The sequence below is a fragment of the Rhododendron vialii genome, chromosome 13a (assembly GCF_030253575.1).
Source record: "Rhododendron vialii isolate Sample 1 chromosome 13a, ASM3025357v1".
NCBI lineage: Eukaryota > Viridiplantae > Streptophyta > Magnoliopsida > Ericales > Ericaceae > Rhododendron > Rhododendron vialii.
In genome coordinates this window covers 14,849,022-14,992,020 of record NC_080569.1, presented here as the reverse complement: position 1 = coordinate 14,992,020, position 142,999 = coordinate 14,849,022, and the positions used below count along the sequence as shown (strand labels likewise).

At 39.6% G+C, this 142,999-nt stretch overlaps 10 protein-coding genes, 3 long non-coding RNA genes and 2 pseudogenes across 17 annotated transcripts in view; 8 read left to right on the top strand and 7 right to left on the bottom strand.

Moving 5' to 3' along the window:
- LOC131312936 (2-succinylbenzoate--CoA ligase, chloroplastic/peroxisomal) overlaps window positions 1–1,281 on the top strand; it is a 5,437-nt gene extending 4,156 nt beyond the window's left edge. For both annotated transcript variants that reach the window (XM_058340968.1, XM_058340967.1), the window contains exons 8-10: window positions 1–147; window positions 691–905; window positions 1,024–1,281. The exon at window positions 1–147 is cut by the window's left edge and continues 242 nt beyond it. In XM_058340968.1, the coding sequence (XP_058196951.1) occupies window positions 1–147; window positions 691–905; window positions 1,024–1,153 (492 nt within the window). In that variant the 3' untranslated portion in view covers window positions 1,154–1,281. The remainder of the gene's footprint in view (window positions 148–690; window positions 906–1,023) is intronic.
- Window positions 1,282–1,565: 284 nt separating this feature from the next.
- On the bottom strand, window positions 1,566–3,714 carry LOC131312937 (probable mannitol dehydrogenase). Its single transcript, XM_058340969.1, has 5 exons — window positions 3,409–3,714; window positions 3,130–3,243; window positions 2,504–3,014; window positions 2,083–2,242; window positions 1,566–1,909 (listed from the first exon to the last, which is right to left on the bottom strand). Exons 1-5 carry the CDS (start codon window positions 3,507–3,509, stop codon window positions 1,710–1,712), a joined length of 1,086 nt encoding a protein of 361 aa, XP_058196952.1. The 5' UTR covers window positions 3,510–3,714; the 3' UTR covers window positions 1,566–1,709.
- Window positions 3,715–8,728: 5,014 nt separating this feature from the next.
- Window positions 8,729–10,818, top strand: LOC131312940 (uncharacterized). Its single transcript, XR_009196018.1, has 2 exons — window positions 8,729–9,050; window positions 10,500–10,818. It is a non-coding gene; the product is annotated as an uncharacterized LOC131312940 (long non-coding RNA).
- Window positions 10,819–16,641: 5,823 nt separating this feature from the next.
- On the top strand, window positions 16,642–16,884 carry LOC131312941 (uncharacterized). Its single transcript, XR_009196019.1, has 2 exons — window positions 16,642–16,741; window positions 16,850–16,884. It is a non-coding gene; the product is annotated as an uncharacterized LOC131312941 (long non-coding RNA).
- Window positions 16,885–24,287: 7,403 nt separating this feature from the next.
- Window positions 24,288–26,135, top strand: LOC131313905 (acetolactate synthase 1, chloroplastic-like; annotated as a pseudogene).
- Window positions 26,136–29,029: 2,894 nt separating this feature from the next.
- LOC131312939 (ADP-ribosylation factor GTPase-activating protein AGD12-like) lies at window positions 29,030–40,306 on the bottom strand. The gene is made up of 9 exons (XM_058340973.1): window positions 40,105–40,306; window positions 38,339–38,425; window positions 36,070–36,151; window positions 33,299–33,374; window positions 31,964–32,127; window positions 30,697–30,835; window positions 30,388–30,504; window positions 29,671–29,766; window positions 29,030–29,535 (listed from the first exon to the last, which is right to left on the bottom strand). The coding sequence occupies exons 2-9, from the start codon at window positions 38,370–38,372 to the stop codon at window positions 29,254–29,256; spliced, it is 990 nt and encodes a 329-aa protein (XP_058196956.1). The 5' UTR covers window positions 38,373–38,425; window positions 40,105–40,306; the 3' UTR covers window positions 29,030–29,253.
- A 4,256-nt stretch (window positions 40,307–44,562) lies between these two features.
- On the bottom strand, window positions 44,563–50,545 carry LOC131312934 (ferredoxin--NADP reductase, root isozyme, chloroplastic). The gene is made up of 5 exons (XM_058340963.1): window positions 50,163–50,545; window positions 49,990–50,046; window positions 47,272–47,604; window positions 46,652–46,871; window positions 44,563–45,368 (listed from the first exon to the last, which is right to left on the bottom strand). Exons 1-5 carry the CDS (start codon window positions 50,184–50,186, stop codon window positions 44,869–44,871), a joined length of 1,134 nt encoding a protein of 377 aa, XP_058196946.1. The 5' UTR covers window positions 50,187–50,545; the 3' UTR covers window positions 44,563–44,868.
- A 772-nt stretch (window positions 50,546–51,317) lies between these two features.
- On the top strand, window positions 51,318–63,909 carry LOC131313904 (nuclear transcription factor Y subunit A-7-like; annotated as a pseudogene).
- Window positions 63,910–64,393: 484 nt separating this feature from the next.
- LOC131312933 (uncharacterized) lies at window positions 64,394–68,723 on the bottom strand. The gene is made up of 2 exons (XM_058340962.1): window positions 68,538–68,723; window positions 64,394–64,741 (listed from the first exon to the last, which is right to left on the bottom strand). The coding sequence occupies exons 1-2, from the start codon at window positions 68,721–68,723 to the stop codon at window positions 64,553–64,555; spliced, it is 375 nt and encodes a 124-aa protein (XP_058196945.1). The 3' UTR covers window positions 64,394–64,552.
- Window positions 68,724–68,909: 186 nt separating this feature from the next.
- LOC131312932 (kxDL motif-containing protein LO9-177-like) lies at window positions 68,910–72,695 on the top strand. 4 transcript variants are annotated; one of them, XM_058340958.1, is made up of 3 exons: window positions 68,910–69,045; window positions 70,482–70,634; window positions 72,326–72,647. In XM_058340958.1, the coding sequence occupies exons 1-3, from the start codon at window positions 68,930–68,932 to the stop codon at window positions 72,423–72,425; spliced, it is 369 nt and encodes a 122-aa protein (XP_058196941.1). In that variant the 5' UTR covers window positions 68,910–68,929; the 3' UTR covers window positions 72,426–72,647. The 4 variants fall into 4 exon arrangements, with proteins under 4 accessions (XP_058196941.1, XP_058196940.1, XP_058196939.1 ...); XM_058340957.1 differs by having other exon boundaries at window positions 72,323–72,568; XM_058340956.1 differs by lacking the exon at window positions 68,910–69,045 and adding an exon at window positions 69,386–69,528 and having other exon boundaries at window positions 72,326–72,695.
- Window positions 72,696–77,574: 4,879 nt separating this feature from the next.
- On the top strand, window positions 77,575–79,672 carry LOC131312931 (protein BZR1 homolog 4-like). The gene is made up of 2 exons (XM_058340955.1): window positions 77,575–77,873; window positions 79,084–79,672. The coding sequence occupies exons 1-2, from the start codon at window positions 77,631–77,633 to the stop codon at window positions 79,432–79,434; spliced, it is 594 nt and encodes a 197-aa protein (XP_058196938.1). The 5' UTR covers window positions 77,575–77,630; the 3' UTR covers window positions 79,435–79,672.
- A 500-nt stretch (window positions 79,673–80,172) lies between these two features.
- On the bottom strand, window positions 80,173–95,797 carry LOC131312930 (DNA-damage-repair/toleration protein DRT111, chloroplastic). Its single transcript, XM_058340954.1, has 2 exons — window positions 94,790–95,797; window positions 80,173–80,836 (listed from the first exon to the last, which is right to left on the bottom strand). Exons 1-2 carry the CDS (start codon window positions 95,591–95,593, stop codon window positions 80,543–80,545), a joined length of 1,098 nt encoding a protein of 365 aa, XP_058196937.1. The 5' UTR covers window positions 95,594–95,797; the 3' UTR covers window positions 80,173–80,542.
- An 11,942-nt stretch (window positions 95,798–107,739) lies between these two features.
- Window positions 107,740–109,929, bottom strand: LOC131312929 (uncharacterized). Its single transcript, XR_009196017.1, has 3 exons — window positions 109,799–109,929; window positions 108,420–108,484; window positions 107,740–107,961 (listed from the first exon to the last, which is right to left on the bottom strand). It is a non-coding gene; the product is annotated as an uncharacterized LOC131312929 (long non-coding RNA).
- A 2,478-nt stretch (window positions 109,930–112,407) lies between these two features.
- LOC131312928 (U3 snoRNP-associated protein-like EMB2271) lies at window positions 112,408–121,238 on the top strand. The gene is made up of 7 exons (XM_058340953.1): window positions 112,408–113,004; window positions 113,906–114,251; window positions 115,266–115,490; window positions 117,324–117,549; window positions 117,819–117,997; window positions 120,041–120,106; window positions 121,006–121,238. Exons 1-7 carry the CDS (start codon window positions 112,580–112,582, stop codon window positions 121,081–121,083), a joined length of 1,545 nt encoding a protein of 514 aa, XP_058196936.1. The 5' UTR covers window positions 112,408–112,579; the 3' UTR covers window positions 121,084–121,238.
- Window positions 121,239–123,025: 1,787 nt separating this feature from the next.
- On the bottom strand, window positions 123,026–138,130 carry LOC131312844 (30-kDa cleavage and polyadenylation specificity factor 30). The gene is made up of 7 exons (XM_058340840.1): window positions 137,592–138,130; window positions 136,175–136,561; window positions 131,897–132,059; window positions 131,609–131,719; window positions 125,929–125,997; window positions 125,365–125,451; window positions 123,026–124,285 (listed from the first exon to the last, which is right to left on the bottom strand). Exons 1-7 carry the CDS (start codon window positions 137,984–137,986, stop codon window positions 123,419–123,421), a joined length of 2,079 nt encoding a protein of 692 aa, XP_058196823.1. The 5' UTR covers window positions 137,987–138,130; the 3' UTR covers window positions 123,026–123,418.
- Between the last annotated feature and the right edge of the window lie 4,869 nt (window positions 138,131–142,999).

Here is a 142,999-nt window from a genome sequence, read left to right as displayed (position 1 = left end):
ATTGCCACAAAGGCGTCCAATACCAGTGATGAAGATTGGCTTGACACCGGTGACATAGGAACCATGGATGACTGTGGCAATGTGTGGCTAGTTGGGCGTTCAAAGGGTCGAATCAAAACTGGTGGGGAAAATGTCTATCCTGAAGAGGTAAGTGCAGGAATATCATAGTCCTCTGTGCTCTTGTTACTAAAGATGATTAACAAACTGTAAATCATGCTTTCATCTAAGATTTTCTCGTTTGGTTATGAAGAAAAAGGACAGATCAATGATTTGGCAAGCCTTACATTGTGTTGATGAGTAGAAACAAGGGTGGTCATTTTCCTACTTCCCTTGTATCCTCCTACACGCCATTTTACGTGGTTATTGATGCACATTTTCTAAGCTACCCCTTTATTTCTAAAATTGTGTGTCAAGGACTACAAATGTCAAATTGTGCAAAGGAGGGGCAGGGGAAATGGAAAACAACAAAGTTCTTGTTTGGTTGTCATATGTTTCATGTTGCCATCGCAAATTCCTTACACAACACATATCCAAACCCAATTGCAAACACTTTATATACATGTTTTTCATTACTTTTTGACGCAAACCTGTAAAAAAGAAATTAACTTGTATAATGTCAAGTCCAAATTTTTTCGGGAATCGGTTCATGTGTTATTAGTTCTAAACTTTTCTACTTTCTTGGTTGCTCAGGTGGAGGCTATCCTATCACAACATCCGGGAGTTTCTGGAATTGTTGTGGTTGGACTTCCGGACACTCGCTTGACAGAGATGGTTGTTGCTTGTGTTCAATTGAGAGACAATTGGAGATGGTCTGATTCATGTTTTGATCCCTTAACAGAAAACAAGAGCAGGATATTATCTGGTGACATCCTCCTGCAGCTCTGTAGGGAAAAACATTTAACTAGGTACTTCTCAATCTTAAATCATGCCTCACACGTTTCATCGTTCATTTCTCTGTCGATCTGAGGACAATGCAAGTTCGAGTATTGGATTTATATCGTTCTACACCTTTTCTCCTTTCAGGTTTAAAATACCGAAAATATTTATTGTATGGAGGAAGCAGTTTCCGATGACAACAACTGGGAAGCTGAGAAGAGATGAAGTCAGAAGAGAAGTTATGTCTTTTATGCAATTCTTGCCAAGCAATCTTTAAGTAACATCATTTTTTTCCCACCTCATGTTCCTCATTCATTTGTGCATTAATTGGAAGAAAAGATAAAACCTGAAAAAGACACAAAATTATCATATTTTTTGGGTAAATTAAAATTATCATTTCCATCTTGCTTAGTAGTCTACAACTGTATCAAGAGTAATGCGACAGAAATACAATTTACTGCACAAAATTTCATACAGAATCATGCAACTGAAACCTGTCAATTTGAAGCGCAAAAACTGAGAATGATCAGATGGAAAGACTGACTAGCCACCCAAATAATATTACATGGACACACTAGGGCCACGGCTTGAAAGGCAGGGAAAGCATAACAAAATGAAGAACACAAAATAGACGTTAAGATTATTCAATGAGAAATACATGGCAGAAATAAATTAGACAATAAAACGAATAACACACTATATATGATTATCACCAACAATGAAAAGGAACAAAAACCAACCAATCAAAGAAAAGAAATGAAAACAAAACAAGCCACACTCTGACAATATAGGTAAGGCAAATCTTCATTCAAGTCAAAGAAAACTAAGTATGGCTAAGCTCTCAAGGTGTTTCCTATGTCAATGACAAATCGATAACGGATGTCCCCTTTTGCGAGTCTTTTCATGGCTGTGTTCACATAGTCCATCTGAATAACTTCAACATCTGCAGTAATGTTGTGCTTCCCAGCAAAATCTAACATTTCTTGCGTCTCCTTCAACCCTCCTGCAGCGCTTCCAGCAATAAGCTTCCTCCCTGCAATGCAAATTCCATAATTGACTTACTTCCAACTAAGTTGTATACTCTGGAGAAGAAATAGTGATATTTCTGAGAGTCAAAGTCATTAATCCCTTGAAACTTGAAAGGAAGTTGAAAGGTTTATTTAAGAGGAAGTAATGGAACAAAATTGAATGTGATTACAAACTTACCAACAAGCAAAGGGAAAATTGACAGCTCTGCCGGTTTCTGCAAATCTGGTGCACCTAAAAGTATCAGCTTCCCATTACAGTTCAAAAGATCAACCAAAGGGTTCAGAGGATGCGGTGCAGAGACCGTATCAATAATGCCATCCATCGTGCTAGTGGCAGCCTGCATTACACAAAGTAAACAATATAAAGTCTTTGAATCTATTGCGAAATTACAGTCTAGGTGAAAATATAATATGACTGCTAATGCTGCAGACCAAGAAAAAATTCCTCAAATTTTTCCAGAAGGTAATGGGCTGGCATCAATGGTGCCAACACCACCTTGTCAGTATTTTTTTCTGGAAATTTTTCGAGGTCAGTATCATTTTTTTTTCCGGTCAAACAGAAATTCCAGTATCATTATCCTGATATGACAATGCCTCACCTGCATTTGTTCTGTGTCATGGCTAACTAGAAAAGAGTCGGCACCAAACTGCTCAATTGCTTCCTCTTTCTTGTTCGGAGACGTACTGATCACAGTCACCTTCATCCCAAATGCCTTGGCAAACTTCACTGCCAAGTGCCCGAGTCCACCAAGCCCAACCACTCCCAAATGCATCCCTGCCTCACTGAGTCCAAAGTACTTCATAGGGCTATAGACAGTAATTCCAGCACAAAGTAAAGGAGCACCGCCTTCCGGTGGTAGAGTGTCAGGGAATCGGACAGCAAAGTGCTCGTTAACCACAAAAATATCAGAAAAGCCACCATAGTTTTTTGGTTGGCCTTCGAAAAAGGTGTAAGTGCTATTGGCTTTAGGGCAATAGTTTTCCAAGTCATCCCGGCAGCTGTTGCATGTACGGCAGGAGCCAACGAAGCACCCCACGGCTGCTTTGTCTCCCACCTTGAATTTATGTACTTTGCACCCTACTTGAGTCACCACACCAACAATCTCATGCCTATGGTTAGAAAGAAAATTATGACTAATCATTCATTAACAACACAAATAGTATTATCATTCCGTGTAATTACGTTAAACGGAAATTGATGTATTAAGGAAATTGGAAACATTACCCGGGAACGAGAGGGTAGACAGAAAATCCAAACTCATTTTTAGTCATGTGTAAATCAGAATGACAAATCCCACAGTAAAGGACCTTCATTGTAATGTCATCGTCACCTATAGCCCTATATATAATGAGATAAGACAAAAAGGATAAGATAACTGCTTTCCAAATATATGGTGATCGATGCATCAATTTTCAGTATGTGAAAATAGCGGAGAGCATGGTAAGATAAAAAAACGGGAAAAAAAAAAAAAAGGAGGAGGAGGAGGAGGAAAACAACGGATACCTTCTAGTAAAATGGAAAGGAGAAAGTATCCCTGAGGAATCTCTTGCTGCCCATCCAAGTGCTTTCTGGGTTTGGTCATCTTGCTCCTGTGATAAGGCCATCTTTACTGTGTGTGTGTGTGTGTGAGAGAGAGAGAGAGAGAGAGAGAGAGAGAGAGAAGATTGCTCTTGTACAAATTAACATTGGCGGGATTATGGTTATATTTATAGGATGTTGTGCATGAGGAGGGAGTTGGTTACGTCATGGCGGAGCTGGCCCAAAGGGGCTACGTACTGCCTCCTCCTCCAAGGAATCAACTTTTCAATTTTCTTTTGCATTAAGAAAAAGTCAACAAGAAAAATTTTATCTGGGAAAGTCAAAAAAATTTGCTACCTAGTTTTATCGTCACGCGATGGAGGGAAAATTATCAGTTTGACCAAGGTTTACATTAGGAATTCAGATTCCTTACGAGTGAAAATTTGAAATGTCGGAGGAAGCACTTGTAGGTATTCAATCAAGTTGATATTTTACGATGCTATTCAAAAAGTATTTTAAAATTATTGAACAGCTTAAATAATATGTGTGGTACTCTTTAGTAAGTCTCACACTCCGTCTTTAGATAATCTGTACATATGGGTCGATCGGAACCCATAGCATTTTGGTGAAGAGTATGTCACACAAACAGAATTTAATTTACTTAATGTAACACACTTAGGCAAAGAAATCATGATAGAAGTGTAAATTGACGTATCGACTTATTTATTTGAAAAAGAAAAGACATGGTAGCTAGGGGAGAATTAACCAACGTACGAACATGGCATAGGACACTAAGATGATCACCAACGATGCAAAAAGAAGAAGAAACGTAACAAGCATATGAAACTAAAATAAGAACACATAGGATTCAAAAGCAAACAGGAAAGCCAAAATTGCCATTGTCGAATAAAAGCCAAGCATGGCTAAGCTCTCAAGGTGTTTCCAATGTCAATGACAAATCAATAGCGGATGTCCCCTTTCGCGAGTCGTTCCATATATGGTTGTGTTCACGTAGTCCATCGGAATAACTTCAACATCTTCAGTCTTGCGTTTCCGAGCAAAATCTATCATTTATGGTGTCTCCAAGTAAAATAAAGTAAAAGTAAAAGTAGCAAGAATAATTATTTTTAGTCATATCATTCCTTGAGGAAGTGGTAAAATTTATTGTCCATATGCGTAATGTATTGGTCTGAGGAATTATGCCAGAAGTGTTTTTATTTGTAGCTTTTCAAAATGCCATGATGTGTCATGTGTGTAAGTAAAATGTGTGTAATAATCACCTTCTGGGAACCTTAGAGCAAGTACACCAACTAATAGGTAAAAATGCTAATGAACACTGTAAATTTTACTCCCTTTGGATGATAATTTTTGATATTTGTGCAAACACTACTACAAAATGGTATAAAGATCACGGTTCAAAAAATAAGAAGATCTCACTTTTTGTAATAGCGTAATAAAATGTAATGGACTACAATTTTAATCTCAGTTATACGAAAAAACTGAGATGAAAAAAAATTTTAATCTCAGTTTTATAAAAAGTGAGACTGTAACTTAAAGAATAGATCTCATTTTCAAAAAACTGAGATTATATATAAAAGAATATATCTCGTTTCGGAAAAAATCGAGATGGAAAGTTTTTTTAATCTTAGTAATCTAAAAGTGAGATTGTAACTTAAAGAATAGATCTCATTTTCGAAAAACTGAGATTATATATGAAAGAATATATCTCGTTTCGGAAAAAATCGAGATAAAAAGAACTTTTAATCTCAGTCATCTAGAAACTGAGATCGTAAATAGAGAATACATCACATTTTTTTATTTGGACTGAAATGAAAACTCTTATATATGAAAAGTTGAAAACCGCTTAGCCCTTAATCAACTCCGCGCGATACCCCTAAATAAATGTCACAATTGACTTCTAATATTCTGTCCTCCGTTCTCGTTCGTCTCTCTCACTCTCAACCTTTCTACAAATAATATTTCGTCGCCAAATGGGGCACTTTTGGCGATGAAAATATATTTCGTCGTCAAATGGGTACCTTTTGTAGCAAAATGTATGAAGGTTGCATTTCAACGCCAAATGTATTTCGAGTATAACTCTTTGCTTGTAACTCTGATTGACAGAATTCAAATTGGGTTTGAACAATAACACAAAGGGCTACAACTTTCATGTTTATCAAAATTGCTGATTTTAATATTTAAAGGTTCAAAATAACGTTTAAAATATATTTTAATGTTAGACGCATATGTTATATATTAAATTAAATATTTCCATTATATATTAAAAAGTGAGTGGTGTAGTTGGTTGAAGTTTCTATGCAAAACTCAAGAGACTTGGATTCAAAACCCATTAAGAGAAAAAAATGGAAAATGCTACTATTAACCTTGGTTTTATAATAAAACTGAGATATTAAGCTGTTAAAGGTCACGGTTTTGTTATTTTTAATCATAATTTTTACTTTTATAGTCATGGTTTTAATGAGTTTTAATCACAATTTTTGTCCCGTGGTTAAAAGATATGGACTTTTAGTTACACCTTGATAGACCACGGTTTTGAATGCGAGATTAAAAGTGAAAGATCACACAAGATAACCGAGATCTTTATCTATTTTTGTAGGCCATTGGTGGTGTGGTGGGTGGGAGGAAGGTCCGGCAAGGAGGGAAGTTGGAGTTCCACTAGTTGTAATGAGAGTAGATACTTGGGTTCAGTTTTTTCCTAACAGTACTGAACAAAAGTATATGTACTTGGGGTTCACCTTCATGGGATGATTGGATCAAGCACCTACACACATCGGATGGAACTGAGCTCTTGTAGGCCCACTCTAAATTTTTTTTAATTTTTTTGAACGACTCGGATCATCTGTACGGGGTCCGAAGTGAGCTCCGCGTGCCGTCTGTAGCCGTGGTCGGTGGCTCCCATCGGTTTCTTTAGCGTTACCCATTTCGTGACCTACGTTCTCCGCTCGCAATTTAAAAGCAAATGATTTTGGCACTCCAATTTTTGATTAGGACACTCCAAAATTTATCTTTTAGTGTAAACATTATATATAGCAAGATATACTAAAAGAAAAATTTTGGAGTGCCATCATGAAAAAATTGAGTGCCAAAATTATTTTTCCAATTTAAAATGAAACACGTTTTTCTTTCTTTAGAGCATCTCCACTCCTTACTCAAATCTTAACTTAAACTCAAATTTGAGTAAAAATCACCAAAAATCCTCCTCCACTCCTTACCCATACCTATACCTTTACTCAAATATGGTTAGACTCAAACCCTTACTCAAAATTTTAAAGGCAAATTTCACACCTTTAATTTACAATAGGCTAATGATTTTGCTACTTCCCTATTTTTTAATGCCACTCTCCTTTTTGTTTTTATTAGGGTAAATTTACTAAAACACCATTGCATTTGAAAAGTGAGAAAAAGCTAGCATCATAAAGTGTAAGGGTGTTTTAGTAAATTCACCTAATAAAAACAAAAATGGGAGTGACATTAACAAATAGATGAGTAGCAAAATCATTAGCCTTAGAGCATCCCCATCATAATAAGCAAATGGTGTGAACAAACAAATTTAACAACAATGCTCAAAAAACACCCAACGTTGTAATAAACAAAATTACAAGTATTTTAGCAAATAACCAAATTTCACTCATTTTATAACTAAACTTAACAACTTTTACCAATAACCAAAACTCAATAACTCAAAAACACCCAATATTGGAATCGTCTCATCGAGACGAATAATTTGGTATGGTAGGGTGCATGATTGGAACTCGTTTGCGATTGGACAAATGTGCATTGTATATTGTGGGGTTTTTTTGGTTAGGGCATCTCCACTCGTTACTCAAATTTGAATAAAAATATGAGTAAAAACTTTATTTGGTATTGTGTGCTCCAATAGGTAAATTCAAACTCAAGCACAAAATCTGCACACATTTGAGTAAAAACTTCATTAATGGCAAAGTTGCAAATTTAAAGTTGTGAAATTTGCCTTAAAAAATTTGAGTAATGGTTTGAGTTTTAACCAAATTTGAGTAAAAATCAAATTTGGTATAAGTTTGGGTAAGGAGTGAGGAGGGTTTTGGGTAATTTTTACTCAAATTTGAGTTTGAGTCAAGATTGGAATAAGGGGTGGAGATGCTCTTAGAGATGCAAAAATAACCAATGTGGATGTAGAGATTGTTAAGTTTGATTATGAGCTAAATGGATAATCGAATACTGAAGTGACATATTTTGGTTATTGATTTGATTATTACCATTGCAGATGCTCTTACAATATTGCCATTAATGAAATTTTTACTTAAATTAGTGCTTGGGTTTGAGTTTACCCATTAGAATCCACAATAACAAATCAAGTTTTTATCCAAATTTTTACACATTTGTCGGCTTCGTGTTCCAGTTTCACATTTCTCTTCTTCTCCGTTTCTCATATCAAAGAACGTAGGTCACTAAATTCTCTCTCTCTCTCTCTCTCTCTGAGGTACAAAGTTAAGGCTTCTCTCTCTTTGTGTGTTGCACGCAGTTAGGATTCGATCGGCTGAAGTCCTTGTCGATTAGGGCACGAATTTGGTACTCTCTTCCTCTCCAAACGTGTATTTATCGTTTTAGGTATATATACGTGCGGCTCCATATCCATGTATCTATGGTTTCAGCGCAATGGGTGGACACTTCGAAAACCATTATGCATGAGCCATTTTCTTTCGTATCAATCGTTCGAAATCAATGAAATCAGGCTACGTAGATTATACCAAATCAATTTTTTTGAAATCACAATGACCCTATGGCAATTGGGCTTGAAGTTGGAATGTCTATAACTAGTCTATTCGAGCCACCGACATCGGAAAAAATTGAAGTTTGTTGCTGTAGTTTGTTAGACTAGGCTTAATCGTATTCTTACATTTCACCTAGCTCAAGCTTGAGCCATAGGCTCATAACATAAATGAGTTATATCAACTTGAGCTCGATTTCCTCAAGCACCAGATTAGCTGAGCTAACCTATATTCTCTAAGCTCAAAGAGCACCTGTTTTCATCAAGTTGAGCTTGAACACTTTTTATTGCTTGCTTGGCTAGTGGCTCGTTTGCAGCTCTATATGGGTTATTTGAGTACATAATTTTTATTCTTTCATTTCCTTACGAGGTGGGTTGTAGAGGCCCTTATTTTTTTTAAAAAAATTCGGCGTTTTGTAAAAATGATTAGAATATGGATTAAATGTGAGAGGTGTCGTGATTATTGATTTTGGGGTTAAATGTGAGGAGTGCGATGATGTGGGGCATTTGTGCAATAATAAGTGATGTGTGTGCATATGTGTGTGAGTGTGTGTATGCAGGAAATTATCTTCCCATTTCTCACTCTCTCTTCCCTCGACACAGCACACCCCTTTTCTCACTCTCTCATTCGGCTATCTCTCTACTCTCTCCCGAAATTCTCTCTCTCTCACTCTCTCAACCAAAAATCCACCAAAACCAATCAAAACCTACACAAACCAACCTCCAATTCGTCTTCCGCACGGGGTTCAAGCCTTGAATTTCGTGGGTTTCGCTTGGAGGATGCGTATTTCGGTTGATTTTGAAGTTTTGGAGGCTAGGGCTTGATTAATCTTTCGGGGGTTTTGCTCAAACCCTTTCGGTAGGGATTTCTCCTCTCCCTCTATATATCTATGTGTTGATGTTTACGTTTAATCCTTCTTTAAATTCTCGTTCCATGAATAAGGGCCGAAACCTAGATGTGATTTTGGTACACTCTGATGTGTTGAGTTTGTGATGTGATAGAGGGGTTTTGGTGGCGAAGTTTAGTGATGAAGGAACGTGTAAGAGCTGTAGTTAACCTCAGTTGAGTAGATGATCGTTCGTCCTGTTGATTGGTCCGAAACCTATCAAAAAGCTGCAGGAAACGTTGTTTGTGCTCGTGGTATCGATACCATGATGAAGGGTATCGATACCAGTATTGAATCTGGAATTTTGGACTTGGAGTATCAATACCCAAGTATAGGGTATCGATACCTGACCTTTTTCTGGGCAGTTTTTGATTGTTCCTTTGCCCTTTGTTCGTTCCGAACCACCTCCGATCCTTTTTAATGCGTTCTTGACACCTCTAACTTAATCCTCTACACTGCGAAACCCATACGAACAATACTCTAGGGACACTCAGAGTCTTTACTGTCTTGGAATGGGATAAGACTTGGGAAATTAAATCGAATTTACATCGGGCTTCTAATAAGAATCTAGTTTCTTATTCCTACTCTAATCACTGTAGTAGATTGTTAACTTTGGGATTTATGGTCGTATTGTTTGTTACTAAGGGAATTAGTCAACTTGTTTTTATATGTATTCATGAGGTGAAGCTTTGTTATGCATTTATGATACGCGGTGATGTTATAGTCTAATCGATGATACGGTAGCTGCGAATATGAGGACTTTTATGCTTTTGCGGGCATTTGTGGTATTGATGTATGATAGTTGTTGAGTTTATTATGGTGATGTGAATAAGTGGACGGGATTGGCCGTTATCCTCGTTATTGTTTGTTTGTCGAATCCATTATAGTTAATATCGTGTGGTTGGGATCACGCATGTGTCAGACGTATGTTGAAATGGGAAAAGACTCGGGAGAGGCCGTGATGACCCTAATATTGGTTAAAATGAGAAATCGAAATGGGAACCAGTGAACCTTTTTTTTTTTGGTCAGACCTTGGAAATTTTGAGGAAACAATAAAGCACTCGGTGCCTCAATCTATGGCTATTCGGACACGAATCAATGGATATTACTAGAGACGTTCATAAGTTCATAACTATTATTTATATGAGATAATGATACTTTCGTTGTAAGGGTGTGAAGACTATGTTTTTCTTAAAATGACAAAGTAGCTTGAGGCAGATAGTGAGGAGGAAGTGTGTGTTTGTGTGTGAGTGGGTTATGAGGTAGATTAAATGAAGAGGTCGGACACACTCTTTTTTCTAAGCAATATCATTCATCGTTGAGTTTATTAAATTGCCTTCGTATGCACCATCTCATATGCATGTAGGGTTATTGGAGATTTTCCTATTGGGCAAGTGAATGCTCAACCCTTCATTTTTCAGGTGCAAATCAAAGGCATTGATGTGGGTGCTTTGCATGCCTGACATGAAGCAATTATTTTGAAAGCTTGCATGAGGAATTACTCGATCATCATCTTTTGGGAACAAACTTTAATTTTATTGGCCCTTGCAGCCTTAGTATGATTGTAAAACTCATAACTTAATTCACTCTTTCGTTTGGTTATAGTGCCTGAGGCCATGGTGCCGGCTATGTACCCTTTGTAACTATGACAGTTTATGGAACATATAAGGGAAATCTTTTGGGTAATTATGTACGGATAATGTGGAGACGTTATTTATGAAACTTGCATTGTTTTTGTTTTTGTTTTTTAAAAAAAAAACGAGGGCGTGACATGGGTCATGGGTGCAGTGGGCCTCCTAATAAGGATTTTAATGGTTACCGACTTACCGCACTTTATTCGTTCAAGTATAATCTATTCTGTCATATCCCGCTTATTTTGGGAAAATCTAGGTCGGCCAGAAAAAAATTCGCTTTACTTGTTCCACACATAGGAAACCCCTTGGGGATCAAACTGCGGCAGGCCGGTTAGGAGGGGAAAGCTGATAGTCCAAACCAAGGAAAATAAATGTGGGAGAAACCTCAAAGTAAACTTATGGAGATTCACTGTGCCTGTTCCAAACGTAGAAAACCCCTTGGGAGTCATCCCAAGGCAAGGAAGGCTTTTTAGGGAAATAAATGTGGGAGAAACCACAAAGTAGAATTAGGGAGAAGTTTTATCTCCAAGGAAAAGGACTTCGCTGTCTAGGAATCTAGGATCACATCCTCTGTAGTGCCATTTTTCTGCCAGGAGTAGTTTCTAGTCTTTCTCATCATACCTGTTCTATCTGATCTGTCTTATATGCAAACATGAAGAATGTGGAGTTTTAGGAGTTAATGGAAAACATCTTGCAAGGAGAACATACTTGGTTGATGATATTGAGAAATGAGAATGTATGTTCCTTGTTGTAAACCATCATACTCAAAGGCAATTGTCAATTTATGGAGGGGTTGTCCAGGATCTTATATTAGATTGGAGTTATAATTGAACAATGTAGGACAAGCTCTGGTGTTTGTATAGAAGCTTTATTAGAAATTTAGGATTCATTGTCATATGTTTATGCGCTTTCCTTATCAAAATTTCTCTCAAATTTCCCTTTTCAGTTGAGCATGTAATTTTTCTTTTAATGGGTGAATTTTCCTTCATGTAACTTTTTCTCATTTTCCCTGTTATTGCCCTTTTCATTAATTCTGTTATTCTCTTTCTTTATACATATATTCCTTGTATTTTATAACGAAAACAACGGCAGATACAACACTCTCTTAAGGCATATGCCTCCCAAAAAGTTACTCGAAAGCCCTTCAACTACTGGAAATTTTGGCAGCATGAAACTTCTTTTTTCCTTGATGAAAGTCAGTATTGTTGTTAGTAAGGCTTGAACCCCTGTCAAATGCATGGGAGTATATGATACTTACCACTAGGCTACCACTCCACTTGCCCAGCTGCAAGAAACTTTTAGCAATTTCCTTAATATTTTTCTTCGCTACGCCCATTGTGCAAGTTTGGCACCATCTATGTGAATATTCAATGGTGGTTGAACTTTTTGTCTGAGTTACTACAAGAGTCTTGGTGCATTGCAATATTGTATTCTGTTAACTACAACGAGCTCATAGGCAAATATGTTTCATTTTTCATTGCTTCTGCAGTAATTTGTCATACAATGGTTGTGTCCAATGACCATAAAAGCTTTCTTTTGTGTGTTTCTGTGAAGATCCATAATGCTTGCATGCTTTGTCTTCCCTATAATTTCATATAATACAGCATGTTGGATTTGACCTCTCTTATTTTTAATTTTTCAGGTTTCTTATTGTGAGGTTGTGCCAAACTAGAACACCTTTTTCTTCCAGACGGAAATCAACTGTTAAAGTCTTTTCTCATGGATCCAGAGGCTGCACGCACTGCCCTAGAATCTCTAGACCTAGCATTTCACATGTCGAACATTCTTGACACTGGACTTGATCGTCACACCCTCTCTGTCCTCATTGCCCTGTGTGATATGGGCCTAAATCCTGAGGCATTGGCTGCTGTTGTCAAGGAGCTCCAAAGGGAACCTCCTGCCTCATCTTCAATGCCAACAACGTCGTCCATACCCTAGAAGTTGTTATTTCTGCTACTTATGGTCTCTTTTCCCTTGGCTATGGCCTTGTATTTACACAATCTTCGCCTGGTTAGTGTGGTTTGCATCACTTCTGTGCATGCTGTTCTGTTCTGTCTTTGTTTTGTTCAGTTGAGCTGTTCATTTCTCTTTTTTCTACTTCTACGGATCTGTGTTTGGCGTTTTCTAAGATTTAAAATGTGCAATTTGTTCTGAGATAACCCCGTTCGGCTTATTTAGCCGAACTGGCTTATTTTTTTGTCCTTATTCAATTTTTTTTCGTATTTGTTAGTTTTTCGTCAATTTTTTGGAGATTATTGCATCGTCATGACGAGAGGAATCTAAAAAGTAAAAAATTATGATCGAAATCCATTTTTTTAATGAGACGAAAAAATTGGCTCATTGGCTTATTTTTGTCTTTATTCAAAAAATTAGATTTCGATCGTAATTTTTTACTTTTTAGATTCTTCTTGTCATGACGATGCAATAATCTCAAAAAAAATTGACGAAAAACTAACAAATACGAAAAAAATTTGAATAAGGACAAAAAAATAAGCTAGTTGGCTTATTTAGCCGAACAGGTTAGTGAGAGCTTGATCATGCGAATACAAGCTTTTGACCACTGATCCTTGCAAGTCGGTTTTCAAATGTGAGTATTAAGATTTTGAACTTAACCCTTTTGGTATTAGAGCTATCACTATTCTGCAAATTGACCCATTTCATTAGGTATTAATTCTAAAAATGTGATGTTATATGACAAAAAGTCAGGATAGCAGAATTATATGTCGGGGTCCATGGTGAAGGAAGTGATATAGAAGGCCAAGTACAACCTCATGATAAAATTACCCTTTTACCTTTCAAATACTATTAAAATTCACTAAACCCTATGAAAGGGTTTAGGCACTTTCATAGGATTTTAGGGTGCACTTTTCTATTATAGGGTTTTAGTGGTTTAAACATTTTCATAGGGTTTATGTTTAGGCACTTTCATAGGGTACCCTAGGGTTTATGTTTAGGCACTTTCATAGGGTTTTATGGTGCATTTTCCTATAATTTGGTTTTAGTGGTTTAGACACTTTTATAGGGTCAATTTTGAGAAAATATTCCAGAAATTCTTAACAGTGCATTTCCGTTTTTTTCAGGAGTGCACGGGACGAGGGGGTCCAAAACAGGAGCTACACATAAAAACCTCGATTACAGCAAGTCTGCATAGTGTAACGCGTTGAATGCTGATAGGTGAGTGGAACTGTAGAGTAGGAAAATGGCATTTTGTGCATTTCAAATGGTGGATACACAGTCCTTAGAGATTCATAATCTAATCTCAAGTCCAAGATTTTTGGTAATTCGTTCTCGGGTAATCCCACTAAAAACACTTGTTTGGCTAAGGGAAGTAATAGATTAAGAGAAATGGAAAGAAATTCAAACCAGCAGCGATGTTACAACTATCATACAACAAAATATGAGTCAAAGAGTTAGGGGGGGGGGGCAAACTATATACCACAAAACCATTCTGCTGTAGCGCTGCGTGTTTGGCCAAAACATCCTTTGCTTAGTTGGCCTCGCAATAGCAAAAAGTCAACTTTAAACTAGAGAAGCTATGCACCAGAGAGAGGCATTGATGCAGAAGGCCCTGCATACATCAAATCCCATGAAAAACAGAAGTCTTAAAGCATAGCCTACAATCGCACTACATTGTCACCATACAAATATCATGTGCATAATTAATAGAAGTCAGGTGGGAATGGGTCGAGAGGAGGGGGAATGCCGTAAGGATTTGGTTTCGCTTGTGCCATTATCATAGCAGCCACATGCCCAGATTGAATGAACTTCATCCTCGTGTAGTCATTTGGAAAGTCCACAAACACGTCGAGTTTCCTGGGATTGTCCTACAAATACCGAACCAGCCACAGAGGCACAGATACGTCAAGTTTCATGTTTGGATATGCCGGGGCAAGTTGGTTCGGAGCACTTGAGCTTCCTCCCCTCTTCCTAGGACTATAACCCTTCCAAGGTGAAACCATTTCTTCCAATTTTTGGACAACAAATGAGGCACAACACACGTTAGTAATAAGGGATGGGGTATAATTCAGACAACTTACAGCTACAAATAATGACGAATTTAAAGAAAACACAAGGAACCATAACAAGATAACATCACCATTTTCATAATTTCAACCAACACACATTAAGAGTCTTCGTAATAACACATGTTCTTACCTAAGGAGCGCCAGGAAGGTAAAGGTAGCACCGAAGAAAGAGCGAGAGGAACAAGCGATCAAGCTTCTACCATACTCTTTGGTGCTGGCTGAAATGGTTCCCTGTTGATTCGGGAGACCTCAGAATTCCCATTGGTGTAGCCAACTAGAACACCACTTGATAAAGACCTCTACGCTCTTTTATGCCATCTTTCACTCAGAACGAGCGGTTGCACTCTCCATGTATTCCTCTTCCCCCCTGCCCTAACCACAAAAGGAAGTCAAGCTGAACCAAGTGGTCGTACGGATGCTGCCTCCACTGAACCCACAGGAAGCTTTTCCAGACATAGTTACAAGTACAAAAATACGACACAAACTACATTAACCCTAGTCAGAGACCTCATAAAACAATACACAAGTTCGTTAATGTCCTTGGATATTAGAAACCATAAGCATATTACATACGGATTAATTGAACGACTTGTATGTAAGGACCAAATTCCGGAGTCTCTATGTATTGGCAATTCCGTTTGACAAAACACATAATTTTTATCGAGTTGTAATTTTATTAATTATTTTTTATAGGCTAGTGAGTCTGCATAGGATTAGAGTGGAAGGAATCATATTTATTTGTAATCGAGAGTGAGCAAATTGGATAAAAAGGGATCAACTACAGCGAGATGAATTTTGGTGAAGACGGATCGATAGAGGAATTGATTTGGATATCAATCGGAATCTACTGCCTTCTAAATGAGAGAAGTAATGTAAAAAAAAAAAAAGTCAACACAAGAGGACTAATTATGGACATGGACTTTTCATTCCTAGGGTTTTACCACAGCCATATAAAAAGAAAAGAGGCAGTAAAAGCAACGTGGGGCAAGCAACATATATTATCTCTATTATAAAACAGAAGGGTGTGAGGACAAGTTGTTGGAACGACTTAGATTCATTTGATCCAAAGGCTGTAGTGCATCCTTTCACTTCCCGGTTAAGTGCCTATGGTTTTCACCTAAATCACACAACTGCCATCCCTTTCCAACAGGAATGCATAGTGCCGTAGGCACGTATGATAAGAGAAAAAGAGATGTGTGCGGTATATCGAAGCAACAGGTATTTTTGAGAGCTATTTTTATTAGTTCTATTGGAAGGCTTGTGGATTCAAGGCCGTTGGCAATCAAGATCACTGGGTGCGGTATACGTGTGACTCGGCAGGTGGTACTTAGAACGTTTTGAGGATTTACATCGTTTGGATAGGTATATCTGTAACTACACAATGTTTATAGTGATTTGATTCATTTCCGTGGTTTTACCCATTCTGGGATTTTTCACGTATATCTCTGTATTGTGGGATTAATTGCTTGCGTAGTTTTTGCTGGTAGTATAACTTGTGATTCACATTCATATTGTTAGGGTTTTTAAGGATTGTTAGGAAACTCTGATTTTTCATTGTAGAATACATATTACAACAGGGATTGTTTCATCCCGAAGGGTTGTCACCTCAGCCATGCGACTGCCACGTTCAGGTTCTTCGTCATGTGGCAAATTGTCGGTGAATTATGTTGGCTGCGTATTCGTCGCACCATCCAATCCATGTAGTGCAGGGCTGGTTAAACTAACGAAAGGTTAGTGTGCTATAGTTAGGTGGTCAACTGGAGTCGTGCTTTACGAAAGATTATGTTAACTTACTTTTTCTTGCAGACACACTTATAGCAAAGATGGCCCGGTCGGATTTTTAGATGAGCTGGAAATCTTTACAATGCATGGTCCACAACCACAATTGCGGAATCGCCTCATTGAACCAGAGGTTGTAGTTGACATGTGTGACGCCGTAGATGTTGATGTTGTTTAACTTCAGTTCCTAGAGTTAATTGTCCAGGTGTGGGCTCATATATATTGGTAAGTTCACATATATTGGTAATCAAGTACAACCTGTATGGTATAAGTAAAATTATTTTGCTGTTAATATGAAATTTACTTGTGTCGTGCAATTGTAATGAAGTATAGAGGACTTCCATCGATGGCCATCTGAGGTTGATGAATTGACATTTTTCCGAGGCAGAAATGATGAAACCACAAATCTCGCCAAACTCCACCCATTTCATTGCTCTTGGCTGCTACGTATGCAAGTCTGGTTGTTTAATGGCTACCCATTGGGAAGAAATGAGTGGACAGTGAGAATTCCCTGGGACTTTTGGCTAAGGTTTCGTTGTGGTGTACCTCAATTCAACTAAGGTTCTTTCTATAACGAAAGAGAAATTAGCAGCCTTCAACCCAAGATTACTCTTTCTAGATTGGAAGGGGTTGACAACCTACAAAAAACAAATGACTGATGTCTGAATACAAATGACTCCATGTGATACAGAAGGAAAATTAGTAGGGAATCTGTCTTTCTGGAGCAGAATTTATAAGTTTATAACTGATGTCTGAATACCAATGGGGAAATGTGATGACCCCTCATCCATGTTACAAACATGCAATATGCCAGTACAAAATTTGTCTGAAAAGAGGATGATACACTCTATGCAACGCTAAACAAAGACGCGTGATATTTTATCTGTTTGTCTGCTTGAAAAAAGCTGAACTCACCCATGATACTTGCCTATTGGAAATCTGTGTCTTCGTAGAGGATAATCTCACAACCTAGTGTCACAGACTCGCAGAAATGGAATAAAACATGAAACGAAAAGAGAGCTAGATTAGCAAATCGAGAAACTGAAATTAGTATCCTCCAAGTGCTCTGTACTTGTGCAGATAGATATAAGCATAGAAATACAGTTTTATAGCTATATTGCATGGAAGAGTATAACACACTTCCAATTACTTGCCAATAGGAAGGAAGCCGAGACCAGATTATAGAACCTAAAACTCCTTATGGCCCAATTAGTCAAACTTATATGGGCTGTTAAGGATATGAAGAGCACGGAGCCAAAAACCGAAAAAAGAAGAAGAAATGGGATGAGCACTACAAGATACTACAACAAAGTCATTCGTCTTGACGCTATAACTCATCGAAAGATGAAGAATTACTTAGTTAAGAGTTTTTTTATTTTTTAATCCCTCAAACTATCAACTATTTTTCTACTTCGTTCTTAAACTACCAAAATCACTTATTTCGTCCTTAAACAATCATAATCTCACCTACTGAGTCCAAAGAATGAAATTTGGACTCATTAAACGACTCACTAAAGGACTAATTTGACTCAATGGGGCGAGGTTTCCAGATGTAGGGTTTCCACAGGCTTGGTCAGTCTATGGGGATAATTGTTATTTTAAGAATGCTCCATTGTGCATCCAACCGGCTCAAAAAGACACTCTCCATACGTCAACTTTTTGGACCTGAATAAGTCAATAAGACAACTTATCCACTCAAGCCAAAATCAGCCTAGGTGGTCTATATGATAGGCATTTTGGAGCCTGATTTTAAATTTTCGTTATTAAAGAGTTTGGCACGAATTTTAGAAAATATCTACTCAAGCCAAAATCAGCCTAGGTGGCCTATATGACGGGCATTTTGGAGCCTGATTTTAAATTTTCATTATTAAAGAGTTTGGCATGAATTTTAGAAAAATACATTATCAACATAAAGCGTTACTGAAAGGAAATTGATTTTGGCACTCCAGTTTTAGCCACTGACACTCCATTTTGTGTTTTGATCATGTGAGAAAACAAACTACTGAAAACTAGGTTTCTTTTTAAATTCTTGTTCTGAATTCTCAAGTTTTTGAGATTAGTTTGCTCTTCACCTTTTAACAAATTGCATGAATTTATACCAAAGCATATACAATGTCTTTATATATTTTAGATACACCCATATATATATTTCTAGGTTCATATTATTTACATACCTATTTATTTATATATTTCTTTATTTATATAGAAATCATACTGTTTATATTATACAAATTCATTTAGGTGTATTCCTATAAATATTTAGGCCATGTTTCCGGTGGTAAATAATTTAAGGAGAAGATGTTATTGACAAGTTGTTACTTGTTTCCACTAACCAATAAGTTATTGATTAGTGTGAATAAGTTGTTGATTATTGTGAATAAATTATTGATTAGTGTGAACATGATGCTAAAATGCCAAAATTTATCAATTAGTGTGAACAAAATGATTAAATGGCATAAATTGTTGCACAAAAATCTCAGTGGAAACACCCTACGCATAGATATTAATAATGGAGTATGTCACAATCCATAATTTCTTATACATAATATATAATTCAAAAGAATAATTTGTGCCAAACATACTCTGAAGTTATACAGTACAGTAATTCATTTAACTTTTAACATTCAGTTCCTTTTTTTTATTTTTTTAAAGGTACTTTTAACATTCAGTTAAAAAAAAAAACCGTTTTTTTTTCAATAGTTATAAAATCACACAAACACTTTACACACTTACTCACATCTTTCGGTGGCTTCCACATACACTAGAGGTGTAATATGTGTAGGCTACAATGCAAATATGAATGAGTTTGTGTAAGTATTTGTGATTATAAAATGTTTATATTTTTTTTAACATTCGGTTCAAAAAAATAACTTTTAGTACACTTTTTAACATTTAAATATAAAAAGTTGCGTAAAAAGATACTCACCCCGTGCTACTACTAGCTTTTTCTCAAAGCTGGCTCTGGGGTTCAGGGTTTACTCATACACCCCATGACTGAGGGCCCACCATAGGTCCAAAGCTGTTACATGGACTCGAGTGCTGGTGTGGGAATCTTGTATGTGCTTGTATATAGAATCAGGCACATCAAACATTTATTATTTTTATGTCAATTTTTTGTGAATTGTTTGTTTGTATTGACAAAAGGAATCGAAATAGTAAAAGATTATGACTTTTATCCAACTTTTTCTAGATATTTCCAAATTTTAGCAATTTTAGCCCAGTTTTTTAGACTAAAAGTGCAAAAATTTTAATATTTACAAAAAAATAAAAAAAATGGTAGAAGTCATAATTTTTTACTTTTCCAATTCTTCTTGTGAGATAACCAACAATACACAAAAATTTAACACAAAACTAACAAATACGAAAAAAATTGAATGAACAAAATAGAAAAAAGCCCTGGCCTTTTTTTGGAAAACTAGGCTGTAGTGTCTTTCATGGCCAGGGCCTTCCCGTGGTTCAAAATTTCCCCAATTTTTAATATAATTTTTTGAACATCAAAACTAAGGAAATTCTGAATTCTTCACAAACGAAACTAAACCTCAAGAACTGAAAAGAGAAAAGGAAAAGAAGAGAGAGAAGGGAAAGTATTTCTCATTTCATTTTTCTGATTCTGCCGTACCAAGATCAGGCCCTCAAGCCTTTATAGATTTGAATAACCGCTGATTACCTCCACTAACATCAGCTAATTACCCCAACTAATCACTAACTGAATGAAACTAATCACTAACTAAACGAAACAAACTCTAACTAACTCTCCATTAACAAGCTGACGTGGAAAGCATTCCTTTGGTGAAAGTGGGAACCACAGGAGCTGATATAGAAGCATTTGAGCTGAGCCAAGGCTCAGAAGCTGAGGTGGAAACCAAGCTTGTAGCTGCAGAAGCTGAGTTGAGATCAGAATCCTCTACACACCCCTGCAAGCTCATGGGAGGATCACCAACCATGAGATTGGACTTGAGAACCTGAAATCGAGATACTGAGAGTGGCTTTGTAAAGATATCTGCTATTTGGTCCTCAGAACTAACATGAGACAAAACAATGTGTTTACTGAGCACTTGTTCACGGATATAATGATAATCTATCTCTATGTGCTTAGTCCTGGCATGGAAGACAGGATTAGAGGCAAGGGCCATAGCAGATTTGTTGTCACAAAACAAGATAGGTGGTGATGACAAAGGAATACGTAATTCAGAAAATAGTTGTACCAACCAAACCACATCTCCAGCAGTCTGTGCCATGGCCCTGTACTCAGCCTCGGTGGATGATCTAGCCATTGTATGTTGTTTCTTGGCACACCAAGACACAAGATTAGAGCCCATAAAAACGCCAAAACCAGTAGTAGACCTTCTATCAATAGGATCTCCTGCCCAGTCAGCATCAGCATAGGCCGACAGAGACAAGGGACTGGAAATAAAATGCAGACCTTGATGCACTGTACCCTTGATGTACCTGAGAATCCTTTTGACAGCGATAAAGTCATTCACCTTTGGACAATGCATATGTTGACAAGCAACATTCACAGAATAGGAGATTTCTGGTCTGGTTAAGGTCAAGTACTGTAAAGAGCCCACAAGAGTTCGATACAAATGTATATCATCAAATAAAGAATCAGGATGTGGCACACCAGGTTTGACAGAGGCAGGGGAAGCACTTGGCTTGCAGTCAATCATCCCAGCTTTATGCAAAAGCTCAGTGGCATATTTGGCTTGTGACAAAAATAAACCAGAAGAAGTGGAATGAACTTCAAGACCCAGAAAGTAATTGAGAGAGCCTAAGTCTTTCATTACAAACTTTTTACTGAGAAGACTGATGAGATCAGTGATGTAGGTAGAATCACTACCTGTAATTACTATATCATCCACATATACCAACACAATAGTAATGTTGCTGGCTTGAGGCAAAAGAAAAAGAAAAGTATCTGCCTTGCTAGAGCAGAAGCCGAGCTCAATGAGATAACTGGAGAACATAGCATACCAAGCCCGTGGAGCTTGCCGCAGTCCATAAAGAGCCTTGGAAAGCTTACACACATAAGTAGGATGAATTGGATCCTTATACCCTAAGGGTTGCTTCATGTAAACATCCTCATTAATAACACCATGTAAGAAAGCATTTGAAACATCCAACTGTCTTAAAGACCACTTATGATGAACAGCAAGACTGAGAATCACCCTGAGAGTTGGTTGTTTTATTACTGGACTAAAAGTCTCAATAAAATCCATGCCGGCTTCTTGCTGGTTCCCATTGGCCACAAGCCTTGCCTTATATCGAGCTACAGAACCATCTGAATGCTTTTTAATTTTATAAATCCATTGGCAGCCTATGATATTACCATGTGTAAGAGGAGGAACAAGATGCCAAGTACCCTGTTTAACCAATGCTTCATACTCTTCTGCCATGGCTTTTTGCCAGACATGATGATGAATGGCATCAGAAAAATGAGATGGTTCTTTAGTAGGTAAAGAAGACACAGAAGTAAACAAAGAGAGAGGATGTCTAGGTTTGAAAATTCCATTCTTAGATCGAGTTCTCATAGAATGAGAAGGACCTGGTAAGACAATTGACTCAACTGAATGAGAATTAGAAGAGGGATGAGAAGAGCTAGGTGAAGAAGAAGCAACAGCTGGAACTGAAATAGAACCAAACTGAATAGGAAAGGAAGTATTTTCAAAAATGGGTGTTGGAACAATAGAAGAAGAAGAAGATAAGATAGGAGAAGCTGGGGGATTTGGAGGGGTGACTGTAACAAGAATATCTGTAAAACTAGTAAGAGGAACTGTAAATGTAGACAAATCTGACCCAGTCTGGTGTGAAGAAAGAGAGTTAGACAGTAAAGTGGAATAAGGAAAATCATTCTCAATAAACCTAACATGTCTTGAAATGAAAACTTTCTGAGACACAGGATCCAAGCACCTATAGCCCTTAGTAGCAGGGCAGTAGCCTAAAAAACACACATGGGGTTGACTTAGGATGCAACTTATGTGAATGATATGGTTTTAACCAGGGAAAACAAGCACAGCCAAAAGGTTTGAGAGTAAGATAGTCAGGTTGAGTATGAAAAAGAAGAACAAAAGGGACTTGAAACTTCAAAGAAGAATGAGGAAGCCTATTAGCCAAGTAAACTGTAGTGAACAAGGCTTCAAGCCAAAACTGAGAAGGCATACCAGCTTGATGAAGAAGAGTAAGAGTAGTATCCATAAGATGTCGATGGTTCCTTTCCACCACACCATTTTGCTCTGGTGTGTGTGGACAAGAGGTCTGATGAATGATACCACTAGTGAGGAAAAGATCAGTAAGGTAGTGATTAACAAACTCCTTTCCATTGTCAGACCTCACAATCTTTGCAGTAGTGTGAAACTGAGTTTTCACATAAGCTTTGAACTGAGTTAGGGTTAGCTTAACATCAGATTTGTAGTGTAAAGGAAATAACCAAGAATATCTAGTACAATCATCTATAATGAGCAGATAATATCTAAAACCTTTGACAGAAGGTATAGGAGCAGGCCCCCAAACATCCATATGCAATAGATCAAATGGGTGAACAGATTGTGTTACAGAAAGAGGAAAACTCAGTTTGTGACTTTTCACACTGTGACATCTATAACAAGAAACATCAAATGGCTTTGTAACAGGCAAGTCAAATTGCTTTATTAAAGCTTGAAAAAGAGGGAAACTTGGATGACCAAGCCTCTGATGCCACAAAGTGGCAGATGAGGATGGCACAGTCTTATTACTATGAAAAGCTATAGGAACCTGAGTAGAAGCAAGCTCAGAGCAAGTCTGGATAGGATAAAGACCCTTGTGGCATGGGCCTTGGTATAGAATCTGATGAGACTGGTTGTCCTGAATGACATAACCAGAAGAAGTAAAAGTTAGAGAACAATTGTTATCTTTGGCAAATTGAAAGACAGAAAGAAGATTTTGAGTGATGGCAGGTGTGTGCAAAACATTAGTTAAATGAAAACTGGCACTTGGAGTAGGTAAGACCCCTTTTCCTACACAGGTAATAGGTAATGACTTACCATTCCCAACCATCACACCAGCTCCTGCAGTGTAAGGCTGAGTTTGAGTCAGATTTGTAGCATGTGGAGTTACATGGTTGGTAGCCCCACTGTCAAAATACCAATTCTGAGACGAACTAGAAGCAGAAACTCCTGAAGATGGGGCATAAGAAGTAGAAAAGGCTGATGGACCTGAGGAAACATGAGAACTGTAGCCACCATTCCCACCAAAACCATCAAATCCTGAAGAAAACCCCTCTAAGCCTGAAGGAACAGGAGGACTGTAGCCACCAAAGCCACTATGATAATCTCTGGGATAACCACTGTAAGAGGATGGAAAACCAGACTGAACAAAATGAGCTTGAGGTCCTGGGTGAGTAAAGCCACGAGATTGCTGTGGTGGTCCATAAGGAAACTGTGGTGATGCAGAAAACTGAGATGGATGTTCAGATCTCCACATGTTAGGCTGATGAAACCCTGAGGAAGACAAATATCCTTGTGGTGGAGGAGGAAAGAATGTGGACTGTGCATTTCTATAATAACATGTACATGCTGTGTGATTATCCTTTCCACAAATTTGACAACATCCTGGCTTAGAAAAGGGAACAAAAACTTGACCTCTTGGTTTATTTCGATTGGAATTGAATCTGGTTCCACCCTGTGTAAACTGAGGAAAGTAATCATTCTGAGAAAACTGTGGCTGAAGACTCTTGCCAAGACTCTCAAGAAATTCCTCTCTCTCTCTCTCTCTCTCTCTCTTGAAGAATTCAGTTATGGCGTTAGACTTTATCGACAAGCTTCGAGTTCCCCCTGCAATTCCCCCACTTCTCTGCCGCCCGCGCCACCCTAATAATCTCCAATACCCTCCTCTTCCAGCCCTAAGACTCTCCTCTCCCCACATTTCCAGTGTCCGCTCCTACTCCAAACCCATCACCACCACCGCGGTGGCCCAAGCCTCCGCCGCTTCCGGAGACATACCCAGAAAGGGAAGTGACGTACTCGTCGAGGCCCGCGAGAGGGAGGGCGTCGAGGTCGTCTTCGCCTATCCCGGCGGCGCGTCAATGGATATCCACCAGGCTCTCAACCGCTCCCCTACCATCCGCAACGTCTTCTCCCGCCAGGAGCGGGGCGGTATCTTTGCCGCCGAGGGCTACGCACGCGCCTCCGGCCTCCCCGGGGTCTGTATTGCCACCTCGGGCTCCGCCACGGCCAACTTCGTCCCTGGCCTCGCCCATGCCATGATCGACAGCGTCCCGATCGTCGCCATCACCGGACAAGATCCTTCTCTGGAAACCCTATTTGTTGAGGTACCTAGGTCTATCACTAAACACATTTTCCTTGTTCAAGATGTAGGAGATATCGCTAGAGTTGTGCGAGAGGCTTTCTTTCTCGCTTCCTCGGGCCGTCCGAGCCCAATTTTGATTAATATACCGATAGATATACAGAAACAATGGGTGGTACCCAATTGGGACCAACCCATGAGGTTACCTAGGGCTAATTTTCCTAGAGAGCCTCAAGAGAGCCATTTAGAACAAATTGTTAGGCTTATATCGGAGTCGAAAAAAACCTGTTCTATATGTGGGTGATGGGTGGCGGAATCCGAGTGAGGAGTTGAGGAGGTTTGTGGAGGTTACCGGGATTCCAGTTGCGATTACTTTAATGGATGTTTGGGGGTACACGGTTTCGGACAGTATGTCTCCTGGAATGAATGGTACTGTTTGTGGCAATTATGCTGTGGAAAGTAGTGATTTGTTGCTTGCTTTTGGGGTCAGCTGTGATGACCGTGTGACGGGTATGCTTGAAGCTTTTGCTAGTCGAGCCAAGATTGTTCACATTGATGTTGATCCGTTTGAGGTAGGAAAAAGTAAGCATTCACATGTGTCGGTTTGTGCAGATGTGAAATCTACTCTCAAAGTTCTGAATAATGTCTTGGAGGGTAAAAGAGGTAAGTTTTATACGCTTGATTTTTCTGAATGGAGGATGGAATTAGAGGAGCAATATATGCAGCGCAAGGTGACCTTTCTGAGCTCTGGAGATGTTATTCACTCAGAGTATGCAATTCGTGAGGTTTTTGACATGCTAACGGAAAGGAATAGGTAGGAACGTGATTGTAATCATTGGTTCTGGGCAGCATCGAATGTGGGCTGCTCAACAGTATGATTATGATTGGTCAGGGCAGTGGCTTACCTCTGGTGGATTCGGAGCCGTGGATTTTGGACTGCCGGCGGCAATGGGTGCAGCTCTTGGCAGACTTGATTCAATTGTTGTGGACCTTGAAGATGATGCCACTTTTATCGTGAACGTCGATGACTTGGCAACAATCCGGCAGGTGAATCTTGCGGTGAAAATAATTGTGTTAAATAATCAGAATTTGGGCAAATTCCCAAATATTTTGAAGTTTGCAGAAGCTGAGCTGAGATCAGAATCCTCTACAAAAACTATACATGATGGTCCTCCACTGATTAAAGAATGGTAGCATAAAAATGCATTTTTAACTATGAATATTGTAAAAATCGCAACAAAATAGAGAATTAGTGTCTCACAGATGCTTTTGTTATATTCACTGAGAAAGGAATTGCTGCGAAAATTAGTTCCGAATCAATCATAGATGACTTTCGAAATCCAAGGGAGCGTCGCATTCCATCTTGATATGTGACTGACGTATAATGCATTGAGAAACTTTTATTTTTTCGCCTTTTAGTTGTTTTTGATTTATTAAGAGCACCTAGATATTGTGTTTTGTATTGGGTATTATTTATTCATATATGTATTTTTATTCTTGAGTCTTAATATTTCAAAATCTTGTTGTTCATGTTGTAGTTGGCCCCCTCGTCTATGAAATCCTGATTTCATCCTTGGCAGCACTAGTCCTATTTTTTAACGGTTAAAAGCCTGCCTCCAATAACTAGAAGACAAAATGGATTTGGAAGAATGCTTAGGCATAGAAGAAGGATTCGACTGGTGGGAAACAGACGATTCCGACTTAGAAGAATAAGACAAGAAGAATAAAAAAAACACAGTTTCTGATGCACATTTAACACTTTTCAAGGCACTCTTACACACACACACACACACACAAAAACAACTACAGTACTACTATATATCTTTTTGATATTTTTCTGTCTTATTGACAACCCATTGGGGTGGTATTAGCATTTTCCATTTTTTAGCCCATTGGGATATGATTGGACCTGAAATTGTACTATTGTTACTAGATGCCGGGACACACGCGATGCGTCTGCAAGTCAAATGACAAAATTTCTTCTTGTTTATTGTTTGATCTAATTTTCACAAATTTTAACAAAATTCGACTTGCACATGTATCGCGTGTGCTCCGGCCTCTTCTAGTATAAACAATAGGTAGTGGGCATATTTCATCAATTTGGGACTTGTAAGACCAACAGCCGAGGTTACACTAAGGTTGGAGTTGAAACAAATTACTACAAAATAAATAGGGAAAGGAAAATCAAAATGTAGGTAAGAAGCATACCTCTTTTAACGAAGGAAATTTTTTTCGGAATAACACTTAAGAAGCATCCAAAAGGGCTTCAAATAAGTGACAAGGGGTGAATTATGAGAGTCACAAGTCTTGTGAATAATAAAGTCCAATTATATGTATCCCAAGTGGAATAGTAAAGTCCAATTATGTGTGGTAGTTGTGGTGATAAGTGATGTAGTAGGCAGACGTATGATGTAAGGCTAAAGACTAAGAACAGTAATGTGTCAGTATTCAGTATTTCCGTGTCAGTATGTATTCACATCCTTAAGCCTATAAAAGGAGGGCACCCTTTCTTTGTAAAAACCAAGTCAGTGTGTGGTTCCAATAATACATCTCTCTGTTCTCTCTTTCGATCCTAACCTCTTTGTGTTTGTACCCACTTCGTGTCTATCTAATTACTTTTACCTTAGCCATGCCATTCATTGAGAGAAAGAGAAGAGTACCAGAGAGATATTGGAAAAACTCATTATTGAATTGGAGAGAGAGAAAGAGAGAATTGGGCAGGGCGTTTTTTTTTTAAGTTCAGCACAAACTCTTGAATGGAAAACGCAGTTGGACGATTCATGTCATTGAGAGAGGAATTGAATTTTTTTTTGAAGGGAAAACACAGTGGGACAATTCATACCTGCGTTGGTGAAGTTGCGACATGGCGGTTTTCGGGTGTGTAGAACCGAGGGAAACTGATGTGAAGAGGAAGATCATATCAAAGGGGGGAGGGAACTTGGGTTGGTAGATCAATCAGGAGACCATGAACGGAATGCATGGAGGCATTGCACTCGTCTGTCATCTAGGAATGCATGGATCGAAGAACTGTTTTGGTTTTTGAGTTTGGTAACCGAAGGAGTGCATACGTGGGTGTGGGTGGTTTCATTTTTTGAGTTTTACTTTTTTGGGCTTACAGTTATAAGTCTGGAGGGTAAATTAACGTGTAAAAACAGGATTTTATGGATGGCAATTTGGAAAAGGCAAAATGTGAGTCAGCCTCAAAAAAGAGTCATCACCAAAAGATCCCCCTTCATATATTAGAATAGATACTATGGTCCGTGAACATCAATAAGAGTCTCGAGAGTCTGGGTATGTGTCTTGCCTTAGGATTCTTCTACTTTCATATTCAAGTGTGTCTTACCTTAGGATTCTTCTACTTTCATATTCAAGGAAGCATCAACATAAGGAAATATTCATAGTATATTTTATGATGATACCTATATTGTTAAGCGTCGGGTGTCGGGCGGAGCTCCATAAACCTTGTTAATTTCTTGAGCTCGAGTTGAGAAGCATGTATTGCGCGAATAGACCAAGCTTCTTGAACGTTCACTTGTAATTAGCTCAACCAAACTCATTTGAAATTAGCTGCTCAACTAGTAATTAAACAGAGGAATAAATTTACTAGTATAACAATTTGAAGTGCGTGCCAAAGCTGCTGACCAATCTAGAGCTGATTTTCATGCAGAAACTAAGATGACTTGTTCAGTTGTCCGATTGCTCAATAACCAGCAAAATTTAAATCAGTGGTATGATCTTTAAATTGTACTGTATGATCACTTGTAATTAACGAATTAGCTGTAAATAGCTTAATCTTTGGGATCTGATAATTGCAAACAATCCTTGTTCAATATTAAAGATTTTGAAAGGAGAGTCTTTCCAAGGGGATGACAGAATAGTTTTACCCCATAAAATATCCTTGCTCTCATAGACTTGTTGTACAAGCATACCGCGCCAATTTCAAACCAACACTATTTAGTTAACAAAGAATTTGAAACGCATTTTTAGTTATATTACAAATCGATCTCAAACAAATTATTGCGCACCAAATGCATACTACCCTATTCTGAGCCTGAGTCACAATCTGCGCAGCTTTTGGATAATTCGAAAGAGAAACGGTTCGTTCAGTTGAATCTAGTATCGAAATACAAACATAGCCTTCAGTGATGGTGTTGTCAAAACTAAGATGGAGTTGGAGCAAGTATCAATAGGGAGCAAAAGAGTAACTGAAACATCTACTTGACACCCCAAACATAAAAAACATCAGTTGCTATTTCTAGTATTTGGTTTTCAGTTGTAGTATACTCTCAATACCCAAAACTAGAAGTACAAAAACACGGAAATTCCAAAATTGAATGAATTATTACCAAATAAAGAAGGCATTGCATGCCCTAGTCTCCTACATATCACCCATACAGCATTACAATTTTATTTTGAATACTAATGGGAGATAGAAAATGTGAATTATATATGCACACCTATTGGTCCAGAGGAATCCACTCTATGTCTAGCCTAATTTCACCAGATTCCACATTCTGGAGCTTCAGTGATACCTCCTGTTTCACCTTTCCATCAATTATGTTTACAGTGCTGTCTTCTACAAGGGCATTATCGTTCGATTTCAGCCATTTTCCAATCTGCATGTTTCCAAACATTCCAGCATCTCCAAATGCCATTGCCGAGGTTATCATCGGCTGGATATCAACCTCAGCTTCTCCCATAATGTCATCGGCTGAAAAAGTGTCATGATCATACACTTCCTGCGGGTAGACGAAAACATAATGGGCAAAAATGTCAATAATCCCAAGACAAATTATTGGAAATGAAAAGGAAAATACAGAAAGAAAATCATTTTTGTAACAGATTAAGAGAGACACTGGAAAACACAGGAATACCAGTTTTACGGCGCCAAAGTCCTGAGGAACAGAAAGCATGAGTTCCTCATTCCAGACTGGATTTAAGTTGCTCTTCACAACAGTGGTTTGGACCTTCTGTTAACAGTAACAAGAAGCTTTCGAAACTGAGAAACATCATCATCTATATGTTCCAAATGATCGAATCTCCAACTATAGCTTGCACAATAGATACATGTACTGGATGGTTCCAGATGAGAAGCCTTTAAGTACACCTGCCATCCTAAACTATCCACACTGTGTAACTTTGGTCCTCCAAGTTTCAAATTTGTAATATCGGCCTTTATGTTTTCAATTTGAGTCAAATAGTCCAGGCACAAACGGCCATCTAAATCAGAGACAAAAACATTTATATAATCCATCTATGGCCCTGAGGTATGCCCAAGTGTTGAAATGCCATGTTTGGATGACACAAATCGCAAAAGGAATTAAGAATGTGACTCCAGGTCACATGATCCACCGTGTGGTGCATATGAAATAAGAAAATTGAAAACACTGAAACTTTGAGAACCAAGTCGCACGAAGCACATAGCATAAGGACCAAATGTGTTTTTACTGGTAATATGTATAAAAACGCCCACAAACTCTATGTATTTTTAAAGTTTACATGTCACATTCTTATTTTTACTTTGTTTTCTGTTGTTGTTGTGGATGTTTTATAGATCACTAGGTATGAAGTAAAAACAAAGAGCGCCTGACCTGGTGCCCAAGAGTCAGAACAACATAAGGATCACTTGAAAGCATATCTCTGATAGCTAGATTTGTGCCTTTCAATACTTTGACTTTCAACATACCAATAAATTCCACCATGCCTTCCTGTCATCAGTTTCAAAATAAGCTGACTGGACAAAATTATTAAATGAGGCACCAAAAAAAGACAGGACTAGGATGATTGTATAGCACAGGCTGATAGCAGTAAAATTAATAACTTAACATATATGCAGGGACAAAAACATTTATGCAACATAATGCCCAAAATTACAAGTTGAGCAGTTGAACAAAGTTTACCACATTCTGTGATGAACTTGAACTTCGAAAGCTATCCATAATCTTCCTGGATAAACTAGATTGGAGAGAGCTCTTTTTATGAGGAATGGACGAGATCCGCAGGCTAGGCTTCAAAAAGTCTTGCAGTTCATACTTTGACCTACAAAAACAAAAGACAAAGTGAGAGAATACAAATTGCCCATCTCTAGACCCGAAATATACGTCAGCTTATCTACCAGCAGATGCTAAGGCAGCTAAACCATTCATCTGGTGCTAATAACCCTAACTCTATGTTGGGTTCGTGAAACTTGATTAGGATTGGACACCTCCCCATGCACTCACAGATCCAAGCCTGAGGCGAATTTCTTTTGACTACAGTAATTTGTTGATATAAACCCTAGGATACAAAATGATGGATAATCCTAGCAGCTGACGTTGTACTCTTCTTCTTAATTTGATAATGCAGTGAAAACTAGTTAGAGCAGTAGACATAGCTATCTTCCGAACCAAGAATATATATATATATCTCTCTCTCTCATCCAATGGCTAAAAATACACCAGAAACCTCTCCCCGGGGTATTAACGCATCATCGTCTCCATCAATATCAATCAACCCTACCCCTGGCTGATAACCAAGAAGAGACAGCTCTGTGTTGGAAACCAGAGGGTAACTGAATTCTTAGTATTTACGGAGAAATCAGAGGATTCAATCAATGCAACTAGAGATTTCGAAGACATTTCATCCATATGAAAAAGCCCTGTCAAGGCTCAGTGGGTTCAACTGAACCCACTCCATTGAACGTGGTTGCCCCTTCCTCTACGAAAACCAAGTCCAGGAGTTTAGGCTCTGTTTGGAAGCTAGGGAAAGAAAGGGAAAAGGAAAGAAAATAATGAAGGGGAAAGTGAGAGGGAAAATTGAAGAGAAATTGAGAGGAAAGTTGAGTTAGAATTCAAAAATTTTCCTCTCCTTTGATAAGAACCAAACAAGGGTGAGGAAAATTTTAAAATTTTCCTTTGCTTTCCACATCTTTCACAACTTCCAAACAAACCCTGGGACACAAGTAAACAGGAAAGAAAAAACAATTTAACCATTCAAAGGCAAGTACAAAACATCGAGGAACCAGACTGGTATTGATCTCACTTTGTATTTAGCTAGGCCTAGCAGGAGATGTACCAATTTGAACCAAACGGGAGATAAAAATACTGAGAAATACATATTCAAAATACTACCACAACCAAAAAACAAACACGAACAAAAAAAAAAAAAACTTTGAAATTTCCATCTAACCTGATAAATTTTGCACGCTCCTCATGACCAGAATCTGCACTGGGTTTTGAATACCCTTCAGGAATAAAAGCCTCGTAAATAGAGTTGGCAGAAGCATTTCCTCCAACCTCAACCATTGCATCAATTTCATCGTCAGTCCATTCATCTAAGGTCACAGACAGGACCTGCACAATTAATAATGTTGCCCAGAAAATTATAAGATGCAAGGTGGAAGTACAGGGGGAAGCACCAAAAAACAAAGAAAAAAACATTGTGAAGAATTGAAGTTGTGTTGTGAAGACAATACAAAAACTTGCAGTTGACAGTTGGGTACTATGAAGACCAATGTGGTAGAAAACTGTAAAATGCCATCTGAAGTTGGCCACCTCCGACAGGATGGAGCTTGCTTTCATATTTTTATTCTTGCTTTAGTTGTCCTAAAGCACACAAGATAAAAATTTAAGGAGGCCATATCTACACCTACAACAGAAAAACTTGCATGCATCCTGTGAGCTTAAAAATATCGGCTTCTTTTCAAATTCCACTCATACTAACTGGTTTTAAAGGCAAAGATTCAACTGGGTTTAGTTACGATGGATTAGTTCTACAGTGCGCGATTGGTCACAAATTTTGTTATTGCCCATCAAACACTCAGAGAGTCTTGCAAAAGCCACCAAATGACCCATATTATTGATAATACCTTAATAATAAACAATATAATGATGATACAGTAGATCCCTTAAAGGAGTGGGGAGGGGAAATATAACTTTCAATTTTTTTCAAACATTCTCTTTACTTCTCCATCCTTAGTGGCTTTTGTCTTTCCACAGTTTCAACTCTTTAAAATAAAGCAAATCTAAGAATGCAACATTACATGGACATAATGACCTCATTTTCATATATTCGAGCATTCATTTTGACCAAAATTTTAGGAGGACCATTTTAACTGTGCCAGTGTGAATGAAAACATGCCTTCTGAATAATCAAATCTGTCTTCACAGTGAAAATATAAAGATCAGATCCTTTTAGCTCCATTTGAGATTGATCTCAAACGCACTTTATCAAAATACTACAAAACACAATTCATAGGAATAGGAAAACTTTGTAACAGAAAACCAGAGGACGTCTTTTAGAGACCTCTTGTCCAATACCAACGGACACATAGTTCCAGTAGGAACAAGTCAAAGTCATACATGTCTCTGTGCACAAAAGACAGCATGCTAGTCAAGAATCAAAGACTAACAAACCACAATCGTTCATGTCTCCATGCACAATAAAAATCATGTCATATGTTCCAGTCAAGAATTCTTTCTTCCGAACTGAGAGGAGAGGAAGGGGAATCCCTAGAGCAGTTACCTTCGAGATATGGGTACCAAGGCTTCTGTGTACACCACAGCATTTTAAGCATATAAACACCCCAATATTGGCTGACCTGAAATGCAATGTGAAACTAAATCGTACACCTCCATATAACAAGGTTCACTAGCAAAAACACATTTCGCATAGACCGCTTCGGCGCTTTATCTAAAATCCTATGGTTACTCAAACCAGGAAGTCAAAACACATATGCGAATTTTGAAATATCAAGAGACATATAGCACATGTATATCGTCAATCTCTGCTATGGATATCTACTCCAAGCTATTGCTTCAGAATTTCAGTGCATATTGTATCGCAATATTGGACTTAATGGACTGATATTGTCAACAAACGCTGCATCTCCAACTGATATTTCATACAATAATGATAAATCCAGGTCTATGATTTTGTAGGATTTTGCCAAATTGGTAAATATCCTAATGTCTACTTGATTCAAGGCAATACTTAGCCCTTGAATTTGATCAGAAAGTAGTTTTCTACTTGTTATACTGTTGGAGTTAGTCCCATATCGATTAATTATCTTCTCCAAAACTAGTCTATGAGCCTGGGCGGCCTCTCCACTCTTTGCCAATTGGTTTGGAGTTGGATACTTGAAGTATAATGTTGTGATCCAAGTGTCATGGATCCTTTGTTTACCGCTCCATGTGCTAGTCGGGGATCGCACGTGCGGGGGAGTGTTGGAGTTTGTCCCGCATCGATTAATTATCTCCTCCAAAACTAGTATATGAGCCTGGGTGGCCTCTCCACTCTTTGCCAATTGGTTTGGAGTTGGATGCTTTTACATATACTTTCCCCTTTTATCTATCAAAGGTTTTACAATCGAAACAAACAGAATCATAAAAAGATTTTTCCAAAAGATGGGTGTATGTTTACAGAAATGTTTTGTCTGACAAAGTTAACATGAAGGAGAAGATCAGCGTGATGATGAAGCACAGAGGCATTGAAGTGAAGTACAGCTGAGAAGCTGCGTATGATGTCTATGATTATTTTCGCAATAAAAAGCACTACCGTCCAAACAGAAAAAATAATAGTTATAGTTCATGCAAATCGACTTCTCTTTATCCTTGACCGTTGTTGGAGAAAGTTTCACAATTTTGAGATATTACTCATATTTGGAAACTTGGCAACTTAGAAACTTCTCACAGCTGAGAATTTTTTTTTATTTGAAATGAAGCACATTCAAAGTTTCAAAAAGTGAGCAACACTTGAGAGCCCCTATTTTGCTGTTACCACAAATCAGCCCAAGCAACTCTTTACCTTCCCTCTATGATGCACGGACACAGACACGGCAGGGGACACGCCACATGTATATTTATTTATTTATTTATATTTGTTTTTTAATTTTTTCCCAAGTTTAAATGGCAAAATGTGGACAAAACGAAAAAATCCATAGTTCCAATACCATTCAAACAAAAGAAGTCATCCATAAGTTCAATACCCAATTGAAAAATTACAGTTTGACACTCAAAATTTTAAAAAAATTACAATTTGACCCCCCCCCCCCCATTTTTAAAAAATTACACTTTGACCCTCAAAAAATTTAAAAAATTACACTTTAACCCTCGCCGTGTCCCCATTGGTGTCCCCAGCCGTTTCCCTCTCAAAAATATAAATTAAATTATGGGACACGCCACATGGCGTGTCCCATACGTGTCACTATGTCCGACACTGCGATACGTCAACCTGTCGGTGCTTCATAGCCTTCCCTAAACCTCTTCCTACTAAACTCCATCTCAACGAACATAATAAAGATCTCAAAAGCTGGTTATGAATCACTTCTCCTTATAAATCATAGTCGTACCTGCTCCACGAATCTGGCCATAGTTACATACAAGCACTTTAACAAAGATAATGTCATGATATAGAAGCTAAGAAAACAGGAAACATGATGAGATTTCATCCATTGTTTTCCACTCTCGACCTGACTAACGCGAAAAAAAGGCCGAAAGGGATGCCTCAAGACCTCACTGAATAGACTTTCACTTGTCATAATCTCACTTCTTCAAATTATCATATGCATCATTGATTTGTTTAGTTACATCAATGAATGGGTGTTCTTAGTTAGTTACATCAATGAATGGGTGTTCTTAGTTACCTGGGAAAACCAGCATGATACTTGTTCCTAATCTCCAAAGCACCTCGGTATATCTTATGGGCATATTTCTGGTTTCCCAAGTCAAGAAACCCCTTAAAGACGCAATCTTCTTCTTTCCATCATACTTTTTATCTCAGTTTTCTAAGAAGCAGTTAATTTTCTGATAGCCATTTTAAAGTCACTCATAAGTTGATATAGCATAGCCCCCTGGCTTGCTTCATTAGTCTCACAGTAACAGACGCCTTTACTGTCTTGTTCAATAACTAAGTCAATTAGGAAACACCATTGTCACACATAAAAACCTAAGCCTCTGGTAGAATAAGGAAATGCCCTTCTCAAAATTATAGTACAGGAAAACAAAACCAGAGAGAGAGAGAGAGACCTATGCCTCTGGTAGAATAAGGAAATGCCCTTCTCAAACTTATGGTAAAGGAAAACAAAACCAGAGAGAGAGTAGGAGGAGGAGGAGGACTTAAATTAACCAAAGACATCAAGAAAATAAGAATGATATCGAAAGTACCACCAAAGCACCATTTACAATATATATTTAAGGTCGGATTACGAGTATTAACTACTATAAAACCAATTAACAGGGATATTCTTGTAAGATAAGAGGCTTTAAAAGCATTAGGTTGGTGGAAGCAGAACTTACGCCCACTTGGGGTCTGGAGCTCCACAATCAGCACAAACACGATTATCACTCTGAAGCAATAGGTCTTTTAATCTTCTTTTACCTGGAAAGCAGCCATCCATAAATTACACACATAACAATCTTTTAAAAAGTAACAAAAAATGCAATAGTAGAGAAAGGGTCAGGGATACCAATAAAGGCAATGAAACACATTGTAGCTAAAGTACATGTCATGTAGTAGAATGAATATATCTTGCAAACTTTTTAAAAGACACTCATGTGTGATTGAATGCATATATTTTGGATTAGAAATAACCCTTCATAGAATTTACAGACAACGTATTTGCCCTGAAGAGAAAGGGAGAAAATCTTCCTACTTGGATGTTCAGTTGAAGTTCTCATTCTTCCTTTTTCTTCCTTCAAGCCTTAAAATTCTTATCAACACTCTCCTTCTAGCTGATTAAAATCTGTCAGACACCAATACGGTTTGATTTGTTGAACCACTGTCCTTACGCAGAGAATTCCAGCTTCAAAATGCACCCACTTCCTCATAAATCTTTACGATAATCCAAGGTGGATTTTCGTTCAATTTTTTGCTTCTACTAGAACTTGATAATCATAACAGTAAGGGGTTTAGTGAAGATTCTTTCCTCCTTTTGCTTTATATTTCTCATATAACTCAGGTTATTTCTTCCTGTGTGACATGGATTACAAGCAACCCGAGTCAGTTCAAGGCTACTTCAGTCACTTAAGCATTATTACAGAAAGCATAGCCTCTCAAACATGTACCATTACGGTCCTTACGGAAGCCACTTTGTAGACTAATGTCAAGAGTGAGAAATAGCCTTATTAGGCTATGCAAGAGGTAAATTCCAGCCAAAACCAAACCAAACCAAGCCTTATGTCCCAATCACTTGGGGTCGGCTACATGAATATATCCCGCTAGAAAGGTCACTTGGCTCCCAAAGGCCCACTCTTTTTTTGAACAGCGAAAAAAAAATTCATTAATCTTGAAATTGTTACAAGACTAATAGGAGCAAGTAAATAGCATGCTCAAATAACAATCATCTACCCAATCCAAAACCTACAATTGGCAAGAAGCCAATCAACAACACCCTTTGGGCCAAAACCCGCCTAAAAGGGCCGAAGCCCAAACCCCTATGGGTCTAAAAAACCCAGATAATACAATCAGCACAAACAAAACAGCCCTAACAGCCCCCAACAACCCTAAACATCCCCTGTTGTCGGAAGACGCATCCCTGCCACCGCCGTGGCCCGGGGAACCAGCCCCTGTTGCTGCCCGGAGCAGCACAGACGCCAAACCACCTCAGACCGCACACCACCACAGCTGCACCAAGCTGCCTCCGCCGAGAAACCCCCGACTGCCGTCAAAGAGCCCACCTCCTAGAAAGAAAGAAAAAAAGCACAAAACCCTATCTCAAAATCACTGCCTTGCCGATCCAGCCTCCGCACAGCCGCCCCATGGCCGGTGAAACAGTCAACCCATAGATCCAGCCACCATCAAGCCGTCCTAAAGGCCCACTCTGCCTTTTATATGTTTCACCCATCCCTCCAGTGATAAAGTTCAGACCTTCCGGGAATGGTGAAGGCTAAAGAGTATAAGAAACACTCACAAAGACACCAAACTAATATAAGGAAATCCTTCAGAAGTTCATTGAAGTTGACAGGCATCAAGAAGATCTCAAGATATTTACAAGTCAAGTTTTGTAGTGCGGTAGATCTAAAAAGCATGTGCATCAAATTAGCAATTTTCGATCTCTAAACACAGAATCGAGTCTAAATGTTAACAAGTACTGAGCCAACAGGGAAGGAAGTGACCATGCGATCACATGGTTGTTACAATCACGTATATAGAGGTGGAAACCACAATTCTGGTAGGGGCCAATGCTATTTAATCATGATAAAAAAAAATATTTGAACAGTTTTTCTTCTAAAAATCTAGTTTTAGTTTGACAGCTACTCAATTAACACATTACAATTAGGGGCCAAAGCCACTTGCTTCACACAGTTTTCAGAAAAAAGTGATTCGGAGGTGGCCAAAGCCCCATTGCCTTATGCTCATATAATCTTGAGGTACAAACCTGAAGTTTGAGTCCTAAAGTTTCACTTACCTTGTCACATGAAGTCCCCAATTTGTTGCAACATGTTACAAAATTAATTGAAAATGAACTGTAACATCACAAGATATACAGAAATACAACCAACTCTAAAATTAACTTACCGCCTGCATTCATATCAATGACAGTATTAGCTGCACACAATAGCATACCTGAGGAGTAGTGCCCCAACTGAGGTTTACTCATTGCTTTGATTAAAAGAAAGGAATCATCCAACAAAACTCTTCCTTATTACCAGCCTGCAGCATATGAGAATTGAGAATTAAAATAAAAGAAACAATAGAAATCAGTGCTATTGGGAAGCTAAAAGTCCTAAACAGGCAACCCAACGAAAACGGAATACCAGAAAAATTAACATCTGAGCAAAATTGCAACAACAAAGAATGAGCCTAATTAACTATTCAAACATCTGAGGAGATTTGTAAAGACGAAAAAAATAGTACAGCTGCCATGCAGAGGCAACGCCAAAGGGTTGGGTGTGGGGTCAGCCGACCCCATGCCAAAGTTTGTAATTAATGCTATTATGGTCTAAATTTTGGTTGGTCTTTGCTTGACACCATGGAAAACATCTTTGACCCCAAGCATGAGATGGGAGCACTGAATATTTTCTATGATTACCAATCCAAACATCCAACTGTTCCCATCTATGTGCATATATTTTCCTAAAGAATACATCTACTTCTCACATCTTCCTCTCTTTGGCAACAAGCACTATTTCAACTTCACACTCTTAAAACTTTTAGTATAGATTTAGGCGTCCATTAGACTAACAACTAGGGCTTTATGTTGTCACAGGAAAATTTTTATCTGGGGCATTCTTAACCTTTTTATGCTAAGCTGGTTCAGATACCATGGGTATTAGGATACTGTTGATTTATTAGTTTTGTTTATTAACATCTTTTTCCTATTAAGACAATGTAAAATTTGTTTTTCTATATAATAATAAGAATTTAAAAATGACCCCGTCAACAAAAAATCCTGAAGTTGCCACTGCTGCCATGTAGTAGTTTAAACAATGGAATCAAACTTGACTAATGTCTCCGCATTTTAACTGGAAACAGTAAGAAACACAAAATAACATTAATCAAGATATTTGGGGCGTCTCTGATCAAAAAGAAGAAGAACAAGAAGATATTTGGGATGTCCAAAAAGCCAACTTTTCCTAATCTTTTCGTCCTTTTTGCTTTTACTCAAAATAATTCCAAGGCTACTAGAAAAGAATCAGGAAAAAAAAATAACAATAAGATACAAATTTGAAAAACTTTCACCAGCAAAAATGACAAAATTTTCAACTTTTTTCCTCTTTTCATGTTTTCCATAAAAAAATTGATTTTAGCACTCCACTCCTAGGCTTTTTTCTATTTGAAATTACAACAATACCATTCTAAGTGGATGAACACTAACAAAATAAAGGGTAATTTGGTAATTTTACATAGGATAAAGACAAAAAGTGAAGTGCTAGAGTGCCAAAATCACTTCCCTTTTGGATTTATCTTTTACCGCATTTTGTCTATCTTTAATACTTTCCGGATTCCTTTAGTCAATAATAACAGGAAAAATGAAAGGAAAAAATAGAGAAGTAGATTATGAATCCGAAAAAAATAACAAAAAGAGGCGCGCGACACACACACACACACAAAAAAAAAAAACTAGCTTTTTTGGGCATCTCAAACACTGTCATACAAACCCATCGCACGTGAACTAATCAAACGACGAACTCCAGTTATTCGGAAAGATTCATCAGCTTGCTCAAAAAAAAAAAAAAAACACGCCGAGCAATTGAAACTTTCTAATAATCAACGAAAGCCATAGGCCAACGGAATCAATCATTAGCTGAAAGTGAAACGATAAATTAAGAAGAAAAGACGAACAAATCGAGTAGAAATGAAAGACCTATACGCAGAGTCATTGAATTTACCGAATGAATTCAGGAAATTCGAATCCACCATGTAACGCGTCCGAAGATGGAGAAACGGCGACGGAGAGAATTGTTGATCAACGAGCCAGGTTGGAGAGAGAGAGAGAGAGAGAGAGAGAAGAGGGAAGAGAGAGAAGTTCACATCGTTTTACATGGCCCGTTTTATTTGATTTGAACGATAAAACTGTGTACACATTGTGCTGTCGTATCAGGTGTATTTCTCTCGTAATTTCTTTTTACTTCTTCTTTTTCTTTTTCCTTCTTATTTTCTAATTATAACGCATGTCGAATAAAATTTACGTGCATCTCGAGTAACCACGACAAATACAGAAATGAACAAAGTCAATTATCTCTTATTTAATTTGGTCAGCGCAGTGGCTCTCCTTGAATCATCTGGGATCATGACAAAATTATGACAAAAATAGAAACCATGACAATTACAGGAATCGTAACAAAATTATCCGATATCAAAGACAAAATCATCCGAGATGTAAAACTAACATAAAAAGTTTGTTTAACGTCCTAAATTTTTTTACTTTTTTTTTTTTTGACATGAATTTTATTACTATATAAAAAAAGAAATTCGAGATGTAAACTAATTTAAAAATTAGTTTAATGTCCTAAAATTCTATATGTAAAGAATTTTAGGACATTAAACTAACTTTTTATAATTTTCATCTCGGATGATTTTGTAATGATTTCAGATGACTTGTCATAATTCATGTATTTGTCATGATTAAGGGTGTTTAAGGTATTATTTAAATTTCAGAATGTCGACTTAAGTATTCAAACCTAATAAAATGGGCACCTAAAAAAGTTTATGAAATAATATGACTATTTAATTTCTTCATAAATTTACGTGCATCTCGAGTAATCATACTACCGTCCACAAGTTGAAATCTATTGACGTCGGTGTAAAATCTAATCTAATATAACAGATGAGTTTCATAAAAGTAAATAAGAGTACATCGTAACTTAATATATTATTAGTGAAGAAACGAAGGAAGAAAAGTATTAGTCAAATGGATCTTTTGTCACTTAGTACATACATATAAGTCAGCGTAATTATTATATCATCACCATCCCCACCCTCCTCATCTCATCATCTCCTTTGTTTACTAAACGCATTACTATAACAATCCAATGTTGGGGTCCCTTCATTTCTACTTCTTTTTTTTGGATAAATTGCCAAAACCACCTCTTATGGATTACAATTTACCCCCTTGTTGTGATGTGGCCACTAATAAATTCGGCAGAATCTGAATTTGTTATCACCAAATCCTAATTATACAATGGACAAATTTTTTTTTTTTTTTAGCTTGTGAAAGACTATTTTCATACATCTTCAGGTTGCAGTCTTTCACAAGCTACAAAAAGACAGTGTGATCCATTGTAATTAGGATTTGATGATATTAGACAGATACCGTCGAATTTTCTAACGGCTACATTAAGACAAGAGAATAATTTGTTATGCGATGGGGGATAAGTTTCTCAAGTGTGAGGGGGCGATCTATAATTTGTAAAAACATCAGGATAGTTGAACCAACTTGCGCCCATTTCAAACAATATCGTCTCAAAAAGAAGGTAAAACAACTGTATTCTGAAATGTTAACCCGGAATAAAATATCTCGACTAACTAATATGTGAATCGAATATGGCCCCTACATGTTTTAGGGAATGCCTTCTATTTTCTTACACCAATTATCAATCTCTTCTCTGTGAAATTAGTACCATTCCATAGTCAACACTATGCAATGGGTTCAACACCGTCCACGTCCTATGATTTCACACTTTTTTATTTTCTTCGTTTCTCCTTTTGCTTCATACAATCAAACCTTAGTGATTTGGGAGAAAATCTATTATGTGGATGGGAACTTTGAGATAACAAAAGCCAAGAATTATATTTAAGGGCTCATTTGGTTCACTGTCTATACTTCTATTCGCTTAGTTTAAGCAATAAAGAAAGGAAGGAAAAAGAGTTTGAGCTCACCTTGTTGCTTATTTTCTTGTTCTAAATAAGATAATCATCAACTTAAACAACAACAAATTACTAATAAATGATAACCAAACAAGTTTATCTTATTCTGCATTTTAATTGCAAAAAAGTAAGGTGGTGAACCAAACAAGCACTAATTACCTGCTCACTGTCTTGCATGTATTTTATGACACAGCTAGCTCCAAGTGAATTAGAAGAGAAGTCTAGCATGAGGGAGAAGAGCCTGTCAAGTTAGCACAAGGAGACTGCCTGAAACTAAACAAAGGCCAGGGTCTCCTAATTTTATAATTAAGCATCTAATCTAATTACATAAGTAATGAGCAAACAACCCTTTGAGTTGGAGCAGGCAAGTCATCCTTGGCTACCAAACAACGGCTCTTATCTACATGAAAGACCTCTCTTCTCTAATAATGTTAAGGATCTATAATCTCCTTGAACTGCTACATTGGGATGCCAATACTTGGTTTTCATGGCCCTCTATTTTTATAGCCAGTGAAGAAACAATAGCAAGATTCTCAACTGCGCAGCTTCCCATCCCATCAATTTGCATTGGAGAATCTTTAACGCCATGTCAAAAGAGTTGTAATTGTCAAAATTTGGCCAAAAGGAACAAAAAAATTCTCTTTCAAGGCAACCCATGTGAAAATCATTTAGTGGCCCTTTTTTTCTTTTTTGATCCGATTTAGTGGCCCCGGACACCACCACACCGTGCCCCAAAGCCCTCCAACACCACACATTCGAACAGGCCCAAGATTAAGTATATAAGTCCATGTGAATGTCTGGTGAGAGCTTCGGGCACCACGTGACGTTATTTCTCCAAGCCGATTTGGCACCATCAAACTCCATTCATTATTTGACAGAAGATTAGCAATACCACTTTCGTCCACCTACACTTCATCTCTACCTCTCTCTCAAAGCGGCGTTGATCTCTACGATTTTCGATCCCTACAGTTTTAAAAACTCTATTACCATACTAAACTTGTTCTATTTACAGCTAAACCATACAAGCTCGTCACTATTAAAAGTTAAAATCATGGCTTCGCCTCATATTATTAATTAAGACGGAAAACATCGTGATTTGCCTTATATTATTAAGAAGGAAAACAAATAGAAATGGGTCAGGCCTCGCTTCCCCAAACCCTGGCTAATGCAAGTCGCAAACGGGTTATCGTATGACGCCCAATTGAATTTGAGACAACTCAATACATACATTAGACAATATATCTTGCTTTGCTTGTGTTTTGCGGCTTTTTCCACTCCAACACTCATCTGCACATGTAGGAACATATTCTCTTGATTTGCAGAGAGAAAGTTTGAACTATTGAAGGATTTTCGGCACATTTTCCAGGCAACTTGATTAAATGAGTACCTTCATCTAACTTTTCCTTTCTCCAAAGGACAGACAATTACAAAAGCTTATTAAGCCTATCTCAGTCTGGACTTCTTGTTTTTGTATGACCAGTGCGCACCTAGACTATTCTTGAGTCCTAGAGTTAACGATTGTGGACTACTTGTTAAGCTTAATTATGCTTTGGCAATGAAGACCTCGGACTTGGACTCAAGCTTTAGCTCAATTTTTTTTTGAACTGATTAGCTCACTAATTAGCTTAATTGACTTCATAATAATTGTTCAATGGACACCGTTTGAGCTTCCTTTATCACTTCTTTTTCTTTCTAGCATTTCTATGAAACTTTTCAGGATTCTGAAATGTGATCTATAGTTGACCTCACTTAAAGGCAAGGAAGCACAAAATCTTTGAATGAAAGGTTTTCTAAAGGTTGATCTTAGGTAAAGGAGCGCTGGTTATAATAGAACCCTAGATGCTGTCCGTACATATCTCAACCTTTCTTATCCTTCAGTCTGTTGACTCCTTCCATTTAGGGTATCAATTCTGTTAACATGTGTCCCACTTACCATATAAATTCAACTGCCTTTGCAATTTTACTTCATTTTGTTCACTATAGGCCAACCTATTATTCGATCTATTAGACTCCACGATGGGGTTCGATTTTGTTCGCCCACTTTTCTCGACAGGGTTCGATTTTGTTCTCCCACTTTTTTTGATACGGTTCGATTTTTGTTCGCCCACTTTTCTTGATGGGGTTCGATTTTTTTCGCCCACTTTCGATTTCAATCCCGATAGATATCGTGCGAGATTTGATTATCTGGGTGGGAATCAAGTCTCTCTCATTGCTTTTCAAGCTCAGACGTTGGAATTTTTTATTTTTTTTTGGAACTACTCAGACGTTGGACTTCTCTTCTAGTTTTCTTATGACTAGGGTCCCGGAGACTGGACGGTTTTAAATGAGTTCCATTGTTTCCAAGACGCATATCAGTCAAGATATAGCTAGGCCTGAGGTCAGTCGGACAGCTAATAAGCGATAAAATAGTTTATAGGGTGGGTGATCCCACCGATACTTATATTTGAGTGAATAACCAATATGTATAACATTCTGCAATGTGTTATGTAATGCCATAACAATAGGATTGGTTGTCCATTGCACAGGTAATCCATTCACCAATTACTCAATCATTACAATGCCGAAAATATAGGATCCTAAAAGAATTGTGATCCACTCTCATGTCTAATTCAACCAACCAAACAGGTCCTAACATAGAACATAGAAGAAAGAGCCTCAAGAATAATCCAGGGAGGTCTAATTGGCATTTCATCTAAACCGTAATAATACAAATGCACAGCAACTGCCGTCAAGTTCTTCATATGATAAGCAACAAACAATCCCATTACCCAACAAGAAATGCACCATCAATAGACTTCAACATGCCATTGCTTGTTCTTTTTAAGTTGGGACAGCTTTGCTTCCCAGTTCTCGCCCCTCTCCTCCGCCACCCGCTTCAGCGTATCTTGAATCCCAGGCATCATCCCCTTAAGCCCACAGAAGTAAATGTGGGCTCCACCATCCAACATCTTGAAGATCTCGTCACTGCACTCTTCAATCTTATCCTGGACGTACATTTTGCCGCCGGTTTTGTTCTTTTGTTCTCGGCTCAGAGCACGGTCAAAGCGGAAGTTATCTGGGTAGTCTTTGAGATACTTGGAGAATTCTTCATCATAGAGGAGACTGTCGGTGTTGGCCACCCCTAGAAAAAGCCAAGCAAGGCCCCAGAATTTGAATGTGGGGACGGATTCCATGAACATTCGACGAAGGTAGCCTCTGAATGGGGCCACACCCGTGCCAGTTGCTATCATTATGTGGGTGGCCTTTGGGTCTTCTTCTGGTAATAGCATTATCTTTCCTGAAGGGCCTGCCAATAAGTTATTTTAATTAAGAGGACCATGAGTCACTCAGTTCAATCAAACCAAAAACAAAAAGCAATCACCATAAGGTCCAAAACCGATTGAATAACCCGTGTGACTATTCTTATTACTTCTGGAAAATGTGAAACATACTATGTGATTTCGCTTGTTTTAGACAACGTAATCTGATACCAAAGTCCAGAACTGACATGCCAGTGATGCAAAGAGTGATATGCACACGTTATGAGCAATTTAATTCAGCAGATCAGTCAATCTTAAAATGAAAGGGAGTGCATACTTTTGGTCTAAATAAGAAGATATCACATAGATGGTGCAAGAACACTGTACTCCACTTCAGCTGGATCAAAATAAGACCTTTTAATGAAAAAATTTGGACCCTAGCCCACATGAGATGACAAAATAAACTACGCAAAAGACACGAATTCAATGTCCATCCTAGCAAAATTTTGAACGGTCGGGCCATTTGACTGCAGTTAGAAGACAAATTTGGGCTTCACAGTGTCCAACTCTCATCTGTCTCGTCTGACAGTGTGAGAAACTGGGAATGCAGAAAAGGAGGCTGGTCGTGGAAGAACAAATTGGTTATGAGAAATAATAGAAGCATTTGTAAATGGATACCGGCTTAGTAAATCCTTTATCCATTGCCACTTTTTCTGATGATGGTGCTAGTTGAAGGTATACGTATTCACATAGAAACTCAAGAAATGAGTCATCGATTGATGGGGTGCTGGTGCTGGTGCTGGTTTTGGTTTGATCGAAGCTTAGGGGAAGAGTCAGACACTAATGATCAGCAGTTGCACGTGTCTAGTTTCTCACTCACATGCCAAGTTGTCTACCCCTATTCCATACACATTATGACCCTTTCAAAATATTTAAGTCCAAAGAATTTCTTTTACATGCCAAGCCACCAAAAAATACGTCTCCATTGTATATTACCAGTGGATAAGTTGCAAAACAGGTGATTGGCCAGTAATTAAATCCAACTGATGCAATGTAGCCAAACGTAAAAGATGGAAGGAACACTAGTATCCTTAATCAGACTTCGTGCAGGACACTAGTGGACTTCAAGTAGAACAAAATACTACTCCTAGATTGTACTTCCATGAATTAGTTAGTCAATATATTAATGCTAACATTGTCGTGTTCAATGGAGGTAACACCATAATCAATGCATTTCTTTTTGTCATTGAAAGAATGAATTGCTCAATAGTTAGCTTTTCAGAAATAAAGAACTTGATTCAGCGTCGTACTTTCAGAAGCCAAATCTTACCTGTAACTTTGATTTTGTCCCCAGGCTTTGAGTCACAGAGGAAATTGCTGCATACCCCATTCTTTGTAGTGTCTTCTTTTCCAGTCTCGGGATCGTAATAGACAGCACGTCGAACACACAAACTTGCCGTCTTACCATCAAAAAAATCTCCATACCTGGTGGATGCAATCGAGTAAAGACGAACATTTTGAGGAGTCCCTGGTTTCTTTGGATTTTCACCCTATAATGGATGCAAATACTATTTCATTAAACTTCAAGCTGAGGTTACTCATCTCGTAGACAATTAGTATGAGGAGAACAAACTGAAAGCCAAGAAGAGTCTGAGCTTGGACTGTCTAAGCAAAAATGTCTTATTTTTGTCCTCTGAACATTTTCCTGTTTTCCGTGAGAAAATTATAATTTTCCGATTCATCTTGACAAGAAGTTAAAAAAAAAGTAAAACTTTTGACAAAAAGTTCAAATAATTCATGAAATATCCACAGGATAAGTAGCAAAAGAGGAAACTATGGATAATCTTCTCCATACATATGATCGGTCTGAGTCTCCAAATTTTAGCATAAAGCACTAAGCTCATTCCAAGATAACGAATGTAACAATAACCTACTGAATTTACAACTTACAGGAGGAATCACCCCATAACTCTGTCCTTCCCAGTAGGGAACATTGCCACCGTGATCAATCACAATGTGACAAGTCTCTCCTGGAGCTTTTGGGCCTACAAGCCTCTCGACAGAGACTATAGTAGCCGTATACGGCTCCTTCGGCTTGTGTAAGTTTAGTGGAGGGTCGTTTACATCTTCAAGTGCCAAAGGTGAAACGGAAACCTTAGGTGTGCTGGCATGTTGCACTGACATGCAAACTACAGACTGGCTTCTCGACTTCCCATTCTTGGTTTTCAAGTCCAATGACGAGAAAGACACACCTAACTTATCACCATAACTTATGTTATGCACCTGCCACAAAATGAAACCAGTTCCTTGAAATTAGCATCCTAGAGTATTTCGATAATGCTGACAAGCATACAAGAAAATAATGGCTACATTCGCTCAACTTTTGGTAAATTACTCAGAATAAAGCATATAACAAACTGGAGAATCAAAAGTTGACCAACACAGAGGACTGGATATCAAGAATAAGCTCTTTAATACGTAAATAAAACCCCATACCCAAAAATTTCTTAAAGCATTGACCTGATTTACTAATCCTTAAGCAGGATCCATCTTAAAGCGAATTCTAGCACACTTTTACTAATGGTAAAATTCCATACGTCAACCGAGAACTGCTTCAAATTTCTGTGGCTTGGAAAATAAAATGTATCTAAGCTCACATATGACAGATCTTTATCTTGCTAGTTACAATTTTGACTGAAAAATCTGTAGCTACATTTCACACGTCATTGCATAATGCAACAAGGAAAAGTTACATTAGGCAGGTGAGACGACACACTGCTTCCACTGTAGGGTCTGCTTCGGGGAACCTTTTAGGTGGGAAAAACAAAGTGAGAATATCAAGCTCAAGGACGTACAATCTTTTATATTGTTCATTTTGTCAAACCAGGAAAAAAGGAATGTAAAGGGTAAAACTTATCACTGTGGGATATCAGAGTGCAAGTATTTCAGAAATTGCTGAATTACACACATCAAATTTGGGAGACGCCAAGAACGCGCGAGGACAGTTTTTAGTGAGAGCAAAGTGCTCCTAAAGCTGGAATCAGACGGAGAATTTGGACAGGGTTGCATTTGACGCATGAGAACTGTGGACAAAGGCCTGTCTTGTCATTAGGTGTTGCCAACTCCACTTCAGATGCCTTGTCCCCATGGTTTGGCATCATCCTTACAACATGCAGATGGAAAATTCGTAAAAGAAACTCCAACTTGTTAGGTTGTCAAAGCAGGGCTGGCCCTAGGCATAGGCCCACCAGGCGCCTAGGGCCTCCAGTTTTGGGCCCAATTTTTGGGCCCCAAAATAGAGAAATATGTCATATATTATGTATATCATACATTTTCTGAATGATAGAGTGTAGTGCGGTGGTAAGAACTATGCTATGCGTGTTCGATTCCTGTTGGAATCATTTTTTTGAGCAGTTATTTTGAAGTTGTGCAAAAATATTGTTCAAATTGATGGCTTGGAGAGTCGAACCCGCGATCTAGGACACTAAAAACACACTCAAAGCAGCATGCCACTAAGCCGCAAGGCAATCTTGTTTCTTTTATTGAACAACAAATTTATATAAAAGAACATTAGAGGCCCCATTTTCATATCTCGTCTGGGGCCTCCAAAATGTCTGGGCTAGGCCTGCGTGAAAGTATAATTAATAGAAATCCCAGATGGAAGGAGGAATGTACGCATAATGATAATCATTTTCTTTTAATTGAATGAAAAACATTCTAATGAAAAAATAAATTCAAGTAGCCGACCCCAATTGATTGGAACTTGGCCCTGATTGGTTGGTTAGATTTGCAAAATCAATCTAAGGAATGCAAGGTGGAAATGCAGACTTAGAAATAGCATCCAGAGTTTCTAAGTACCAGATAAATCGCAGCAATTTTTTCCTTTAAGAGCCTGGTGTCAGCCGGATTAGACATTAGATTGGTAACTTATCCGGGGGAATCGCAAATGTGGCATTTGAATGCAACAAATATCCGTTGGACAACCAAACCCACAAGACACTGGAAACCATCAAGACCACCTTCCTAAGAAACCATAAATCCCCTCATTACTAATCCAAGTATCCAACTAATCAAACTGAGCCTAAGAATCAAACGGGACATTGCTCAAAGGTTTAAAAAAAATTCTAAAAAAATCAAATCTGCACAGCACATACAAATAAAGGCTGAGAATAGGCACATTCTATCAAACAAGTAACATAAAAATAAAAATGGAAAACACTTGCAGCCTCTGGCCCAAAGAAAGACCATCATAAACAAAACAAAAAAAAATATTGAGAAAAAACACACTATATCATTCAAACCGTATAGAATCCATAAAACAGTAATGCTAGGAATACAACTTAAAACACAACTCTTCACACAAATGCATCGATGCATGTGGGCCCGCATACATCGGACAGCCCCAAACACAATTGTGTCCGGAGTTGGGTTTTAAAATCGTGTTCATAGATTTTTTGCCCATAAAAACATACTATTATCTTAGCATCCATAAAATTCCGCGGAAATGAAGCTACATTCACCCGAAAAATCGAGTTACTTAAAAAAAAAATCGCTGTTCAAAAAAAAAAATTTATTTCGAGTTGTGCAAACTTCACAATAGATTCAGAAACAAAGAAAGCGACAAGAAAATAAATTGGCAATAACCCGACGAGGGTTTCTAATAAGTACCTTAAGAACAGATCTTCTGAGAGACAAATCGCTGTTGAGAGGGACAGTAAGAGAGACCTTCAACCAAATTCAAAACACAACTTAAGAACTAATCCGGAAATTAATTAACTTGGATAGAAAACAACCCAAAAAATTAACAGCAAAATGGGAGAAAATTTCCAGAATCGAATCACCTGAGAGACAGCCGAGTGACCCATGATCTGATCAAAAGAACTACAGCTCTGAGAGAGATACTAATAGGGGTTAATCTAAGAGACGTTTTTTGATCCTTTGACCTTTGGAGAGTTGCAAAGGACACGATTTTTGGCTCTTACACAAAGCAAGAGTCGGAATAACTGAATTTTTTTGGACTCTTGATGCTGCTCCCTCTCTCTCTCTCTCTCCACAGTCTCCTGTGTGTGTGCGTGTGTGATTAGTTTAATCTGATTTTGCAATTGCATAACCGAGTAAAATTACACTCATCAAGGGGGCCTTCTAAATGAACACCATTTTGGTCTCCGTACAGTACACTCTCTCTAGTCACATGCATCCGGAACACTGTTTTGTTCGTTTTGAGGTCCTAAAAATTTCTCATCACAGTCTCCATTAAATTTTTTTTATTTATCTTTTTCTATTCAGGACTCTCAAAAATATCTTTTGGTTCAATATAGTACACTCTCTAGTCACATGCATCCAGAATACTGTTTTGTTTGTTTTGAGGTCTAAAAAATCTCTCATCACGGTCTCCATTAAATTTTTCTTTATCTAATTTTTATCACTCAGTACTCTCAAAATCCAAAATGAATAACTCACAATCTGGGTGTAGTGGAACCATGAGACCATAAGCAAGGTGTATTTAGAACCTCCCTCCACCAACCAAAGCTAGACCGTAGTGGGCACGGGTTAGGCTGCCGGCCCAATGTGTAAGAACAAGTTAGGTAAACGCTACTCTTAGCTAAAATAGCCCGTTGGTTTTAACGGGGTGTGTTATTTGGGTCGGGTCTATACTTTATGCCCATTAGTTGATTGGGTTTACTAACGTTGTTTTCGTTCTATGCACGGAATTTACACAACCTATTGTTATAAATTAATTTATATTGCGAATAAAATAAAATAAGTTTATTAAAATTATGAAAAATAGAGATATAAAAAAACACAATATTAACAAACAAAAAAAACTAAAAAATGAGATTTCCGTTCATCTTCTAAGCTTTTCACCTCCCAAAAATATCTCTCCTTCAAAATCTCACCCCTTCCCACGTCTCTCTCTCTCATGAAAATCAGAATCAAAATTTTAGAAGCTTAGGATTGGAGGCTTTTGAATTTAACTACATTTGCTTATAGTGTAGATGTGTGCATCAATCATGTTTGTGGCTAGAATTTTGAATAGGACTACAATCTTGAGTATAGAGTTAACGTTTTGCTGGGTGTTATTAAGTCAAGTGTGGATGTAACTGAAATGTAACTGTTATGGTTTCCTTTTTCTCTCACTGCATGTCAAAAATAGCAGTAATTTCTAATAAACTAGATCCTAAGAGCAAGTACACCAGTTGTTAGACAAAATACCTTGTGAATAGTTCACAATTCTATTTTACCTATCAACTTTTTCTTTCACAACTACATCAACACTATCTATTTTACCTAACACTCAATAAAATATACATTTTCACCTATAAAGAGTAGAGAGAGAAGAGGCTAAATGTTGAGAGAGAGAGAGAGAGAGAGAGAGAGAGAGGAGATAAAGTAGATGAAGGAAACAAAAATCATTTTTTTAGTCTTTTGCTGTGCAACAGTACTTCGCCAAAAGTGCCTAAGAATTGTAGCAAAATGTATAATGGATGGATAAATACCTAATCTGTTGTAGCATGGTTTTCTTTGATTTGCATAGCTACTCTACCGAAACCTGCTCTTTACCTATGCTGGTGTTGTTGCTCTAAGGTCATTTGGCAATAAATTTCAGGTTCACCTTCAGTTGATGGGAATTCAGCAAGCCGGTGTTCCTTTGCCATCAGAGGCAATTTAGGAGCCTGCGTTTGTAAAAGCAAAGCAGTATCATGGCATCTTACGTCATCGGCAATCCCGTGCCAAAGCTGAATCAGAGAAGAAAATTGCCAAGTCTAGAAAGGTATTTGTAGAAAATTGCCATGTCAGTTGATTGGTACGAAACGTCGCTTCGGTGACACGCGTCAACATGCCTAAGGTCTGAATATCCGGCGCCTGTCCTCGGTGCAGAGTCCTTGATACTAGCCGTCCGATGATAACACGTGTCGATGATCTAACGGCTCGGTGCACGACGCTTCGTTTCCCGCGCAGCTTTCCATCTCTCCCATTATAAATAGGAGAGACAGAGGTGAGATCGTCACCTTTTCCTCCGCTTCTGAAGTCGAACCGCCGCCGCCGTATACTTCCAGCTTTCAATCGAGATTTCGATCGTTTTGGTTGGGAGATCTTGCACGAACTTGAGGTATGTCGATCTCCTTGCTTTATTCTTCATGTTTTGACCATTGTTTTTGAGTTTTTCGCCGTTTTCTTGCGCTTGTTCTAGCTGAGCAACTGCTCGCCGCTGTCTGGTTCAAGACGGCACTGGGCTTCTCCAGTGCTGTTCACGCTATTACCGAGGTCTAAACTCATCCCGAGACCTAGATTCATCCCGAGGCCAAAACTCATCCCGAGACCTAGATTCATCTTGATCCCAAGGGAATGGACTTCTGATCTTTAGAAATTCTTCCAAGAGGGAAGCGCCTTCATAGGAATTGATTGCCCGAGGACTCCGAGGAGCGATGACCATTCCGCACCGAGCGTTAGACCTTGATTTTTCCCTGAGCATATAGCTAACGGGTTTTTTGTATTCCTTTCCTTGGTTAGGCAGAAGCGAATGGTCATCGAGCTCTCTTCGGACAGTTCCAGTAGTTCAGGCTCTTCTCCTATCGAAATTCCCAAGGATATTCGCCAGACACTTCGGGAGAAGGCATTCTTTCGGACTCCAGTCGACTGTGTTGAACCATTCAAACACTCGAAAGCTCCTCGTGAGGTGACGACGTTTGACTCCCAAGAGATGGAAGCCCCAAGTACCTCGAACCAAGGTCCGGGTCCATTCGCGGATGCCCCCGAGGAGGTACGGGGACGCAGGAGGGCGATGAGGCCATGCCCATACCGAAACCAGTATTTTGACGGCGCCTCGGCTTCTTATGCTGAATTCAAGAGGGTATACAGCGTTCCTCATGACGTTGACGTTCAGATTTTACCGAACAGCGACCCCAAGGACCTTCCTCACAGGGAGGGAGCACTCATCTTCCCCTTGATGGCTATCACAGAGGGGGGCGTTAGATTCCCCCTTCATCAGTTTGTCCGAAGGGTTCTCCGAGCCCTCTCCCTCACGTCTTCTCAGCTTACGGTGAACTCCTACCGGATCATCACGAGCATTATAGAGCTGAGGAGGCAATACAACCTCACGTTCGGACTCGAGGAGCTCTTCGGTGTATACCTCGTTGGAGTTAACCGGGAAAGCGACCGTCACTACCTCTCCTGTAGGACAGGATACGACACATTCCTTATCGACCATCTTCCCGACTCGGAAGAGTGGGCGAGTATTTATGTATCGGTCACCGGGAATTTTATGTTTGGGCCCGGGAAAGCGCGGACACAGCCACCACAGTTCAGTTCGAAACCGGGGCTCCTGGTCGGTAGAAGTATCTTTTTAGCTTTATTATGTTTGCACATTTTTATTTCCTCATTGTATACTGATTCTTCCATTGCCTATCTTTCAGCCGAGGGCATCGTTGCAGAGCTTCGGGGAAGGGCTAACCGAGCACAAATAACAGCTGCTTACGCCATTCCTATTACGAGTCGGTATGCACCTGATCTGCTCGGATACAAACCGACCTATACCGGCTATTTGAAAAAGAAGCCGAGGCAGCAAGGTGTTTCTCGAGCGGGACGAGGACGTGGCCGAGGAAGAAGCCAAGGAAGAGGAAAAGGTAGGAGAGGAGGAGCTGGGGCGACAGAAGACGAAGTTGGTGATTCTAGTCCCTGAGGCGTGATCCGAGAAGAAATCGACCGGGAGACCCCAGAAAAGACGGGACTTAGTGGCGAGATGAGCGGTCGCGGAAGAGAAGTGCTCAACCTTCGGCGCCAGAGGCCACGAGGACGGGGTGCTGGCGTCAGGATTGGCTCACCGGGGGCCGGAACCTCGAGGGTGATCCCTGTTTCTCCTCAGGAGCCTCCGGAGAAGAGGGCTCGGACCGAGGAAGAAGGCTTCGGACAAGGAAGGAGCGGGGAGCCGATCTTGATAGAAGAGACAGGAACCAGAGGAGACGAGGGAGATGTGGAGAGCCGGGGGGGAACCGAAACGGGGACTCGTGTTCCGGCGAGGGAGGTCACCTGGGCCCCCGAGGTTCGTCACTACTCGGGGCGCCTAATTCATCACGCCGATAGTGCGTCTTCCAGCATTGGGACGGCGTTTGGGCTGCTTCGGTCGTGTATTCTTCCGAAGGACGCTCGAGCTATTGAGGGGTGCACCGAAGATCTGACAGGAGAGATAGCGCAGGCACTTCTGAAAGTAAGTTACTTCTGAAAGTTTCTTTTCTTACCCCCTTGATCGATTGTTGGAATTTTGATCAATTTTAATTGTGTTGGTAGGCCGGCGCTCGTGGTGAATGAACAATGCAAGGCGCGAGAGCAGGAGATAGAGCTGCTGAGGAAAACCCTTGCTCAGAGAGAGGACGACCTGAAAGTGGCGAGGGAGACTTGTGACCTCTACCTGGCCGACTTTCAGAGGTGCGACCGGGAGCGGGTAATTGCTGAAGGGAGGGCCACTAAAGCTGAGGAGGACGCTGACACCTTGAGGGTTGTTGGAGCCCGGGAGGTCGAGTTTGCAAGGAACAAAGGCTACGATGAAGGCTGGGATGCTGCCGGAGTAGAATATAAGAAGCAGGTCCGGGAGATAGAAGCCGAGCTCTTCAGAGATCGGTTCTTGGACGGACTTCGGTACGGGCACAAGGCCTTGATAAGCAAGCTTACTCTGCCAGAGGGTTCGGAGCTTCAAACCGTGCCTGAGCCCCCTCCTGAAGAGCTCGTGCTACCAGAGGAGGAAAGCGAGCAGGTGCCGAACCAAGAGCCCCAAGCGACCGAGGAGCAAGCTGACCTTAGCGCCCCTGTTTCCTGATGAAGCATAGGAACTTTATACTTTGCAGCTCTGAAAAGTACTTTAATTTTTTGCTTGAATGGTCGGTTTTCTGGACGGCTCCGGACATTTGGAATTTGCCGTTCCAGGGATTGTAATTGTTTGATACTGAAGCAGTACCCTTTTGTTTATTGTTCGTGAATGAATGCTCTTCTTTTCTTGAATGTTTTTATCTTTGAAATGCTTGTTTGATTGGTTTGCTCCTTAGGTTATGATGCCCCTGCTTCGGTGGGACTTTGAAAAGTTTGTAGAAACAAGTTTAACAGAAGCGTTAACCGAATCGTTTTGCCAAGCATAAAAAAGATGTTTAATCAAGAAAAAGTGACTCGTTCCGAAGCCCCAACTAGTAGGAGGGCCGGTAGGGACCGAATCAGAACCACATGTTTAATGAATTTTTTGATTTTGCGCGCCCCCTGCGTATTAATAGAAATGAACTTATCGAGCAGAGGCGGGATGGTATTACTGCTAGGGACGTAGGCCGGGGGTCACGAAGGGGTATGGCTTCTGCCATAGGTTCGTGACGCAGCGAGTCCGAACAGTGGAAATTTCTGGTAGGTCGGTATAAGGGGCTCGGAGAGAGAGGCCGAGTATCCTTAGAGCGAGTGACCAAAAATCAAGACGACCGAAGAGGCCTGGGCGACTTGGTGGGAATTTTGTCCGAGGGTATCACCTATGGGAGAACAATATCCCTGAAGTCGGTATAAAATGGTCCGGGCAAGAACGGACCAAGTATAAGTAATTTAAACAATCAGTGTACGAATAGTGCCGAAGAGATAATTCTCATTAAAACTCGGTGGAGTATTGTCAATACATAAGCAGATTGCCTTCAAGATTTTTGAAAAGAAAATGCAACATAATAAAGACCAAACGGGCTTCGGTAACCGAGCACTATCCGTAGAACTTCTTCAAGTTGTTTGCATTCCATGACTTAGCAATGGGGGAACCATCCAGCTTCTCCAATTTGTAGTTACCCGATCCGAGGTGCTTGAGAACTCGGTAGGGACCCTCCCAATTGGGCATTAGCTTTCGCTTTTTGGACTTCTCCACCACCTTTTTCCAGACGAGATCGTCAGGCTTGAACGACCTGAGGCGCACGCTTCGGTTGTAACCCTTTGCAACCTCCTGTTGGTATGAAGCGAGCTTGATCCTTGCGTTGTCCCGTTCTTCTTCGGCTAAATCGAGGTCCGAAGCAATGGTGTTATTATTGACCGACTCATCAAAATTTTCTGTTTTCATTGTTGGGAGTCCGACTTGGAGTGGGATGACCGCCTCCATTCCGAATGCCAAGGAGAAAGGAGTGCGACCGGTGGATCGCCGAGGCGTCGTACGGTAGCCCCAGAGTTACCTGGGTAGCTCTTCGGCCCACTTTCCTCGCCGTGACTCGAGTCGTCGCTTGAGTCCGGATGATATTGCTTTGTTTGCCGCCTCGGCCTGTCCGTTGCCCTGGGGGTAAGCCGGAGTGGACGTGTCCCATTTGATACCGTATTCGTCAAGCAAGGCCCGGTACTTCTGCCCTGTAAACTGCCTTCCATTGTCTGTAATTATGGCAAACGGCACACCGAAACGAGAGATTAAGTTTTGCCATACGAAGCGGATGACGTCTGTTTCTTCAATGGTGACCAGGGGCTCGGCCTCGACCCATTTTGAGAAATAATCGGTTGCGGTTAAGAGGAACTTGAATCCACCCGGAGCGACAGGGAGCTTTCCAACGATATCCATGCCCCATTGGGAGAAGGGCCAGGGGCTGGTAAGAGGGCTAAGGTCCCGAGCCGGCTGATGGATAATGGGAGCGAACATCTGACACTTCTTGCAACGCTTGACGAACTCTTCAGAATCCTTCTTCATTGTCGGCCACCAATACCCTTGAGTGAGGGCTCGGTGGGCGAGCGATCGTCCACCGGAGTGACAACCGCTGTCACCGGCATGAAGCTCTTCGATGATGCCCGGAACTTGATGTGGGTGCGCAACCAATAAGTACGGCCCGGTAAATGATCTTCGGTAAAGCTTGCCGTTGGGATTGAGCCAGAAGAGAGCAGCTTTGTTTCGGAGTCGGTGAGCCTCCTTTTTGTCAGTGGGCAGGGAGTCCTCCCTCAGGTAAAGGACGATTTCATCCATCCAGCTCGGGCCGAGCTCTATGTTGAGTACTTCCTTTTGTAGATCTTCGAGCTCAAAATTGGGCTTGTCAATTGAATTGAAGGAAATGGAGCGGTGTCCGGTACATGAGAATGCCGAAGCGAGCCCTGCGAGGGCGTCGGCATGGGCGTTCTGTTCCCTTGAAATATGCTCGACTCTGATTGCTTTAAAGCGTTGAATGAGCTGGACTGCGGCGCTGAGGTAGGTACGCATGCGATCATCCCGAGCTTCATATTCTTCAGAGAGTTGGTTAACCACCAATTGGGAGTCGCTGTAAACGACGAGCTCTTCGATGCCAATGGCTTCGGCAGTCTCGAGTCCCGAGATAAGTGCTTCATATTCGGCCTCGTTGTTAGAGGCTGGGAAGTTGATGGAGAATGAGCTTTCGTGCAAGACACCGGAGGGTGAGAGAAGAACGACGCTTGCACCTGCGCCTCGGCTGTTGGAGGCACCATCGACATACATTTTCCAAACATCTCCGTGAAAAAGCTGCCATGCTGTACTAGGGCTGGCCTGGAGTACTGCCTCGGTGCTCGGGGTTGGTGCCGAAGCGGATACGTTGGGCGGTGTAAGCTCGGCGATGAAGTCGGCTAGCACCTGAGCCTTTATTGCTGTTCGAGGCTGAAAGTGGATTTCAAAATTGGCAAGCTCAACGGCCCATTGTGAGATTCGGTTGGAGAGGTCGGCCTTCCGGAGAAGAGATTTGAGAGGGAACTCGGTCAGTACGATGACGCGATGCGACTGGAAGTACGGGGCGAGCTTTCGGGAGGCTGAGATGAGGGCAAGCACGAGCTTCTCCAGGGGGAGGTAACGCGTCTCGGCGGGAGTCATGGTCTTGCTGGAGTAATAGATTGGCTGGTGCTCTCGGCCCTCCTGTCGGACGAGCACCGAGCTCACAGCGTGCGGAGAGACAGCTAGGTAGAGGAACAGGTCCTCTTGGTTCTGAGGAGTGACGAGGAGTGGAGCCGTGGAAAGGTACTCCTTCAGTCGCTGGAGGGCTCGGTCACAGTCTTCTGTCCAGTTGAAGCTTCGTCGGCTGCCCTTTAGTAGTGCGAAAAATGGCTGACATTTGTCCGAGGAGCGACTTATAAACCGATTCAGAGCAGCAGCCATACCGGTTAGACGCTGAACATCGCGCTTGTTGTGGGGAGCCGAGAGTTGATCGATAGCGCGAATCTGGGAAGGATCGGCCTCAATACCGCGTCGGGAAACGAGGTGGCCAAGAAATTTGCCGGAGCGGACGCCGAAGACGCATTTCTCGGCATTGAGGCGGAGTTTTTGGTTCTTGAGAATCTCAAAGACTTCAGCGAGGTGAGTTAGATGATCACCGGCGCGAAGACTTTTAACCACCATGTCGTCAATGTACGCCAGCATAGTGTCGCCTAGTAATCGCTCGAACATCTTGGTTATCATTCGCTGGAAAGTTGCTCCGGCATTTTTTAAACCGAAGGGCATGACAAGGTAACCGAAGATCCCACGGGGGGTAATGAAGGCGGTGTTCTCGATATCGCCTTCGCTCATGGCGATCTGGTGGTAGCCCCGGTATGCATCCAAAAAGCTGAGTCGCTCGTGTCCGGAGGTGGCGTCGACGAGCTGGTCGATACGGGGAAGAGGAAAGAAGTCCTTCGGGCAAGCGTCGTTGAGGTTAGAGTTGTCGACGCAGACACGCCATTTGCCATTCTTCTTCTTGACTACGACGGTGTTAGCCAACCACTTGGGGTACTGAACCTCTCTGATTGCCCCAGCGTTTAGGAGTCGGTTGACTTCTTCAATGACGGCCTCGGAGTGAATAGGAGAGGACCGTCGTGCCTTCTGTACGACCGGTCGCTTGGCTTTGTCGATGTTGAGCTCGTGGCAGATGAAAGAGGGGTCGAGCCCCGGCATCTCATAGGGGGTCCAGGCAAACACTTCAATGTTTCGGTTGAGAAAAGCTACCGTCTCATTCCGATCAGTATCACTAAGTGAGGAACTGACAAGGAAGAAGCGGGAGCCGTCCTCCGTGATTGGGATGGTGACCACGTCTTCAACGGTTTTTTCGTCGGGGGATCTACCGACGTCCTCCAAAACAGGGGCTTCGGGGGCTTCAATGAGATTCACCCGGGAGGTCTATTTGGTGCTTCGAACGGCGTTGACGTAGCATTGCTTGGCAGTGGTCTGGTCTCCGTACAAGTCTTCCTGGTGCCTGTTAGTGCCAATGAAACGTACCACTTGGTGATAAGTGGAGGCAATCGCTTTAAGCCTATGCAGCCAGGTTCGACCGACAATGGCGTTGTAAGGGCCAGGGATGTCGACCACCACAAAGTCCATTTCGAGCGTTACCGAGCCGGCACGGACAGGAAGAGTGATCATACCGATGGGCCAGACAGGAGCTCCGTTGAAGCCGATAAGGGGAACTTCGGAGGGACGGAGGTCGGTCTCGGGAATCTTCAGATCCTTAAAAAGAGAGTAATACATGACTTCGGCCGAGCTACCCTGGTCTACGAGGACGCGACGGACGTTGAAATTTCCGATGCGTAGTGTGACCACAAGGGCGTCGTTGTGGGGAAGCTGGACGCGGTCGAGATCCTTCTCGGTAAACGTTATCATCCATTTGGGGCCGTCATCGGTTCTAGGGCGCTTTGGTTCGGGGCCGACTAACATGACCTGCTTGGAAGAGGAGGCTTCATTCAACTCTGCCCGGATGACTCGAGCGGCCTCGGGGTTCAAGGGACCGTGTATGACGTGGATTGTCTGTACTTCTTCCTCGGTATTAGCTTCGGTCCGCTGTGCCCGAGCCGTCGTCTTCTCATGATCGATGAAGTTGCCGAGGTGGCCACCAGCAACAAGCTGTTCCAACTAGGCCTTGAAGGGCTTGCATGCTGTGGTGAAGTGACCTTGTTCGCTATGGTAACTGCATCGAACGATGGGATTCTTGATTTTCCCATTTTCGGTTCCGAGCTTTTGATTGGGAAAGGAGAAAAAGGGCTGGTCCTTCACTTGGTCGATGATCCGGTAGATGGGAATGGTGAAGACGGTTTTTTCAGCGTTGAAATCGCTTGGCTTCGGTCCCTCCTCGGCGACTGCTTGATTGTGTTGACCTGTTTCTTCGGTGTTGAGACAGGTGCGGGGACCGGTATTGATACCGAGGTGTTTAATGTCTTTGAACTTGTAGGCTTCCCGATGCCTCTCTCTGCCTTGGATTCGATGAGCTGACACCAGCCGTCAATTCGAGTCATAAGGTCCTTCATAGAGTTCGGCTTATGGCGAGCGAGGTCGTCGTAGACTTGCTCGTCCTGGGAGGTGAGACCGAGCTTGAATCCTCGGGCAGAGATGACACCGTCGCAACCTTCTATCTCATTGAACAACTCCCAATAACGGCCGGCGTACTGCTGAAGCGTTTCGTCGTTCCTTTTGCGGAGGGCTAAGAGGGAGTCGATCTCCTTTTCGTGCTTGTTGCTCGTTACGAACCGGGCCATGAAGGCGTCACAGAGGGAGTCGAACGAGGAGATTGACCGAGCCGGGAGTTGATTGAACCAGGTGAGGCCCAGGTTGCCGAGGCTTGCTGGAAACACTTTGCACAGGAAAGCGTCGTCCGAGGGTTCATTCCGAAGAAACAGAGACATGACGGTTTTATACTGGACTAGATGAGTGTACGCCTCGGTCTTGCCATCATATTTGGCAAACTTGGGTTGGGAGAATCCTTTGGGGGGGGTAACCGAGTCGATCTCTCTTGTGAAGGGAGAGGTCGTGAGTCGCGCAAGTCGCGCATCGCAATGAGGTCGGATCGAACGGTCGGGGCCGTCTGGACGCTCAGTCGCTGTACGCTTCTTGGGGACGAGTTTGTCCAATCGTTCGTGCTCCTTTCTCTTTGGATCAATACTAACCGATTTTCTGGGAAAACGCTCCTGGCGATGATGTCGGTAGCTATCCCGAGCAGAAGGCTCGAGGCGCTCGATTATCGGGCTCCTGCTGTGTGCGCCGCCGGGGTGCGAGACGATGGGACTTCTGGCTCGGGGGCCCTTCAGGCGCTCGCGGTATCCTCTAGTCTGGATTTCGACAAGGCCGTCATCTCCCCTGGATGCCCTTGTGAGGCTAGGGGTAGATTCCCGGCCTGTCCTGCCCACAAGGACGGAGTGGGTGGAGGAGGCAGAGACGCTCCCACCACCGAGCCTGTCAAAGGCCGATGGTCTCCTTCGAAGTTGCGCAGGAGAGCGAGAACGGTCCCTGCGCGATGTTTCTTTTGGGGCTCGTTTGTCCACCGCTCTTGGTGACTCAAGACGATCCTTGACTGAAGGGCGGGGTCTGTTCTCTAGCAGGTGACCGGCTTCGTGACTGCGTGGGGGGGTGCGACGGTTTGTTCTTCCGCCGCGGCTCCCGGAGGAATGAGATGGGGAGATGAGGAGGTGTTTGATCTCCGCCAACTCGTCTCGGACGTGTCTGTCGCGGTCCACGACCGTCGTGAGATCGTCGATTTTGCGCTCGAGATGGCGGATGTAGGAGTGGAGCTCGGAGGATGGGCTTGCGTCTGGAGCTGACGCTCCGGCGCCAACTCCGATGGATATGTGGGTCTTTCCAAGGGCGGCCGCTCCGCCAGAAGCCAGGCTGTGGTCCACGAGGGAACCGAGCCCGTGGGCGGTACCACCGTGATGTGCGTCGTCGATCTCCACCATGTTTGATTCTGGACGTTTGAACGGAGCAGAAAGGGGGAGATGAAAGTTGGAAGGGTGGCTAGATCCCCAGCAGAGTCGCCAATTGTAGGGGTTCGATTTAGGAGGAGGGACCTTGGCCTGAACTAGTACTTCTCCTCCGCTGCTCTGTTCCTCCGCCGCTGAACCTGCAACAAGTCACTAAGGCTGGAATAGCCTAGTGACCCTCCGACGATCAAGTTAGATGTAAGGAGAGATGTTTTTAGGTCTAGGGTTAGGGTAAGATGGCATACCTCTCAAAGATGAGTATCCCTTTGTATTTATAGACCTAGGTTAACTTGGGCTCCAAGCTAGTGCGTGGAGGTCACGCTTAGGTAACCGCCTCGGGTGACGTCATAGATGACGCACCGGATAAGACGGTTACGAAGCACATGGCCAGACTTGGCCCTTCTGATCCTTTCCGCCACGCGTCGCTCTTGGTCCCCTCCTGCTATGCAACATTCTTCCAAGAGGCTTTAACGAAATGCATACTTCGGTATTTATTCGAAGAGTGAACAGGAGACTCGATATCAACCGGGTAAACAGAAGGATATACACAGGCCCGTGTTAATATGAGGCCTCGGTTAATGGTGGTCCGGTTAAATTACCGAGACCATGACCGAAGCCTCCACAGGATAGCATGGGCTAAATGTTCCAGTGCCCTACAATATGGACTATTCCTTACAAAGCATCTCTTGTTTGTATCAGGCAATCAGCCCTCATTCTCTCTACTAAAAATTGCCAAATCCAGATGCTTAATGTTCCATTAATTAGTTTGAGTGACAATTCTGGCTCTGACATCCAATTTTGATGTGAATAGAGATATTTTCCGACAATGCAAGTGTACAATTCCTTGCGCGGCTTTTGTTGTATCTTGATTCAGATCCCTCGCCCGCCAACATGAAAAGTTAAAAACAAGATGATAATAGTAATAACAACATAACAGTGATAGTTAATACTCCTTCCGTCCCTTTTTTTGTGTCCAGTATTCCATTTTGGGTTGTCCCTTAATAAGTGTCAATTTTGTAAAGTTAGGGTGGTAAAAGTTGGTGTATTGTCTATTTTGTCCCTCAAAGTAGATTTTATTTTGAAAAGTTAGTGAGTAAAAGTGTAATGATGATGGGTAAGTAGGGAAAGTAGAGGAAAAAGTTGATGTAAAAGGTGTAATGATGATGTCTTTTTAATAAGTTGGAGTTACGAAGTAGGACACTTAAAAAGGGACGGAGGGAGTAATAATATCACCACTTTCAGATGTACACTGACACTGTAGCAGTCCTTCTAAATTTTGGTTCATACTTTTGCAGTCGTACTTGCACGAATCTCGGCACTTGCATGCACTTAGAAGAGCAAGAGGATGCTGGGGGCTGTTTCGTGAATGCAAAGAAGAATGAAAACCAACAGACAGAAGCAGCCACAGGTGACCAAATCCCAATCCACAGTCAATCTCAGCGTTGAACAAACACAATCTTGCTCCAGAAGAAACTGCAGCCTAGTATTTCGAAAGGAACTTCTATTCTGTGCATTTAATGACACCAGAAGACAATTGTCAACGGTGGTTAGGAAGTTACAGAAGAACCAGGCGGACTGGAGCAAGTTTCTCCTCAAGTTGAAAGCACTTCTCTAATTCTGTGCCATTCCAAAAGCTTAGAAATTTCAAGTCCCATGCATTTTTTCTTGTACTCTAGGTCCTGAATTCCTTTGTTTTAGTATTTTTGTTCGAATATGATTTCGATTATTTTAAATGCTTCAGCAAAAGCATGCGGAGGTTTGAGGTTAGTAGCGCAATTCTACTCTTTCAGAAGGCGAAGAAGAAGAAGAAGAACTGTAATCTTAAGTGTGTGCCGAAATAAAAGGTGTTAAAACTGTAGAAAGGAATGCAGGGAAACGAAAGAAGTAAAAAAAGAACATTGGAAGATAAAAATGCTGCCCGTGCGTTTTCAGTTGGCTTTAATGTCGGTGTTTCACTTGGAGTCCTGCTACATACACAGCAGATCTGTGCACAGATTGTGCACAGATTTTGTTGTGGGGCCCACCACGGGTCCCACACAAATCATCCGAGCCGTTCATTAAATGTAAAACATTTTTTCAAGGGTCCCCGTAAAAAATAAGCTCAATCCGATACCAATAGATGCTTCATCCAACCATTTAACTTTTCATTCAGATTTTCGGATAATGAAAAGTTATATGGTTGGATCGAGCACCTATAGGTATTGGATTGAGCTTATTTTTTACGGGGACATTTAAAAAATGTTTTACATTTAATGAACGGCTCGGATGATTTGTGTGGGACCCGTGGTGGGCCCCACAACAAAATCTGTGCACAATCTGTGCACAAATCTGCTGTGTGTGTAGACTTTCTGTTTCACTTGTCCCAAAAGGCCCAAACAAAAACAGTGTAGAAAACAAGACTCTCCGGTTAAAATTTCCCATTCAACAATGCCATTCATTTGTTTGGCAGCAGACCATGCATATCTTCTACTTATCGATTATGAAAATGTAGGTTCAACTAAACAAGTAGCAGAGCAGAGTCAAACAAGTTACAAAGCTTTGAAAAATCTGTTTGAAACAAACTCAAAACGAACATGTGACCCAAACAAATAGCCAACTAAAGAAGAACGGCAAGGCCTTCCTTTTTGGGAGGAACCACTTTCTTGTTTCCAGGAAAGGCATTGTGGGAAATGTTGACGAGGGCCTTGAAGCTGTGTGGTTCATGCATAGAGATCTCCGACAGTACTTTCCTGTTAAGTTGGATATTCTCCTTCGTCAAACCATGCATAAAGTTGCCATATTTAACCTGGTGTAGAAAAAGGAAAACAAGTGTAAGTCAGCATTCCACTCCTCGTGACGGCGAGTATAGTAACTCAAGTTGTATAAGTCAGGACAAGATGTAGGGTTCTAGAGTTATCCAGAACAAGATGAGGCATCTATGAAGTTACTTCGATCTACTCTACACAAAATCGAGTGAGGGAAGAGTCGACAATAGGACACAGCAAATTGGTCATATTTCTTAATGTAGCTCTGCAGGGTTAATGGTGTTTACCAGGTGTCACCTAGCATTTCTTCAACAAAATTTGAGCATTAGGATAGTTTGGGGAATGAAGGGCTGAGGTCCCCTATTGCCCTTTGCACCATCCAAACAATATAGTGCCCAGATCCACCTCGCTATATGTTTCATGACAGAACTGGATTCGGGAAGCGCCCCGTTGTCAAAGACAACATGGAAGTTTAATGCGGAGTGCATGACCAAGTGACATAATAACTCCATGATGGAGTGCTGAACCCACGGCCTAATATTATCTAAGATGATATCCAAGTGATTAGAGAACAACGATGACACATGATCATACTTCTTTCGATAACTATGAAGTACTAATCAAGATTTTAAAGCAGTAGACTCAAACACTCTTCTCCCTACATCCTACTCTAATATCAAAAAGAACAACAGCAATGGAAACAAACCAAGCAAAGTTTTATGTCACAAAATCGGCTCTGTCAAGGGATAGACGTTTACATAAATAAGAATTCTATCGATGTACTATACTCAAAATGTTCTCGAGTCTTCCAGTCCCCCAGCATTTTCATTAACAATAATCCTACTGCATGTCACTACCCTTATATTCTCATTTCTCATCAGTAAAAGTACATGAAGAATTCCATTCCCTCCATCATAAGCCAAGTTCTCCGGTGAGAAGACCAAGCCAACAAGAAAAGCTTCTTGCAATTTCTCAAAATGGCAGATGGAAGTAATCACAAAAGTAGGTTGTCAACAGTGGTGGAATTGGGGGGGTTGCCAAGCCCCTGCAAACCCCCCCAGTTTTCTTAGTAGGTATAGTACTTTGAAGATCTGGTCCCCTCAAGGCCTCAACTATTGCCTCAACTAGAAGAAATTAACCTGTACTTGTTCTCAAAAAAACCAAAAGAAACTGGTACCCCTCTCTCTTTCTCTCTCTAAAAGTAAAAAACGTGTGCAACAAAATCCAAGTGAACAAGGCAAAAAAATATATATATTCTCCTCTGGTCCTCCCTCCGTATCTCTCCTCTGACTCTCTAAGGGGGGGGGGGGGGGGGGGGGGGGGGAACCAGATCCCACTGCAATCAGAGTTTTTTCTTTTATCCTCCTACCTACCCCTCTCTCTCTCTCTCTCTCTCTCTCTCTCCGCTGGTAAAATCCAGCCTTAGCCCCCACATCCCAAAGCAAAAGGTGAAGTTTTTGCTTCTTATTCTTTAAGTTCTTCACATTTGGTACTTCCTGTTGGATGTTCATATATACTATGTAATGTAACAGAGCAATTTGGTAATTTAGGTTACTCATGAAGAATACCACAATTTATGCCTTCTTCAAGATATTCTCAACATTTGGAAGCTAGTAGACCAATTTCTGGTCAGCGCTTAAACTCTTATGTTGAAGCTTCGATTCCTGAGGCTCGCCCTTCAAGCTCCTAGAATTGAATCTGAAGAAATTGACATTTCCTCTTTGGAACGTGATCCCGGATTACGTCCATCAATATGGAAGTATCCTGTCAACCAACAAAATGAAATTCGATGGGCTTGTGTGAAAGCAGGGCCTTACCAAACACATTTTGGCTGAATATCCCCTTTCTACGGATAAACATCCCTGCCGCTTCCTAGCTACGTGGTTCAACTCATTTCCAAATTGGTTGGATTGTTGGAATACTCTCCAACCAAAGATGCTGTGTTTTGCCTTCCATGTTATCTTTTCACAAAGCCGTCAGCACGCCCTGGAGCAAATGCATTTAGTGTAAATGGATTTCAAGCGTGGAGGAAGGTTAATGGGGGAAATGTGCTTTTGTTGCTCAAGTTGGGAGACATAACAGTACACACAAGAATGCTGTGAGAAGTTGTCAATACTTAGGTAATCAATCCCAGCATACCGGAAAGATTATTGAGAAACAAATTTTGAAGAAGTAGCAAGGAACCGATTGCAGTTGAAGGCATCAATAGATGCTGTCAAATATCTCACCTTCCAAGCTTGCCCACTTAGAAGACATGACAAAAGTCCCAATTCAACAAACAGGGGTAACTTTCTGCAAATGGTAAAGGTTTTAGCCTCTTATAATGCAGAGGTAGATGCTGTTGTGTTGGAGCATGCTCCAAAATATGCTTCCTATGTATCACCTAGTATTCAAAAGGAAATTTTACAAATTTTTGCGACTAGAACAGGAAGTTCATTCGTGAAGAAATTGGCGATGCAAAGTTTTGCATTATTGTCGATGAAGCTCGAGATGAGTCAAAAAGAGAGCAAATGGCCATTGTTTTAAGATTTGTTGCTAAGGATGGTTTTATAAAGGAGTGTTTCTTTGATATAGCCCATGCTGCAGATACTGCGGCGTCAACATTGAAGGAGGAAACAGATTCAATTCTTTCTCGCAATAATCTTAGTACGCAGAACATTCAGGGCCCAAGGATACAACGGAGCTAGTAATATGCGAGGAGAATGGAATGGTCTACAAGCTTTATTTCGTGCAGAGTGTCCATATGCATATTACATTCATTGTCTTGTTAATCAGCTCCAATTAGCTTTACTAACAGCATCTAGAGAAGTTAGTCCGGTCCATCAATTCTTCTCCAAATTGAATTTCTTGATCACTATTGTTGTGTCTTCTTGCAAACGTAGTGATCTATTGAAAGCTTCTGAAGCTGCTAGACTTGCAGAACTTCTTGCTATTGATAAGCTTGAAACCGGTAAAGGGCTAAATCAAATTGGAACTTTAAAGAGAGCAGGAGATACTCGATGGGGTTCTGACTTGGGTTCTATTCGGAGTTTGATAAAAATGTTCGATGCAACTTGTTCAGTCCTTAAAAAGATCATCGCTGAAGGAAACTATTCACAACGCGGTAATGCAGATTCAGCTTTTGATATGATCACATCCTTCGAATTTGTGTTCATTTTGCATCTTATGAGAGGCATAATGGAGATCACCAATGCTCTTTGTCGAGCTTTGCAATGCAAGCCTCAAGAAATATTGAATGCAATGCATCTGGTCTCCACGACAAAGATACTTATCTAAAAGATGAGAGATGGTGGATGGGATGAGTTATTTGACAAGGTGAAATCATTTTGCGTGTAACATGCTAAACCCCAAATGATTTGCAGAAAGATCATTTCTACTACTTAGGGGGTGTTTCTACTAACATAAACCACACAAAACTTAAAAGCATTTTTCCATTTCATTTCCACTAACAAAAAACTTTTAGCATTTTCACATTTCGTTTCTACTAACAAAAAAACTTGTCAACAAAAACTGTTTTTGCTACGGCAACTATAACTCACAAACCATCAACAACTTACACACTATCGGAAACAACTTAACATTTTTCAACAATTTATTCACTACCGGAAACACCTAACAACTTCTCAACCACAAATAAAAATCTACAAATTTTTCATTACCAGAAACACCCCTTAGCTTAGCTGTTTGGTTGGAGACTAATAAATTTTCGGCGTGAATCCATTTTCTCAAAAGATTTGCAGCAGTAGCAAAAACCCTTAGGATAACCATCAATCAAGGTACGATATGTATATACACGCACGGATATATAAATATTTAGAGAGAGAGAGAGAGGAGTACGCCGTGTAAGCGGGTGCCGGCGTTGATGCGCTCGATCCAGAGGGAGCGCATGTCACGCTTCTTGTTGCGGCGGTCTCTGTACGAGTACTGAAGGGCCTTCTCTACTCTCTCTCTTGCTATCCTTATGCAGTTCTTCGCCCTCCCTCTGAATCCCTTCGCTAGCTTCAATATCTCCTTCTTGTTCATCTTCCCTCTCTCGCTCGCGCTCGCTCTCTCTCTCTCTCTCTCTCTCTGTTGGGGTTCCTCCTCTCAATTAAGCTGCAATTTGGGCCCTCTACCCCTACCAAACATTGATCGGGCCCATAATTGGCCCAAACACATTGTAGCCCATTTAACTCTGACTCTCTCTCTTTCTCTCTCAATCGGACACGCATAGAGAGACTTGGGGAGAGATGGAACAATCGGAGAAAGATGCGATCGAAGCGGCATCCCAAGAATTGTCCCGTGAATTCAAAACCCTTATCAATGCCGAGGATTTGGATTCTCTCAAACAATTGCAACACCTCATGTAACACCCTCTCTCTCTCTCTCTCTCTCTCTCTCTCTCTCTCTCTCTCTCACGAAAAAAATGGATGATGGTTAGGGTAGTAGGTGTTTTATTCCCAATCGATGGAGGATGAAAGAAAAAGAAAGTGATCTGTGTGTGTTAGTTCAACTCAGATATTGTCAACCATCCTTGAGTTCCTCGTTTTCTGAAGGTACAGGGATGGGGCCGCTATCACAGTGGTTAAACTTTCCGAGACCAGTATATTGCCAAAGGTTAGGTATTTCTCCAGACTCCCCCAATTATACCCCCATCGAGGGAGGATGGTTAGGGTAGTAGGTGTTTTATTCCCAATCGAGGGAGGATGAAAGAAAAAGAAAGTGATCTGTGTGTGTTAGTTCAACTCAGATATTATCAACCATCCTTGAGTTCCTCGGTTTCTGAAGGTATAGGGATGGGGGCGCTATCACAGTGGTTAAACTTTCCGAGACCGGTATATTGCCAAAGGTTATTTATTTCTCCAGACTCCCCCAACTATACCCCCATCGACTGGGTATTACATGGGTACTTTTTTTTTTTTGTAGCATGTCAGGGATTAAGCAACTGGGGACATAGTCTGGGCCTGGGCCCTGGGGTATGGTTATGTAGGTTTTACTGGTGGTTTCATCATGCTTATCTGGTACAGTTGGAAAGAGAAAATTGGGTCTTGCTCTAATAATTAAAATTCTGTGGTTAGTTTCTTAGAATTGATCTTTTATATTGCCAGTATGTTGCTGCCAAATTGTTACTGGCACACCCCTTGGCACCTTGCAACTTTCATCTAAAATGCAATGATGCAGGTGGCCGTTAACCATAGAGATAGAATTGATCTTCTCTATTGCCAGTATGTTGCGGCCAAATTGTTACTGGCACACCCCTTGGCACCTTGCAACTTTCATCTAAAATGCAATGATGCAGGTGGCCGTTAACCATAGAGATAGAATTGATCTTCTCTATTGCCAGTATGTTGCTGCCAAATTGTTACTGGCACACCCCTTGGCACCTTGCAACTTTCATCTAAAATGCAATGATGCAGGTGGCCCTTAACCATAGAGAGAAACGTCTTTATTTCCTTTTCTCTGCAGCAAAATACACCTTCCTCTTTCTAATTTTTATTTGCTACCATATTGGTTATTTCGCTACATTTCGTTATCCAAGACGGGTTTCAGTTGCCACATAGAAACAACTTTAACGTTTGGGATTGTCAGTGTTTAATGTGTATTGTTTTCCTGCTTTGTATTTGTGTTTGATATACAGCTTTCCCGTATAGTTTTTCAAGCATCAGTTCCTTAGTTGGGGCTGCACGTTGAGTTTGGTACTCAATCTGTTTGCCATGTGCTCTTCGCATTTTTTGGTTTTTCTAGTTTTGCTTTTCGTCCTTTTTTCCTTCTGCATTAATAGTTTGTATGTCCAAATTTCAGATTGGGAAGGTTGCAGGACAGTAATGCTGTTCTTTCGCATTTTAACGAGTACTCAGAGCATTGCTTTGCAGAGGTTTCCAGCGAATTTTCTAGAAATACACGTCTCTTAAGGTCAATGAAGTCAGATCTTGACTACATATTTCAGAAACTGAGGTAATTTATTATCACATCCACCATTCTAAATATTGCCGAGTACTTATCGCAGAGTTCTTGTGGATTGACTAGGATTGGGAATTTGTTATTAACCTCATCTCTGTGACATAATTTGTGGACTTCATATGCATGATATCATGTGAAACCACTTCCACACCCGCAACCAGAAAACCTCCCACCCGAGCAAAAAAACGAGGTAAAGAATTCAAAGGAAGTAAAAACTACATTCATTATACTAGATTTTTCATTACAACCTCTATCAGGTCTGTAAATCATCCATAATTAGAAATGGGTGAATATTTGATTTGGTTACTTTAGGTGTGTCTTTATTTAGAGTGCAATTTTGTTCACCCTCCTTAAAAGAGGGTGAACATTATCCTCTCTCTCATTGGTTAAAGGTTAAAATGGTGTGGACCCCACCACAAAGTGATGTCATGTTTACCATGCAATACACTTTTTGGAAAGCATGACATCACTTTATAGTGGGGTCCACATCAGTTCAACCAATAAGAAGGAGGGTAATGTTCACTCTCTTAAGTGGAAGGTGAACAAAACTCTAACTCCTTCATAAAGGAGAGAAAAAATCGTCCTTTCATGTATACCTTGAAAATGTTTCACTAATTAAGGGACTAGACGTTTTGGTGCCAATTTTGAAGTTAATTATAAGCACACTCCAAATTCTTAAATCATAACTGTATGTCTTCCCTTGTATAGAACAGGAACAACGCCAGTAATTCTTTGAGACTTTGTGACTTTGTATTTGATGAAGAAGCAGAGTATGCTGTATAATATCTTTCCTCCTTTCCATGTTTATTTGAATTACCTGTCTTCTACTGCTGTATTGAAATGAATGTGTCCTATAAAACCATAGCATGCATACTTGCAAAAAGGGTGGGCATAGTGTCATCTATGTTCTCATTGATGGACCAGAAGAAAGAAAGGCAAGCAAATTGCATATTCATTGCATAGTTGTTGCATGCAAGGTTTGGCAGAAATTTTCGGGGGTTCCCATTGCGACCAGAAGTGAACACTATTGGTGAGATGTTTATGGTTTTATGTAAGGCGTGTGAAGATTGATTGGATTAACAAAATTCCCTAATCACACATGGGATAAGTTGGAAAACAGAATTATTGGGTTCTGTTATGGCTCTAGTTTTGAGTTTCGAGTTTCTTTAGCTGCCTCAATGGTCGCAACTAATTGTTGTTCTGGATAGCATCTCAATGGAGCTATTGCATTAGACTGGGATAGGAATCCCCCTGCCCCTTTTTCTCATATTTGTAAAGAATATGCCTCTTTTGAGGTTAGTTGATTAATAGAAATTTTCTGCCGTTCGAAAAAAAAAAGTTATTGTTGTTATGTGGGGTATCTGGCAAGTTGGAGTTCATTGGAAGTGTTTCTTATTGTAGTGAGTGTTGGAAACGAAGATGCAAATCAAGCTGAATTTGCGTGTCCAATGTATCTCGGGTCTTAGTGCCGTGCTCTTTCTTTATCAGCCCTTGTTCTTTGTTGTTCTCCAATCTTCAATGGAGTATTTGCATAACTGGTGCTACCATTCTGTATTCTGTTTTACTGTAGCTTGATTATGTTTACCACTGAATGTAGTTCATTGATGGTTTGGTCTCGGAAGTTTCTATTTCCATTTACAATACAGTATGATAATTATTTGCTTTTTGTTTTGAATGGGCAGAAGCCTGAAGGCAAAGATTTTGGCTACCTATCCGGATGCATTTCCAGACGATTCAACGATAGAAGCGCTTGATCGGAGACCAGACCTGGAAATGCCTCATTAGCACTTTACTGGTACCTAAAGTTGGATAATTGTAATCGTGATCGCCCTTTCTTTTCTTTTTTTTTTGCGAGGGACAGAAATTCAGGCGGAGGTTTATGTGATTCCGGTAGAATATATTAAAATCCCTTTCGCTTCCCCTCTCCACCTTCTTTCTTCCCCCGGCTTTGCTGTGGAAATTTGATGCCCCAAAATTTGCCTATTTAGCTTTTTTTTTTGTTTGTTCTTTGAACAGGCCTATTTAGCTTGGGTTGTATCAATTTTTCTACAACCACATACTTCTACAAATACTTACACAAACACATTCACATGGAGATCCACGCACACTACACATTCAATGTGTGTCAGACCCACAAATAAATGTGAGTGTATTTTGTTTGTGTAATGAGTTGTAGTTATATAGACTTTTTGTTGGACGTATTCAAGCAACGTATGTGCAAGTCTTAAAATAGATAAGAGAGGAAAATAGTGGCAAGGTTCGGTCTCCCTCTAAGTCACAAACATTGGTGCTGCTAGATGGTAGGGTATGGTTGCTGCAGTGATCTGCGATTTCGGTAACCGAATTTAGGAGTGTAGATCTGTTTCTGTAGGTTTTGATTTGTTTTTCTCTGCTGCGTTTGTTTTGTTTTTTTTTTGTTTCCCCCTGATGGGGTTGTTTCCTCCCCTTCGGGAGTTTCCATTGGTTTGGTTGTGCGATTTTTCTGCGGTGAATGTTGTGACTAGAAGATTTGTGTGGGGGAGTGGGGGTGCTTTCTTACTGGCTTCTCTCTTGTGGCTTGATTTGCACGTTGTGTCGTGGGGATCTTGCTTTTTTTGATGTACTGTTTCTCCTATCAATGGAACCTCTCAACATTTTGGCAAAAAAAGAGAGTCACAAACATGCATCAATAAGCGCACACATTTCTTTGTAACTCAATGTGTTCAAATTAGTTTACACATAACTCAAGTATTTTTTGGGATAAATCATATTGTCTACTAGTGGAGGCCTAATTAAAATTGGGACAATTCTGTTTGGACGGATTTCACAAGAGTTAAGATTTTACGCCTCATACAAACAAAAAAACCCTTTTGAGTGGGTTTTCGCAACCCTAACCACATGTGGTTTTGCTTGAATCATATTGAGAAAAAACTCGATTTAAATGCACTATGCTTGGGTGGCTCTGGCTTCGTCTTTTTGCCTTGTGCTTTTGATTAAGAAAGTGTGCTTAAGATCGTTTACTTTTTATGAGCAATGCTATGGTGATCATATTTTGGGTACCATGTGACATTGATATCATTCTATTGGTACGTAATGTGCTCCACTACATGACTTATAAAAGCATATTCTACCAATATATGAGTAACACATCACATGGTACCCATAATGTAGTGGTACTCAAATGTGATCACCAAAATATTATGAGCATACTTTTTTGGGTTCATTTGGCTGGAGCAAAATACTAGTCTTCCATACAAATTCGACGTATTGAATGTCACGGTGTTTAAAAACTCCGACACATTCATGTACCATGTGATTTTTAGCACGTTCAATTAACATGAGTAACATATTTTTTGGCTAAGTAACATGAGTAACATTAACAACCAACTGAACCAAGTACTTTTGGACTAAAATTGGGTAAAACAGATGGATGTAGGAATGGTAACGGGGTAGGGCGGGGCGGTTTTTTGTGTATCCCGACCCGAAAATTATTACCCAATCCCTGCCCCACCCCGACCCCGCCCGGGTATTTTTTGGGTACCCCGTTCCCATCTCGATCGGGGAACGGGTTTATTTGCCCCACCCCACTTCATAAAAAATTTAAAAAATTGGTAATCTTAAAGCAAAAAAAAGAAAATAAGGGTAAGAATATAATGGTGAAAATATAAGGGTTTTTTAGTATAATGATAATAATATTAGGATAAAAATGTAAAATTTGAAGTATTAATGATAATTAGATTAGGATAAAAGTAAAATTTTTAAAAATAAATACATTTCGAGGTGGGTTCGGACGGGTAATATCGAGGCGGGTTTAGGGGCGGGGTACTATCAATCCGAACCCAGCCAAATTTTAGTATTTTTACCCCAATTCAATATCAAAAAACGAGGTGAAAAACTTGCGCCGTTCGAAACGGGGAGGGTCCGGTTGCCATATTTATATGGATGGGAGCTATTACAAAGCTATATTTGCTGTATGTGATCTGGGGGCTCTGCTGTTCCTATTGAGGGCACCTGCCGTCCCGGTTAAGCAGGATTTTTTCTGGTCTTGATTTGATGGTCGAAAATATTTATTGACAAGTTATATGTATTTTGATCAAGCATTTAATAATATTCGCTCGAGTTAATTTTTTTAAAAATTATTTTATTAAACGAACGCTACGAGGCAAACATTTTCGATTATCAAAATAAAACCGTAGCGGATCCCGCTTGACCTAGACAGAAAGAGGGACAGCAGAGCAACCCCTCCCCCCGTCCTGGTGTGCACCAAAAAGATCCTCAAAGCTAATTGAGGCTGCTACTCCCCCCCCTGACACAACCCCCCCCCCGGCCCCTCCTCCCTTTCCCGAAATTACCCCCTCTCTCCCCCTCTCTCTCTCTCTCTTCCTTTTCTTCCTTCCTTTCTTTCTTTCCTTCCTTCTTTCCAGTTTCTTCTTTCTTTTTTTTTTTTTCCTTTTCTTTCCGGTTCCTCTATCTTTTTTCTTTTTTATTTATTTAAAATTATTTTAGTGTTCCAATTTTCAATCCGGTTGAATTGGTGGAAAGATCTTGTTTTCTTTATCATTTTATCTTTAATGGTCATAATGAATTTTTGAACTCATAGAATCAAATATCTCTTAGGGCTAATCAACGAGAGCCCCAAAGTCAAAATTTAATTATGGCCATTTAGGATAGAATGATTAGGAAACTAAAATCTTTCCACTGGTTCAAACGGATTGAAATTTGGAACACTTAATTTTTTAACTATATTTTTAAATATATAAACTGTTTGAAAAGGTTAAAAAAATTAAGTGTTCCAAATTTCAATCCGTTTGAACCGGTAGAAAGATTTTAATTTTTTGATTATTTTATCCTAAATGATCATAATTAAATTTTAACTTTGTAGCTCTCATTGATTAGCCCTAATAGATATTTGATTCTAAGACTTTCTTAAGGCTATTCAATGAGAGTTCTAGAGTCAAAATTTAATTATGACCATTTAGGATAAAATGATTAAAAAAATAAAATCTTTCCACCGGTTTAAATATATTAAAATTTGGAACACTTAATTTTTTAACTATATTTTTAAATATATAAACTGTCTAAAAAGTTAAAAAAATTAAACATTGGTTCAAAGTTGCCCGTTGGTTCAAAAAAATTAATTATGACCATTAGTTCAAACTTACAAACTGTCTAAAACAGTCTATGAAGATTGGAGAGTGGACCCTATTCCAGAACACCTTTTTAAAAAATATGCATAACCTGAAAAGAGAAGACAGAAACTGAAGCGAGGAGGAGAGAGAATTTTTTTTTTGATCCTTAATTTAATTTTTTATTTACTTATACCTCATTTATTTAATTTCTATAAATACACCCTTTGTATATTTAAAAATATAATTGAAGAATTAAGTGCTTTAATTTTCAATTCAGTTAAATCAGAGCAAGGATCGTTTTTTTTATTATTTTATTTTAAATGATCATAATGAATTTTTTGGTTTAAAGCCTTTCAACAAATACCCTAAGACTCATTATTTAGTTTCAAAACTCTCTTAGGGTGTCCATTGAAAGGCCTTGGAGTCACAAATTTATTAGGACCATTTAGGATGAAATGATCAGAAAAATAACAACTTTGCGCCGGTTCAAACGGATTGAAAATTGAAACACTTATTTTAGTAACTATATTTTTTAATCTATAAAGGACAAAAAAATAAAAATAAAACAGTCGGATAAACATGATCAATTGAAACACTTTTTTTCTCTCAATTACTTTACAAAGCCTAGAATTAGACTTGAACCTATTATTAAAGAGGAAAAAAAAATTCAAACTGAAAAGAAAGAAAAGGAAATAAAATGAAAAAAAAAACGAAATTGAAAAAAAAAACGAAAAAAAAAACGAAACTGAAAAGAAAAGAAAAAAAGAAGAAGAAACAAACGGTAAAAAAAGAAAGAAAGAAAAGAGAGAGAGAGAAAGAGGCGGGGGTATAATGGAAAAAGAGAGGTAGGGCCGGGGGATGTGTCAGGGGGGGATTAGCAATTTACAAGCTAATGAGTGCCTGCCTATCTCTGCAGTCTGCGCCTTAACTACTCTGATCTTTAGCCGCCAAAAACTACCACCTCTCTCTCTCTCTCTCTCTCACTTCTACCGCGTGATTCCATTTCGATGTACAGAGACATGCAGTAGCGACTCTCATACCTTCTCTGTCATGCAAAAAGCATAACCAAATCATCTATACATACCAGCTGTGCTATACTGCTATAGGCACCTACATCTATATACATTTATTTTGGGTCGTCTTGGGTTCTAAAAAATTGATCTGAACCGTTCAATTTGTTCAAAATTATTTGTTTTAAAGTCTGTAAAAAACCAACTTTTTCAAATATCAGTAAGACATTTTTACGAAATATTCAATTTTGCATCAAAATCGAGACTTATATTCTGAAACAAAGTTAGATTTTTGGAAAATGTTGTTCTCGATATCCGAAAAAATTGATTTTTTATAAAGGCTTTTACCAAAATATTTTGAACAAAATAAACGGCTTGAATAATTCTAGACGGGTCCAAAATGCATATGTACATGGTGTATGTACATGAATCATATTTTTTCTCATACACAACAACCACCCCGGCGCACCCCCCTCTCGCTCTTCCTTCAATGCAACTCTCTCACATCAGTCCGATATAGTACCACCCACGTCTTTTAAGAGCCCCCAAAGCACCTCTGCTCGTCGAAATTTTTTTCATTTCCGAGCGGGCAACACATGGTGTTCACTCGGTTCTTTCGAATCGTTCATTATATTTTTTGGTGGCTCAAATTTGAAGAGAAAAAATAGAAAAAGAAAATGTTAGGTTGAGAAAAGAAAGAGTGTTTCAATCCAAACCGTTTAAAGGTGTAATGGACGGTTCGAATGTGCCGAGCGAATACCACGTGAAATATACTCACCCGACACCGAAAAATTTCTCCTGTGTCGTCTAGTATAGAATTAAAAAGTTGTTTTATACTCCATCCAATCAGCAGTATTCCATCTGCGAGAGAGATGAAGGACGCGGGAAGCAACGGTGGGAGAAGCGCAGAGGAAAGAGAGAAGACCAAGATGAGAGAGAGGCAGAGGAGGTCCATCACCACCAAGATCTTCCACGGCCTCCGCAAGCACGGCGGTTACCGCCTCTCCCCCCGCGCCGACATCAACGAGGTCCTCCGCGAGCTCGCCGCAGAGTCCGGTTGGGTCATCGACCCCGACGGCACCACCTACCGCGCCTCCTCCGCCGCTGCCGCCAATGTACGAACAACACCATGCAATATGCGTGAGATTTGTATTTCGAAGTGATGTTCTAATTAACCCATAATAAACATTTTATACGTATCTGAGAGTAAAAATAAATAAAGTAATAATAAGATTATGTTAGCTAGCTAACTGCCTACTGGGGTAGGTAGGAATTCTGTTCGTATTTGACAAACAGAACACAAATGTCTCTGCACACAATTTCTTTGTACAAATTCGGACACGGGTTTAAAATTTTATTTTATGAGGTTCATGATTATTGGACATTTTAACTTTTGGTCTTTCATCTCAAGAAGTTGATCTCATACGAAATTACGTATAATTTTTACAGAAATCCTAGCCGTACCGACCAATTTCAAACCGAAACCGTACCGACGGCCGCTCCGGGCTGTCTCCGGCCACCGGACGGCCGATCCGAGCCGTTCAAAAATTCTAAAAAAAAAAACCGAGTGGCCTTACGCGAGAATAAACGGCATCCGATGTGTGTAGGGTGGTTAGATCGAGTATCCTATTTTTCGTGTATACTCGTTTATATATGTATACGCGAAAAATAGGGTACTCGATCTAACCACCCTACATACATCGGATGCCGTTTATTCTCGCGTGAGGCCCCTCGGTTTTTTTTTTTAGAATTTTTGAACGGCTCGGATCGGTCGTCCGGTGGCCGGAGACAGCCCGGAGCGGCCGTCGGTACGGTTTCGGTTTGAAATTGGTCGGTACGGCTAGCACTTCTCTAATTTTTAAGCTAAAAAATATTGTATTTATTGCAATTATTTTTTTTGTGCAATATAAATATTGTTTGATATATTTTGATAAGATCTTTTGAATGGTTAAAAAATTTAAAAAACTAAATACATTATTTTCAAAGTTGAAAAATACACGTAATTTTGTAGAAGATCAAGTTGATCCACCACTTTATGGAACGGAGGGAACACATCAGTTTATGCACGTAGAATTGCTCTTTTGACCAATTAATTTAATAGTACTGTATAATTTTCCTCAAATAGTCCTGCGCGCGTTATGTTGCTATGCAAATGCAAAGTGATATAGGAATATAATTTTTGAATGTTTCCAACTTGAAAACAGAAACTGATAGTAGTAATTGTGTTTGCAGAAACTGTTTTCCAAAATGCCTCGTTAAGCGAACAAGAACAGATTTGTTTTTGTTTTGACATCTTGTTTGTTTCCATGGAGTTTTTCTTTATAGGGTACAACTGTCTGCCCACTTTGCGGCGCCGGACAAAGAAGCGCCACGCCGACCAGCAGCCTCATCGTAGGCGGAGGAGATTCCCTGGCGGGCTTCGGTGGGCCTTTTTACAAAAACTTCTCTGGCAGTAGTGGGTCCAGCAGCTTTTGCGGCGGTGTCTCCTCGTCTTGTGATCCGTACCGAAGCCTCGGTGGTGGCCTCAACCAAACCTCCGCCGCCGCGCGCGGTGGAGGACCGTCGGCGGCGGTGACGGTGGCGTACGATCACCACCAGCAAAAGCTGATGTACTTCCAGGAGGCGAGGGCATCTAACCAGAACACGCCGGTGGGTTCGCCTCTACGCCGTGCCTAAAAGGACCTTTTTTTATTTTTTGCCAAATTTGCCCTAGTCGTATTTTTGTTTTTACCAAATATGCCCTTAGGGCTAGTGCAGTGCTCTCTCTATACGACATTGTCTTTCGGCTTTTTGCTCAGGGCGGGAAGCGATGTATCATGGGAAGTTGCAAATACTCCTCTGTGTCATAGACAGTTTACCATTTGGATGGAATTACCTTCTTTCACTTGTCTTCTGTTTTGATTCGTTTCTTTTGATCCAATATGATTACAAAAGCTAGAAAACTGAGCATATGGTTTTATCCTGAATGATTATTTAGGTGGTTCACAATTTTATTCAGTAGACTTCCCATTCGTAGGTAAGATTCGGTGGTGATCCTTCATTACCCAAATCGACACCGAGCTGCTTTTCTTGTGTTTATTTTGATGCCTTCTTGTGTTCTTTTTTTTTTTTTTTTCTGTATTTTTAAACCGGTAGTGCCTTTTGCACACACGCACTTGTACTTTGTTTTATTTAATATAGGATATGTTTTGCATTCTCATCTATTAGACTCCCCATTCCGCTCATCCCCTTCGTCATATGAAACAAATTGTAGTAGGTTCTCTCTCTCCTCTCCAGATTTTAAACCGGTTGGTTTTTTTCGAAAAGTAAAAAAAAAAAAAGGGGGGGTCATTCCTTGATCAGCAGTTAACCAAATTGGTGAAAATGTCTTTCCTTGAACAGTTTTGTACAATTAGCAACAGTAACACGTTGAAATGAGGCATCAAGAGAATGACCATTGATTTCATTTCACTTTATTCAATTGTCAAACAATTTCACGATGAAAAAAAAAAAATCACAATGTCACATTGTTCTATTGGGTTAAATTGACACAACCAACCAATTCTTCACAACATAGCCACAGTTTGCACTAGGCTTAGTTCTACACATTTTTTACACGAATGATGAGAGAGAATAAACTCCATCCTTGCAAGTTTAAAAACCCACCCAAACGTTGCTCCCAAGTAAAAATGCCACTAACAATCCTTCTAAAATTTCCTGTGTCAAGAAAAAGTTCAAGTACATGCCTACCGAGGATTCTGAAGATTGCCAAATATGACTCACATCTGGAGCTTACTCCTGGAATTTAGAAACCAGGGATTTCCCCAGGCATCGGAGCCAACTCGTTCTTATTAAATTTCTCCTCATCATAGAAAGTAGCTTTGACCACTCTACCCCCGAAGAAACGGCCTTCAAGATCAACAACCGCTTTGGTTGTTTCTTCGGCTCTCTCAAACTGCACAAATATTCTAACTGCCTCATCGGATGGGAAATTTGGCTCGGTAATCTCGAAGATGAGGACCTTTGTCACAATCCCATACTTGGCACATTCGGATCCAACTTCGTCTTCTAGCTCATCATCTACCTCGCCAGGGCCCACCTTCAAGAAGAGAGAACAATATTGCCAAGTCATCTATTTTTCTGGTCAGTATCTTCTCAAACACATTCAAAAGCATTAACACAAGATGAATTGAAATGTGTAATGCAGATTCCCCAAAATAATTTACATACAAGGAAAACAGACGCAACCTACTATAAGAATGAAAGTCAGCTAGTAGCACATTTGCAAAGACATCAGATCTAGAAACAAAGCTAAAACTTATAAAGCTCAACAGCAAACTCAACGAAGTGGTCTCTCACTCTCTCTTGTGTGTGTGTGTGTGTGTGTTCAAGAAGGCTCAACAAGGTAGATCCACAAATGAATATTAGGCACCAGATACAACATCTACATACATGCTGGCAATCTTCCAACCCTTCACGACACTTCACAACAAACCAAACCAAAATAGACCTAACCTTGTTACCCATTTCAGCAAACTACTGGTGGTAATCCTAGCACTTGCATTATGGCAATCCAAGCACTCTTACTTATCATCACATCTAGCGATCATTGTTGTATGTGTCCAAACAACTCTATCAATTGATGCCCCTATTATTTCAGCAATATTGTCATAACCGAAAATTCTTTAATGTCTTCAAAACAAACAGAGGGGAAATGTAAGAGAAACTATAAAAACTTGGGAATGCAGAATGCTTCTCATTGTGCATTTGATATGTACATTGTTGTCAACTCTAAGTCATGCAATTTGTGTTGATGTTACACGCACAACTGGTGTTGATTGTGCAACTAATTCTGACTGTCCAGATATGTTTGGATGGTCTAGATTTTTAAAAAACTCTTCCTGGGAAAAGTTCAACTTTTCCGGGGAAGAGTTTGAGCGAATCCTGACCATTTATTACAACAATGGACGGATAGAGATTGATTGTGTTTTGTGTTTTACACAACGGTTGTGTGTGTAGCACTCTTGGAAGCATTATTGCTTCATTCTGAACTATCAGCCCAAGAAATAAAAGTTGGTAGTGGTTGTATTGCTCCAATCTATGAAGCACCGGCACTTCTAGAGGTCGACGTATTGCAGTGTCGGACACGGCGGGGACACGTATAGGACACACCCATAATTTAATTTAAATTTTTGAGGGGGACACGGGGGCACACCGATGGGAACACGGAGGGACACTACTGGGGGACACGGCGGGGGGTCAAAGTGTTTTTTAAAAATTTTGAGGGCCAAACTTTAATTTTTTTTTTTAAATTTTTGGGGTTAAACTGAAATTTAAAAACAAAATTAGGGATCAAACTATAATTTTTCAATAGGGTTGTATTGAACTTATGGATGTCTTGAACTTATGGATGTCTTGTTTTGTTTGTAATGGTATTGGAACTACGGATTTTTCATTTTGCCATTTAAACTTGGAAAAAATTGAAATAAATATACACGTGCCATGTTCCCCGCTGTGTCCGTGTCCCCATTTTTTAAGAATTCCCATCTCCCCGTGTCCGTGTCCGTGTCCGTGTCCATACATCATAGGATCCAATTAATTGTAGTGAGGTGCATGTACAACTTCATGGGGAGGAGCGTGATACTCATTGAAGATTGATTCTAATTCTCTTTCTCCTAGTGTTACCACACATTCGTCTTACCTACAGTTTTAGTTGCCCAACTTTAGTCTTGTATAGCATTGCTGATCTTGTAGTTGTTAAGTATCCTTATTTTGTAGGCAAATCCCATTGATTGCGAAATGAGACAGAAATACCCCTCCACTTTGGCCAAACTAGGTTGATTATGTGAGTTACACATTCTCAATCTTTCCATCATTGCCAACAATCAAATCTAGCTATTGGAAGCACTCACTTTGATATCAAATGATTTTCAATCTTCACTCTTCGGTATTTGTTCTTCTATTGTTGCAAAACTTACACTCTATACATCAACTTCTACTTGGTCTAAAAACTCTAAACCCTTTCAAATCCAATGCTCAAATATAATTTCCTAATTCAAAATTTTCAGCGAGGATCATTCTGTTAACTTTTGTCTTACAGCCCCAAGTTAATCAGCGGATCGTGAACGTGGGGAGAGATTTATCGAGTACAAAATGCTCCAAGACAACTGTATTTTCTACGAGGGAGGGAGGGGGAACGAACAGCCAAAGAAGAAGCAGAGACATATACTTGAGTTTTTCTCTGCTGACCGAAAGGCGTTATTTCTATTTAGTCATAACTTGTTGTAAAATGCACGAAGCTTGTCTTTGTTAGCTTCATGTATTGACAATTTAGAAAACCCTGAAGTTTCACAAGTTCCAATTTGATTTTTTTATCAGCTACCACGAAGATTTTTACTAAGTATTAAAGCAAAGCAATACAGCATACAAAGAAATCCATCTAGAGGAAACAAGAAAAAGAGTTCAAAAATGATCCTCAAGTTTTAAACATATTACTACACTATATAGAAAGTTTGACCAACTGTTTCCATAGAGTACTCATCAGACATCACAATTGCAGAAAATGAAACAAACTTCCCATAACCCAAGAGGATATATCCGCTATCTACCTACATATATATGCCCGTGTGTGTTGTATTGAATTTTGACGCTGCCTATGTCATACCCGTCGTGTACATGTTAAACTTTGGGCTCATGACTTCCAGGATTACCTCCGATCTAGACAAAAATGCTTACTACTGCACTTACCAGTCTTCAATGTGCATACTTAACCATTGAAATCACTTTTAATTTTTTATCAATTAACCTCCTATATATGCTGCTTCTCCAATCCCATGAATTTCTTCATTCCTAGTTTTTTCTTTCCTTCTTTTACAAGGACCCATCTCAACATTCACATCTAGGCCAGACTCGTTTGTACAAAAGAATGTTGTTCCGTGACTACCATGACATAATGAAACATAAAGCAGGGTGACCTAATGGCTGTCTTGCACAGTTTTCCTTCCACATTCTGGGATGCATCGTCAATCAAGTAATACTAGGAAGCACTCCCTAACTTAGCTTACCTTGCCTTAATGATATAATGACAGCATTCGTTATCCTCTTCCCATTTGAGCCTAGGTATCAATTTTCACAACTCTTCACCTTATTGGCCTCCCAATATACTTTGGATGGAGATTCAATGACAACACAGAGAAGGAACAAATAGCACCCAGCGTAAATCATGTGAAATTCTGGTTTTTTAGTCTGATTAGTTCACTTTAACAAGCAATTTATACGGCTTAACATAAAGAAGCCCACAAAATATTTAGAGAATAGAGTAGGGGATGATACTGAATAGCAAAATTCTATTCTTGAAGGGAAAAAAATCTTCAAAATGAGTACAGGCATATGTATAAACTAGTTACAACATAGTGAAGTACCTACGTCTAAGAAAGCCAATCAAATGACGAGGAAACAAGAGTCGCACATACAACCGGTCAATAACATTCACGCATGCCTTACTAGCATTGTGTGACAAGCAAACCAAAAAATACCTCACACGGAAGCACTTGAGGCAAGCTGGCTGGTACAAACACAGCGTTAATATCTAGGAGAGAAGTTATTATGCACATCCACCTCAAAAGACACACCTAACACCTTTGCCCAATGATACCCTTCAGCTAAGGCTAAGGGAACTTGCAAAACTACAATAAACGACCACACTTGTAAAGTAAACCATAGACCAATGTTCTAAAAGTTGCTCGGCGTTCGTCGCTCGGTCGACCACCTTTGAGCTTCGAGACCTATTACTAGCCGATTAATCGACTTGTAGCAATTAGTCGGGTTTTTATTTATTTATATATAAATACTCCCCAATGACAACTCTCATAAAAAATTGAACATTCATCTATCAATCCAACAACATCAATTGTTTTTCAAATATGACATAGAAATCTCTCCTGTACAGAAAACTGTTAACATGATTATAACACCAACTGGTACTGGGTATGGACCGTTCATTTTTTAGTCACTTACCAATTATAATAACTTTATTTATATACACCAAACAATACTACACTTCGTGTTAAGATTTAATAAAAAATATTACTACACTTTGTTTCCAAAATCACTAACGTGTCAATATGGGTATGGGCTTTTCAAAAAGAAAAACACTAATGTTCGAGGTCGGTGGAGACGTGGAGTGAGAGGAGATCTCAAATCTGAGAGAGAGAGAGAGAGAGGGGCAATAGGCGGCTTGGAGATCTCGTGTATAACACAGAGATATGACAGGTGACTCCGAGATCGATCAATCGATGACTGGGCGTTGAACAAGCCCTAAAAACTGTGATTCAAAGCCATTAAACTGGTATGAGTATATAACAGTTACACTTCTTGATTTTCTAAAATTATAGATTTTACCCCTATTAATCACCGATAGCCAACTAATCGCCCATTAACCAATTAATCGACTTATCGCCGCTAGACGCCGACTGACTAATCGCCGGTTAATTGCCTACTAACTCCGATTAACCTCCTGACCTACTAATTCAACCGACTAGGCATTAATCTAATCGGTTAGGCCAAATTTCTGATTAATCGCCAATTAAATCCTTCTTTTAGAACACTGCAGCATAGACTCAATCCAAAACTACTATTTTTTTTTTTGATAAGTAAATATTTATATTAAAGAAGGCATTAAGGGAATGTCACCCGAATACAAAAAAAGGCCATCAAGACAAAAAGGCCCTATACACCACCAGTCGAAAAAAACAACTCAAACCACTCTAGAAAATGATCAAGGGAGGGATTACAATCTCCCTTGTCCCAATTATACAAACTACTAACCACAAAACTTTTGATTTTAAATAAAGGCTTCTCAACCCTTTCGAAACATCTCGAATTCCTCTCACGGCAAATAGTCCACATCAAACAAAGCGGGATCATAGCCCATACGCGCTTTCTCTGCTTGCCCACTCTAGCACCCCTCCAAGCTATTAAAAGCTCCAAAACATTTCTCGACATAACCCATTGTAACCCAAACCAAGATAACACCGTGGACCAAAGTTCCCATGCCACCGAACAATGGATGAGGAGGTGATTCACCGATTCTGCATCCCTTTTACACATACAGCACCAGTTAACAATTATTCTCCGTCTACGAATCAGATTATCGATTGTAAGAATTTTGCCTTGAGCCGCGCACCAAACAAAAAAAGCCACTTTCAACGGCGCTTTTGATTTCCAAATCGCTTGCCACGGAAGGGTTGAGTTACCACTCCCCCGTAATGCATGATAATACGATTTCACCTCAAAAAGACCCGATTTGGTTAGTTTCCAACACATCTCATCCTCTCCTTCTCCAATGCCTTGCAAACCGTACAATCTATAAAATAATGCCATCAAGGCTTCCTCCTCCCCTTCTTTAACATTTCTATGCAAACGGATATCCCAAACTGTAGCCCCATCGTTGTGGAGAAGATAATCTGAGACGGTTGCATCCCTTTTGCAAGCCAAGCGATAAATACACGGAAAGGCAACCTGCAAGCTCACTTCCCCACACCACACATGGTCCCAAAATTTCACCCTCCTTCCTTCACCAACTGCCAAATGAGTATAGATTACAAAGGCTTCCCAACCTTTCATGATACCCCTCCACAATCCCACCCCATAAGGCAAGTTCACGAAACGGGTAGACCATCCTCCCCATTCACATCCATACTTTGCAACAACCACTTTTCGCCACCATCTCTCTCTTTCACAAGCAAACCTCCAAAGCCATTTTCCCAACAGAGCTTCATTAAACAATTTTAACCTTCTCACTCCCAATCCTCCTTCACAAATAGGAGTGCACACCGTATCCCAATCAACAAGATGATACTTAAACTCTTCCCCCACTCCTCCCCAAAGAAAATCCCTTTGAATCTTCTCCAAACGTTTAACAACCGAAACCGGAATAACAAACAAAGACATAAAATAAGTAGGCAGGCTGGATAGCGTACTATTGATAAATGTCAATCTACCTCCTTTTGGAATATATTGACGCTTCCATCCTGCTAACCTCTTTTGAAAACATTCCACAACTGAATCCCAAACTGCCTTTGATTTGAAAGAGGAGCCCAACGGCATGCCCAAATACATCGCCGGCAATGATGCCACTCTACAACCCAAAATCTGAGCAAGAGCACCGATATCATCGACTACCCCTACCGGAATCATTTCTGACTTCCCCAAATTCACTTTAAGGCCAGAGACCGCCTCAAAGCACAAAAGAACACAACGAAGGTAACCCATCTGTGTTGGCTCCGCATTGCAAAACAAAAGAGTGTCATCGGCATATAGAATGTGAGAAACCATCATCCCCAAACCATCTGTTCTTCCCACCTCAAAACCTTGCAAGAAGCCACCTTGCACAGCTTTCTGTAGTAGCCGACTAAGAACCTCCATAACTAAAATAAACAGGAGTGAGGAGAGAGGGTCACCCTGACGCAAGCCTCTAGAGGTCTGAAAAAAACCTGCTGGAGTACCATTCACCAAAACAGACATTGTAACTGAAGATATGCAAGCTTTTATCCATTTCCTCCAAAGTCCTCCAAAACCCATTCTTTCCATAATATAAAGCAAAAAATCCCAATTAACATGATCGTATGCCTTCTCAATGTCCAACTTACACACTAACCCCGGAATGCCAGCCTTTAGTCTCGAATCCACACATTCGTTTGCAACTAACACCGCATCAAGAATTTGCCTACCGTGGACAAAAGCATTTTGAGATTCCGACACAACCTTCCCCACTACCTTCTTCATACGAGATGCTAACACTTTAGCCAGCAATTTGTAGGCTCCACCCATTAAACTGATGGGTCTGAAATCCCGAATATCCTCCGCACCTCCCTTTTTAGGAATCAAAGCCACAAAAGATGCATTCAGGCTTCTTTCAAACTCACCATGCTCCCAAAAATAGTGAAACATTCCCATCACTTCCCCCTTCACCGTCCCCCAACAATGTTGAAAAAAGGCCATTGACATACCATCTGGACCGGGTGCCTTGTCCCCATTCATAGACTTCAAAGCAACCACCACTTCTGACTCATCAAACGGCCTCTCTAAACAAGAGGCATCCTCCACCGAGAGTGCGCCAAACTCCAACTCATCAACAAGGGGACGACCCACTCCCTCCTCCCTAAAGAGACCTTCATAGAAATTAGCAATACCATTTCTAATCTCCTCATCCTTGTCCAGATGGCTATTGCCTATGATAATCTTACCAATAAAATTGTTCCTCCGATTACAATTGGCCATCCTATGAAAGTACCGAGTGTTCCTCTCTCCCTCTTTTAGCCACAGATTTCTAGATTTTTGCCTCCAACTAATTTCTTCAAATTTCGCAATTTTTCCGAACTCTTCTTTGGCCTTTACTCTCAAAATTTTCTCATCCTCCATTAAGGCTCGGATTTGTTCCTCCGCATCCCAACGGCGTATTTCATCAACCACCTTGGCTTTTTCAAACTCCAACCTCCCAAAGACTTCAGAATTCCACTTACGCAAATCTGTTTTTAACAATTTAAGCTTTTTTGCCAACACGAAGCTTGGCTTCCCCATCACTGAATAACTGTTCCACCATTCACCCACTCTATCCGCAAAACCCTCTGACAGTAACCACATATTCTCAAATCCGAACGGGGTACTTCATTGACGAATCCCTCCACTGTCTAGTAAAATAGGCATGTGATCTGAAATAGGCCTTGGAAGCACAAACTGTGCCACGTTCGAAAAATGTTCCTCCCAAGCAGTAGAGAACAAAAAGCGATCAATGCGAGACAAGCATCTATTCTCCTGTGCGCCAAACCAAGTAAATCTGCTCCCACTAAGCAGCGGGTCAACAAGCTCTAAGTCATTAATAAAATCTGAGAAACTCCTCATATCTCGGGAAATACAATACACCCCATTCTCTCATCCAGGAAACGAACAACATTAAAATCCCCCCCCCCCCCAAACACCAAGGATCACCCCATCTAAAAGCCACAGCAGAGAGCTCATCCCATAATTCCCCCCTATGGCGATTGATAACAGGGCCATAAACTCCCGAGAACACCCACCTAAAACCATCCTCCACATTTTTAAACAAACACGATGCTGAAAACATGCCCAACTCAACGTCAACTTTTTCCACCACCCCTGCTTATCCCACAACACCATCACCCCCCCGAGGCCCCCACCGCATTCAAATGGATCCAATCCACCCACCGACTTCCCCATATCTCTTTCACCATCTCCGAGGTTGCCTCTTTTAACTTGGTCTCTTGTAGACAAACCACATCCGCCCTCCATTCTTTAGTAACACCTTCACTATAGCTCTCTTTTCCCTTGCATTCAAGCCTCTCACATTCCAACTAATAATTTTGATCTTCATAAAAAGATAATAGATTAACCCCTTCCACTCCTCCACCACTTCCCTTCCCATCCTCCTTGCGGCCATCTTAGTTAATTGAACACTGTAGTCTCTTTAACTCCCTACTCCCTGTACTAGTCTTACTACTACCTTTCTTAGTCTCTTTCACAGCTCCTTTCCTCCATTTGTCCTCAATATCAGAAAATAATTGCATCGTTCTATCTTCGAAACCATCAAAAGAAACGCCTAGAAATTTACTGAAGCCAGAAATTCTCTTCATAATCCATTTTGATACATCTTCTTGGGACATCCCGCTCACCAGCTTATCTTCCATATTCCACTCCCCATCCGGCTCCTTAATTGCCAAAGGATTATAAACTTCATTACATAGCACCAAGCCATCGTCTACCACCTCCTCAACCCAACCTAAGTCACTGAAAACCTCCTTCTGACTATCCCACACCGAAACTTCCCCTCCAAACAGACCAGAAAAGGGAACCAGCTCTAACCCTTTGGAGCTCACTCCCCCCTCCCCTGCCTCAGCCACGCGACCCCTAAACACCCTACCCATACCGAAACCCTCACCCAACTCCAAAGAAAAACACCACCTCCCTAAACAAGCCCCCAACGAGACATTTTCCCCACCGCACCAAACCTCCGACACCCTCCCCTCACACACAGCCTCATCCACCCTTTCCTTCAAAGCCAGAGGTGATTCCCCTGAGGAGAGAGAATCAGCCACCGACGACCTCCCCGAAGAAAATCCACCACCACCTCCTTCTTCCAAAAAAGAAAAAGAAGAAGGCAAAGAGGGAGATAAACGATTGGGAATCATACATACCTCACCGAAATCTGTAGTCACCTGAGAATTTTTTCCGTCGCCGACCACTCCGCCACGCTCGATTGGAGTTCTACAATCACAGTCAGGAACGAGCAAACCAGCGTCCTCCCTTTCAGAACTTACAGGCCCTTTATAACTCGTTCCCCCACCTGGATCTCCTTTCTGGACTCATTTTCTGTTTTTAATAGCAGTCAATTTGGATTTAAAAGCCCTTTTAAACAAAAAGGCCCACTTATCCACAGGCCTACTCTTAAAAGAAATGTGTTGTGCTCTTTTAGTCCCACCAACATGCCCTTTATTATAAAACCCATATTCACCTCTGTTCTGCCCACTTACATACCCAGGCCCAAACCGAGGCCCAGTCCCCCATCCCTTACGCGATTCAAATTTTGAATGCTGCCCAGGTTTGTACCACCCTCCAGCTTGATACGCATTCGCACCACGCGCGTGAAATCCAATTGTCTTCTCCTTCTTACTATCCCCCGAACCGCCTACTGAACTTCCGGCAACCACCCCCTATCTACCAAGGCCAACCTCCAAGCTCGGCTGGAAAATAACTTTTGGCCCCTTCTCCACCCAAAGGGTCACCTCGAACAACCAACTTCCCATAGCAATCTTCACAATTGCCGGAATATTCTCCGGTGGAGCCCGAACAGCAATCCTAGCCCACCGCAAATGTGTTCGCTGCCTCGTTTCTTTGTCCACAAACAGGTAACCACCACAATGATTTCCGATTTCTTTAAACACCTCAAAATCCCAAAAGTGGAAGCCCTAAAATTTTTACCCACACCTCTGAGTTTGCATCCCCTGGTTTAACACAACATCCAACCGGAGACCACCACTCCAAATCCAATCTTCTTCCTCTGAAAATCCAGTTCCCCTTCAAGACCCGTTGAGCTTCCTCAAACAACGGCAACGAGAACAAAAACGAGAACCCTCCTAATTCCAAAACTTGAACCCCCGCAGACACTTTCCAAGTATTTTGAGCCCATCATTGAACTTCCATAGCCGCCGGCAAAGCTACTCCCCCTTTCTCCAACCTACCCACTAAGCATCTTTCCAAAAAACGCATCATCTTTTGCGTAGAGTCAGTTCTAACATCCACGTCGCAACCCCTCCGCTTTTCCCCCTTTTCCTCCACCGCCACAGTGTTCTCCGGTCATCCACCAATATTTGCAGCCTCCAAAAAAGATCTGCCATCTACTCTACCCTCTGAAAGACCACGACCACAAAAATCCCAGAATTTTTTTGAAATATCCACCCAACCCCCGTTTCCACACAGTTCTGGCACGAACACATGCCACGCCCTCCCTGAATCTCTCACCTCCACCCTCAAAATAAAACCCTTTTCCAGAACTGAACGGCGGACCTTCACTTTCCTTGAAAAACTTCCATAGCTGCGCAAGAACTCCTTACCGTACTCTGATGAAGCATCCTCGAGGATTAAGCACAACCAGATAAACTCGATCTCCGAGACCCATATCACACAAACATAGAAAATCTTGCTGCATAGAGTACCTCGGTGTCCTCCTCCTAATAATTCTTAAGCTTTATTGGTTTATTGGTTGCTTTTAGTGTATACATCTAATTCAATCAGTATAGGTTGCAAGGATAAGCTCTACTTGTGCAACCATTTAGTCTTCGCAGGTTACTGTACAGTCTGTACGTACTCTTTCAATTTGACCCAAACTAATATCTTTTATAGCGTACCAAAAGTTCATCTCTTTCCAAGATATGTAATTGCGAACATAAGATTCCAAGGCACTACAAAATGCAACATGAACTGCAAAATGTCATACCTATGTCGAAATCCATATTTTTCATTTACAGATCTCATACCTTCACATTCTTTACAACATGATCAGAATTCCATCTAATGTCACAAGATGGCGCCTTAAACATGCAAGTTTAATATTGCTTGAGGACGAAAAGGAAAGGAAAAAAGACGACCTTTTAACCCAACCATTTAGTCTTCGCTGGTTACTGTACGCACTCTATCAATTTGACCCAAACTAATATCTTTTATAGCATATCAGAAGTCCATCTCTTTCCAAGATATGTACTTGCGAACATAAGATTCCAAGGCACTACAAAATGCAACATGAACTGCAAAATGTCATACCTATGTTGAAATCCATATTGTTCATTTACGGATCTCATACCTTCACATTCTTTACAACATGACCAGGATTCCATCAATTGTCCCAAGATGGCGCCTTACATGTGCAAGTTTAATCTTGCTTGAGGACGAAAAGGAAAGGGAAAAAGACGACCTTTTAACCTACTATATGATACTCATTAAAGGTGCATTCTATGAATGCCCTCTTTGAGTTTAAGGGTTTCTTTATAGGTTTGTTCAGTCGGACGGGAAATAAATAACAAGCCTTTGAATGTCTCGTTTATAAGAGGCTCGCGCTTTGATTATATTGTTACTTATCAACTTCCAGTACGTAATAGTTTCCAATCCTCCTATCTATACGCAACAACAATTGTGTGGCTATTCTTCCAAGCTGGATATAACACATGTAGGTACGCTGCACTAAGATTTAAGGCAGCCCCAACCCCTTACTTATTCATTGAATCAAAACTGCAATTACAATCAAAACCAAATGTCAAAAGGAGTGTTTCCCTTTCGATCGGGAAGTTTGTTACAGCTTGGAAGCCAAACTTAGTTTACATTTTTTTCATACCTGATGGTTGGGGATATTGGCTATGATTTCAAAGGCCATCTGATGGAAAAGGACCCTCAGGTGTTCAGAAGGGAAATGCGCGGGATTTGGATGTTTTCATATAAACAACTTAACTTTCTCGCAGCTGCAGCAATGCTATACATGGGATCATCCCAAAAACTAAAAAGCAGTCCTACAGCAAATGTACATTCTTCCCATCTATGAAGCATGGGTACTTCTAAAGTATCATCGTACTTGTACCCGTAAAGTACCAGGTAGGGGTACTTGGCATGGTACCTCTAAATACGTACTAAGTACACAAAACACACACTGAGATTTTTCTCTATGATTTTTCATTACCCATAAGCCCTAAAAGTGTTGATAAAAAAAGTACCCCTATATATTTCAAGCCGTTCCCAATACAGCGATAAAGCTAAGTTGATAAGACTTCTTCTTTCTATGCTTAGCATGGTTCTAGAATAAAGATTTTGGTCCATGGGTTCCTTGGGATAATGACAATAAACTTTGATTTGTACCTTAAGCTTGGCGTTTATCGGTTATTTGATATTGGATTCTAAAACCAGAAATGCTATGGGTACACCACTTGAGTACACCAAGCGTGTGGAGGCTGAGGTGGATTTAGAATGGAGCCCACACCCAAAAAACTTGAAATTCAAAATTTTGGCCCAAGCAGTTCCGTGAAATCACAGAAAAGAGAAAATCCAAAAATGTTTGCCCCAAATTTCAAGCCCCACTAACAACCACCACCGACACCATTTCCGACAACAGATTACAGTGCAAAAGCAAGAGAGAGAGAAGAGGAGAGAGAAACCCAACGGAAAACAGAAGAGTCGTTCAAATATTCGTCTCTCTGTTTTTTCTTAACCCAACCTTCGAAACCCCAGCCACGGCGTTTACGGTGTTGTCTCAATAGCAATGATATACTTTTTTCACCGACAAAGACATTCCGGTACGACGCCGTCCCTAGCTGCGTCGACTAGGGTTCTGTTCCCTACCAGATCTCAGATCCCCCGCAGCCCTACTTGACACCAAAAAACAAAAAAACATCGATTGTACGACCGGGGAGGAACTCATCATTATATCAGTCATGGAGGCCGGAAAGGAAGTGTTCGAGAAGGCTCAGAGATTTGTTCGGACAGTTTACTTCATGGTGGCAATGGTGGTGTCGCTCCTAGTCCTCTCGGCCCCGTTGCTGGTTTCCATAGTTGATATACTGGTGCCCTGGGTGTTGATTTCGAGCTTCACTTGTGTTAGGTGTTAACAGCTTTCAGGAACATTTGCATAGATACTCGTTCAAGACTTCTTTGGTGGATAATCCTCTCGTTTCGATTGTTAGATCTGTTATAGAAATTTTGGCCCAAAAGAGATAGAAGGGTCGCTTCGGTGGTGGTTGCCGGCGTCAATAGTGGTCGCCGGAAATGGTGTTAGTGGTGGTCGTTGATGGGGCTTTGAAGTTTGGGGCAAACATTTTTGGGTTTTCCTTTTTCTGTGATTTCACGGAACCGTTTGGGCAAAAATTTTGAATTTCAAGTTTTTTGGGTGTGGGCTCCATTCTTAATCCACCTCAGCCTCCACACGCTTGGTGTACTCAAGTGGTGTACCCATAGCATTTCTGTTCTAAAACACACAAGTCATGTAGCTATTTCATTTATTTGAGGTGTAATCATTACTTGTACTACATTGCAGCATTACTCCATATTCAAAAAGTACATTCGTTATAGCCGTACAGTTGACGTACCCATACCCTACATTTTCTAGGTTTCGCTGTACCGACATACCCGTATTGTACCTGTAAACGTGCTTCTTAGCATCCCATCAACAGCCTGTCATGGTTTACATTATATGTCCTTAGTCAAGGTTTGATTCGACTATCCACTATTGGCTCTGTATTGTTTCCGCAGTACTCCGTTTTTTTCCCTATTTCATATGCCATGGAATAATTTTGCCTTACAGAACCCCACCTGACATATCCATTATCAAATCGTACATTGCAAAACCCCTATGTTATTACAAACTAGAATTCTTATCCAAAACCCCTATGTTATTACAAACTAGAATTCTTATCTAAAACCCCAGCCACCACATTACTCAACTTCACATACGTCAACTATGCTAACGATTCCAATACGAAATTGAATATATCTCACATACCATGTTTCTGAGCAACAAAACCCGAGTAGGTGTAAACTTGACCTTCTTCTCGCTCGCGTTGATGATAACCCCGGCTCTCCTATCCGTCTTCTTAGCCACCAACGGAGTAGTAATCCCCTGCTCCTGCTTCCCCAGCCCCTGTCCTTCCTTCCACCCCATCTTCGCCATCATCCTCTGCGCGGCGCTCATCTGCCCGCCCGCACCGATCCCCAAACCGCCCGACTCCGACTTCCCTATCGCAAACCCGTCCCCACCCGACCCTGGCGGCGAAGGCGACCGCGGCGGCACTGCCATGGCCCCGCCCATCGCCGCCCTTCTCTTCCACGCTTCCTCCCCCGATATCTTAACGCTCTCCCTCTCCCTCTTCTCCCTCTCTGTGACCGCGGCTGCAGCCTCCCTCTCTCTTCTTTCCCTCTCCCTCTCCTCCTCCTCCCGCCGCCTCCGCTCCAACTCCCTCGTCGCCTCCGCCTCGGCCGCCTTCCTCTTCTTCTCCCTCCTGTACTCCTCGTAGTCGTTCGGCCGGGCCGGGTCGTACTCCTCGACAACCGTGGACGTGACCCCCACGAGGCTCCGGCCGCCGTCGTCCGGGGTCGGGGCAGACAAAGTCACTGTCTTCGGCGGCGGCGGCTTGGGCTTGAGCTGGGGTTTGAGGAGGGTTTGGGGCGGGGGGAAAGCGGGTTTGCGGAGCGTGGAAGGGGCCATCTTGGCGCTGCTGGACCAGACGTTGGATGAGTTGTTGGGCGTGCGGTTTTCTTCATCGGTGGAGGAAGGTGGGGGGAGATCGCCGTATAAACCGCCGAGCATTTGTGCGTCGGTGGGTTCGGTGTGGTCTGAGAAACCCGGGTTCGAGGCGTTGTTGGAAAAAGAGAGAGAGATATTTGTGTGATGCGGAGGGGAGAGAGAGAGAGAGAGAGGGGATTTAGTGAAGTGGAGTTTGGGAATTGGTGGTATTAGGGTTTCGAGTGTGGGGTTGGAAGTCGTGGGAAAGGGAAGATAAACGGAAAATTTCGCTTATGTAACCGACTTTTCACACAAATTACATATAAATACTTAATTTTTCTTAAATTTTAAATTTTATATAAATACTTAAACTTTCTAAAAACTCATTAATACCCGACATTTCTTAAATTTCATATAAATATCTGAGCTTTCTAAAAACTCATCAATTCAACACTTGACGTTACCCCTTCGTCTAAAACCAAATGGAAAAAAAGTTAAGTGCTCCAATTTTTTATTTGTTTGAACCTGTGCGAAGATTTTATTTTTCTGATCATTTTATCCTAAAGAATCATAATTAATTTTTGACTCTAAAGTTCTCGTTAGTCAGCCCTAAGAAAGTCGTAGAATCAAATATCTCTTAGAGCAAATTAACAAGAGCCCTTGAATCAAAAATAAATTATGATTCTTTAGGATAAAATGATTAGAGAAATAAGATCTTCATACCGGTTTAAACGGATTGAAAATTAGAGCACTTAATTTTTTAACCTTATTTTTTAATATATAAACGATCTATACATGGTTGAAAAATTAATTGCTCTAATTTTCAATTTATTTGAACCGATGTGGTTTGAACCGATGTGAAGATCTTATTTTTCTGATCATTTTATTCTAAAGGGTAATAATTAATTTTTGACTCTAAGGCTTTCGTTAATTAGTCCTAAGAGATATTTGATTCTACGACTTTCTTAGGGTTGACTAACGAGAGCTTTAGAGTCAAAATTAATTATGATTTTTTAGGATAAAATGATCAGAGAAATAAGATATTCGCACTGGTTTAAACGGATTGAAAATTAAAGCACCTCATTTTTTAACCATATGTTTTAATATATAAACGGTCTATATATAGTTGAAAAATTAATTACTCCAATTTTCAATCCGTTTAAATCAGTGCGAAAATTTTATTTTTTTGATAATTTTATCCTAAAGAATCATAATTAATTTTTGACTCTAAGGCTCTCGTTAGTTAGCCCTAAGAGATATTTGATTTTACAATTTTCTTAGGGCTGACTAACGAGAGCTTTAGAGTCAAAAATTAATTATGATTCTTTATGATGAAATGATTAGAAAAATAAGATTTTAGCACTGGTTCAAACAAATAAAAAATTGGAGTACTTAACTTTTTTTCCGTCTTGTTTTAAATGGAGGAGTGACGGCAAGTGTTGAATTGATGAGTTTTTAGAAAACTCAGGTGTTTATATGAAATTTTAAGAAAGGTCAGGTGTTGAATTGATGATTTTTTAGAAAGCTCGGGTGTTTATATGAAATTTAAAAAAAGTCAGGTGTTTATGTGTGATTTGTGTGAAAGGTCAGATGCCTACGTGAAATTTTCCCAAAGATGAAATTGAAGTTAATAAACTTATGGGAAAATTTCAAAATAGCACCTAATTTTAACACAAATTATGCATAAGCACTTGATTTTTTAATATTATTAAAAAAATGCTTGACCTATTTAAAAACTCATCAATGTCCCATCTACCGTAAACTCCCGTAAAAAAACAGACGGAAATGCCGAATATGTTAGGAAATAACCACATTTTAGTAAAAAAAAATTGACATTTTCCAAAATATTTGGGTAAAATAAATTTTTTTTACTTTTCCGATTCGTCTTGAAAAGATGAATCAGAAAACCAAAAAAATGAGGTGCAAAACTAACAAATACAAAAAAAATTCAAATCAGGACAAACTAAAAGTTATAGAAAAAGTTAAGTAGTGGGGTAGTAGGTGAGATCTTATAATGGCCCCACAAATGGGTTTTAGGCCCCGTTCCAGAATACCTTCTTAAAAAATAAGTACTTATTTCACATTTTCAAACTCAAAAATAATGTAAATAAAAAATAATTTTTCAATTTTTTTGGAGGAGACTTAAAAATCCATCCTCAAATCTCATTCTACGAAAGTATTCATCTTACACTTTTTGAACAGTTATGTTTTCATCCTTTCAGATGGTGAATTGCCTATCTTAACCTTTTAATAAAATATTCAAATATATGTATATATTTCCTTCATAAATTAGTGGGATTGTAGCAATTACAATTACCTAAAATTATGGGATCATTAATGAGATACGAATGAGAGAATTTTGAATTCTCAAATTTTCAAATCCTCAATGAATATATTCTAAACTATTCTCTCTCTTTGATTTTGTGAATTTTCAATTTCTTAATTTCATGAATTTTTGTAAATCGGTAAACTTACATGAATATAATTCGACCAATTTTATTCATAGATAATTCATGATTAATAAATCATGAAAATCATGAATAAAGATAATTCATGGTTAATAAACCATGAAAATCATGAATAAAATACACAAACCATGAATAAAATAAATCATGAAAATCATGGTTAATAAATCATGAAATACATAAACAAATCATGAAATCGTAAATACAACCCAATCACCGACTCAACAATTGGGGATATACACATACATAGATAATTCACCGGAAATCATGGGATTATTATCCTTTTCTTCATTGGACATTCATGAACAATTAATTAACCATGAAATGATAGAAACATAGAAAAACATATTTCATGGTAAGTAAAGTAAATAATTTACCATGAATTAATAAAATAAAACTAAACGAAATCGAAATCGAAAAACCTAGATCGTGGCCTTCTGGCATTAACTCCAACCACAGCCACCACCACGACCGCATCGTTCTTCTTCACGGACTTCGGAATCATGGAGGGCAGACTAGAGTGGATTTTCGCCGCAAGTGACCCTTGGGCTCTGGCGATAGTGATATCCGATGAGGGTTTTGATGGTTGAATTTTAGAGAGAGGGGATCGGCATGTCTTTCAAAGAGAGATATGATCGACTGCGAAGAAACCATACCTGCAAAGAAAAATCGATCGATTGAGATTTCGGGGTTGACCTGGCTTGGTTTGCATGAAAACCATACCTACAGATGAAGCCAACATCTGGGTCTTCAATTAAGAGTGGCGGAGGAATCGAGGAAGCCATGTGGGTTTCAAATTTTGGTGGAGATTGGAATTAAAATGGGTTTGCATGATTTTGGGGAGGATGAACATCTTGGTCGAGATTTTCGATATGGAATATGACGGAATTTATCCAATCCTACAAAATTGGGAAAACAATCTAATCTAATCCAACTAAATTAGGAAAGCAATATAACATAGTAATATATGTATATCATAGTGAAAAGGGTCGGGAATGTAATTCATACACTAAAATGATGAAAACATAAGCATGAAAAAATGGCGGGATGAATTATTACATGGCATAGATAAAGAGGATGGATATTTAAATATTCTTTTTTTTTGCACCGTATAAAAGATCTCAATGAGATATATTAAACAAGATCTATATTGATAGAAAAATTATTTGCACAAACACATGATTTTTTAGATTGAAATTGTCTTATTAAAAAATAAGTATTTATTTCCCTTTTAGGAACGGTGCCTTAGTGGGAGAAATCGTTCGGTTAAATAAGTCAAGTGGTTTTTTTTTTTTTGTCCTTATTCAAAAAATTTCTCATTTGTTAGTTTTTCGTCAATTTTTAGGGATTATTGCTTTGTCATGACGAGAAGGATCTAAAAAGTAAAAAATTATGATCGAAATCTAATTTTTTTAATAAATACGAAAAAATTGGCTTATTGACATATTTTTGTCTTTATTCAAAAAAATTCGGTTTTGATCATAATTTTTTACTTTTTAGATTCATCTTGTCATAATGAAATAATAAACCATAAAAAATTAATGAAAAACTAACAAATGCAAAAAAAAATTAATTAAAAAAAAATCACTTGGCTTATCAAGCCGAACAATCCAGTAAAGTAATGTGTTTCCCGCCCCCCCCCCCCCCCCCCAAAAAAAAAAATTGTATATTGGTTTCCCTCCAAATGGTTAGGTGTAGGCCATGTCAGCATTTATTTCCGTTTTTTGACGAGAGTTAACATTTGGTGAAATATTGATGGATTTTTAAATAGGTCATGTGTTTTTTTATAAAATTAAAAGTTCAGGTGCCTATACTTGATTTGTGTGAAAAGTCAGGTGCTATTTTAAAAAAATTTCGAAACTTATTAAGTTTTGTTTGGAACCTATAGAAGAGAAAGGAAAAAGAGAAAATAATTTTTCCTTATTTAGTTTGAGATGAAACAAAAAGGAAAATAACAAAACACGAAATAATTTTCCTTCCTACTTTCCTCCTCACTTTCTTTTTCTTTTCCTTTTCTTTTCTTTCTTTTCTTTTTCTTTTTCTCTAAGTTCCAAACAAACCAGTAGTATTTGGTTGGTTAATTACATATAAATCCAGCGGGTTTAGCCCGAACACACATTACCCCTTCAAGTTTCAAATTTTTCACAAACTACTATCCATGTTTCAAAATTCACACATTAGGAAGACCGGTTTATCTTTTACCACATGTGTCGAAATTGCGCACCGTTTTCTTGATTTTGAAATTGGACACCTAGAACTTTCAAAACTATGTAAAGATTATGCCTCGATTATTCTTGAGTAAAATAAGTCTTTGATTTGAAGTTGATAAAGCTACAGATTCTGCAATTGTTTTTTTGAGACTAGCTATCTAACTTCATATCTTATCTTGACCCTAGAATTTTTTTAGTAATACTTAGGACATTAAGACATTAGGATACGATTAGAATATCTTGAAATGTATCTACTATGTGTTCATAATGCTTATTTATATAGAAAATCTGTGTGAAAGTTTGGAGTTAAAGTGAGTGACTAATATCCGTGTTATATGATTTAATACTCGTATTTTACATTTTAATGCAAACGATGTGCTTTTCTCTACAAGTTTTGTAATGATATGAGCTCCGTGGATATCAAATGAAAAGTGAACATGTTTTATTATCTATTAATAGCATCTGCAATATCCCCAGCTTCGTAGGGGACAATAAAAGTCGAAAAAACACTACGCTAAATTATTTTTCAAATGGGATGAAGACACACCTGGCCCTGTTCAAACGGTAAATAAAAACATCAGCCAGATGTCCAACATTTAAAAACTTAACTTGTATAAATATATAAAATATCTGTCATACAAGACGTGTCCACAAGTATTTACAACATATACAAGCTCCAAAAATAGGCACATAACTAAAAGAGTAAAAAAAAAAACTTGAGTACTATATCTACAGCTCCTATCTAGGCCAATGTTCTGAATACCGTACCGGTCAGGGTATCGATTTTTCTACTGGTACGGTATGTATCGGTATCGGTCAAATACCAGGTACCGTTTTGGATTTACCGCAACTACAATATATATAATAATTATATATAATTATATTTCAAAAAAATCCCCCAAATTCATCATAAAATACCTATATTAAGACAACAAAATTCACCATTTGGAGTCATAAAATACCCACGTTTTGCTAAAATTCTGATTTAATGCGGAAAAGTATTTATGTCGTCACACAAAAAATTTATTCTGTAATCGGTCGTATACACGCGTGTCCGGTGAGTAATTTTCCTAATGCGTGTACGCATTGCACCGGAGCATTTTTTTTTCAACCCAACCCTTTTCCATCCTTCAAAATTTCAACAGGAGAGACAAATCTCTTAATTTCCTCCCTAAAACCCTCTCCATTTGACAACTCAGTTTTACCCATTATGTAAAACTCCCCATGTAAATCCAACCCATCTTTTTAATACCCCTTCTTCCTTTTTATTTTTCCCAGCCAACTCCCTCTCCCATTTCGGCAAAGAGAGAGAGGCCAGCATCTTCACCAATCGCCACCACCTCCCGCTGCCATCACTACCAGTCGATTTCTTCCATCACCACCGTAGTTCCACACCACTGTGGACCGAACCACCATCACACCACCTCCTCCATCACCGCCAGTCGATTTCTTCCATCACCACCGTAGTTCCACACCACTATGGATCGAACCACCATCACACCACCTCCTCCATTCTCCAACACCAGTCGTGTATCATCATCACCACTGGTTAACTCCACCCCTCAACACCAACCGGGTCCCCACTGCCGTACAAGCCAGCACCACCGACGAGCTCCGTTGCCGTTCCGAACTGCTGCCAAACAATTTCTGATTTTTTTTTCCCTGGTTGCAAAACAAAATTTCAGATCTGCAGAATTCCGGCTGAAATTTTCGATAACCTTGTCTCGTCCGGTATTTTTCGAGATGCCCGGTACCGATCGGTAAGCCCCGGTATTTAGACCGGAACGGTATTGAAGGCTTATGGTACCGGAATCTCACAAATTCGGTACGTACTGGCCGGTACGATACAGGATTTACAACACTGATCTAGGCTCTGCAGTGGACCAACGTGCCGTCACGCACCTGAAAAGAAAACACTGTGGGGGTGTGAGCTATCAACATACTCAGTGAATGCTCTTATCCATAATGAGAGAAGCAATATGATAAGTGCTTTAAAAAGAATTAAGCGACAATATTCAACTCAGCAATTAACTTCCCACTTATTTTATCAACTCATACTAATTTATAGGCCTTTGGCCATGGTTGTATCAACACCAATATAGTACTCGTTACGCCACTAAGGCAATATTTATAATCATGCCACTTTTCACCACTAAGACAATACTTGTCACGCCACTAAGGCAATATTCATAATCACGCCACTAAGGCTATATTACTTGCAACGCCACTAAAGCCATATTCATAACGCCACTAAGGCTATATAGCAATTAACTTCAAACCAAACATGATTATCACCATTTACCATTTTTTACAATCTATACACATTACCATAATCTTCTGTGAAAACAGATAAGTACACCCACCTCAAGGCCCAGCCAAAAAAGTACCAACACAATAATCACTCCATATGTGGAGTCACGGTACACGCCGCCGCCTCCAAACCTGACGCGTAACACATAAATCAACACATGTGAGTATTATTATTGATATACTCATAAAAATGAAAGGATTGCAACCATTTCTAGCATCATGTTCCTTCCAAACAGACCCCAAGATAACATTCAGCACATAATTCATATTTTCAACAACTATAAACTCAGTTTCAGCACCCATTATTCACAGTTTTCAACTTATAGCAACCTAGTTACTAAAATTAATGTAACAACCCTGATTTTTAGTAAGTAAAAATTTCGTTAAAAACTTGAATTTTATTTTAATACTTGAATTTGCTTCCAAAAATTTCTTTTTAACTTTAATAATCCGTCATAACTAGATTTGAGACTTATAAAATTATATTTCTTGGCTAGAGATTCTACTTGGCAAGTATAGTTAGATTCTAACTAATTAGTTAGAGGAACCTAACTACCAATTCATCTAGTTACTTTCTCCTAACCCTAGACGAGCCTTTTGAACCTCCTTGAACCTTTTGAACCTTTCAAACTCTAATGAAACCTTTTGGACCTAGGTTATTATATACATATACATACACATATATTTATGACTAGTCAATCAAGTCATACTTGTCATCTTGAATCTTTACCCATTGGACAATAAATGTTAGGGAAATCTTTATCCATTGGATAATAGAATAAATCTAGTTTTCTACCAAGAATACTTTACTAGATTTGTTAAATGTACATATATATAGTTATATATTGTTATATACACACATGCCTAAAGTATATGCATATATAATTCAAGTATAGATTACTTTACTTCCTTAACCTTTGGTCCACAACCACTAGGGAAAATATTATCCATTGGATAATAGGGTCAATCTTCTAACAAATACTAGAATTTACTAAATAATTCATTTCCTAGATTTTTCATGTGCTTATATACTTAAAGATATGTATATAGATGTACCATGTAGATTTGTTACCCTAGATTTTATAAGTACACTAATATAATAATGTAATAGGAACATGTGGTTATTTAATTAGTTTATTAGAAAATCTTGATACTTGAAAATCTTACTAGATTGTATAGTACTTAAATGTACCTATATATATATATATATATGTGTGTGTGTGTGTGTGTGTGTGTGTACTTAGTACCCTTGTGTTATTAAATGTATGAACTAGGTACCCAAATATAATATTCTAAATGGAGCATGTGCTTATTAGATTATTAGGAAATCTTTACACTATCTTGTTGGTTTCTTTTAAAAGAGGATTTCATAGATTGCATGTACTTATATATATTTACTTGTGCATATATATATATACACACTAGTACATGAGAGAGAGAGAGAGAGAGATGGGCCGAGAGAGAGAGGGAGAGATATGGGAGAGATTTGATCTTCTTACACAAAATCCTTCCAAATTCAATCCAAAGTACCAAAATCTAACCCATCAAGCTTTAAAAGTGAGAAAAAGATGAGATATAGAGAGAGAGAGAGAGAGAGAGAGAGAGAGAGAGTTTTCGGTTGAGAGAGAGAGAGGGACATGCGCCTTGCCTATAAATACAAGGCCATTCCAAGCCATTCTCACACCTTCACTCCTTTGCTCTCACTTCTCTCTAGAAACCATTTTCGTTTTCCAGACAGCCTACTGCTCTTCGCAAATCCTCATTTTTCTCCTGCTTAAAATAGTTCTTAGAACCAACTCCCTTCGGGAAAGTTGTAGAGCACTTCGAGACCTTCAAGTTAAACCCAAGAACCACCCTAATCAATCAAGAAATTACAAAGATACTGACATCCGAAGTTCAGTAAAAATCTCGAATTTTCAGTTCCAGACAGCATATTGTCTCTTCCTTTATCACCATTTTTCTCCTACCTAAAGTAGTTTCTAGGATCAACTTCCTTCACAAAAGTTGTAGAGCGCTTTTAGAGCTTCGATTTCGACCCAAGAACGATCATATTCGGCCAAAGATTGACCGAGTTACTTCCATTCAAAGTTTGGTCCAAATTTGCGAGTTTCACTACCCGTAGAATTTTCCAACTAGCTTATTCGGCCCCGACTAGTTTCGGATCAAGGTAAATTAATCTCTACTCATTCTCCCTAGTATAACTTTAGTTAGTTTTGCTTATGATAAGGCAAGTTAATGTGTTAGAAATAGTTAGCAAGCTCGTTTTACTAAAATCTTGAAATGAAATTACGATCTTGTAGAATCATCTTATCCTCTATCTCTAAGTATATGTAGAATCATCTTATCCCCTATCCCTAAGTATATGTAGGATTCCTTATTCACCAACTCTACGTATAGAACCGTATGTTAGAAAGTAGATTATTCTTATTCCTTATCTCTAAGTATATGTAGAATATCCTTAACCATTTTCTCTAAGTATATAAGGTAATCTATTGCTTGTAATGTTTGGAAAGAATGATAGTTAGTAAACTCGTTTTGTTAATGGTGGTATGAACATGTTGAATAATTGACCTTTACTTCGATAAACATATGTTGTTTAGAACTTGCCAAAAAGGAAGAAATAACGGCTTTCGAAAGATAAGACTTATCGTTGACAGAAGTATTCGTATTTTGATCTTTAGGATGGTTATGAGCATGATTACTAATATAGAATTGGATGATCTTGCTAGTTAGTTTCAAGATTACAATAAATGATTTATGGTTGTGAAAAGTCCTACCACGGAGTCTATGCATGAAAATGAGACACGGAAATCAAGAAAAGTAAAAACATGACACCTAAGGTGTGTTAATGGTAAAGTGTGTTTGAAACCGCAATGTGGCCTTACTTGGTAGACAATTGTGTGTGTGGAAACCGCGATGTGGCCGGACTTGGTAGCCCATCATGTGGATTGCGAAAACCGCAACGTGGCCGAACTTGGTAGCCCGTTGTGAGGATGAAAACTCGCAATGTGGCCGGACTTGGTAGCCCATTGCGTGGATTGTGAAAACCATAATGTGGCCGGACTTGGTAGCCCATTGTGAAGATTGCCAATGGGGCCGGACGTGGTAGTCTCATTGGTAATATGGCTTGGTTATCCGCGGAGAGGAGCCAATGCAAAGTTTTGTGTGCCAATGAGAATCCGATGCGTCGGAACCATTGTGAGGATACTCGGGAGACCGGAACGGTGGAACCGAGGTTGGGTGTGTTAAAACGATTTTGAAAAATGTTGATTTGGTAAATGAAAGGTGAAACCAGTGACACAGTCTACGACGAGTCACGTAGGAGAAACACAGAGAATCTTGGACACCAACGTTAGTTGAATATTGACTATGAATGTGTTATTGTTAACCATTTCGTTATGTATGCATGATCTATGTGAAAATCGTCAGTTTTATGATCCATTGTTTGTAAGCTAAGGATTAGTGGGTATGGGTTATTCTATTTAGCTTTTATAGCTCATGGTGTTATCTTTAATGACCCTGACATATTATATCGGTGGCAACACTGGTATAATGTGTCAGACTTCGTAGATGAACAGGGTGAGCTGTACTCTTTGGAGGCTTTTGGAGCCGAAAAGTTGGCTAAGCTGGAAGAACAAGCGGAGCTATAGTTAGGAATCTTAGTTCCCTCCCTTGTTGGAAAAGTACTTTTATAAGACTTGGTGATATAATAATGAGCCAAACTCTCTTTATTATGTAATAAAATGCCTTATTAACGTACCCAAAATTCGGGGCGTTACAATTAACTCTTATCATTCAATTCTTTTGCTTCCTAATCACAAATAATAGTTCCAATAAGAAAACAACAAAGAATAGCTCTAATTAGGGCACTTGAATCCAACTGATTCCAAAATTCCAAAGTAGCTCGATTCAATACAAGATATAATAGCTAAACAATATGCAAGAGAGGCTACGAGTTACCTACCAAGATTAGGACTTTCGTTAATGTTAATCCTCTCTTCCTCGTTCCTTCTCTCCACGCCTCTCTTTTTCTCTCCTGTACGTTTCTCTTTTTTTCAATTCCTTTGTATCTCTTTTTTTGTTTTGGTTTTGTTTATTTTCTTTACCTATACATATATGTCCACATGCACACTAGCACTTCAATGACCTTACACGTGCACACACAGCACATCAAACCCTTTTTTTACAACTACACCCTTTTAATTTTGGAAAATCACTTTGTAAACCCTCACACACAAATAAAATAAACATAACTTCTTCTTTTTTATGTTCTACTTCCTTTAATAAGTGTTGGGCCTCACATATGGGATGACACAAAGACGTCTAAGCTTACCTACACCATGGCTGCTCGGTGATATTAAATGATATGAATATATGAGATGTGCATTATATTATAGAACTATGTTTCATATGCTGCAAGGTTCCTTTGGAAATACGTAAAGCTGTGATTTATCTCCTTTCAAATGTCATTTGATAATATCCATGGAAAGCATGTAACTTATGTATCAGTCATTCATATGAGTTTCGACTTATGAAAATATTCCACCATTCAGGATGTGAAGGATAGGATGATTTGTTCTATTTCATGTAGACTTGAGGCATATATGAGAGACATTATCTATTTATTTATAGGAAAGTTGTATTCAAACTATACTTTTTTATGTTCTTGGTTAAGAATGTTTGTAGATTATCAAACTATGCACAACTCTAAGGTGTATTTGGGGAGTTATAGTCATTTTGTAAATGTAAGTTATCATTACATTGAACTACATAAGATATGCTTCTGTTGGTTACATACTTTTGTCTTTTCTAATTATACGATTATGAGAAGATTTATGTTTGAAATGGCCTTGGTGAAGGTTTCATTGACGCTTTGTTATGACTAGGAGCTATAGGAACGGGTTATGGTCGTGACAAAACCATCGATATGAAATATGAGGATTGGAACACATTAAATTAAAAATTTGTTGGACTTATTCGTTAATGGATTGATGATAGTGTTTTTCATCATGTCTCTAACGAATCTTCGCCTTATGATTTGTTGAAGAAATTGAAAAGTCTTTATGATAGAAAATCGGCCACTAACAAAGCATTCTTGTTCAAAAAATTGGTGAGCTTGAAATATAAAGAGGGCATGTCACGCCCCGCCCCGCAAACGGCACCCAGAATGGGCCCGAGTCAGCGCGGCCACGTGGCATTCCACACAAAAGACCACACCACACTCTACAACCAATCAGAATACAACTTAGCGGAAGACTTCTCACTTAAAATACAACCAAGTCAATGCCAAAATCTCAACTCACAAGATATAATAAATATCCCTCTCTCCAATTAATTACAAAACATTTAGGTTAACTTCTAGACGAATCAGCTACACAACAATCTAACCAAAGACATCACCCGAGACTAGTCTCAGCACTCTCCAAAGCGTTGACCAGTAGTGGACCCACTCTAAGCCACCTGCTACCTGGCAATCCAAAAAGGAAAGCCAGAATGTGTGAGATATAAAAATGCTCGATAAAATATCACAATACCCAAAAGAATATCAATAATCATAACCACCACATTCTCCAAACATAGCAATATTATCCAATAAACAACCACATAACAATAACGGCATGAATGTAAATCACACGAAACTCAACATAAGTACTCAATCGTATAACCACATGTATAAACACCAACATACAGTGGCACGTCTGCCACATCCCATGTACCCAAGGTATTGTGTCCCGCACACCACACTCCCATTCACCGTTAATTAGACGGCATGGCCCACGATATGGTGTGACTCACTCCAAAATCCTTTAGCGAGTACAATCAACACCCAACAAACACATATCATTAACTAAATCCCAATTAGCATGATATACAATCACCACCATGTAATACTTTATTGAACATAACCATATCAAACACACTCACCTTTCATTCGACTGGAGTATGCCAAACTTACGGTTTCGGCACCTCCTAAAAGACCGGCTCGTTACCTAGCCACAAGTTAACCCATATTAGCATATGAACATCTAGGAATGTTAAACCAAATGCTAGACTAACAAATCATAACATGCCTTCTACACTAGCTAATGGGGCAAACATTACACAAAGTCACCAAAATCTCTAGAGGTGTCTGGGAGTACCCACATACCCGGGAGACCTCACACACCTCTTCCAAGGTACTCCAACACACCCAAAAATATCAAATATAAAGACCCACAAGTGTACAATCTCAACCAAACAGACCAACGCAACAAAACTCCCAAAACAGGAATGACAACCACAACCAGCCTGTCTTATTTTGGCCATATCTAATTAAACAACATGAATTCCAGGGCGACACTTAAACCATTGAAAAGTAGACTTCTTCTTCTTTGAATCCATAGGTCATACATCAAAAACAGAGTTCGGGTAACCTAACTACGGCCTTACGATTATAGCTTCAACATAACAGTAAAAACTGGTGCAAAGGCAGAATTTAGGTCAACTTTAGATGCAAATCTGTTATCGCTCGGACATACCCATGATGCATGGGATGTATCGTTGGAAAGCTCTATGTGTCTAGTTTCTAACAAAACAAACGGTGTGTCATTTCGAGTCCCGAGCTAGGAGTTATGGCCATTATACCAAAGTCCGTCGGTGCTGTCAGATTCTACGCGGGAATAAGTAAAATTGATTGAAAAATCATAACTCTTTCATCTTAAACCCAAAAAATATTGAAACCAACACCAAAAGTTGCACCACTACAAGCCCTACACTCAGTTAAAATCCCAGGTTCAGAAACGAGAGGAGGTTAACCCAACAATCAAAAGAAAAATCGATTCGCAACCATTTTCGCCCCAGTCAACCAACCCTGCTTTAGAAATTCACCAAAAATTGTATACTTAACCAAATTACTTGATTCCAACGCCAATCTCTTCTTAACTTAAATATGCAGCTCCTGTAAAAGACCCAAAGCCACCCAAAATGTTCATCATGCCCAGAAAGTTAAAAGAAGACAGCCACGCACAGAATCGCACATCCAGCAAACAGCCAGTATTCAAAAATTCATAACTAATTGTGTGATTATCGGTTTTGCATGATCTTGATACCGAAATCTTCGTATTGAAACGTACTTTTACAGTTATGAAGACACCAAAAATTGATTCCTAGCAGAAGGGCCCCCAAAAGACAGATTACCAAAACCCACGAATTTGACGCAAAACATGAACTTTGTCAATTTCCTTCCAAAACTCAATCCATAGAGAATCTAACCACACAAATATAAAATTAAACATGGATTACACTTCTAGAGTACAAGAACTTACTTGTCACCGAGTTGGATCGTCGAAAACGGACCTCTCCTTCCTCCCTCCCTCCCCCTTAGCCGTGGCCTCCTCCTTCCTCTCTCTCTCTCTCTCTCTCTCTCTCTTGTTATCTCAGTAGAATTGGGGAGAATGAGGAAATATCCTCCTGATGGCTATTTAGTCACTTAGGAAGAATCCCATGTGGTCACCTCTTCTCTCAACTTATATTTCAAACCAATAACAATCACCATGCAAATTACACCAAGGTCCTCATAGAATCTAAGAAATACGAATTAAGCTCCGAACCTCAAAATTAAATCGAAACCCTAAATATCCTGGGACGGGTGTTACAGGGCAAGTCTATTGCAGAACATCTGAATGAAATGAATAGCATTGTTAATCAACTTGCTTCAATGAAGATTGTGTTTGATGATGAGTTGTAGGCTTTGATGCTTCTTAGTTCTCTATCCGAGAGTTAGAAAACTTTGGTTGTGACAATTAGTAACTCGGCATCAGATGGAGTTGTTACTATAAGTCAAGTTACTCGTAGTTTGTTGAATGAAGAGATAAGAAGAAAATCCACCAATTCTTTTCATTCAGAGGCACTTGTTGTAAAAGAAAGAGGGAGATCTATAGGTAGAAGTGGCACCTCTCACAACCATGATCAAAGTCGTGGGGGTTCAAGGTAGAGATCACCTTCAAAGAATGTCATTATTGTCAAAAGAAAGGACACATGAAGCGGGAATGCCTAAAACTCAAATACAAAAAGGAAAATTGAGAGAAAAGTGGTGAAAAGAAGCGAGAAACACAGTTGCGGATACTTTCGATGGTGAGCTTATGGTTGTATGTGATGAAAATTGTGTCAATTTAGTGAGCCAAGAGACTAATTAGGTGACTAATTTCGGTGTTTCATTCCAGATCACTTCAAGAGCTGACTTTTTCACTTCCTACAATGGATTTTGGATTTGTTTGAATGAGAAATGAAAAATTGTTAACAAGTTACCACTTTTTGGAGTAAATTGTTTTAGATTTTGAAAATTTACAAACTCATACATATTTAAGCCATATCAGCCGCAGTTTTTGTCTTTCTGCTAGAGGCACCCAGAGGGTCAATCGAACTGTCAAAACCGACCAAACTGATTCATCTTAGAACAAAACAAAGGTATGCGACGGTTGGAAGTGGATCCAAAATACCCCCAATCTAACGGATCAGGTCGGATGCGGATTGGGTCCAATTCAAACAGATCTGATTCGCCCAAAGTGAAAAAAAAACACACACACACACAAAAACACAAGTTTAAAACAAAACCCTAACCGAACTCTATTTCACTTGACAATCCAACTTATGTCTCTCTCTCTCTCTCTCTCTCTCTCTCTCTCTCTCTCTCTCTCCTGACCACCTCCTTCATCTTCGACAACCTGACTCATCCTTCTCCGACACACCTCCACTGTCGCCCCTCTCTCTCTCTCCGATCGTTACACGATTCTTATACGATGAGAATCAACTGCCGCCCAAAATCTTGAATCAAAACTAGTATCTGTCTCTCGCGCCTCCACTTATTTGAAAGTTCAACACTCTTCTTCCTTCCACATCCTGGTATCAAATTGCCAATTTTTTCCACGTACTTATTCTTTTGAACAATCTAATGTTTTATAGGTACAAGCAATTTTGACCATGTTTATTTGGTTCATCTTCGTTACAGGTAACTGAGACATTGACGATGGGTGAAGATGGAGTAGAGGAGAGAGAAATAGTTGGGATGATTAGAGGTTGTATCAAGACTGTTACTTGTGGCAATAAATTTTTCATAGTTCCATTACTGAAATTTGAAGAAGGGGTTATAATCAAATTTTTGGTACTTATAAAAAAAATGTAGGCTCAAACCGATCAAACCGACCTCCTAAACCGCATCCAAATCGATCTGACCAAACAAAACTCATGGATGGGTGGTGGATAGAAAAAATGACAATCCGCCGTGAGCGAATTAGATTGGGAACCAAACCGATCTTATCTGCTCAAAATCGATACGCAGACAACCCTACTTTTTGCTAACCATTGTATAGTGGGCAACTTAAAAAATGGGGGTGAGAATATAAATCTAATTTAGAATTTTAACTACAAATTATACCATTTTTTGTCATAATTTTCAAATAATATTATAAATATATTTTTAGAAAATTTTATTTTCTAGTACAAAAAGTTAATCTTGCTAGAATCTCCGCCCCTTTAAACCACGTCATTTTGGGGCAAAGCTTTTTGCCCTTTTTGCTCCTCTCAAAAACGACAAAAGTACTTTAAAAGTTGTTTCGATAATAGTACAAAAAACCCCATGATTTTCATATTTATGTATTAATGAAAATGGCTATCAAGAATTTGAAATATAAAAAATTCTTATTTTTATATTTCTCAAGACGAGGTGCTTTTTAAAAACATTTGTAAAATTAAAATTAGTTCTAAAAAATAGGTTTCAGAAATCGTCTAACAATTTTTTTTGTGCTTTCACTTAAATCCACAACCACAGGGGATGCGAATGAAACAAAATCAGCACCCATCAATCGGCCCGGCCCACTCCCAAAAGCATAATCTGGACCGATCTGCCTACTTCGAACGGCTTTTTCGGGACGGGTCGGCCCAACAAAATACATCTTCTCTGTGAGAGCTCTCCCCCCTCCTCTTTCTCTCTCCTCTTCCTGTAAAACCCTAACCTTAAACCCTAATCACACCCAGCCCCCTCTTCCCTTAAACCCTAATCACTTCACTCTCGCTCTCTCTCTCTCTCTCTCTCTACACGGTGATTCACCATGAAGGACAAGAATCTGAAGAGGAAGAAAGCTTCGGCTCAAAAGGGTCCGAAAACAGGAAAACGAATATTCTCAATCAATAGCGACCCATTCTTTGACACCGAATCGAAGCGTGGCAGAAAAATTGACAATGACGAGGACATAGAGAGCAGCGAAGACGAGGATTTTGACGATGAGAGGTCACGAGGAGAGGACAAGGCGGCGGAGGAGGAGGAAGAGACGGCGGCAGAGAAGAGGAAGAAGGTGGCGGAGGCGCACTTGGAGAAGATAAGGGCGGTAGTGAAGAGAGAGATGGAGGAGGAGGAGGAGAGGGAAGGGAGCGAGGGGGAGGAGAGGGAAGGGGAGAGGGATTCGCTCGTGGCGCAGATTCTGCTGCAGGAGCAGATGGAGGAGAGCGGGCGCGTTCGGAGATTGATCGCTTCTAGGTATAATTATTAACTCACTTTTTTCTTTGAGTGTGGCAATTACAAGAAAGTTGGGGAAATCATCAACGGCGAAGAGTTCCCTTTGAATGGTAAAAACGAGATCCGTTATAAACAATTTCTATGGAAAACCAAGAAGGAGAACATTGAGAAGTTAGTCTCGCTGAGAGCAAGCCAGCAATGGTACTTAACCGCAAAAGTGGTTCTTCCATTGGACAATGGGAACAATTTGGTTAAACTGCTTGATTATATAGCACAGAGTACATATGAAAATGCCTACGCTGTCCACAAATTTTCATGCCCAAAGTCATCGCCAGCCCTTTACTCAAGATTTTGGTCTCATTAAGGTTAAATTTTGAGTAAAGTTTCTTTTTTAGAAGAGTAGGAAATTTGTAAGTGTTACAAAAAAAGCCTTGAAATTTTTGAGTAAAAATTAGTCTGGAAAGCTCATTTTGGTATGAGTTTTGAGGAAGTTGAGTTTTTGTGGCTTGAATTTAAGTTAGAGTCAAGATTTGGGTTTCTCCCAGAAGCTTGTCTTGGTACACAAAAAAAAAAAAATTTCATGCTCGAGCTGAATTTAACATTGTTCTTGCATATTCAATGTAAACTAAATCACTTCGAGTAGTGCAGTTGCTGTACATTGTACAATTTCAGATTGTATAATGACATTTGGTTGCTTTCTCCCGAAGAAAAGTTCCGAATTCAACTAAATCCTTTCCTATACTTCTGCACAACTCTCTCTCATGGACACAAACACGCGGCCTAGTATGGGAGAATTCACTATTTAGCATGTTGGTTTGATTTTGGTCGAATTTGACAAGTATTTGGAGAAATGAATATTATGCTCTCATATTATTTTGTAATGGTGATTGGATGATTGAGTTGTTTACTATAAACAAATTAGGGTTCAGAAACCAGAAACCAGTGATGGATTTCGGGTCCTAGTGAAGCACCGGCAATCTGTCAATGCTGTAGCTTTGTCTGAGGATGACTTAAGGGGATTTTCAGCTTCCAAGGACGGCACTATTATTCATTGGGATGTAGATAGTGGGAAAACTGAAAAATACCTTTGGCCAAGTGAGGAAATTCTGAAGTCACATGGTGCAAAAGATCCACAAGGCCGAGCTGTAAAAAAGCATAGCAAGCAAGTTTTGTCCTTGGCTGTCAGCTCCGATGGTCGTTACTTGGCGAGTGGAGGCTTAGATCGTCACATCCATTTATGGGATACCCGCACTCGAGAACATATTCAGGTAAAAGTCCTATTAAATTTATGTTTCCCTTTTGTTGTGCTTTATTATCCTATTCAAGGGTTGAATTGGTCTAGGACCTAGGTGAATATATTGGTATTTTTAAAATGTTACAGCTTTCGATCAAGTCTGCTGAGAACTGAGGTTCTGAAAATAATATTATACGCCTATTCCAACAAGTGAAAGTAACGGTGTGTGTTTTATAGAAATATAGATACCGTATTTTATGTGTGAGGCAACAGTTTTTATACCCTTATCGGCTTATCCCCATGTGTTGGCGTGTTCCAACTCTTTGGTTGGTTCAGTCCCATAATCCATATCTGTGCTTCTTAGGTTAAATGTTGCTTGAGCCTAACAATTTGGGTCAGAATGCTTTAGTCAAAGTTACTAGGAGTGGCTTATAGAGTTCATTACTACTCGAGATCACCCATGTCACCTTTTGATGTGAGACTGGGTGTTGGAGGTATACACAACTTTAATGTCTCCATCCATGCAATTTTTAGTAGAATTCAAGTCGTACTTGAAGCACTTCATATTTGCTGCTATGATGGGCGAATTAATGAGATGTATTACTCCCTCCGTTCCAAAATGAGTGACCTTTTTGGGAAAGCGTGTCATTTTCAATTGCTTATATCTTTCAATGTGAATGTCAAAAAATATGTAATATTGATCTTGTTTGATAGATTATAATTAGTTCTATTAAACAAAGTTTTCAAAATCACATAAAACTTTGTAAATCGAAAGATATAAGCATTTGAAAATGACATGGAGTCCCAAAAAGGTCAGTCATTTTGGAACGGAGGGAGTATATGTTTGGTTGCATTATGTTCTCCACACTTATATGTGGGTTGACACTTGACATGCCAACATAATCATTGTACCTACCTTTTGAACCTTCACCATATTCTCCTCAAAATAAACTTTTATTTGGACGTGTGTCTGCACTTGAGTGTCACTGCTACAGTAAGTGCGACATGAATTTGCTGATGCCTAACTCGTCAACATTCTTATTTGCAGGCTTTTCCAGGTCATCGAGGGCCCGTGTCATGTTTGACATTTAGGCAAGGAAGTTCAGAATTATTTTCAGGATCATTTGATCGAACGATTAAGATATGGAATGCAGAAGATAGAGCTTACATAAACACATTATTCGGTCACCAAAGTGAAGTGTTAACAATCGATTGCCTGAGGAAAGAACGGGTTTTGACTGTGGGACGTGATCGGGCTATGCACTTGTTCAAGGTAAAGCCATGACTTAAGCATAATAGTGGTTTGTTGGTTGGAAAATTAGTTAATGTCCTTAGAAGCAGCCTTTTAAAAGGCTCAAGGCGCACCGAGGTGCGATGGATCCCATGGAGCCTAGTCGCGAGACCAGATGCGCGCCTCATCTCAGCGAGGCGCAATTTATTAGAACAAATAGAATTCTAATATAGGCAAAACTTTCAATGCAAGCAAACACTTTAAAACTTTCAAAAGTCACAAAACTTAACATTTCAATGTAAATAAGAGGATTTAACAGCAGACAATGGTAATGAACAAGAGAAACAAAAACCCTTAAGGGCGGCAGCTTATGAACGCTAGGTGAAAAGCTCACACAAAGAAATACAAAAGAGGGTCCTTTAAGCAAATCTAGAGAATAAAAATCTTATCAAAGAACAGTGAGAAAAATCCAACAAAAATCAAGAACATTTACAGTTATAGATAACAGTCGAAGAAGAAGAAGTTGAATAAGTAGTAGTCAAAGTCAAAGAAGAGGAAGAAGAAGAAGTCGGAAAAGATTTACTTGGAACAGTCGGAAAAGAAGTTGTCTTTGTTCTTCATTCAGAGCTCTCTTCGATCAGAAGAAGACTTGGTCGGCTGCTATTCGTCGTTGTTTTTCACCTAGGGCTAATGATCATATGCCCAAGGGTTTTATTAGGTGCATTGCCACATGTTTTAATTCACAGATCAATGGCTAGGATCCATTTTGAGTGAAAAATTCTTGAGGCTCTCGCCTCAGCACCTTGCGCCTTGCCTCCCCGAAGCCCTACAGGTGCGCCTCGCCTCACGCGCCTTTTGAAACACTGCTTAGAAGGGCTGGGCTATTCATCTCGTTGTTGTTTATTTGGCTCGTAGTTGCTTGTTTATGAATGCCATATGAGAGTTTGTCTCTAGAGCTTTAGCATGTAACTTCTGCTCAACTACTTCTATGGAGAGAATCGTAGAAGCCAGCCATCTTGGATGCCCCCTGGTCCAAGTTGTGACTGATTATACCCAAAGTTTAGGATAAGCTAGACGAATGGTGTTTACCATATTACCCACAAGGGTCAGCCAACTCACACTATTACAAGGAAGAAAAAATATGCAAATCAGATGGTATTGATGGTTTTAGCACGATCATCTGGAGGCTTGACTTGTAACCTAGCTATCTTTCTAGCATCTAGTATTTTTTTCGATGTATTTCCTAAGCGTGATACACATGCAGTTTTACAACATTAGAGAAAGAGAGATGGTGGGAGAGGATGGTTTTTACTTTCCAGGCAAGGGTCTTACTTTTGCTGACAGAGTGTAGCATCTATTTTTTCCTTCTGTCCAAATAACTTTTTATGGGATATTCTTGCTTTTGGAGTCTATGTACAACCCTTTCCAGGCATGTGACTGCTGCATATTCTTGTAGTGTTAAAACCTTTTAAAATAGAGAGAGGGAGAGAGGATGTTTTATGACTTTTCCAGCAAGAGCCTTACTTTACTGACAGTGTGTAGCATCTATAGTTTCCTTCCGTCCAAATCACTTGTAAAGCAATATTCGTACTTCCAATCTATGTAAAAAAAAAAATCCAGTTCAAAAAAGGTTATGTAAAATCGTTTTTGTGCGTGTTACCGCAGCATATGTTTATTTTCTGTAACTGTCTGACCACTTATCTATATTCGTGTGATGCAGACTCTGCTTATCTAAAGCAATTGGGTTACGTGGCTTTATATTTGTTCAGGACAGTTTTGACAGAACAATAGACACATGCATGTATTCTTTTTGTACTGGATAAGTCGTTCTTATTTATAATTCAGTTTCCATTGGCTGTTTTGTTCACAAAATAGGTTCCGGAGGAGTCACGGTTGGTGTTTCGTGCTCCGGCATCGTCTCTAGAATGCGGGTGTTTTATTAATAATGATGAGTTCTTATCGGGCTCAGATGACGGAAGTATTGAGCATTGGAGTGTTTTGCGGAAGAAGCCTGTTCACATTGTGAAAAATGCCCATGCATTGGTAACTTCTCACATGTTAGAGCAAAGTGAGAATGAAAGACTAGCCAATGGCCAAATAGGTAAATTTTAAGTATTTAAGATGTCTGTTGCTTCTTCAAATATAGGAAAATTTCTTGTAAAACCCAGAGCACAAGATTCTTTTCAGTTTTCATGTTTTCATATTCTATCATCAGGACTAAATCTTGCTCATATTGCTTTTAACTTGGTAGTTTCTGTTATTTCTGAATTGCACAACATCTTTTTGGTGCATTTGAATGATCAGAGTACCTGCGATAGGCTCTTTAAACACCATCTTACCGATTTGTTTTATTACGTAACACCCCTGCAGAAAATGGGTCCCAGATTCCTGCAAACCATTGTTGTTCATCAGCATGTTCGTGGGTTAGTTCTATCTCTGTATGTAGAAGCAGCGATGTAGCTGCTTCAGGAGCCGGTAATGGCTTTGTTCGTCTTTGGGCAATTGAAAGCGAATCCAAAGGCATAAGGCCCTTGTTTGAGCTTCCACTGGTAAGCACATGTGGCAATTTTTAGTTTCTCCTGTGTTTCTTTGTGAAATGGTTGGATCTGGTAGCTTTTAATGACAGCTGCTTCCCATCGAGAATTTTTGTTTGGGGGGAAATTCCTTTTTGAATCGTGAGCTGTACTTGTGTAACATATCTGTCAAAAAACATATTAAGGATGTCTTAATAACCCTTCCAAATCCATATTTGATACTTTTGGAATGATCTTACAGTCTGTTGTGCTGGAGAAGAAGTGAGTGTAGGACAAAAGGAGAGGAAATTTACTTTTGCATTTATTTAGTAACTTGGTGAGCATTAAGGGACTATGTGGACGATACTCTGCTTGCCAATAGACATACTGAATATTGATGCCGACTCACATATTTTGGAGGCCCGAAGCAAATTTCTACTTTGTTAGACGTCTTTCCTACAAATTAAACCTGCTGTTTTATAAATTATCTTTGTTAGACTACCTACAAGGGAAGCAACAAGTGGGGTCCTGGAAGAGTTTGTAGGAGCATTTCCTTGCATGTGGTTGTGGCACAAATAAATTAGATTAACGTCTTGTTGGAGCAAACGAGGAATGGTTTAATCTAAGGAAGCACGTGGATAGTTAGGGAGGCCTACAGTCTCTGTTTGGAAAACCAAATTGCTGTAAATGGTTGCATACTTCATTGTGGAAGGGAATCTATAAAAAATTTAAACACAGGAGATGTTTGTGGCTTTCTGCATACAAAGAATTATTGGTTCTTACAGTTTGTTGCCGCTATATCTCTATGGTATCACACATTTTCTTGTCTGGGGAAAATCATGTTGGTAGTGGGAATGACATTTTCAACAGTTTAATTATGTATGCCTAGTGGCAGTGCAACGGAAGGGGTCTTTAAAGTTCCATTTCGTTGATCTTAACAGCAAATAGCATCTTGATTAAGATATTAGACTATTATATAGTTCCCCCTCAAGAATTTTGTTGTTGTTTTAGTAGAAGTTGGCTCATGTTGAAGCTAACCATTTTTAGTGCCTGTTCAGTGGTCTACCCTTCATATTTCCTAGGCCTGCAGTATAATGTTCTTTGCAGTCAGAAAAAGAGCATTTTTATTGTTATAATGTAAAGCTCTCTGGGATGGCCCCAAGGAGGGGCCAGTAGGGGCGGTCGCCCTTGCAAGAAGAAAAAGAAACACTACTATTATATGTAAAAAAAAAAATCCTATGAAAGTATATAGGCTCACCCTTGTGTAGAATTTTGAAAAAAAATAAAATAATTGTAACCTTTGAACTACGAGGATACCAACATTAATTACTAAAAGCTAAGGGCTAAAATATGACAAAAAAATAAAACTATAGGGTTAATATTGTGAATTTTCAAGCAATAAACTTCCACCTTTCGTTAGATGAGTTTAGTGTTTTACAATTTTTTTTTTTTTGCCCTAAAATCTCAATGGCACACCAAATCTCCTCTCTCTCTCTCTCTCTCGGCACAAACATTCCCAATTGTTAAGACTTCAAAGGCAATTTTGAGAAAATAGAGACAGAGGAGAAGAGATTTTGGAAACACTACGTAATTTTGGTGAAATTTAAGTTGTAGGTATGTCTTTCCCCAATTGTTGTTATAGACTTCTCCTAATTCTTTGTTTTTTGACTAGTAAAATCAAGTAATATGAAAGCCTATGTACCGAATTCGTCCAGTTGTGATGGATGAAAAAAAAGAAGATGAACAATAAAGAAAAACAAGACACATACATCGAGATCGATCCCATTAGTTAAACCGATTTATGTATTTATGTTATTTTGAGTTTTAATGTATTTACGTGATTATGCATGTGTATTTATATTTTTTTCTCGCACGCACAGTCGCCCCTGCGTGGTGAAATTCCTGGCTCCGTCCCTGTCTCTGTGGGTCACATGACTTGTTGAAATTTTCTATGAGCAATTACTGCTTCATGGTGGTTTTAGAATCATAATTCTAACAATTGTGATCTTGATTGTTTAGTAAACTGATGTCTATGTCAATCTTGTTTGACTGATTATATGCATCTCTTTTGCAACACAGGTTGGGTTTGTAAATTCCTTGGCTTTTGCAAAATCCGGACAGTTCTTGGTTGCTGGAGTTGGGCAGGTGAGGTTTCTCCCTTCATTGTCCCCCTCTCTCCGAGACATTTAATGGATGTTTTAAACTCTCACTATTGATCTGTATTCGGCCCAATGGACCGACTAATCTGGGATCGCATGGGAATAGTTAACGAACATTGGAGTTATCTTTATTTTGGGGAAAAGGGACCTCACAGATGCTTAGAATCCACATAACAGCATAGTCCCGGAAGCCACTTGCTCCTCTACTTACCCAAGTGCAGCCAAGATTTTGGTTGCAAATTTCAGCAGTGTTGTGATTCACAATCCCTGTTCTTTTCTCTCTCTCTCTCTCTCTCTCTCTCTCTCTCTCTCTCTCACACACACACACACACACACACACACACTCACCAGCTTCCTCACTCACACACACGCAATACAGTGAATCAGTGGATTGTAAGAGGCCGGTTCTGTCTCTTCCCTTGGTTTTGTTTGGGGCAAGGGACAACGTCATGTAAATAATGACAAACGTTTATTTCCTGAGAATCCGACATGGATCAGCGGAATTTCGGAATCCCATTATTGCCACAGAAAAACATACCGTATGGTACTGAACATACTGAAACAATTGTTTCAATTTTAGAACTATATATAGTGATTTTCGTTTCTGTTCGTCTCTAGTTTTTTAAAGAAAGATTGGAGACCAAAGGTAACTCCTTAGATTGTTCTAAAAGATTTTGAGAACTAGAAAGGAGAGGAGAATTTCTGTTCAATCCCACTGGTACTCTGATTTCCAACTTTTTTCCAGTTGAAGGCAAGTTCTTTTAGTTTGTTTTTTTTTTGATCAGCAGTTCTTTTAGTTGTTCTTGCATATTTTGTTTTTAATGTTCCCGTTGTGGTGTGATTACTGTCGTGATCCAGACCGTTAACTCTTAATTTTATGGACAGGAACCCCGATTAGGAAGGTGGGGACGTTTTCCTGCTGCTCGAAATGGAGTTCTTGTGCATCCCTTGAAGCTTTCTTAAAGTTTGGGTATAAGGTTCCTCAATTTTGATTGACATGAGTTTAGAACTATGTGAGTAGCACATGATGTCTGTCGCTGTTTTTGTAACGTTTATGAATTTGTTTTTGAAAAAACAGAGATTTATCAATGAGAATATTCCAAAAATGTTTCCCTGTTTCCTGTCAATTTCATGTTTTTTTGTATTTATTATTTCCTGTAGTGGGGTCATTGGGGTGTTTAATTGAGAGGAGGTAAGTTTGTTCCTATTATTTTGTTCCTTGTAAGTGTTTCTATTTAAGCAAACTCATGAATTGAAAAAAAGGCAGTGAATGAATATTTTCCACAACAGTTGCATCGTGTAAAACCCGAGGCCACGGGTTCCCTCTAATTAGCGCAATATTATTTTGCATGTTATCGTTGTCCTTACAGGCCACTTTTTGGATCATGATTTACACGGTTTGTATGACAGAATTACCTAGTTTGGGATCTTTAGAACTGAGCTTTGCATTGGGTAATTTGAGATTGAAGTTTTAGCTCAATCCACGTCTTCATGATTTACCCGGTTTCGTATGACACAAGTACCTACTTTGGGATGTTTTGAACTGAGATTTGTATTGGTTACTTTTGAGATTGAAGTTTTAGCTCAATCCTCGTCTTCATAAAGGAAGTTGAGAAACGTATTCTTAGACTTCAGCATACCTCGACTAATTCCGGGACCATAAAGTTAACGATCAAGTAAGCCTCCGGTGGCCAAAGTTTGAAATGTTTGGCTATTAGTGTGTTCAAACTCGTAACTTCTTGAGAGGCAAGCTTTCTTATGTCCACTTTTACCAAACCCCTTGTGGCGATAGACTAATGGGACATTGACGTCCATGCTGAAGACCGAGAACAAGAAAGGTCCATGGCCACAGAGGCGGCTCTACCTTAAACGTTCTATGGTCAACTGAACACTCAAAATTTTTTGTTTTGCTTAGAATACATGTAAAAAAATTTGACTAACCTTACTTTGAACACCCAACCCAAATATCAATGAACACTCAACTCAAATGTCAATGAATACCTTCTAATAGTCTTGAACACTTAACCCAAAAAGAATTGAACACTCAATCCAAAACCAATTAAACACTCAATCACAATTCAATTACAGCACATCAATCCAGATCATTCATATTTAAACATCTAACACATTATCTCAAATAAAGCTCACAATAATAATAAAAAAATGATGAGAGAGAGAGAGAAGAGAGAGAGAGAGAGAGATCTATACGGGTAAGTATTATAATCTGTGTTCTCTCTCCGTCTTTATTATCGATGGTCTAAATGTGTGAATTTTGTATTCATGACAATAACTACTTTATTTATCTATTTTGTTTAGTGAACTTATAGAATTATGGACAAAAACTTTTAAAAAATTCAACTACATTGCAAAACTCTATTAATTTGAATAATATTCCTTTGAATTTAAGACTACAATAAAAAATCTCATCATGTTATTCTAAAGAACAACATTTTCGAGAAGGTTTTAGTACATTAATACGTTGGTTAAACGTTGACATACTCGCTACAATTTCTTTCAAAAGGGTTTTAGTACATTAATACGTTGGTTAAACGTTGACACAAAATATAAGAACTCGTTTAGGACAACTGTAAAATTTTATCCCCTCCATTCTCGAAACACTATTTACTACGCAATACGATAACTTTCAAAAAAAATAATTTTTTGTAAAAAAAAATTTGTATTTATTTTTGAGTTCTCATTTTGCCTCATAGTTAATTTTTTTAGAATAAAGGTTATGTTTTTTTTACCACAATATTTATACTAATTTCTTAGATTTTGTATATATATTGGTTAAGGTAATTTCTGAACACCCTATCAAAAATTTCTGGAGCTACCACTTCCATGCTTTTAAAAGGACCAGAGTTGAGTACCATCGAAAAAGGAAGAGAAATGGTAACATAACAAATAGACTGAAAGTATAGTTTCCTTTAATCAAGTGGTATATCATCCTCACTGCAACGCCCACATACATCCCCAGCAATTTTACTGGTCCCCATTATCAGCATTAGTGTAGTTTAATTTCGGGGCACAGGGTAAATTACATGCCCCCATAAAAGAGCTAGAGAAACAACCCATGTACAATAATAATACAGTAGAAACTACGAACTAATCAAATCCCTCGTATCCCTTTGGTTTCTTGCACTGGGCAACATAATTGAAAATCTCAACCCAAGAGCCATCGTTAAAAACCTAGAATTTTCCGCCCAAATTCTCCTCTCTTCCCCAACCTTCACAATTACACAACATTATAACTCCAGAAGGAATGATAATTGGGAAAGTTGTTAATGCATCACTACAGTTATTGATCAGAGCCAGTAGTAGCATCTGCCTCCAAACCACGCCTCTTCTTCTTTCCCTCCCCATGTCTTGACCTTCTCGGTGCCTCATCCTCACTTTCGCTCTCATCATTCCGTAAGTCATTTCCACCTCGATCTTCTTGTGGTTTCCCTCCTTGCTTATATAGTGTTTCGCCATCCGTTCCTGAAGCAGACATCTCATGACCGTCTCTGTATCGTTCATTCTTATCAGTAGCAGGTCCTCTCTGATCCCTCCTTATTGGATGGTTCATATTCTGCATGGGCTGTGACAGAGGCGGCTGAAACATCTGGGGCATACCCACAGGGCGGCCTGATCTTGGTGGGCCCGCAGCTCCAACGCCCATCCCGCCCATGAAAGGTGCTCGTCCGGTGGGACCCATCATCATCCCGAATCCCCCACCCATCGGTCGGTTGTGAAACATCATGCCAGATGCAGGACCCACGAAACCGGTGGGGAACCTCGGACCGAACGGGTCAAAAGGGCGAGGGCCCATGCCGAAAAGGTCGGGCATCGGAAAATTATCAGGTGTGACAGCCCCGTAAGGAAATCCATCAGCACTCATCATGACAGGCGGAAAGCCCCGCATCCCGGGAAAAGGCCTGGCTCCACGTGCAAGAGGCATATGAGGGGGCCACGGCATTCCCCTTCCCCTTCCTCCCCTGCCTTGTGCTGCGAAACCTGGGCCATAGCTTTCCTCCTCCTCCTCACTTTCTTCTTCTTCTTCTTCTTCCTCCTCTTCGTTGTCCTCAAATGGGACAATATCTGGGTTTTCAGTCCCATTGTCTGGATTGACCACACCCTTGGCCTTTTCCTCCTCTCGCTTTGATTCTGCTGCAAGTGAGATTGCCTAAAAAAAGAGAAATACGCATTTACAATCAAATGTGAGTTCAGATCATGTTATGACAAAATAAAATGCAGTGTCCTAGTTATCTAGGTCCCTTGGAATAAGCAATTGACTAGTAACGTCCCCAAATACCTCAAGTTCAACGGATAAAATGGTTGATAAGACACAGGAAACAACAAAGTGCAACACGAAGACCTCAGTTATCAAAGATGAATTAAAGAAACAAAAAACACTTAGGTTATGTTTGGTTGGTAGTTTAGTTTAGTTTAGTTTAGTTTTGGTAGTGGGTGGAGAGAGAAATAGGGTAATGATTGGAGATAGAGGTAATGATTGGAGAGAGATAGAGAGAGAAATGAAATTAATAATTAGAGATATAGGATAATAATTGGAGAAATATATAGGGTAATGATTGAAAACAAAACTAAAACTAAAACTAAATTGGCAACCGAACAAAGCCTTAAGGATTTGAATCTCTAGTAAACAGAAATAGGAAAAGTCGAAAATGATATCCTCCAAATCTTGAAGATCAATCATGAACCAAAAGCAGACTTGCTCAAATGCCAAAAAGAAATTATATGAAGTGCAAAACAAAAAGGGAAATTGTGCAAAACGAAAAGGGAAATTGTATGATCTCTCTTGAGGTTATCAATTAATATGCTTACCCCCTAAGATTCGATAACGACACTGAGCTCTCCCAATAAATAACATATTACATCCAGATGTATAAACAAAAATTAGAAACGAAAAGGCATAACAAAAAGAAAAAAAAAAAGCAAAGCAAACACAGAACACACTAAGGTACTACACTCTTAATCTATACAACAGATACAACATTTGACATGCCTTGAGCGAGCATAGGACGCCACAAGTAAATTGAGAAAATTGCATTATAATATCAAGTAATGGAGCTTCATGCATGATGCATCCATGTCACTAGTAAGGAGTGCAGGGTAAGTACAGATACTGTTGCTTTCTCAGCACGATTCAAAAACGTATAATAGAGAAAATTCTGTGCACCTCGTATAAGAACGCCCAAAGCAACTTCTTTAAAAAAAAAAAAAAAAAGGAGTAAGCAAAAATACCATAAGTTCACTGTCAGGCTCAAGGTAGAGCATAGAAGCCAACTGCTCACCAATAGAAGGCTCTAGCTCCTGACAATCTCTGCTAATCTGCAATTATATGAAGAAAACAATAATAGAAAAAGCTGCTTCGAGGTCATAATAAGATTTACGCTACCAAATTGCAGAGCTAAAAAAGAGGCAAAATCACATTTACAAGGCAACGTTTTTCCCAGACATAGACAGACACTGCAAGCAAAGATATGTACTGAAATTGTCGATACCTACCATAAGATTTAAGAAACTGAAGATGACATAATATCACACTTGAACTTCTTTAGGAAACTTTGAGCATTATTTGCCTCACAGTTGCAACCTTTCCATACTAATACGGCTCTGTGAATTTCTCTACTTATTCTACTGACCGTTATTGAACAATGAAGTGACCAATACATAATTATGACTTTTCTTCCAGCAAGATCAATGATTCTACAGACATAAAGAGGGTAGAGAGGGAGAACAAAATATAACAGGATATTCAAATGGTCATGTCAGGAATCAATGTAGGCATAAGATCTAAGGTAGTACCTTCACCGGCAGATTCTCATTGTAAGGGTTCCTCAAATAACGAGTTTTGTGAAAAGACAATTCACATAACTGCACAAAAGACATTGTAATTAGTTAATTTTAACACCCATAAAATCACTTACAACAACTTCTTTTTTGTGACAAGTAACAAATTTTTATGGTAAAGGCATCAAAGGGATGCCCCCATGTACAAAATAAAGAGAGAAAAGTAAAGAAAAGGCCAAACAATCAAAGGACCTAAACACCACTCCAAACTCCAAAAATATCTGACATTTCAAAGAATTGATCCAGACTAGGGTTGCAGTTTGTTGACTCCCAACTAAACGAAGTAGAAATGAAAAAACTCTTAATTTTAAACAATGGTCTATCCTTCCTGTCGAAAAATCTTTGATTCCTCTCTCTCCAGATTCACCATATCAAGCACAGCGGGATCTATATCCATACCTTCTGTCTTCTTCTACCAACTCTTGCCCTGAACCATTCTTGAATAACCTCTACAGCCATTGCATGGAGAACCCACGACATAACCCATGAAACAAGAAGCAAGGTTCTGAGCTAGGGTAGCAGTTTTCTTACTGTTACAGTACATACCGTTACTGGGTACTGTTTCGGATTTAGCGCTACAAACAATACATAAAATGCTAAAAACAAAAAATCCCCATACCATCCAACTCATCATAACATAAACTTTCATTAGACGACAAAATATCACATAGTAGACTTCAAACTAACATTTTGCAATTGATCAAACATTTTTCAATTTATCAAGTTTTGAAATCAATAGCTCCATTAACAACAATAGCTCCGAGTTTTAACGTCCATAGATCAATCAATCAATTTAACAAACACTTAATGTGCACTCAAGCAAACATTTTTCAACTAGCAAAATAAAAAACACACAGTGAACACACAATCTCAATGTGTATATAGCACAATCCCATTACCCACAATCTCATAGGTATATCCAACATACATATTATGAGATATATATTCAGATATACCCATCACCTGCCATTGACAAACCTTGACTGAAAATGGAAGAAAACTTACTGGTGCAGCGTGTTGGTGGAGAGAGAGAGAGAGAGTGAGTGAGAGTCGCAGGGATAAGACGAGAGTGACAAACTGGACCTCCATGGGCGAGAGTAAGGCGCAGATTGTGAGACTACGAGAGGAAGAGGCGTAGATGCAAGGAAAACGTGGAATTGAGAGTATTCACAAATTGGCCACGTAGTGTAATGTACCAACCGAAATCAACCATACAGTGATTTCGCCCGAGATTGTCCGAAAATGCCGGTACTCGCCGGTATTCACATAACCATCCCCCAGTCATATAAAATCATCCATAGCGAGAATCTTAACCCTAGCCGCACAGCAAGCAAAAGAAAAAACAAAGAAACCTTGGTTGGGAACGAGTGCCCCAAATGACTCTCCGGGGAAAGGTATAATTTGCTTTTCCAGCCAAAATTAAGTAATAATCTTTCACACGCAAAGACCCATTTGCTGCTAGGGTCCGCCTCCAATAATCCTCTCCTCTCCCCACGTCCCTAATCGCATATAGTATTCCCAAGAGTTCCAAAAACTCCTCCAACTCCCAATCTTGCACCTCCCAACGAGTAATGTCCCACTGCACCGTCTCCCCGTTCATCCTGAGATTACTCCGCCACCACTGCACCCCCATCCGCTGCCTACTGAAATATAAAAGCGCAAGCATCTCTCAACCTAACATCTCAACGCCAAACATCCCCCCGCCCCCCCTCCCAAACCATATCCACTCTTACTTCCCTTCCAAAGACCCATCCCATGCAGCAATCGTGTTTCCAGCGAGAACTACTCCCCCAACCTATGGGCCTGGCACGTTCTACTTTCCTCCACCACTTATCCCTTTCACACAGAAATCTCCATAACCACTTCCCAAATAAACTTTGGTTGAAAATATCTAGCCTCCTCACTCCTGGACCCCTTCTCAAACCGAAGTACAAATTGTATTCCCCTCCCCAAATACACACTAAAGGAACTGTGAAGCATGCATGAACTCTATTTTCTCAAATGGCATTCAATTCGATGAAAAAATAAAAACAAAAAGCCCAGGAAGATAGAAGAAAGCAGTCACACGGATTGATCAACAGCGTTCAATGGAATAGAATAGTAAAAACAAAAGAATAAGAAGAGGAAAAAGAGTCGGATAGCTACCAGCTATCAAGTCTTAGACTCTCAGAGTAATTCGCCCAATAACAACCATAATAATAGAAAAGGATTTTTGAATGTTCAATGTATCTCTTGATACTTTGCTGGAATTAAATAAAAGCTCCAACAAAATAAAAGCTCTGCCTGGTAATAAATCCTGAACCGATGTAATAAAGACTATTTTAAAGAACATGTGGCATTGTTCATTTTGGGCATTTCAATGCCACCTGTTGACATTACCATAGCGGAGTGGAGGCCTCGAGAACAGAGCTGAAAGAAAAACCATCAGATCAGCGCCAGAGATTTTGTCAACTTGCAAGACTGAGAAAGAAAGACTTTGAAAGTTTGACCATTGCGTGCAGACTCTGAAGCACTGACACTTCTAGAGGCCGGCATATACCCGTGTCCGACACGGGGACACACTGGGGACACGGAAAAATAAGTACGGGACACACCAAGTGGTTTCCGTTAATTTAATGGACTTTTTTTTTTTTTTTTGGGTGGGGGGGGGGGGGGGGGGGGGACACGGCGGGGACAAGGGCGGGACACAAGGGAAAGACATGTATAGGGACACGGCAAGGGTTAAATATGCATTTTTTTAAAAATTTGGGAGGTAAACGTGTATTACTTCAAATAGTGTGGGTTAAAAGTGTAATATGATGTACATATGATTCTTGTTTGTATATGTTGGTGTTCATGCTTATACATATAACTATGTTTTCACTGGTATAAAATCAATATTATTCATTTATTTATTTAATTTGCCATGTCCGTGCCCCCTTTTTTTTTTGAAATCCCACTTCTATATCCGTATCCGAGCTACATAGCGTACGGAAGACCAATCGGAACAGAAGTCAGGGAGTACGCAATATATTAGCATCGAATTGGAAGCACTTTTACGCCCTAGCCCAATCAGAATTATGAATTATCTTTTACCAGACCCCATTTCCTAATGTATAAATGATGAGACCATTACTAGGTTTCTCAGATAGTCTTGGCATTGCTCCCTCTTTCCAGGGAGAACATCGACCTTCATCTCTGCAACACTCGCATTCATCCCATAGGGGAAGATCATGTTGTGAGGCGGATGGATGGATGCATGGAATCATGATGGAACAAATCATAGATGCACTAGCGAGCAATCAATGGCCCTCCATACTCTGCCTATGAGCTAGCTTGAGCACACTTTCTACATAAGCAAGATTGCCAAAGAGACAACATAGGCAGACAGGGGACAACTCTTTTAAAAAGAAGGGACCAAGGGATTCAATCTATGAAAGAGAGACGAGAGTTTAGGGGCAGGTATACAAGAAAGATGGACCTTTCGCCTGAATTATCACGTTTGAGTTTCCGGCGTTATTATACTAAAAAAATAAGCTTCGGTGAAGATGGTCCGCCACCACCCTGCAAGAGAAGCATAGCTTACCACCCTGTAGCCTAGCCCTTTGGAGTTGCTCTTGCGTATAAAATAATAACTTTTGGGTCAAAACCATATTTGCATTTGGCCAAGGTTTTCTCTGCATATTCTTTTGGAGGGACTGTGGCAACTAGTTTCTTTGACATCTCCCTAGTCTTACTGGACATTCACTTCTAAAAAACTAGGAGTATGTTAGTTACTAATAAGCATTCATTCAGAGTCTATTGCAGCAATATGGTTCTGTCTAGAAGCATGTTAGTTACTAATAAGCATTGATTCAGAGTCTATTGCAGCAATATTAATCCCTAGATAAGTTTCAAATTTGCATCTGAAGTCCTAACCACCTAGCAAGAAACAATTGACATTATCATAACACCTAAAGTGCACAACTGCACTTTTTAACAGAAAGGTGATAAAAGATTCTATTAGAACAGAAAGTTATAATGATAAGCTAGAGTTGATTGATGCAAAGAATAACTAGGTTACACTTTCGAACTGAAAGTTGGAACCTCCTCCGAGCCTAGAAAATATCGAAACTACTTAAGAGTTCCTATTTCCTATTTATTCTCTGTTCTTGCTTCTTACTGCAAGTTTTTTGTTGCTCCTAGCCCCAAATAATTTAACATCTGAAACTTTTTATTATAAACTAATAGGATAAATTGCACTAGGGATGATATTGGTTCAGTTCAGTCGATTTTTGCCGGTTTTGAACCAAACAAAATCAATCAGTTTATCCAAAACTGCAACTGACCCATAGCAACCATTTGCTTCGGTGTAGTATCTCATCGGTTGTTCAGTCAGTTCCACCACTCACAGATCTGGTGAAAACATATGAGATGGGATTTTCAAGACATGAAAGAACACAGTAAAACCCAATACCAGTCAAGGCGCACCATAGGAACCACAAACTGTTATTGTTGAGTGGAGATGCTGGTTTCCCATTGCAAACGAACTTTGGATCGAGGTTTAAGAGAAAACAATGTGTTGCATGTATGTTTGTAAGAGAGAGAGAGAGAGAGATGGAAGGCAGGGCAATAAGATGAGAAATGGGTTTATCTGTTGATGGATAGAACAAAGAAGGTGGGGAGGGGCAAAGTATCTATTCTAGGGTTCTTCGTGTTTTGATTTTACTTAGGGTGGACTAATATAGGATGAATGGCTGAGATTCAATCCCAGTATAACATTTGAAAGTGTTAACATCGGTTCGGTTCAGTCTCATTTAGTGATTTCCCCAAAAACAATCGAAAACGAACTGAAATTTTATTTTTTCAGAAAATTGAAACCAAACTGATATATGCTATTAAAACCAACCAAATTTTCTTAAAAAACGACTGGTTCGTTCCGGCGGTCGTTTCAGTTTTCATTGAAATTATCATCCCGACATTGCACAACCAAGGCAACATGTAAACAGGAAATATGTGCATTGAAATCAATAATAAACTTGAGAAAAAATATTAAAAGTAAAACAGTGGCTCCAAATAGATGCAGAAAAGATAAGATCCCGCACAGAATCCTCTCCTTCTTTCCAAAGTCGGAAGATCCCAATTCAACTTAAAAGAACATTTACAATTCAGTGCAACTCCAAATATTGAGTTAAGATTAACTGATAACAAAACGCTCTCTAAATAGTAGAGCTTTGCCAAAAGATGATACCATTAACTCCCGAACAAAAAGAAATTCCAAATCCACAAAATAAAATTGAACAGAAATTATAAAACTAAACATTCTATGATCTGGTTAGGGCTAAAATCCAACCTCAGAGTCCACTGGAAAAATAACCTATAAATGAGCAAATGAGGTGAAGCTCTAAGAATACAAAATGGCCTAAAGAACTATCACCATTAAAAAGTCGCATTCTGCAATCGCTCGATTAAAATATATATTCCAGCCTGCGTCATTTGTTCATGCCATGTCTCTGATAATGATTATGCAGGCACGACAAGTCACATATCTGCTGCTTAGTAGTTAGTATGCTTACAGTTGAGCGATTGACAAACAAAATTTTGGTTAAAGATTCAGGGCAATAATCATTATGGGACGTTGAATACTTAATTTAATAACTTCATTAAGGCGACGTACCTTTAGCCATTTCACAGAGAAATTCCGCCCATAATGTGCAGATCCATGTGCATACTTCCAATTCCCTCCACCAATGGAGCCACCAATTTTAGATGACATTTTTGCACAACCCTGGCAAATCATAAATTAATTTGCACTGAGAAACACATTAGAGCAAATTAAACACTCAACCTAATGCAAGAGAATTCCTTTAAAACTGGCCAAGTGTATGAACTATTTGCCTGAAAACCACCATAATATAGAATGCCCTTTGCACAAGGGATACAGGATACTAAACCCAAAACTTACCTGGAAATGTCGAGTCCGGTTGACTGAAAATATCAAGATAACATTTTCCACAGAATCAAAAGCTTCATTGAGTTTAGCCTCATTGCTTCGCTGAGTTGCCCATACTCCTTGTTGTACCGATAATTCTAAATTTTCACGATTGCAACTTTTCACAATAAAATACCTATGATTCATTGTATGAAAATGGAAAGAGATTAGCAAATAACTCTTAGAGAAAACAACCACAAAGAACAATGCATATATGATAGAAAGACAAGATTTACATAATGAGTGTTGCTTCCCAACTCGAATTCATGCGATACAAACACCACCTCCAAGCTACATTCAGTTGGGAAAACAAGACTAGACTAGCTAATTCAACGAAATCAACATGACAAATGCTTATGAATGCCCAAAAATAACTAGGGACTAACCCTAAGCAACAAAATACATGAAGTCCAACTCAAGACTAATAATCCCTATTGCTTGATGTCAAATAGGATTGTTGAATTTTATCATGATCAAATAATGAAAAGTTTGATAATGGTGAACTGCGTATGATTAATTGGATGATGGACCAATTGATCATGATTTTTTTTATAAGTAAAAAACTTTATTGAAAAGGCACCAAGGGGATGCCACCCATGTATAAAAGAAAGCAAGGAATAAAAAGGTAAAGGTCAAATAATAAAAGGCCCGATACACCTCTCTATACACCAATAATATCTAACACGTCAAAGAATTGACTCAAAGTAGGGTTGCACTCTCTCGACTCCCCCCAAAGTAGAAATCAAAAGACTCTTAATTTTGAACAATAGCCTACTCTTTCAGTCAAAAATATCTATGATTACTCCCTCTCCAAATTGACCACATCAAGCACAACAGGATCATAATCCATAGCTTCTGTCTTCATCTACCCACTCTAGCCCATACCATTCTTCAGTAAGCTCCACACCATGAAACAAGAACAGCATTCCAAAGCTCCTTAGCAACTGAACAATGAATAAACAAATGCGCCACTGACACATGCACCATAACCATCCGACGTATAGATTATCAATAGTGAGAATCTTATTCTTAGTAGCACACCAAGCAAAAAAAGAAACCTTGGTCGGCGCACGAGTAACCCAAATGGTTCTCCAAGGAAAGGAAGAGTTTGCCTCCAGTCAAAACTGCAAAATAACCTTTTTCACCTGAAAGATCCATTTGCCACCGGGATCCACCTCAATTAATCCTCCCCTCCACCCACGTCCCTCATCACATATAGTTTTCCAAAGAGATCCAACAACTCCTCCAACTCCCAATCTTGTACCTCCCTGCAAAGCGTAACATCCCACCGCACGGTATCCCCTTCCAATTTAAGATAATCTGCCACTGCCACATCCCCATCCGTGGCCAATTTCAGATGATATGCCACAGCCACATCCCCATCCGCCACCAAACGAAATATAGAAGGGTAAGCATCTCACAAACTATCATCCCCACACTAAATATGCTCCCAAAATTTCACCATCCTCTCTGCCCTCACCTTCATACTAATATGTCTAGAAAACTCATCCCATCCTCTCCTAATACCCTTCCAAAGACCCATCCCATGCGGCAATTGCTTCCAGTGAGGACCACTCACCCAAACATTCCCATGCCTAGCACACACCACTTTCCTCCACCATCTATCCATTTCACAGGCAAATCTCCAGATTCTCCATAACCATTTCCCTAGTAAGCTTTGATTGAAAATAGCTTTCTTTCTCACTCCTAAACCCCCTTCACGAATCGGAGTACAAACTGTATCCCAATCCACAAGATGGTGCTTAAACTCCTCCCCTAAACCATCCCAACGGAAATCTCTCAGTAGCTTCTCTAACCTATTAGCCACAGAAATACGAATAGTAAAATTGACATGAAGAATGCAGGCAAGCTCAACAAAGTGCTTTTTATAAGAGTCATCCTTCCCCTTTTGACAAGTACTACCTCTTCCAACGCGCAAGCCTTCTCTGAAATCTCTCCAGGACCGTATCCCAAACCGCTCAAGACTTTAAGGTTGCACCGAACGTTAGTCCATAGATGCAGTACTTTTAAATAGGATTTTCAACAAAATATTGGAACATTTTGAAATCAAATTTCAAATCCCGTACCAATTCCTACAAAACCTTCCCTTATCGGATTCAAAACAAACCCATAAATCCCTATTTCCAAAATCAAATTTCTTTGAATTCGAATTTGAAGTCGTACGCATCCGTATTCCAATAGACAACGATTAAAGGTATATTAGCCAGGTTACATATGTAAAGGGTGATTACATAAACCAATCTTACAGCAAGTATTGGTTTACAAGGACATCTAAAATGTAGGATCCTATGAATAATTAAAATATGCTCAACTAAAAAATTTGATATCAAGCTCCTTATCACAGTGGGAAAAAAATTACTATCAAGCTCGCTCAATTAAAAACATGTACTCAGTATACTTAAAAACATTTATTTCCTCCTTTAACTGTGAAAAATTAATCAAATTAAACTGTCGTATAAAAATTTTACGCCGAGAGACGACCGTCCTTTCTTTGTTTCTCATTCTATGCAGTTTACAGGTGCTCTGCAAATGCTTCTAGATGAATAACTCTTGCTAAAAAGGCCCTTGGAGTGCACATGGTACACCCCTTTAAAGTGTTTTTGCTCTACTAGTATACTTTTTCTTTCCACAAAAGTAGACTTACAAAATGTTTTCCATGACGACACACCTTCTAAGGTAGGGCCACTTTGAACCCACCCTGCAAGATAAACCCCGGACAACTACAACCACCCCCATGACACAGGTATCAGGTAAGCTAAGGAGTTGCTAGCGGAATTAAAACACAACACTTACGACTTTACAGTTAATCCCACTGAAAACCTTAAACCGTTGGGCTATCCAGATATGAAAAGGACGTCATGAAATAAAAAATAATGATATCAAGCAATCAACCCCTATATCACAATTTCCCTTCAAGAGGTCATGGATAACAAAAGTAAAAGGGGGAAAAATATGAAAGAAACTTTAGAACGTGATCATTGAGTTGAATACACAATATATCGATCTTCAGGTCAAAATCACCTCCGTTGACCAAAATATTGACCATGTTAGCTATCATTTTGCGTTGAGGTTTTGCTTTCAACAGGCATTTTAAAGCAATTTCAGAAAATGATACACCTAAAGACAGACTGATCCTGAACAAGGCGTGGGGATGATTCTAATACATCATCTTATTTATACATATAAACCTATAGTAAATAAAGCACAGAACTAGCACGGCCAACATAACTAAGAATCAAATGTAAAGCTCATTTAAGTGCTAATCTAAAGCACCAAAACAAAAGGATTCGTGCAATTGGTGACAAAAGAAACAAAATATATTGCAGCCTGTAAAGGAAATATTTGACACTTAAAAGTTAAGGAGACTAAACCTCAATCTCTTTACTTGGGGAAGGCTACCCAAGCTGCTTGGGTGTTCCCTAGAGGAGGCAGGGGACATCAGATATAAACAAATTGAAAGCACAAATCAGCTTCATGTAGAAAACAGTAAAGTGAGTGTACAATGCACATGTCAGAGATAGATCCGTAATTTTTTACTCCTGTCCACCTCAAAAAATTGGGCATGAGCTGCAACAACGTTTGCGTCCAAGGCCGCACATTGTACTAGTTTCCTTAAGCTGATAAAGCAAATCTCCAGCGATGGCCTGACCAGCTCACTAAGCTCTTTGGGACAACAGAAACCAAAAACATGGGGCTTCTGAGTGACGAACACCTAACTTACAATATAAACTTTGTTTTCTTACAGTAAGAAACAACAAAGAGCGGTAGATCCATTATTCAATATAAATAAAAAGAATAATAATCTTCTCTGGAACACTTATTCTCCATATGAATAGCTTCAATGTCATTTCTTATCACTGTTATACAACTTTCTTTCCTTCCCATTCTAAAGAATACACAAAGCACAAACATAAGTGCCATCACTTGTTGATTAGTCAACATATCCTAATTCATCAACTTAAAGCAGGAAATTCGATTAATACTAAGTGCTTTCTTGCTTATCCAAGCAAGACCAATAATTGAATAGTAACCAGAGAACAAAGCAAATTTTTACATCAATAACAAAAGCAACAGTACAAAATTAACTGACTGGAGACCACCATTTCTACTACCATGTGCTTTAAATAAACGAATTACAGCTGACTTATGAAAAGACCTGGAAAATGCCAGTGTTTGACTACGGGCTGTACTTTTATGACCTAATTAAAAACCACAACACCCTGAACACACCTAGATATTCCTTGAGGAAGCGGCGTAGCAGTTCTATTCCCCTGATTTTGCTGGCCATTGGCAAGATTTTGTACTTGGGTCTGGTTGCCCTGTTGTTCGGACTGTTGACCTTGTTGCTGCGGCTGTATATTGAGGGACTCCGTTGTAGAAGATTTTGCAGCTGTGCCTTGATTAGCAGCATTTGGACCTTGAGTAAACTGATTTTTTTCTGTTTGTTGAGGATAATTACCATTTCGGTTTTGAAAAAACCTGTTGGAGTTGCCATAGTTGTAAGAAGTCATCTGCTGAATTCTCTGAAGGACTTCTTCCACAGGAGGTGGAGGTCCAGGCAGCTTTGCATGCCTATACCGACAATCAGGGCCATTTGGACAAAATCCCAACTTGTACCTGCGGTTACAAAACCTTGACATCAGAATCATATCTCATAGATATCAAGTGAGTTGTTTTCTCAAACTACTAAGAAAACACCACCAACAATTTTGGATGACAACATCACAAAACCCTTAATGTTAAGAAATCATATGGGTGTATTAGATGCATTCTCAGAAATGGCCAGAGAAGTCCATGCTGTAACTCATTTTGTGAACTCTGTTGGGGGGAAATTGTGTATGGTGATCTCCTTCTAGTCTTTGTTATCCTGGCTTTCTCACTTCTACTAATCTCTTCTAAGAGCAACAGGGTTCAAGAGTGCCTACATTCCTTCTTTCATGTCCAGCTAGCTCTCTCTTCCTCATAAAAAGTCAAAACTTACATTCGCTCCTTATCACAGTGCAGGCAGATACCCTCCAATAATCTAACAAGCTTTAGCACTCGCCATTAAGTGATTAAAAAACCTAACACTCCTTACTAAGCCCCTACATGCCCACCTTATGGACAATATATTTGTTTCACCATAATGGCGATACAGCCTAACAGGGTGCTACAGGCCGTGCAAAACACATGATTAGGGGCTAGAAAAGCAGATGGCTTACTCAAGTAGAATCGGGCTGCGCTGCCTGAAGGTCCAATTGAAATACCATATCAGCGAGGCCATGGAAGTACAACTAAATACGCATTCGAAAGGTCCAGTTTTTGCTCCTCTTCTTGGGCAAATAACTAAATCTCAAACCCAAACCTAATCACGAGAATCAACAACCGTCTACACAAACAATGAAAATATGTTGGGAGTCTTTTTCTTTCTACTTTGTTTAGTTCGGAGGCGAGGGACTGCAACCCTACACTGTATCAATTCTTTTGATATTTTTGGAGTTTAGATTGGTGTACAGGTCTTTTTATTGTTTGGCCTCTTCTCTTTTTTTCTTTTCCTCGGCTTTCTTTTGTACATGAGTGGCATCAATAAAGTTAACCACTACTTACAATGATAAAATAACACAACCAACACGAAAAAGAAAGTTACAACTAAATGAAAGTAACATACATGTTACACTCCTTGATATCCTCATTGGTGTGCTTGTAAACGCAATCCTGCTCGCGGCACTCGCCGTAGAGGCGGAAGAATCGGCAGACCGGCATCCGGGCCTTGTCGTACTGGTGGAGGAACCCGCAGGCGTCGCCCTTCATACACAGGCTCCGGAGCCAGTGCCGGCAAACCGTCTGTCTGAAGCTCCGCCGCCCCGAATGGTTTCCCCCCGCCGCCGCAGCGGGATCGGCGCCACCTGCTGGCGCTGCTGCGGCGGCGGCGGCGTTATTGGCGGTCCCGCCGCCACCGACTGCGTCGGAGTGGACTACGGGTACGGATGCCGTGGGGATGGTGGGGCCCGCGTCGAGGCCGCCCTCGAAATCGAAGCTCAGGACACCGTCCCCATCGTCCATTGGTAGTGATTTGTGTGTGCTAGAGACAGCCTGTGCTCTCTGTGGAGTTTAGTTAGGGTTTCGGGGGAATTTTATGTGAACGCATGAGAGAGACAGAGAGACAGAGAGACAGAGTTACTCCGAGTCGTGTTTGATCCGCGGATAGGATTAATAGAGGGACATGTTGTTCTGGAACGAGTAATCCAACATTTACCTGGATGGACGATGACCTTTATGGCCCGTTTGGATGCGGGGAGAAAGAATTGGGATATTAGTTAATAGGGAAAAAAACTGTAATAATCCTTGTAGTTAAGTGTTCGTGTCAATTTGGTCTCTATAGTTATAATTGGCTCGATTTACACTCTATACTTTCTATTTTGTTTCAATTCGGTCCAATTACTAACTTCCGTTAGTCCGCCGTTAGTCCTTTAAATAGCAAAATCATATGACTCCCTTTTTTGGGGTTAAAACAGATCCGTTCGGCTAAATAAGCCAACTTTCTTATTTTTTGTCCTTATTCAAATTCTTTTTCGTATTTGTTAGTTTTCCATCAATTTTTTGGGAGTTATTACATCGTCATGATGAGAAGAATCTAAAAAGTAAAAAATTATTATCGAAATTCAATTTTTTTTGAATAAAAATAAAAAAATTGGCTTAGGTTTATTTTTCAACATTCCTAGTCAGGAATCAATGCATGGACCAAGTGTAGAAAAATGAATGGAATGACAGGGCACTATTTTTTGTAACCACTTGGGCTGTTAAGTTAGGTTTATTGTAACCTAGTTGAGTGGTTTGTTATGTGACTTATGTCTATGTATTAGGTTATGACATGGTAAATTTGGAACTGAGTTTATATAATATTCTGACTTTTGGACATGGTTATTTATCATGTTGTGACTTTTGGATTTATATCATGTTGTGACTTTTGGACATGGTTCTATATGCATTTTCAGTACTATGAAGAAAAATAAGGCATTTTAGTATTTGTCCACAAGTTGAACATGTAGACAATATCAATGGTTATGATGCCTCATGGCTGATCATAAAAATGCTGAATTCGATGGCAACTTTTTGTAGAAAATTATAACCAAATTTCTTCCCAAGTGCCTCTTTATCAATGGAGAATGGAAAAATGAGTTGTGTTTTGGTTCAGAAGTATATTAGAGCAAGAGAGAAATGAGTAATCCTATTCAGCTAAATAAGCCAACTGACTTATTTTTTTGTCCTTATTCAAATTTTTTTCGTATTTGTTAGTTTTTCGTCATTTTTTTGGGAATTATTGCATCGTCATAACAAGAGGAATCTATAAAGTAAAAAATTACGATCGAAACCTAATTTTTTTGAATAAAGACAAAAATAAGCCAATAAGCCAATGTTTTGTCTTTATTCAAAAAAATTGAATTTCGATCATAATTTTTTTACTTTTTAGATTTCTCTCGTCATAACGAAGTAATAACACCAAAAAACTAACAAATACGAAAAAAATTTCAATAAGGATAAAAAAATAAACTAGTTGGCTTATTTAGCCGAACGAGTCTATTTTAACCCCAAAAAAGGGGGCCATATGATTTTGTTGTTTAAAGGACTAACGGAAGTTAGTAATTAGACCAAATTGAAACAAAATGAAAAGTACAGAGTGTAAATCGAGCCAATTACAACTACAGGGACCAAATTGACACGAATACTTAACTAGATGGACTATTTCAGTTTTTTCCCCTAGTTAATAAGAGGATAAAATAATAAGGGATGGCCCACATTGATGTGATGTTTATGAAAAAAAATTAAATAATAGATTGTTTTTGATAAGGTATTAAAGAAGTGGATTAAATAATACTTTTTTGGGATGGAGGATTGATATTAATAGGATATAACCGTATAAGGAATAGTGGATGATATAAAAAGCTGTCAAATAACCATTTTGCCTTTGTGTATCCCTAAATTAATTATGTATTACGTTTTATATGTAATTGCAAATTTAATTATTCTTTCACAATTTAAGCCGTAATATTTATTTCTACTAGCAAATTTAACTAATTTAATATTATTATTAGATTTTTTTTATAAAATTCGGTTTTTAAAAAAAAATTAAGTGTTCCAAATTTCAATCCGTTTGAACCGATTGAAAGATTTTAGTTTTCTGATCATTTTATCCTAAATAGTCATAATTAAATTTTGACTTTATAGCTCTCGTTGATTAGCCTTAAGAGATATTTGATTCTACGACTTTCTTAGGGCTAATCAACGAGAGCCCTAGAGTTAAAATTTAATTATGACTATTTAGGATAAAATGATCAGAAAATTAAAATCTTTATGGTTAAAAAATTAAGTGTTCCAAATTTCAATCTGTTTGAACCGGTAGAAAGATTTTAGTTTTCTTATCATTTTATCCTAAAATATCATAATTAAATTTTAACTCTATGTCTCTCATTGATTAGCCCTAAAAGATATTTGATTCTATGACTTTCTTATGGCTAATCAACGAGAGCTCAAGAGTTAAAATTTAATAATGGCCATTTAGGATAAAATGTTTAGAAAACTAAAATCTTTCCTCTGGTTCAAATGATTGAAATTTGGAAAACTTATTTTTTTTTCTCAGCTTTTCCACTTGTCTCTTCGAACAAAAGCATAACTAGGATAACGGCAAACATAGAAAGCTGAGGGTGGGAGAAAGGGGATAAGAAGGGATAGAATCGTCAAGTTTCAAGGGGGATTAGGGGGATAACTTATGGGGACCTCAAACCCTATCCGAAGATAATACCCCCGTTTCCCCCTTTTCCAGTCTTAGCCAAGAAACGGAACAAACGAAACCCCCTGAACTTTGCCTTCCTAAACGAGGGTAAAGGGAGGGGCCCAGGGTCTTGTTCTGGGGTAAAAACCTATCCCCCACCTAATGCTGCATCCAAACGACCCCTTATAGTTGGTTTGATGAGCGGTTTAGTTATGTACGGATACTGGATTAGTTTGGGTGAATATTGTACGAGGAGATATATGATAAAAGAGCAAAGGGCTTGGCAGAATGTGACATAGATGGTTTTCTTAAGTAATTTATAGAGGAGCGACGTGTATATGTTTGGTTTGTTTTGGAATTAATATGTAAGGTAGATGAGTATATAACTAAAAGAGGACTGTGGTATTTTCGTAATTAAGAATGCAAACCTGTAACGCCCCGAATTTTGGGTACGTTAAGATGACAATTTATTGATAAAATCTGTAACGCCCTGAATTTTGGGTACGTTAAAAGGACATTTTATTCATGAAATCAAATGAAGTCTGGCTCGTTATTACAACAAAACTCTCTCAAGAGTTCAATGTTTACATAAACGGAGGGGATTCTAGGGTTCCTAACTACAGCTCCTCCATTCTTGCCAGCTCCTCAGCTCCAAAGCCTCCACGGTGATCTGCTTATCCTGATTATCTACAAAGTCTGTCACATTATACCGGCATCGCCACCCATATAATATGTCAGGGTCACCAAAAGGCAACACCGTGAGCTACAAAGCTCAGCAAAGTAATCCCATACCCGCTAACTCATACTTATAAACAAAGGAATAACACATCGATTTCCACATGATACATATATACGCAGCTTAACAATGACACATCCACATTCGTTAATCAACTTTCGTTGGTGTCCAAGAGTCTCGTGTTTCTCCTACGCGACTCATCGTAGACCGTGTCAACATTTTCATTTACAAAACAATCTTTCAAAAGCCATTTGTTTAACACAAAACATTTGCATTGGCTCCGTACCGCGGATAACCAAGCTACACACCCAACCTCGGTTCCGCCGTTCCGGACTCCCGAGTATCCTCACAATGGTTCCGCCGTCCCGGGTTCCCATTGGCACACAAAAAATATTTGCATTGGCTCCGTACCGCGGATAACCAAGCTACACCTCACCATGGTTCCGCCGCTCCGGGTTCCCATGGGAACGCACACATTTCAAAACCCTCGGTTCCGCCGCTCCGGGTTCCCGAGTCTCCCACAATGGTTCCGCCGCTCCGGGTTTCCAATTGGGGGTTTTCGAAATCTAAAAACCTCGGTTCCGCCGCTCCGGGTTCCCGAGTATCCCCACAATGATTCCGCCGCTCCGGGTTCTCATTGGGGTTTTTCAACACACACCACACAATGGGCTACCACGTCCGGCCACATTGTGGTTTTCACAATCCACGCAATGGGCTACCAAGTCCGGCCACATTACGAGTTTTCATACACACAACGGGCTACCAAGTCCGGCCACGTTGCGGTTTTCACAATCCACACGATGGGCTACCACGTCCGGCCACATCGCGGTTTCCAAAACATTTCAACCTTTTCAAATGTTCCTTTTACGCATGTACATAATGCCACCCAAAACCGGTCATTATGTTGTTTCAAAAATATTTTCTTCCTCGGAAAACATTTCCTTTAATCACACCCTAGGTGTCATATTTCTACTTTCTCGGTTCTCGTGTCTCGTTTACATACAAAGACTCCGCGGTAGGACAAACGTAAGCAGGAATCATCCTAACAAGATCATCCAATTCTATATTACTCATCACGCTCAATTACTACTTATAGCATAACGCCACATGTACGGACCCCTTTGGAGTGTATCACTTATGCTTTATTCAAAGCACAACGCCACATGTACGGACGTCTTTGGAGTGAAATCACTTATGCTTTATCACATACCACAAGTAATACAAGCAACTCATATACGCATACTCATAACTATCTTAAAGATCAAATACGAATACTTCTAAACAAACGATAAGTACGTAAATAAAGATAACCTACTTTATACGTAGGGAAGTGAGTAGAGGTATTCTACTTATACGTTCCAACATACGGTTCTACGTTATACGTTGAGTTAGTGGACGAGGGACTCTACTTATACGTAGGGAAGTGAGTAGAGGTATTCTACCTTACTTCTTGGCGGTAGTCGGCTACGGAAGGTACGTCGGCTATCGGAAAGTACGTCGGTGGTCGGGCGGAGTAACTTCCTACGGTGGTCTCCGGTAGCTTCGAAAGAGAAAGGTTTCTCTCGAAACT

Coding starts and splice junctions, on each gene's coding strand:
- LOC131312937 (XM_058340969.1), bottom strand. CDS start 3,509: ATGGCCTTATCACAGGAGCAAGATGACCAAACCCAGAAAGCACTTGGA. Junction 2,243..2,503: donor ATGACACAGAACAAATGCAG/GTGAGGCATTGT, acceptor TGTGTAATGCAG/GCTGCCACTAGCACGATGGA. Junction 1,910..2,082: donor AATTTTCCCTTTGCTTGTTG/GTAAGTTTGTAA, acceptor TTTGCATTGCAG/GGAGGAAGCTTATTGCTGGA.
- LOC131312939 (XM_058340973.1), bottom strand. CDS start 38,372: ATGAGTAAACCTCAGTTGGGGCACTACTCCTCAG. Junction 36,152..38,338: donor GTTGGGGCACTACTCCTCAG/GTATGCTATTGT, acceptor GCTGCTTTCCAG/GTAAAAGAAGATTAAAAGAC. Junction 33,375..36,069: donor GCTCCAGACCCCAAGTGGGC/GTAAGTTCTGCT, acceptor ATTGCATTTCAG/GTCAGCCAATATTGGGGTGT.
- LOC131312934 (XM_058340963.1), bottom strand. CDS start 50,186: ATGGGTCACTCGGCTGTCTCTCAG. Junction 50,047..50,162: donor GTCACTCGGCTGTCTCTCAG/GTGATTCGATTC, acceptor ATTTGGTTGAAG/GTCTCTCTTACTGTCCCTCT. Junction 46,872..47,271: donor GTTATGGGGTGATTCCTCCT/GTAAGTTGTAAA, acceptor CATCCATTATAG/GGTGAAAATCCAAAGAAACC.
- LOC131312933 (XM_058340962.1), bottom strand. CDS start 68,723: ATGAACAAGAAGGAGATATTGAAGCTAGCGAAGGGATTCAGAGGGAGG. Junction 64,742..68,537: donor CCGGCACCCGCTTACACGGC/GTACTCCTCTCT, acceptor TTTCTACACCAG/GTTAAATATGGCAACTTTAT.
- LOC131312932 (XM_058340959.1), top strand. CDS start 69,386: ATGAAAGAAAAAGAAAGTGATCTGTGTGTGTTAGTTCAACTCAGATAT. Junction 69,529..70,481: donor AGACCGGTATATTGCCAAAG/GTTATTTATTTC, acceptor TCCAAATTTCAG/ATTGGGAAGGTTGCAGGACA. Junction 70,635..72,322: donor TACATATTTCAGAAACTGAG/GTAATTTATTAT, acceptor TTGAATGGGCAG/AAGCCTGAAGGCAAAGATTT.
- LOC131312931 (XM_058340955.1), top strand. CDS start 77,631: ATGAAGGACGCGGGAAGCAACGGTGGGAGAAGCGCAGAGGAAAGAGAG. Junction 77,874..79,083: donor CCTCCGCCGCTGCCGCCAAT/GTACGAACAACA, acceptor TTTTCTTTATAG/GGTACAACTGTCTGCCCACT.
- LOC131312930 (XM_058340954.1), bottom strand. CDS start 95,593: ATGCTCGGCGGTTTATACGGCGATCTCCCCCCACCTTCCTCCACCGAT. Junction 80,837..94,789: donor TTTTGTTGCTCAGAAACATG/GTATGTGAGATA, acceptor CTCTTCTTGAAG/GTGGGCCCTGGCGAGGTAGA.
- LOC131312928 (XM_058340953.1), top strand. CDS start 112,580: ATGAAGGACAAGAATCTGAAGAGGAAGAAAGCTTCGGCTCAAAAGGGT. Junction 114,252..115,265: donor GCACTCGAGAACATATTCAG/GTAAAAGTCCTA, acceptor TCTTATTTGCAG/GCTTTTCCAGGTCATCGAGG. Junction 117,550..117,818: donor ACTAGCCAATGGCCAAATAG/GTAAATTTTAAG, acceptor ACACCCCTGCAG/AAAATGGGTCCCAGATTCCT.
- LOC131312844 (XM_058340840.1), bottom strand. CDS start 137,986: ATGGACGATGGGGACGGTGTCCTGAGCTTCGATTTCGAGGGCGGCCTC. Junction 136,562..137,591: donor GATATCAAGGAGTGTAACAT/GTATGTTACTTT, acceptor TTGTAACCGCAG/GTACAAGTTGGGATTTTGTC. Junction 124,286..125,364: donor AGCCTGACAGTGAACTTATG/GTATTTTTGCTT, acceptor CTCTTTTTTTAG/GCAATCTCACTTGCAGCAGA.